Here is a 124,680-nt window from a genome sequence, read left to right as displayed (position 1 = left end):
AGGTTGGTTATACTGAGACATTTATCGATATTGTGGAACTACTTAAGCAGAGCGTTTCGTCGTAACTGCGGTCCTTCACAAAAGGTATTGATCTGAAACAAACCGACTTGACAGTATCCTGTATGGCAAAGCACATTTCATAATCCATGTTTGGGGCTGGAGGCACAAATCACTGTCTCTGAAAATGATTTGTTGCAGAAATGTTAATGTGGGAGTTTAATTAATTGTTAATACGTGGTTCGTTATCCTCGGTAAGGGCTGTTGTTGTAGATACCGTGCCAGGAACTAGTTGATACTGTATTCATTGATTACTGTCTCCAGGTACTGTTGACTGAACCGGTCCAGTGACAGGGGCACAACAATTTATAGACAGAAGGGTACTGAGTCCTAATACTGTATAGGAAGTATGGTTATGGGCCGGGAAAGCTACATTTCAAATGTATATAGGTCGAATACAGTGGGGCTATGTTTTGGTTTTGGTTCAGTGACTTTTGATTGGGGCCTTCCCGGCACAACAGAGACAAAATAATTTGAATGCTTTAGAGTTTTATTGCACCGTACCGTAGTTAATATAAATATGGCACTGAGTGATAATATTCTCATCCAAACACCCACGTAGGGGCGTGGTGGGCGAGCTGTCTCAGGCATCAGGCTAGTGATCCAGCGTGCTTCGAGGTGCCGAGTGTAAAAGCCTTTGTGTGCAGACTCTTTCAGTGTTGCCACAACCCCTAGTGTACAGTACACAACCCTGTGCATTTAAAAGAACCCACGAATCAGTTGGTATATGACCAGATGGTGGCCACATGAATACGTGCAAACACCTAGTTGCGGGTACAGCAACGTGCAGTAAACCTGGACAAAGTACTGTGACTATGTGTCCAAGTCCACCCAGCTGTGAATGGGTACCTCGTATGGATGGGAAACCGCGGTAACATGGTGCGCCTAGTGGCTGCAAGAGTTGTATGATCCCCAGGGAGTTGAGATTGATAATACGATGTGCTGTTGAGACTGACATCCAATGATCGAGGGGAAAATCCGGCGCTTTGAGTATGTACTATGTGCGCTATAAATATCCTATCCTATTTGAACATCTATTGCATTTGTTGAATTGAATATTGTTATGCTATATCAAGTTCATACTTAACTCAAAAACAACAGTATGTCTCTCACCCATGTCAAGCATGGGCTACTCACCCACGTCAAGCATGGGACGCTCACCTACGTCATGCATGGGACGCTCACCCACGTCAAGCATGGGACGCTCACTCACGTCAAGCATGGGGCACTCACCCACATCAAGCATGAGGCACGTCAAGCAAGGGTCAAACATGTCGTGAGAGACATGGCCGGGGTGGGTTGTCGTGTTGGTTGGTATTTCAATGACTGAGCGGGCCCTATTTCGCCAGGAACACTTTCTGAGCAGTACCATCGTGACAACGTGAGTGAGTATAATTTTACGCCGCTTTTAGAAATATTCCAGCAATATCACGCCGGGGAACACCAGAAATGGGCTTCACACATTGTGCCCATGAGGGGAATCGAACCCAGGCCTTCGGTGTGACAAGTGAACCTTTTAACCACTGGGCTACCCCTACCGCCAGTGACAACACGAATTAAGGCGTGAGGGTCGAAGTTGTTTACTTTCAGGACGACAATATCCGTGTCAATGCCAACTTCTAGCAGCACAGCATTCATAGAATTCTGTGGCCATGACCGAGACCAGACCTTTCCCACAACGAACAAGCCTGTGTTATTATAGGGAGACGGGTGTGCGCAACGTCATAGGCGACGATCACTAAGGCTGGTCGGTTGGTTTGTTGTTTAACGCCGCACTCAGCAATATTCCAGCTATATGGCGGCGGTTTGTAAATAATTCTGTCTGGACAAGACAATCCAGTGATAAACAGCATGAGCACCAATCTACGCAATTGAGCTACGATGACAGACCACTGAGGCTCAAGATGGCCTGGGCCCTGTTCCTCAAAGCGATCGTAGCGCTACGACTGTCGTAAGTCTATGTTAAAGTATGGGAGTTACGATCACCTTAGCGCTACGATCGCTTTGAAGAACGGGGCCCAGGCGTTACAGGGGTAAAGGAACAAACTATTAAATCGTAACTGGCAGACACATAACAAGGAAAGTATCGTGTTGTATCGTTGTTTTATTAATAACAGATTAATTAATACATTTAATGTAGTAACACATGCATGACTTCGAACAACAAACTATTTTAAACCTGAATAAAAAATGTAAAAGGAAATCCAAATAAAATTTTGCTGAACACTATTTGTATGACAATTACGATATTTGTTATAATGAACCGATCTAAACTGACGTGCAAAAGAGAGTACACACCTGGTGTTTTGGGATTATTTGAAAAGTGGTGTGATTTTGACTGGCAACTTCGCAACTGGGCACGATATCAGTGGTGTTTGGGCAACATATTAGGAAAGTCTGTGACTTATATATCACTATAAAAACTCTTTTCAAAACATTTACGTCGCTCTTTGGAAAGTAATCCAAAAGCATCGGGTGTGTACTTTCTTTTGTACGCCAGTTTATGTCTGAAAAGGACTCTCAAGGTCTGAAGCAATGCTGTGCTTTCAGAACATAACAACCAAACTATATCCACAGACTATCTGACGTTCTTTACACGATTAATACAGACGATGCCCCCGCTGTGATTGTATTCCAAAATTGCTGCAAGCGGAGTAGAACCCAACACACTGTCACACTTAGGCCCCATAAAATAATTTCTTGTTTCTCATAACCGCCCGACTCTAAAATTTGGCCCGACCCTAAGTTTTCGACTAACATTGGGTAGAAAAACAGAAAAAAAATATTGAAAAATATAAATAAAATCTGCCCTGCCTACCCATGTTTGTTTTTTTTAAAAAGTGAGAAAAACAGGAAATGTATTTTATGTGGCCTTAGAAATGCAATGTTGTTCTTTAAGGGCATGTCACTGAAACCTTCTGAGTGGTTATTTAGTACAAACCTGGAAATGAATCCCAACTGTACATCATCAAGTACATACCATTCTATAATGACATCGAGCATTACGTATGAGTGTGTGAGTTTAGTTTTACGCCGATTTTAGCAATATTCCAGCAATATCTCGGCGGGGTACACCAGAAATGGATTTCACACATTGTACAGATATGGCGAATCGAACCCGGGTCTTCAGCGTGACGAGCGAACGCTATAACTACTAGGCTACCTCCTCTCTCTCCCCCCCCCCCTTTGAATGAACGTGTTGTCCACAAATACCACATATCTTCAGCACATATAACTCAACTTCATCTTCTGTGGCCCTCTGTGCCCATTTCTGGTGTCCCCCGCCGTGATATTGCTGGAATATTGCTAAAAGCGGCGTAAAACTAAACTCACTCACTTACTCATATATGACCAGGTTTGACCTGTTTAAGATCACGTCAGTCATTAATGACATTAATTACACCATTTTGATATTTACCAACTCGATCACCCCTTCCATGCTTACATATGTGCAATGGTGTAAACAAAACACAATGTTGGAATATTTGAAACTCAACCAATTGTGTACAAACTAAATCCACAGAAAAAAACACGAAGATTCTAAAATATTTAAAACCGAAACATATGAATTTCAGTTCAGCTGAACAGCTGACATCATTCCATATGCTACAGTACCAAGGAAAGCGATAGCACCTTGTAACTCGTTGGAGTCTCTTTGTCAGATTTTATTGATATGTACATGAATAAGAGTTTTTAGACCTCAGGTGGAATTAAACATCTAGGGTGGCTGATTTGCGGTTATTTCTAACGTTGAATTCTCGATAAGTCAACCAAATATCAAATTTGCAACAATGCTTCAATGCTTCATTGTTTTAATGCTTCAGCTGTAAAGCAGCAGAACGTTGCTGAAAAGAGGTCTAAAAAACAGATTTACGGAACTGTGTTGATTTGGTTACTTGGATTATTCGGATGCGGAGATATACTATTCACATTTTGATAAGGATCAAATCATGGATTCAACAGAAAACTATGATGTGGGGTCTAATTTGGTTTAAATATCTAGGCTTATTGTAAGCATGGATCCTAGGTTTCAGTATGTCACTGCATCTTGTGGATCCAATACCTGCTATTGACAGGTGTTGTGTACTTGTCAATGACTCGTTCCATGATTTGCCAAATGGTTGATTTGTGCCATGAAAACCATTTTATGGTTACTCATGTATCAAGTGCATAAGGTTAGATTAAAGTAGTTGTTTGCCTAAAGAGGGGTTACCATATCATTATTTATCTAGTTTAAATGGATACAATTTCAAATTATAAATCTATGTTTAAGTGAAGTTTTTATAATCCTTAGCAAAGTGTGAGTAGTATATTTTAGCGGCGAGGCAAACAGCCTGCAGCGCTCTGTTGAAGCCACAAACAGGCGAAGCATATCGACATGTAATATCCGATCAACAAACTCAATATGAATAATGCTTTCTGTCAGCATGCACTCATCGTTACCTGACAGTGATAATATCATGTTCATGAGTGTATATCGGACGACTAACAAGGCTAGAAAGGCTCCCAGTGAACGTAAACAAAAGACTTCCAGCCTGAAGGTTACATGTGACAAAAACACATAATTGGACGGTTTGTCTGCGACAAGATGGTGACAGGCACTGTTACAGTAATTTAAGGTACAAGTTCTCAACGATGTCATCGGAATTTGTGGGGTTAGACAATAACTGACACGTTGGCTAAACGACGTGAACCTTGGAGACCTGATGTGGTGTTTACTTACAAATACCAGCCGGTATTTCAGTGATGTTCCTAGTACAGATCAATGAACAACTGTAAAGGAGTACTGTTCCTAAACGTCCGGAATGCACATGTTTCTATTTAACAGGGTTTCAATTTACAAAGGTTCCTGGTTACCGGTAAGCCACAGATCCCAGTACGGGTCTATGAACAACTGTAAAGGAGTACTGTTCCTAAACGTCCGGAATGCAGATGTTTCTATTTCGCAGGGTTTCAATATACAAGGTTCCTGGTTACCGGTAAGCCACAGATCCCAGTACGGGTCTATGAACAACTGTAAAGGAGTACTGTTCCTAAACGTCCGGAATGCACATGTTTCTATTTAACAGGGTTTCAATTTACAAAGGTTCCTGGTTACCGGTAAGCCACAGATCCCAGTACGGGTCTATGAACAACTGTAAAGGAGTACTGTTCCTAAACGTCCGGAATGCACATGTTTCTATATAACAGGGTTTCAATATACAAGGTTCCTGGTTACCGGTAAGCCACAGATCCCAGTACGGGTCAATGAACAACTGTAAAGGAATACTGTTCCTAAACGTCCGGAATGCACATGTTTCTATTTAACAGGGTTTCAATATACAAGGTTCCTGGTTACCGGTAAGCCACAGATCCCAGTACGGGTCTATGAACAACTGTAAAGGAGTACTGTTCCTAAACGTCCGGAATGCAGATGTTTCTATTTAACAGGGTTTCAATATACAAGGTTCCTGGTTACCGGTACGCCACAGCTCCCAGTACGGGTCTATGAACAACTGTAAAGGAGTACTGTTCCTAAACGTCCGGAATGCAGATGTTTCTATTTAACAGGGTTTCAATATACAAGGTTCCTGGTTACCGGTACGCCACAGCTCCCAGTACGGGTCAATGAACAACTGTAAAGGAGTACTGTTCCTAAACGTTGGGAATGCAGATGTTTCTATTTCGCAGGGTTTCAATATACAAGGTTCCTGGTTACCGGTAAGCGACAGCTCCCAGTACGGGTTTATGAACAACTGTAAAGGAGTACTGTTCCTAAACGTCCGGAATTCAGAGGTTCCTCTATAACGGGGTTTCAATGTGTCCCTGCTTACCGGTAAGCAACAGATGAAGAAGCTTTCGAGTACAAAATAAAGTACGGAAGATGTGGGTCAAGTGCAAATAACACTTACTGGACAAAATGCGGTCTTCAAAATGGTTTTCAAAGTGTTGGTACAGGTATAGAGTATACTACCAGAGTCCTATGTCCGGGTACATGATCTCCGCACTTGTTCCTGGGTCCAGATCCACAAAGCGTTCGTAGCGCTACGACATTCGTAAACCTAAGGTAAACTATAGAGTTACGACAAGTCGTAACGTTACGAACACTCTGTGCATCGGGACCCAGGTTCTTTAATCTTCATAGACAGACTGTACGTCGTAAATCTATATTATTCAAACATCAGGCTGAGGAAAAGGGGTTTACAAGGTCGTAAAATATCACTTTTACAAAAAATCAAAGTGAAGCCAATTTAATTATCATGGACATAATGAAAAAACATAACAACAGAACAATCTGTACGGTTCTTTTAGAGGGGGCATAGATGTGTACAGTGAAACCCTTTCAGTACAGTAATGACAAGATGCTTCGCCACGTATCATTCTTTAAAGTCATCTTATGCTCAATTCACAATCCAAAGACTACACGTATAAAAATATAGGAAGAAAAATAACATTGATATAATGAGATTCAGCAGTGAGAGCGACAGCTGCCTTTGTGTGCGTGGCAACTCCTTACCTCCCTATTGGATGGCATGGATTTTAGGCACAATACATTATGGGATTCCCCCCATTATGTCACCATTAAACGTGATCATGAAGACACACATATAAGATCGTAATTAATTGGTCGATCCTGGTCGTAATTAAGAAATGCCACTCATAATGGATGTTTGTGCGATTGTGTCACGTACAAAGCTAGTACAATGTGTCTCACGCCTTGAGCAAACCTGATACAATTTATCTCATCTTTTGCAGTGTTGATACAATGTATATCACATCTTATGCAGTGTTGATACAATGTACATCACATCTTATGCAGTGTTGATACAATGTACATCTCATCTTATGCAGTGTTGATACAATGTACATCTCATCTTATGCAGTGTTGATACAATGTACATCTCATCTTATGCAGTGTTGATACAATGTACATCACATCTTATGCAGTGTTTATACAATGTACATCTCATCTTATGCAGTGTTGATACAATGTACATCTCATCTTATGCAGTGTTGATACAATGTACATCTCATCTTATGCAGTGTTGATACAATGTACATCTCATCTTATGCAGTGTTGATACAATGTACATCTCATCTTATGCAGTGTTGATACAATGTATATCACATCTTATGCAGTGTTGATACAATGTACATCTCATCTTATGCAGTGTTGATACAATGTACATCTCATCTTATGCAGTGTTGATACAATGTATATCACATCTTATGCAGTGTTGATACAATGTACATCTCATCTTATGCAGTGTTGATACAATGTACATCTCATCTTATGCAGTGTTGATACAATGTACATCTCATCTTATGCAGTGTTGATACAATGTACATCTCATCTTATGCAGTGTTGATACAATGTACATCTCATCTTATGCAGTGTTGATACAATGTACATCTCATCTTATGCAGTGTTGATACAATGTACATCTCATCTTATGCAGTGTTGATACAATGTACATCTCATCTTATGCAGTGTTGATACAATGTACATCTCATCTTATGCAGTGTTGATACAATGTACATCTCATCTTATGCAGTGTTGATACAATGTACATCACATCTTATGCAGTGTTGATACAATGTATATCACATCTTATGCAGTGTTGATACAATGTACATCTCATCTTATGCAGTGTTGATACAATGTACATCTCATCTTATGCAGTGTTGATACAATGTACATCTCATCTTATGCAGTGTTGATACAATGTACATCTCATCTTATGCAGTGTTGATACAATGTACATCTCATCTTATGCAGTGTTGATACAATGTACATCTAATCTTATGCAGTGTTGATACAATGTATATCACACTTTATGCAAAGTTAAGACAATGTAAATCACATATTATGCAGAGTTCATGCAATGCATACATCACCTAATTCAGAGTTGATACAATGTATGTAACATTTCATGCATGCAAAATAGGGCTAATGATAATTAAAGTAAAGCTAAACTCGATCCCAAAACAAAATAAGCTAATACCGTTCAAAAAAGAAGAAATACCCAAACTGTGTCAGCCCAAACAGCACCTTATGATCATTAAGGAAAAGCCAAAGGAAAATACCTCTGCCTAACTTGTTCCAGAATATACGTTATAAAATATATCAACCCAAAAATGTTTCAATGAACGAAAACAATTTCTAACATCATACATAGAAATAAATTTGGGGTTGTCGCACTTGATGCAGTGTCAGGTGTCTGACACTGCAGTGCTTCAACACGTCTAACACTTGGCAGCCCACACCTTCTGTAAGAAGTCAGTTGGGACTTCGTGACTGGTCAGAATTCTAGACGACCTCATTTGACAAGGATCCAAGGCTGTCCTATAATTGTGGAAGCCAGGAAGAGGCAGCAATGTCATTCCTAGTTTCCTAATGCACAGCGCAATATACACGTCCTCCAAGTGAAAGAATGGCACATTAGCAGACACTTCGTATAGCTTTTTGGTCACGGCCATACTGGTCACGTATCCGGTCCCAGAACAAAATCCTGGGTAGGTCTTGTGAGGATAGCTCTTAAAACTGGCATACCATTTGGATCTCTGGTCTCTGATTGGTCCAGCAGCCAAATGACAAGATCCTCCCACAACCTTTTGAAGGACAGCCTCTTTTTGGTTCAACAATTTGATCATTTCCGGTACATTGACCCACATATCGTCGTCTGTCTTCATGAAGAACCTTGCCCGTGCGCAGTATAAAGTAGCCCACTTCATGCCCATAATTGTCTTGTAGGTTAGGTTAGCGTAGGAATCGTGGAAATCCTCCATGATCAAATCCCCAAACTCGGCACTTTCATTATACACGGGCAACATCTTCTTCTCGTCATTAATCTTTCCCAAAAGGAAGGCGTACCTCACGTTTCCGGTGTTGTTTTTGGAGGTCGAGGCCCACGTGGCACGAATATTATCCCTCTGTTTTCTGTCGCTATGTATCGTGAGGATCACAATAAATAAGTCAATCGTAACATTGGGGGATTGGCTGCAGATCGCTGTGTTCTGGATTAAGTATGTGAAGTTATGGACGAAGCAATCTGCGCACACATCCTGACGGACTCCGGGTGCAGGAGTACTTTTCACAACCGGTTTCGTACTTGTCACAACCGGTTTCGTACTTGTCACAACCGGTTTAGTAGATGTGAAAAGCGGCTTGGTGGTTACATTCAAAGCATTGCCTTGAACTCTTTTCAAAGAAGCAAACGAGAGGTTTGCGTTATGCGGGGCGTCCCTTCCAATGAATGACGTCTTCCCAGAGCTAACCAACGACACCTGCGATACGTTGATGATTGTATAGAGGTAGTTTACAGACGTTAATATGTTGACGATCATCAATAAAGCTAAGAAAGTAATTATGTACAGAAACGTCTTCAGGAGACGAGGAGGCTCCATGATGTCACACGTGTCCTGATATTTCAGTTATGAATAAAAATCGGGTTGAACCAGTGCAGGTCCAGGAATAATCCCAGCCAAAACACATCCACACATACAAGAAATATAATTCAGCCTGTCTGTATTTCTAATCCATCCGAAACCTTACAATTTCCAAAGTCAAAGATTTACAACTCGGGTTGTTGTTGTTGTTGACGTTGTTGTTGTTGTTGTTATTGTTGTTGTTGCTGCTGCTGCTGCTGTTGTCAGTCCTTGTCAGGAAACCGTCGTTGACTGCGAGCATAACATCATCTCACCACGACATCTTCTCCGCTGGCAGCAGCATCAAGCACCTGCAATATACAAGGTACAGACTAATGGCGTGACGCACACAGATTCCGGATTCATCGACGTAAATATTCTACAAACAACAATAACTGTGCCACTGTTTCCGACATAAGTAGCTCAATCCAGGCAACTCCACACCGGGAAAGACCGCCTCCGTGGTGTAGTGGTTAGAGCGTCCGCCCGGAGTGCGGAAGGTCGCGGGTTCGCGGGTGTCCGCAGCCTACCTCTCCCCCTCTTTTCCCCCCGAATTGTTTTTCCCTCAGGAGCATTTCCCCCTAAGCTTTGGACTTCATGATTTATGTGATATCATTAAAATATTGACACAGTTCACTATTTGATAGCTACGAGGGAGGAGTGCAAAGAGAGGAACAGCCAGGTGTACGAGAAGCACGTGCACAGGTGCCGACAACGTTATTGATTCATTTACCTGAGCTGTGCCGTCTGGTTATTCCTCTCTTTGCACTCTTCCCTCGTAAGAAATAATGAATTGTGTCAATATTTTAATGATAGTTTGTTAAACAACTTTCATATTTTACTCTTTTTCTTACCTAGTTGTTTAGGATACACCGTTTGGTCGGGATAGCCCGACATGACTGTTTGGAATAGCCCAACAATGGTATTCGGACAATCGACAAAAGTAACAAAATATGGAACTTTGACAATATCGATCAGCAACTGGATTGGTCGACAGGAGTTACTCGCCTCTGAGCGTGGAATTAGATGTGATATGGTGTTAGCATTTCGGTAATACCCGACACAGCTCTACACCAAATAACGCTTCTACCAGTTTCATCACACATCAACCAGAATGTAGCCATGTTGAAATTACTTGAAACGTAACCTTAGCCACACTAAGGTCGGACTTACATTAACATTTCACCTAAGGTAACCTTAATGCAGATTCTTGAGTGAGTGAGCGAGTTTAGTTTTACGCCGCACTCAGCATTATTCCAGCTATATGGCGGCGGTCTGTAAATAATCGAGTCTGGACCAGACAATCCAGTGATCAACAGCATGAGGGCAATTGGGAACCGATGACATGTGTCAACCAAGCCAGCGAGCCTGACCACCTGATCCCGTTAGTCGCCTCTTACGACAAGCATGGGTTACTGAAGGTTCATTCTAACCCGGACCTTCACGGGTCTGATGTAGATTCGTGTTACAGGACGTCAACCTTAGCAAAAGTCTAAGGTTAAAACTTAAGGAGATAAGTTAATCTTGGCGCTAAGTTGTTTTGTACAACGGGACCCTGAGCATGGGTCAGACATGGGCTTCACACATTGTACTCATGTGGGGAATCGAACCCGGGTCTTCAGCGTAACGAGCGAACGCTTTAACCACTAGGCTACCCCCATCTCCCCCTGTTGAGGATAAGAAGTTGTTAGTGATAACGTATCTATTTCACGCCATGAGCAACCACTTGGTGATTTGATATATGGCGCTATACAAATGGACTTATTATTAATATTTTTTATATTTTTACTGCAGCAGAGGGTTCGGGTGATCCTGGCACAGTCAGGCTGGTAAGGCTCATCATCAGCTCAGGACCCTTGCCCCCTCTACACGCAGCCCAGACAGCGAATGGGACTTCTCCCAGGAAACAGTGCCTAGTCGAACCCATCAAGAACTTTCCGGAGAATATGTAGACTCCCCAACACTGCAGCCTTCTGCATTACCCAGAGTGTCTGAAGGGCTGTGCTCCCGGTGGAGAACCCGGGCACTCTCCTGATCTGCGCCAAGAGATCGGAAGGTACCAAACCAAGCGCACCGAGAACAATGGGGAACCTGACGACAGTGTACTTGGGATGCAAGCGAGACATTTCAAACGCGAGGTCCGCATATTTAGCATGCTTTTCCTGAATCTTCAAAGAATTATTATTTTTAATTGACTTTAATGTCTTTCGTGTGTGCACACACAGCACCAAAAGCCGGATAGTAAACCATTGAAACAAACGTAAATACAGTAGGAAATACATGCCATGACCGGATTTACGTATGTTTTCAGATATTTCCTAACTTCGGGCATATATTTCATATGAATCTATACCTTTGAAACATATGCTCATCGTACATTTTCGTATGCACAAGCACCTCGTTCATGTATGCCCTGACCGGATTGTCAGGGATTTCCAAATATGAATTGCAAAACAGATACCCCGGTAAATACATGATCATACAGTATTTCCAATGCATTCCTTTGAACTTCAATGGGTGCTGAAATTTCCGATTTTGTTCTAAGTTAACTCGGGTTGGAAACATGTGAATTTACTTAGGTGGGGAAACACATGTCAATTTTCAAATTTGCAAATGTTTACACACCTTAGATATTTATGTATCATACCGGATTTCAGGGGTATGTATATGAACGGTTCATACACCTTCATGTTACCTATACTCAAGCAAGATGATCATATGTTTCCATCATGTGAACTACTTGGTTCATGTAATTTCACTTTCACACATTTTAGTACGTTTGAAATCAACGTTCACATGACCTCAATATTCTTATCACCAAAGAGCCTGACAAAGAAAGCAGTATTACGCAAGCTAACACGCCTTATTAAGCTGCACTCGCACTTGCTACCAGTATCAGTTACGCCTTGTCTGTGGCGTTGGCAAATCTTGTGAGGTGCATGTTTCGAGGGATTGAAAGGTTCAGTGGTGAACAAAGGGCGATGCGTTGCCCCTTTGTCCTCGCAAGTGTCACTAGCTGCCCCAATAGAATAGCAATTTGTATCTCTTGGAGCACAGCCAAATATGCTACACGAACAAACTCGTAATTTCTTAAGTCTGTTCAGCTACTGTAAAATATTTTGTTACAGTACATAATGGGAATCTTATTGCACTGCATGTGACCTTCCTTAATAGTCTCACAGTGCCTGAACAATGTTATTTCTCCATTCGCACAGCCTTTGCTGTAATAACGCCATACATAAACTTTAAAGTTTGTTTCACTAACGCAAAAGTATACGATAACAAACAATGCCATATCAAATTATATATTCTGTGAGACATGAAATGAAAAATTGTTTTTATCGAGTAGCGATTATGACCGGATAGGACAGGCAGGTGCGTTCTCTGAGTATATCATAGGCATGTTGGATCTCCGTGCCTTTTATGAAATTCGTCTATATTGTCCTGTTGAAATTGACGATCCATTACTCAGATTGCGAGTAAATATCACGTAAGTAATTGTGATGTCGCATTGCTGTAAATTTCCCTGTCGGAGAAGTCATTCTCACAAGATGTATATTCCCTTGTTTAGAGAAGATCTATGGCTATTACGCCCCAGTGTTGCTAAACATCTTATAGGCCTTTAGTCTGACACAAACGCAAACATCGCATGTTCAAGTTCAGATCTGACAGGGGCTGAACATATCATTCCGACATGAATACAATATCTCAGTGTTTTCCTAAGTAAGTGGAGATCTTTCTACAACATGGGAAATAACTGTATTGCTGTCCTTCTGATATTCCCCCGAACGAAAGCTCTACCCATTTAGGGTACAATGTGTAAGTTACAGAAATACATGGAATAGTCTTAAGACTTTTCTACTTTGACCAGGATTCTTCGAACTTGTAACAGTCGTTTGAGGAGATCAAAAGAGAAAAGGGTAGTGCGCGATGTATATGACGGACGTATATGGAGAACGTTCGAAGAACTTTATAAATACAATAATAGAAATACCGGTTATGTTTAAAACGTACCTTCAATCTGATAGCCAGAGGGATTATTGTGAAAGATCGCAGTACGTCATCATAAACGGGCCAAGATAAAAGTACATGGCATTCATCCCCTCATTATATCCCTTCTATAGACACGGGACATCGTTGTTACAGGTAGGGCAAACACTTTCTTCTAAAGGTATCTGCCGGTTTCACGGTACATACATGTGTTCAGATTATCGGGAAAACTAGCGACGCAAGTTCTCCTCCATCACACCAGAGACCACATAATCTATCATATGGCCTTTGATCACACATATAACTGTATAAATACCCAGTGTTTATTGATAGCGATTAAGCAACTTATCAAAATTTACGGCTGACAGTATCATCTGCATTACTCTCTTAGATAAGGTGACATATCACAGGGTTGTCATGGTAACGATAATTTGGCATACTATTTATTGTGTTATTCTTTAATCTGCGATTATAATTTAAATCAGTTTTGACATGAGCATGTTAAGAAAAGAGAAGCTGTAAAACGAAATGTATTGTGATCGAACCTATAGGCCTTTGTAAAAGCGAGTTTCTAGATCCCTACATAAAAACCTGTTTTCATGATAAATATGTGCTAATCCGTGGCACGATTCCAACCATATCATGGGCATATGTTTGTGAATCATAATCAAACAGTGATGTTACAAGGCGTTCATGCCGTGTCAACAACACACATGTAAACAGGGGCGTAGCTACCATTATAAAAAACAGCTCGAGCTTACACATGATCTTTGCTAAAAAATATTTTTTCTTCTAATTTTTGCTAAAAATACCTACAAACACGTTCCATTAAAAAAATGGAAATACCTATACGAATCGTACTGACTACAGTATTCTTTGATTAAAGCATTACCATGTACAGTAAACAGGTTATTATTCATATCATAACTTTCGGTGATGATTGTTTTTCCATCGACATGTATGAGGATGTTTTGTTACAGTCATGATTATATGTGAATCATCACTGAAATGCAGTTATTTATTTATCATTTGTTTATCAATTATTTTAGAAAAAACACCAAATACTCGATGTATGGTATTGCATCAATGCAGCAGACATGTGTAAACGATGTCCAAACATATTTGTATATGAGGAAATCACATTTCAATTTCCATGGTGGTAAGACATCCGTCCGTATCCCCTAAATTTTAATGATGAGGAAAACTTTCTTTGTGTGGCACTTTTAGAAGTAGATAATGTCTAAGAAAACACGTTAAAACTCGTCCTTATCAGATGAGGAATATATATTCAGGTGATATGATTTGACTAGAATGAAATTTAAGGGGGGATCCAGGCGGAAGTCTTTCCACAATATTTTGAAGCTATTGAAATCATCAAACGTCAAACGATAACTCTTCAGGTCTCATAAAAAATGAAAGTTGGGCATGCCCTCAATACCACCTAAATATAAGGTTTTGCAGCCCATAGGGCTTACACGAAAAACAATGGCTTGCTACGCGCCTGGCAAACGCACGAGAATTGCAATACGGGCCTCTAACCACTGATTCTCCGTGACCTGGAGACACATGTGACTGAGCGTATGTTGGGGCTTCGTCTGGCATACAGACCCTGAAGCAAATATATCCAAGCCCACGCAAGTCTACAAAATGTGGCAAGTCTAGATTTCCACAGCTTCAGGAGAAAGTCTCAGGGCTCCTTTTCATTATATTATATATTTTTTTTATTATGAACTTTTATTCTGTAAAATATGTTCATATCAGAGACTAGTTGTTAATCTAGTTCTGACGGGTTGAAGACAAAAGACAAAATGGATACTAGTGCTGTTACATTTTTTAAATTATATATAAACATTCGTCCTTGTCTTGGGTTAAATGAATATTTTCCACCAAATGTACATTCGGAGGATATCGAAATCTAGGTTAAGCTATTTGAATCATATTTACAATTAAAAGACCCAAACAATGGTTTGTTGTCCACATTTTTGGTTTAGGCTACCCCACCGTCCCGCATGAGACAGAGAAGGATGACATGAACTTTCTAATAGTCTCTTTTAACTTTATGTTGAGTAACAGTCCGAAGCAGCATCACCTCAAGGTGTCTACATTTCACAGAATTTTAAGCACAATTGTGCATGCTGTTTCTTCGAAGATTTCAAAGAGCGTCATTCCTGCTCAATGGTTTGATCAGATATACAGCCTGCATGCCATACAGCGTACCACACGGGATGTAAATTTTGACTTGCAGAACAAAAATACTTGAGTAAGTTTAGTTTTACGCCGCAGTCAGCAATATTCCAGCTATATGGCGGCAGTCTGTAAATAATCCAGTCAGGACCAGACAATCCAGTGATCAACAGCATGAGCATCGATCTGCGCAATTGGGAACCGATGACATGTGTCAACATTCTTACCCGGACCTTCACGGGTCCAAAAATACTTAAAATGAGGAATATTTTTAAATCATTCCTTCCCTGTCAATGTCAGGATATGGCACGTTAGAATAAACCTAACATTACATCAAAACTACGATCTGTTACGACGAACTTTGAGGATCGAATCTGTCTATTTCAGAAATGGTTTATTATTTGCCATCTCGGTGGAAACTTCTACAAAGCACTATTTAAACCTTTAGAAATTAGAAACATGATATTGAAATCGTTTAGCACAAATGTAACGATTTATACTAGTTCCTGATACATGTACTACATGCATTTCACATTCAGTAACGTAATTAAACTGAGTTCAAGAAACATTATTTACATTTGAATTTATGAGGATGTTTTGGGATAAAAATGTATACTTTTGTATCAGTATATTAACGTGCAGTTGTCTCTTACTTAATGAAAGCCCAGTTGTTTAGAATCAACCCCAGCGTCTTATGCTGACATTAATCCAGCAAGCTGAAGGGTAAATGGTGCATGTGTATGGTTCTTGTGTCTCGATTCGCAGCCTACTGTTTTAACCCTCATGATGCCTGGCCGTTTGCTGGCTGTGTGTATCGCTCATGGCCTCTCTGTGGTGACGTCGCGATTATAAAAACGCATACATTGTACCAAATTTCTAACAGCGTTCGTTTTGTAAACCATTCCAACTTGGTCTTCTTACAGTATATATTAAAACGTATATCCACTACACAGACCCTACCGGTAATATATACTCATGGAAATGATTAAGGGAACACTTGAAAGTACAAGTGTTCCTTTATATATTTCCAGAATTTCACTCACAGTGCAATACATACCTTGTGAAGAAACCTGGAAAAGAATAAAGGAACACTTTCATGTGTTCCCTTATTCGTTTCAATGAGTATATATGTCTCTCCTCTTCAACCCTCACTTTGATGATCCAAACACAACACAAACATTAATGCACTTCGAAGTTTTACATCCTATGGAACATAAGTCTTCCTTAACAGAGAGTCCAGGAATAGAAAGGTTTCCGGGCAACTAAGGTTTCCGACTGACGGGATTATACTGAAATTTACTTAAATATCTTGCAAGTAATTTGTAAACATTAACCTCTGTGAAAATATTCAAAAATCCTTTAAACCAAAGTGTGTATACAAAATATCCCTATAAAGTTTCCAGGTTCACAGAGCTGCTTACCTTAACGTCCGCTTGTGGTTCAGACAGAATTCAAAGTGAATGTAACTTTGCGTGGTTAGCGTCACGTATGAATTGCACATGCGCAGTGACGGCGTTGAGGTAATGACATATTCTCGGGAAAGGCATATCAGTCCTCACGAATAAAATTAGACATGAAACGATACACGCTCGAACTTTTTATACACGTCAAGCAGAACGGTCACAGTGACATTAGAATATACCGGCATTGATACTGAATGTTTTAGCCTTGAACCTACCCGTGAAGATCCGGTTTAGAATGGGTATGCAGCAAACCACGCTTGTAAGAGGCAACTAACTGGATCAGGTGATCAGACTCGGTGTCTTGTTTGACACATGTCATCGCATCCCATATGCGTAGATCGATGCTCATGCTGTTGATCACTGCCGAGCTAACCAACGACGTTTTCGCAACGTTGTGGGAATCTTGTAGATTGGCAACGCCATGACACAATAGTAGTATTACGTCATTTTATAACCCCTTACGTTATGTCACAACGTAATAACAACATTGCAAGAAAACGTTGAGGAAACGTTATGCTTTGGGCTCCTCACACCGTTACAATGTTAAAACGTTTCACTTTGAGATTCTTTCTTCACTATTCAGCTACAGCGTCAGAAAACACACGATCAAAACAACGTGCGAATTGACTGATAAACATAGAAATGAATTTTTGCTTTGTTTCTTATGTACTGTTCACTACTGGAAAACTATTCAACTATTAACGGTTAATAGCAACGCAAAAACGACATGTCACAACGTCAGGCCACAACGTTGTGACAACGTAGACAGGAGTCCACAGAATAACGTTGTAACAACGTAAACAGGAGTCCACAGAATAACGTTGTAACAACGTAAACAGGAGTCAACAGAATAACGTTGTGACAACGTAAACAGGAGTCCACAGAATAACGTTGTGACAACGTACACAGGAGTCCACAGAATAACGTTGTAACAACGTAAACAGGAGTCCACAGAATAACGTTGTAACAACGTAAACAGGAGTCCACAGAATAACGTTGTAACAACGTAAACAGGAGTCCACAGAATAACGTTGTAACAACGTAAACAGGAGTCCACAGAATAACGTTGTAACAACGTAAACAGGAGTCCACAGAATAACGTTGTGACAACGTAAACAGGAGTCCACAGAATAACGCTGTAACAACGTAAACAGGAGTCCACAGAATAACGTTGTGACAACGTAAACAGGAGTCCACAGAATAACGTTGTAACAACGTAAACAGGAGTCCACAGAATAACGTTGTAACAACGTAAACAGGAGTCCACAGAATAACGTTGTGACAACGTAAACAGGAGTCCACAGAATAACGTTGTAACAACGTAAACAGGAGTCCACAGAATAACGTTGTGACATCGTAAACAGGAGTCCACAGAATAACGTTGTAACAACGTAAACAGGAGTCCACAGAATAACGTTGTAACAACGTAAACAGGAGTCCACAGAATAACGTTGTGACAACGTAGACAGGAGTCCACAGAATAACGTTGTAACAACGTAAACAGGAGTCCACAGAATAACGTTGTGACAACGTAGACAGGAGTCCACAGAATAACGTTGTAACAACGTAAACAGGAGTCCACAGAATAACGTTGTGACAACGTAAACAGGAGTCCACAGAATAACGTTGTGACAACGTAAACAGGAGTCCACAGAATAACGTTGTGACAACGTAAACAGGAGTCCACAGAATAACGTTGTAACAACGTAAACAGGAGTCCACAGAATAACGTTGTAACAACGAAAGCATAACGTTGTGACAACGTGAAATTGTTAGCTGGGTGGACAATGACGCACTCACTCTCACTCTCACGCTCACTGTCACTCACTCAATCACAAACTCTCACGCTCACTCTCACACTCACTCACACACTCACCCACTAACTCACTAACTCGTACCCATTCGGCAGAATAGCACAATGACATCCTCGAATAACTGTGAGGGATTCACGTATCGACTGAACTATGTATGAATCATGTGTGGTTGTTGAAGGCTTAGTGTTCCTGATATATATCAACTTTATGTAGTTTATTGTATTTTAAGTATTGCCCAAATTTAAATGTCTTGGTAAACGACCACCCGCTACGTCAAAAATTGACTTCAGCGTCTGTCATTATCTTAACAATGATTGATTGATTTAGTTTAGTTTTATGCCGCTCTCAGTAACATTACAGCTTATTACTCCTAGGCCAAATGTAGAGATAACATCATTATCAGGTAATATGATACACCAGGCCTTATCACCCATACTGCATATCCTGATCATGTTGAACATCAGTGCTTGTCACCGTCCATTAAACCATGTGGTTAATACTCATGCAGTTGGTCTATGAACATGTGGACACTTGTTTCAACAGCGGGGTAAACCTTGTGTGTTTTAGTAACCTGATACATTCTGTGTCTAGTTCCACATTGACAAGAATCCCTGGAGGGTGGGAGTTGTCATACCAATTACTGGATAACGCCTTCACTGCTGCCGAGAGATCCTAAAAGATAGGGACTTTTCCAACAATTTGGCCTAGGACTTATAGATTTGTTGGTTATTCATGAAAGATTCCTTGAACTAGAAACAGCTGTATGCCAGTTTAGAATATGTTTTACATATATGAGTCCTCATTATATGTGATACTTTGTTCACCATTCCACACAGTGCCTGCCACAACAGTGTGAATTGCTCTGTCTCAAGATGCCTTTGTGTCATGTTTTATAACATTATTTCACCTGTAGTTCTCCAGTGATGTGGGTTCTGCACAAAATGTGTTGTTTATTCTTTTTTTAGTTCCAGATACTACAATCTCTTTTTCTATATATGAAAAAATAAACTAAAATTTGGCTAGCTGTAAACTTTGATTAATTTGATAGGATAGGCTCCACTTAACTTCCTGTTAAACAGGGTAATTGTAAAATGTGAAATATAAGCCCATTGTTATATTAAAAAAACAGGTAATCATGGATGTGGGATATTGCTTTGTATGCATACTAATGGAGAAAAAAATATTAATAAATGCTTCATATAAAGATCTATAAAAATACATATTCTTATCTATGACAAAAACAGAAAAAAAACAACAACTGAAAATGCCGAGGTGTGAGTTGTGGAAGTACAATAGTACAGTTGGTATTTTGTATCAACTTCTTGCATATTTTATTGAATGCCAGTTCTGAGGCCAACCAGGAAGGGAAGTAAACTTTGGCTATTTCCTCTCTCATATTAGCCAGGGCATTGGAACGTACTTGACAGCTTGTCTCATGGTATTTCCTACATACTCCTAGGCCAAATGTAGAGATAACATCATTATCAGGTAATATGATACACCAGGCCTTATCACCCATACTGCATATCCTGATCATGTTGAACATCAGTGCTTGTCACCGTCCATTAAACCATGTGGTTAATACTCATGCAGTTGGTCTATGAACATGTGGACACTTGTTTCAACAACAGGGTAAACCTTGTGAGTTTAAGGAAACCTGATACATTCTGTGTCTAGTTCCACATTGACAAGAATCCCTGGAGGGTGGGAGTTGTCATACCAATTACTGGATAACGCCTTCACTGCTGCCGAGAGATCCTAAAAGATAGGGACTTTTCTAACATTTGGCCTAGGACTATGTAAAGTTAGGGGATGGCTGAATTTGGCCACCTGAGGTAGTGACCACAGCACTCTGGTTATACTGCATTGAGAGAGGACAGAGCTTGGCAAGATACCAATAAATATGCTTGTCATTTAAACCTTTATCTGATGTTTGTGAAATGTGATTTTATAATTGAAGATGCTTCCTGCACCATATAGACGTTGTTAGTCTGTAAATCTTCAAAATTACTTCGTCTCTTTTTTCAGTTGAAATTAAGATCTTTGCCTTTTATCAAAATAGTATATTTTCAGTCTTAATGTGCCTATGTCAGGAATCAAACACCGGTTTTTGACCTGACAGGCAAACATTTTAACCACGAGCGTACCCCCATCATTCCTTGATACTGTTAAAGAATATACATTGGTACATTTATTACACATTCAAGAGTGAACCCAGTTTTGTTACTATATATCCTTCAGTTTTTATGTTAGTGACGTGATCTGCACACTGATAATTTAAAAAGAGGAATATAAATAAATAGAGGAATATAAATTTAGTTTTCCATTTATTTAGTAATTTTCAGTTTCTATTTCCTGGAAATTCTGTACGCAGGTACTTTTAACAGTTTCACCCAATAACAGTAAAGCATACAGATAATACGTTTCGGTACTTTGATAGATTAATAAGTTCACATTATATTCTGTGATATTGAGATACCAAAATGTATAACAAATTAGACATCAAAAAGCAAAAGCTAAAAAGAAAACGCATGAGCAACATGATGCTGTCAGGTAGTAAGCTTTCAGTAATTATCGAAACTGCTTAGTTATGAGCTAATTGCAATCACTACAATTTTCTATAGTCTACCCAAGAGATGGCACAAAATAGGTATATTATGAAAATTATGAGCTAATTGCAATCACTACAATTTTCTATAGTCTACCCAAGAGATGGAAACAAAATATGTCTACAGTATATTCCGTCGGGTAACTGAAATTTGAGAAAACGTCCGTATGGGATAATACCTGTATTCCGAATCAAAAAGTGGTCATACCAAGTATGTGCATGTTCACACATTTACAACAGTAATTTACTCCGGGAATCATTAATACATTGTAATCATCTTTTATGAAAGTATAGATAATGAAATTTGTTCAGTTATGATCAGTCGGATAACTCATACAAGTGAGCACTAAAATTAGGGACCTACCGGTTCATGTCTGTGTGAACACATCTATCTGTGTTTTATTGTAATTAGCAGTGTCTCCTTGTATAGCATATATAAGAAGTGTACCTAAGGTCAGTTACTTAAACTGTTATGTAATTTCCATTACAAAAAGTATAAACCATATTACCTACTGGTCAGAAAGACTTATCAGTACCCCAACACCACCACACCACCCTAGGCCTACCCCATGCCACACCCTCTCCCTCGCACACATACACATTCCCTAACATACATATCGCTCTGGCCCATAGACCCGATATTTGAACCTTTTAAACAGACACCATGTGTATGTCAAGAAAGACACGTACGTTATTAGTGGTGCTCAGTCATGGGTATCACTTCACCATGTGTTTCTAATTATCTCAGTACATTATGGCGTGGTCGGACGCGCTAACAAACCCTATGTGGCGGTTACATTACAGAACCATTGAAATACATGTTAAAGCAGTTCTAATCTTGTAACACTATATTTACCCATTTCCAACCATTTACGCATGTACTAAATATATGACAAACCTAACCCTGGTCATACGAGATTTCAAAGGTATTGAAATGCATGTCCTACAATCACAGCATTTACATATGTTACACATGTTAGGAAACACATGAAAACAATGGCCAGATTTACACACCTGTGAAATACATGTAAATGCAGAGTTGAATGTTCGTTCATTTTAACACCCCTTTAAACGTGTGTAAATCTGACGGCCAGACGATACGTAGATTTCAAACGTTGTTCATGTGGCGGCCGGATGAAACGAGTATTTCCTGACGTTAGTAAATTTGGGTAATACAGTCATTTTGTGTGGTGACAGTTTGTGGATTTACACAGTGTGTTCATGCGACACCAGGTGATAAAACCGTGAAACACATAGGTCATGGCCATAAGATTAATGAGCGATGCAGGCGCCCGTCAGTGAGGCAAAGTGATAACGATGATATAACGTAACACATGTTATATTTGGGATTACACTTTCTCAGTAAAGTACAGATTCTAGTACTTTTTTGGGTTGAGTTCCATCCGGGATTCGAACCCACACCCTCAGAGTCAGGCACCTAATCGACACCACACAAAGTCAGACGCCTAGACCGCTCAGCCACCGCGATGGGACTCAACCCAAAAGTACTAGAATCTGTACTTTACTAAGAAAGTGTAATCCCAAATATAGCATATGTTACATTTGACCACTTTCTAAAATGGCATTGTGTATTTCGATGATATAACGATTTGATACAATTGTTTCGATGCGGGTTAGAATTGGTTTGCAGCAACCATGCTCGCGGTAGGACGCGTAGTCAGTCTCGACTACTTCATTGATTCATGTTGCATCCTGATTGTGTAGATCGATGCTCATGGTGTTAATCTCTAAACTGTCTTGTTCAAACACAATCATTTACAGACCGCCGTCATAGTGCTGGTATAGTGTTCTGTACATGTCCAGCATTAAATACATAACCAAGAAGAGACAATCACTTTCCAAGTTGGTTGTCTAACCCAAACTCAATTATTAACAGACAATCGTCTGCAGGTCGAAAATTACTTTCCTCATACACGCAGTGTCATCGACCTAGTGGACTGAGGTAGAATCTGGAATACAGAAGCAATATTCCCTTGTTTATCAACCCTTTGTCCACACGGTTCCATTGGTCAGACAGCCTCGGTTAAGAGAGAGAGAGAGAGAGAGAGAGAGAGTGTAGAGAGAAAGCACCACTAAACACCAAACACAGCGTCGAGTCCCAAACCCACGCCATGTGACGGTATGTCAACTCCGGTTTCATTAAATCGATTATCTATAAGGTACCTACCAAGATAAGCAAAGGAGATGTCGCCGTTCTTTACTTCCGCCACCCAGCTACCGCCATCATCCACACCGGGAAACATCACGACACATACCTTGACGACGGCAGTAAACAGCTACAGCGACCTTGACAACAAAGATGCGACCGTCCCACGTCAATAACTACCTCCACAGTAACTGCTGCACTACTACATACGTTCATGTCACCTGGTCCACCCAGTTGTCTTTTCTCATAAAGGGACCGTATCACAAGCTGTTTTTGGTGTTTTCTCGGGTCTTTATTGTTTAATCATCCTGACTGAACAAACACAAGTTTAAAGCTTTCGTCGGTCAGGTCATCTCAACAGTGCCTCTTCCATATATATTGGATAGAACAAGGGTACTTCGATCAGTGAAGAGGCAATGCATCGATCCAATATCCATGGCCAGACTATCCTATTGTGATAGCGAATTATATTGACATTCCTACAATATATAGACCTGCCAATGCTTACATTCATTGCTGTACACATTTCAGGACAAGATTTCATTGGTGGATTTTCGAGTTTCTCCTCAGGGGGCATTATAAGTTCGAGCACTAAGGCAGGATAACAAATATATGGATGAACAACCGCTGTATCATCACCTGCTTGATAACAGTGTTGGAACCTACCTATGTTATATCTGGGATATACCCGTGAAGGTCCGGGTTACTTTTGGGAACTAATTGGATTGGAGACGACTAATTGTATCGGGTGGGCAGGTTCCCTGACTTTGTTTAGACATGTCATCGTCTACCATTTCCGTAGATCGATGCTCGTGATGTTGATCACTGGATTGTTTGGTACAGACTCGAATATTTACAGACCGCCACCATATATCTGGAATATTGCTGAGTGCGGCGTTACACAACAAGTAGAAAATCTGGGACAACACTTTCTACAGATTCTAGTACTATACCGGATCCAACCCATTGACCCACCCCGGCTTTCATCCTTGCTTACCGCCGCAAGATTCCAGCTACATGGCGGCGGTCTGTAATAATCAGCGTGTAGAGTATCGAGTTGTCGACCCAGTGGTTGATGTGATGAGTACCTATCCACGTCAGCATGTCATCGAGCCTGAACGGTTCATGCAGACCTTTGGACAAGTGTAAACAGAAAGTAGCTCAACTGCTGCCAGATATCTGCTTGGTCGAGTGGCCTCAAACAACAGGGACCGCCTCCCTGGTGTAGTGGTTAGAGCGTCCGCCCGGAGAGCGGAAGGTCGCGGGTTCGATCCCCGAACGCGTCATACCAAAATACGTTAAAATATGGTACTTGTTGTTCCCTGCCAGGCTCTTGGCATTATTGGGTACAACAAGGACTGGTCGGCTCGGAGTCAGTGTAATGTGTCTGAGTGGGGTATTCATGCTTCACTGCGGCATGATATCTCAGTGGGCTAGCACTATAAAACCGGCTTCAGTCTGGGCTAGTACAAGCAGCCGCACATACACATACACACGCATGCACGTCGTCATATGAGCGAAATATTCTCAAGCACGACGTTAAACCCAATTTCACCTCACCTCAAACAACAGGGCAATTTGTGATTACAAGCGCTAGGCTGAATTGGAGGATGAGGATGTTTGGTTGTTGTTCAACGCCGCTCTCAGCAATATTCCAGCTATATGGAGGGGCGGTGAGGTAGCCTAGAGGTTAAAGCCTCGTCACGCCAAAGGCCCAGGTTCGATTCCCGACATGAGTACAATGTGTGAAGCCCATTTCTGGTGTTCCCCGCGTGATATTGCTGGAATATTGCTAAAAGTGGCGTAAGACCATACTCAGTCACTCACTATACGGCTGCGGTCTGTGACTAATCTGGAGTCTGGACCAGACAATCCAGTGATTTACATCGTGAAAATCAATCTACGCAGTAGGGATACGATGACGTGTCAACCAAGTCAGCGAGCCTGACCACCCAATCCCTTCGGCATGGGTTGCTGAAGACCAATTCTAACCCGGATCTCATTTGGACGATGACGTTGGGGTGGCATCTTCGTGAGTCCAAGCCTTCAGTTGTTTGTTTGACTAGCCTTTCCAAACAACATTCTGCACGAAACCATCTACCACAGCGAGACGTCGGAATACACTTGTCCATTTTGTCTCAATGATGCTTTACATCATGTTGACTTCTATACGTTTCATGAGATTGAATGAAATAACGAACGTGACAGGCGTGAGTTAAGTATTCCGACATGAATGAGTTAAATCACCCATTAGGTGTTAATGAGTTTGACATTTCGCCTCATATTTTCTGACTAACCACACCCGTCGAGTACAGCCAGGTGGACGTGGTCTGGTAGTGTTACACCGACAGTGTCGAGTACAACCACATGGACGTGGTCTGGTAGTGTTACACCAAAAGTGTCGAGTACAGCCAGGTGGACGTGGTCTGTAGTGTTACACTGACAGTGTCGAGTACATCTTGGTGGACGTGGTCTGTAGTGTTACACTGACAGTGTCGAGTACAGCTTGGTGGACGTGGTCTGTAGTGTTACACCGACAGTGTCGAGTACAGCCAACTGGACGTGGTCTGGTAGTGTTACACCGACAGTGTCGAGTACAGCCAGGTGGACGTGATCTGGTAGTGTTACACCGACAGTGTCGAGTACAGCCAGGTAGACGTGGTCTAGAAGTGTAACACCGACAGTGTCGAGTACAACCAGATGGACGTGGTCTGGTAGTGTTACACCGACAGTGTCGAGTACAACCAGATGGACGTGATTTAGAAGTGTTACACCGAAAGTGTCGAGTACAACCAGATGGACTTGGTCTGGTAGTGTTACACCGACAGTATCGAGTGCAACCAGATGGACGTAGTCTGGTAGTGTTACACCGACAGTATCGAGTGCAACCAGATGGACGTAGTCTGGTAGTGTTACACTGACAGTGTCGAGTACAACCAGATGGACATGGTGTGGTAGTGTTACACCAAAAGTGTCGAGTACAGCCAGATGGACGTGGTCTGGTAGCGCTACACCGACAGTATCGAGTACAGCCAGGTGGACGTGGTCTGGTAGTGTTACACCGACAGTGTCGAGTACAGCCAGGTGGACGTGGTCTGGTAGTGTTACACCGACAGTATCGAGTACAGCCAGGTGGACGTGGTCTGGTAGTGTTACACCGACAGTGTCGAGTACAACCAGATGGACGTGGTGTGGTAGTGTTACACCGACAGTGTCGAGTACAGCCAGATGGACGTGGTCTGGTAGTGCTACACCAACAGTGTCGAGTACAACCAGATGGACGTGGTCTGGTAATGTTACACCGACATGGTCGAGTACAGTCAGGTGAACGTGGTCTGGTAGTGCTACAGCGACAGTTTTGAGTACAACCAGATGGACGTGGTCTGGTAGTGTTACACCGACAGTGTCGAGTACAACCAGATGGACGTGGTCTGGTAGTGCTACACCGACAGTGTCGAGTACAACCAGATGGACGTGGTCTGGTAGTGTTACACCGACAGTGTCGAGTACAACCAGGTGAACGTGGTCTGGTAGTGCTACACCGACAGTGTCGAGTACAACCAGATGGACGTGGTCTGGTAGTGTTACACCGACAATGTCGAGTACAGCCAGATGGACGTGGTCTGGTAGTGTTACACTGACAGTGTCGAGTACAACCAGATGGACGTGGTCTGGTAGTGTTACACCGACAGTGTCGAGTACAACCAGATGGACGTGGTCTGGTAGTGTTACACTGACAGTGTCGAGTACAACCAGATGGACGTGGTCTGGTAGTGTTACACCGACAGTATCGAGTACAGCCAGATGGACGTGGTCTGGTAGTGTTACACCGACAGTGTCGAGTACAGCCAGATGGACAAGGTCTGGTAGTGTTACACCGACAGTATCGAGTACAGCCAGATGGACGTGGTCTGGTAGTGTTACACCGACAGTGTCGAGTACAGCCAGATGGACGTGGTCTGGTAGTGCTACACCGACAGTGTCGAGTACAACCAGATGGACGTGGTCTGGTAGTGTTACACCGACAGTGTCGAGTACAACCAGATGGACGTGGTCTGGTAGTGTTACACCGACAGTATCGAGTACAGCCAGATGGACGTGGTCTGGTAGTGTTACACCGACAGTGTCGAGTACAGCCAGATGGACGTGGTCTGGTAGTGTTACACCGACAGTATCGAGTACAGCCAGATGGACGTGGTCTGGTAGTGTTACACCGACAGTGTCGAGTACAGCCAGATGGATGTGGTCTGGTAGTGCTACACCGACAGTGTCGAGTACAACCAGATGGACGTGGTCTGGTAGTGTTACACCGACAGTGTCGAGTACAACCAGATGGACGTGGTCTGGTAGTGTTACACCGATAGGATCGAGTACAACCATGCACAGAGCAGAGACACAATGTATTCGGAACACTATTCCAGTATGGATTCAAACATTTCGATAGAACTACATTAATCGTTTCCGCTACTGCACAACAATCCCACATTATGTTATTATCGAAGTTAACGTGAAGGTTTTATCTACATCATTTCATCCATATCAATGATAACAATCATTTGCACACGGGCTGCAAATACAGTTGGAAAAGATCAAATAAATATAGGACAAATGGGAAAGCGCACGCATGGATAACCAAGTAAAGAATAGAAACCTGGAAACCGATACCGTTTTTTTCAGATACCAATCCTAACGAGGTCTCAATAGCCGTCCCTTGTATTATGTCTGACTCATCGTGAACAGAGAGGAACAGTGCCAGGTAATGTAGAGGTTTTGAGACAGTCCCTAACCTGCCGATACCCACTGGCATCGCCTCTGTTGTGAGATATTTCGAACCATAACCGGATTATCCGGCCTTACTATTGTTTGATCATAATAGTCTTTGTGTAGCTCTGTGCAGTGAGACCTGAGAACCAAAATACCTTGACACGGGCCATGGGCGTCCTGTTTAGCATATAATATGGGTACGACTATACCCCGAAGTTAGCCTGGCAACGTGTCCGATGACACTCTGTTGGACACTCTGGCAACCAAACCGAGTACGAATTTAGGTTACACTATCAACGTGTCCGTCTACACCCTCAAGGTTATCACGGCAACGTGTCCAACTACACCCTGAAGGTTAGCATGGCAACGTTTCCGTCTACACCTCAAGGTAATCATGGCAACGTGTCCTTCTACACCCTCAAGGTTATCACGGCAACGTGTCCAACTACACCCTGAAGGTTATCACGGCAATGTGTCCTACTACACCCTGAAGGTTAGCATGGCAACGTGTCCGTCTACACCTCAAGGTTATCATGGCAACGTGTCTTACTACACCCTGAAGGTTAGCATGGCAACGTGTCCTTCTACACCCTGAAGGTTATCATGACAATGTGTCCTACTACACCCTGAAGGTTAGCATGGCAACGTGTCCTACACCCTGAAGGTTAGCATGGCAACGTGTCCTACTACACCCTGAAGGTTAGCATGGCAACTTGTCCGACTACACCCGTGTCCGGCACTGCATTGTGCTAGTCTGATACATGTACCGTACCCGACTTCATTTGCAACTTGGCCGACTTCGCACAGCGTAAGCTGACAACAAAATACAACTGAAATGCGCGAGTTGACATCTCGAACACCTGACCTCTATACCAATTGGTTTCTACATTTCAACCAAAGGCCTTAACAATAGGTTTGTCCAGACAACGACATCAGAGAGATCAATGTTCTCGGATGGCTGAGTTTTGTCCAGGCACAGTAACAAAGTCACGCACGTTAGGAAGCCGTGATCGCGGAACACACTGACGACATCACAGTGTGAGGTACAACTCTTCATAATGTTTGGGTTCACCATTGTGTACATGCTGAAAATTTTATGTAATCGCTTCTCCTGTCCCACCGAGGGGGGTTCCATTAAAGATAAAAGAGAAACGAGATATGACAGCATGGTTCCTGAATATATTGGTGATTGGTGATATGACATTGATCGGTGTTCGGTGATAGGTGGTTGGTGACATGAGCAGATAACGCATATTTGAAATGAGCACCACAGTCACTCGTACGATAAAGGTAGCCATACTACACCCGTACAGCAAAATAAACAATTAGCCGAAAGGTAAAATTGGTTGGTTGGTTATGTTGTTTAACGCCGCACTCAGCAATATTCCAGCTAAATGGCGACGGTCTGGACCAAATCGAGTCTGGACCAGACAATCTAGTGGGCAACATCTTGAGCATCGATCTGCGCAAGTGGGATACGATGACATGTGTCAACCAAGTCAGCGAGCCTGACCACCCGATCCCGTTAGTCGCCTCTTACGACAAGCATGGGTTACTGAAGATCAATTCTAACCCGGATCTTCGAGGGGTTCTGAAAGATCCGAGACAAAGTCTTACACCTTGGTGGTGAACAGAATCTAATTGTTATGACAAGCCTGGCTGCTGAAGATCAATTCTAACCTTCACGGGTTCCGAATGTTATGAAATACACAGTACTTTACCGAGAAAGTGTAAACCCGCGTGTATATTTCACCACTTCCTTAATGGCATTCTGTATTGACAGAGTGTTAAAGGATATACTGAGTGGTATTCAGAAAGGCCTTGTTGCGATTGTATGTTCACGTCCGGGTATTAAAACCTGATAAGTTGATAACACTGTTACCACAGGCTGAAGCGATAACCTTTTGTCGAGAATGCCTCACAGGTGCTGCAGAATGGCTTCCTGTCCGTGTGTATATAATACTCTTTATTACCTAGCTCTGTCTATGTACACAGGGCATTTACACGATTTATGCCCTGGCCATGTTGTGTCTGTCCGGACCAGGAAGGGGTAAACACGATATTTACAGAGGTAATCCTTTGTGATGCATTTCAGTTAAGACTGGTTAGTTTGTTGTTTAACGCCGCACTCAGCAATATTCCTAGCTATGTGACTGCAGTCTGTAAATAATCGAATCTGGACCAGATAATCCACTGATCAACAGCATGAGCATTGATCTACGCAAGTGGGATACGATGACATGTGTCAACCAAGTCAGCAAGCCTGACCACCCGATCTTGTTAGTCACCTCTTACGACAAGCATAGGTTCTTAAAGACCAATTCTAACCCGGATCTTCACGGGACCATTTCAATTAAGTCCGTTGGGAAGACATCGTTTTCCACTCCTTTCATCATTCCTTCATTGCGCCGCTTTTAGCTTTATTGCAGCAATATCACCGCGGGGGGACACCAGAAATGTTCCACTGAAGCCCCCATGCACAACACGCTCGAGACTTTATAAACATGTGTTTCATTGAAGCCTCCATGTACAACACGCTCGAGACTTTATAAACATGTGTGTCATTGAAGCCTCCATGTACAACACGCTCGAGACTTTATAAACATGTGTTTCATTGAAGCCTCCGTGTACAACACACTCGAGACTTTATAAACATGTGTTTCATTGAAGCCTCCATGTACAACACGCTCGAGACTTTATAAACATGTGTTTCATTGAAGCCTCCATGTACAACATGCTCGAGACTTTATAAACATGTGTTTCATTGAAGCCTCCATGTACAACACGCTCGAGACTTTATAAACAAGTGTTTCATTGAAGCCTCCATGCACAACACGCTCGAGTCTTTATAAACATATGTGTCATTGAATCCTCCATGTACAACACGCTCGAGACTTTATAAACATGTGTTTCATTGAAGCCTCCATGTACAACACGCTCGAGACTTTATAAACATATGTCATTGAAGCCTCCATGTACAACACACTCGGGACTTTATAAACAAGTGTTTCATTGAAGCCTCCGTGTACAACACGCTCGAGACTTTATAAACAAGTGTTTCATTGAAGCCTCCATGTACAACACGCTCGAGACTTTATAAACAAGTGTTTCATTGAAGCCTCCGTGTACAACACGCTCGAGACTTTATAAACATGTGTTTCATTGAAGCCTCCGTGTACAACACACTCGAGACTTTATAAACATGTGTTTCATTGAAGCCTCCATGTACAACACGCTCGAGACTTTATAAACAAGTGTTTCATTGAAGCCTCCATGCACAACACGCTCGAGTCTTTATAAACATATGTGTCATTGAAGCCTCCATGTACAACACGCTCGAGACTTTATAAACATGTGTTTCATTGAAGCCTCCATGTACAACACGCTCGAGACTTTATAAACATATGTCATTGAAGCCTCCATGTACAACATGCTCGAGACTTTATAAACAAGTGTTTCATTGAAGCCTCCGTGTACAACACGCTCGAGACTTTATAAACAAGTGTTTCATTGAAGCCTCCATGTACAACACGCTCGAGACTTTATAAACAAGTGTTTCATTGAAGCCTCCATGTACAACACGCTCGAGACTTTATAAACATGTGTTTCATTGAAGCCTCCGTGTACAACACGCTCGAGACTTTATAAACAAGTGTTTCATTGAAGCCTCCATGTACAACACGCTCGAGACTTTATAAACATGTGTTTCATTGAAGCCTCCGTGTACAACACGCTCGAGACTTTATAAACATGTGTTTCATTGAAGCCTCCATGTACAACATGCTCGAGACTTTATAAACATGTGTTTCATTGAAGCCTCCATGCACAACACGCTCGAGACTTTATAAACAAGTGTTTCATTGAAGCCTCCATGCACAACACGCTCGAGACTTTATAAACATGTGTTTCATTGAAGCCTCCATGTACAACACGCTCGAGACTTTATAAACATGTGTTTCATTGAAGCCTCCATGTACAACACGCTGGAGACTTTATAAACATGTGTTTCATTGAAGCCTCCGTGTACAACACGCTCGAGACTTTATAAACATGTGTTTCATTGAAGCCTCCATGTACAACACGCTCGAGACTTTATAAACATGTGTTTCATTGAAGCCTCCATGTACAACACGCTCGAGACTTTATAAACAAGTGTTTCATTGAAGCCTCCATGCACAACACGCTCGAGTCTTTATAAACATATGTGTCATTGAAGCCTCCATGTACAACACGCTCGAGACTTTATAATCATGTGTTTCGTTGAAGCCTCCATGTACAACACGCTCGAGTCTTTATAAACATATGTGTCATTGAAGCCTCCATGTACAACACGCTCGAGACTTTATAAACATATGTCATTGAAGCCTCCATGTACAACACACTCGAGACTTTATAAACAAGTGTTTCATTGAAGCCTCCATGTACAACACACTCAAGACTTTATAAACATATGTGTCATTGAAGCCTCCATGTACAACACACTCGAGACTTTATAAACATATGTGTCATTGAAGCCTCCATGTACAACACACTCGAGACTTTATAAACATGTGTTTCATTGAAGCGTCCATGCACAACACGCTCGAGACTTTATAAACATGTGTTTCGTTGAAGCCTCCATGTACAACACGCTCGAGGCTTTATAAACATGTGTGTCATTGAAACCTCCATGCACAACACGCTCGAGACTTTATAAACAAGTGTTTCGTTGACGCCTCCATGCACAACACGCTCGAGACTTTATAAACAAGTGTTTCGTTGACGCCTCCATGTACAACACACTCGAGATTTTATACACGCAAGAGGCTTAAGAGCAGATACATTCGTGTAACATGAATGTTGTTCCCAGAGACAAAGTTAATCAAATATCACCAAAATGAACATTCATGCCATTGATACCCAAAAGCTTTCTTTATGAACTTGATAAGGAGCACGAGAACAAGGTGCACCTGGGTCTTGGACGCGCGAGGGGTACACAAAATATTGAATGACCGAGTGCTTCATGTTTGTCATTTTCATGCTAGGGGTTGGTCTATACAACTGATGTTTGCTAGTGCTGTTTGAACGTTTTGTCTGTATGTCACGATGTGTCACGTGTGTCAACACATTGAACATTATGAGGACACGCTTAGTTCTATTATTTCTGAGAAACTTTTCTTTACATGTGCTATATATCATTTGATCTTATATAAATGACGAGTAGTATATAAGAGAGCAACAGGTTATCACTGATGGCTTCGTAGAGCATAATATATGCCCCAATTACTCCGCCATTCTGTCCCACATTTCACTAAGCACATGCGGGTGTTCAGTACAAGCACAGTCTTCAACACCTCACCAGCCATGTCACATTCAGCTCGTTGAATTCAATGCATTTTTTCATGACTGAATCCTACTCCTAGCAACGACCTTCAAAACATCACCTTCCCAGATGGTACAAATTTTCTAAACGTGGATTACAACCAGTGTGCGAAGTAGTTCCAAATTTGCTTGCTATGCCTGAAAGTTACTCGCCCCCAAAAGAACTCACTAGTCCGAAATTTGAATGTGGACGAGGGTTTCATTATTAAGCTGCTAAGGGACCGCTCATAATTCATGGCAAGGGGGTTGATGATGATTTATATGCAGAAACATGAACAATGTGAATGACTCCCCTAAAATTTACGTACTAAGTAAGTGACGCCACCCCCATCTCTTGCATATCATTTACAAAATCAATGACCACCCTCCCCCTTCCCATAATTTTTAAGCATATATTTTAACATGATTATGTACAAAATTGCTGACCCCCCCTAATACATGTGTACAAAATTGCTGACACCCTACCTCCCCAGATCAAAATGGGTGCCACCCCTCCCCCCTTAAAATCATCACCACACATAGGCACCTCAAAACATAAATTCAAGTAGTCAGGAATAGTTGTACTCATATCAAGATTACTGAACTTCTGAAATAGACAAGTCTACAGTTCACCCAGCTGTAACATGGGTACCTGTGATGATGTGCTGGCAATGTGAGTGTTTAGTTCATCGCGCCTAACAGGCAGCGTGGCTGTATGATCCCCAGGGAGTTGAAAAAGTATCTGAAAGTACGATAGTGTCCTATGACCGGGGATAGTATTGTACGTAGCGCCGTGAGCGGGCAATGTGCCTGGATATGAGCGCCATATAAGCGGACTATTACTTACTGGTCTAGAAGCCAGTCCCCCAAAATGGTGAAAATGTGGTGCAGTTTTGGCGACCGAATGGGATGTGATTTTTCACAATCGGGAATGATTTAGCTTTGATTGCCAGCCGGTTGTCATCAGCTACCGTGCGTGACTACCGTGCAGGGGCCCTTTAAAGGTGAAACATGTAATGTCAGTTGTGGCAATACTTTAACTGATAGCTGCATGGTGTAATTTAATCACTCTGGTTTGGATTGACCGATTTTCATCAAAATAGTTGTTTTGGAATGCTCAGATCATGATTTATAATTGTGGACAATAACATTACATATAAGCTCATCGCAAAATATTTTTGTAAGGTCAAAGGTCAATTTCAATAGAAAGGGCATTTAATGAGAAAATATGAGTTGAACTTTACAAATTAAAAAAAAAATGTTTTTCTAATTCAGCTATATCATTTGAAGATCATATATACCTTTGGTTGGCATTGTTTTCATGAAAAACCACAAGGAAACAAAGGTTGGTACTTTGTATTTAGATCAGCAAAATATTACATAATGTCTGTTCAAAAGTAACAGCACCATGCTTTACATAGTATCAAGGGTACAATGTGTGAAGCCCATTTCTGGTGTCCCCCGTCGTGATGTTGCTGGAATATTGCTAAAAGCGGAATAAAACCATACTCACTCACTCACATAGTATCAACGATACCAAATATGTAGAACATACTGTTAGACTATCGTTAAAATCACACAACATAACAGAGAGCTCTTAAATGTATTATTGTATTATTCAAGATGTCTTTCTTTGCTCACCAAACAATGATGAGTCAGTCATGTCATCATAACGCAAGCAACAGTGCCTTCATATCAATTCATATTTATTGTTCTTAATAGTCATAGTGTATTCCCAGTTGACATGTTAGTCAATGTCAACAATGTCAAGATCACGGGAACATGTTTCAAGTCCACATCCACATGCTGATGTACCCATCAGGCTTAACCTCTTGCAGCTACACCTTCCTGTACATTGACGTTTACATGCACAGATATGAAGCTGAAGAAGGTCCACCGAAACGATTTAGTCGTACCTTATTGCAACTTTATCACAGAGGGATATTTGATGAAGATCTATTGCGACAGAAACGTATTGTTTTAAATACAAAACAATAAGTGCCTACTTTTATGGACAGCCTAAAGATATTCCTAGATAATATTCATATAAACATCTTGCTTCTGTTACAGTGACTAATTCAGGACAACCATCGTCTAAATATTTAAAAAGTTAAAAACTATGTAGTCAAGACATGTGAGAGTTTATTGTAATTATTTATATGACGCTAATCTGTATTCTATGTAATCCTTATCACTTCCGCATTGTACATTGACTTGTCAGGCCATTAATTACTTTATATGACATTTACAGTAATTAAGGGGCCTGACAAGTCAATGTACAATGCGGAAGTGATAAGGATTACATAGAATACAGATTAGCGTCATATAAAGAGAGATAATGTTATTTGAGTCTCACTTTCTGTACATTGTCATAGAATGAATGCGTTTTGTACAAAAGTTAATAGTACAGAAACCACCCGTTAGGTTATGGGAGACTATATTAAATCAATAAAAACATTGTGAACCTACAAATATCAGCACACGTATAATCGTATACATTTGAAGTTAACACGTACAGGTATGCATACATACATAACATATATACAACAAACATACATACAAACAAACATATAATCACATATACAAAACAGCATACAACCGCACATAATATACGCATACACGCATACATGCATGCATGCATGCATACATACATACATACATACATACATACATACATACATACATACATACATACATACATACATACATACACACATACATACAGACCTAATACACGTATACACACATCCACACACACATCCACACACACATACATACATACATACATACATACATACATACATACATACATACATACATACATACATACATACATACATACATACATACACGCATGCATGCATGCACACACACACACACATACCCACATACGCATACATACACACACATACACACATACATACATACATACATACATACATACATACATACATACATACATACATACATACATACATACATACATACATACATACACACACATAAATATACATGTATTATAATCATACATTGAAAACCCACATATACTAGTATGCAGAATACAGATACCCTACACACAATATCATTAACATAATACAAACAATACAATGAAGTACAATATAGTTACGTACATTCGTACTGCTGTTACAATACTTAACATTCATACACCATGTGTTGCATTCATCTAGTGTTAATGAATGAAAGAGTAGAATATTAATACATTTAAAACTTAAGATACAAGTAGTGTATAATATTTAAGATAATGATTGACGTCGTTTATACATGTTTATAACAGTATCACAGAGGAGATGGACTATGCCAGGTGTGTTAAATAGATGTGTAAATTTAGTAACTGAGGAGGAGTTATTAAAGGATGGATATACATCATATTGTTTCATAGTTTGAAACAGGTCGTATCGCAGGTCGTTGTACATATCACAGTCTACAAGAAAATGGATTTCATTTTCTATTTTATCCGAACAGAAGGGACACACCCTAGCGTTGAGAGGTATTGCGGGTCGACTGTACCTGAGTTTTTCAATGTTTAATTGCAGGCTGCCACAACGAAGGAGTGCGAACATCCTTCTTGAAGATCGTGAAATGGACCGACTTAAAACATAAGCTTCAGGCTTCAAATCTTTCTTGGTTAGGCGGTATGTTCGAAGTTTATTTCCTTTTGGGTTGCCATGGTCATTCCATAGTTCACAAAACCAACTGTATTCGTCAATGATATGACGCTCTCGTCGAAGTTGTGGCATGTCTACTGTAGATTTGCTAATTTGCTCATAAACATTGAGTTTTTTTAGATAATTTAAAAACATTTTTTTCCCAGGAATGACTTCTGTGGAGAGACCAATCATGGATACAACTCGGTAGTCTATGACGGGGCATACTCTTCAGGCGTCCCAAAAATCTGTAAACTTCTAATCTCTGTTTGGTTACACTGTAAATAATTACAATAAACTCTCACATGTCTTGACTACATAGTTTTTTACTTTAAATATTTAGACGATGGTTGTTGTCCTGAATTAGTCACTATAACACTTCTACTGTAACGTTCATAATAATATGCGGGTCTCAGTTTTAGTAATATGTAATGATATACACAAAGAGTTACACACGACATGGTCTTGACACGATGAGCATCGATCTTCGTAAGTGGGGTACATTGTAAAAGATATGACACACTGATCAGAAAGGCGTTATGGTATGTTACCACCAAATATACACACAGTCATGCTATCATGACGCAAGCAACAGTGCCTTCATATCAATTCGTATATATTGTTCTTAATAGTCATAGTGTATTCCCAGTTATAGTCATAGTGTATTCCCAGTTGACATGTTAGTCAATGTCAACAATGTCAAGATCACGGGAACATGTTTCAAGTCCACATCCACATGCTGAAGTACACAACAGATTCAACCTCTTACAGCAACACCTTCCTGTACATTGACGTTTACATGCATGGATATGTTGAAGAAGGAAACGATTTAGTCTTAACTTATTTGCAACTTTATCAAGGAGGAACAGAGGAATATTTTATGAAGATCTATTGCGACAGAAATGTATTGCTTTAAATACAAAACATTAAGTGCCTACTTTTATGGACAACTCAAAGAAATTCCTAGATAATATTCATATAAACATCTTGCTTCTACTGTAACGTTCATAAAAATATGCAGGCCTCGGTTTAAGTAAAATGTAATGATATACACAAAGAGTTACCTATAGCATGGTCATGACACGATGTGGGATACGATGGCTTGCATCAAACAAGTAAGTGAGAACGACCACCTGATCAGATTAGTTCCCTCTTACGGGGGCGGTGGGGTAGCCTAGTGGTTAAAGCGTCGGCTCGTCACGCCAAAAACCCGGGTTCGAATCCCCACATGGGTACAATGTGTGAAGCCCATTTCTGGTGTCCCCCGCCGTGATGTAGCTGGAATATTGCTAAAAGCGGCGTAAAAAAAACCAAACTCAGTCAGTAGTTCCCTCTTACGACAACATAGGTTGCTAAAGATCAATTTTGGCCCAACATATTTGTGAACCTGTGAGAATGGTTAATGAATAAATGCATAGTCAGTCTCATGATATAGATTGTAGATCATTCCAAATGCTATTATAGACAACACAATGTATGTCGCCAATATCAACTGGCCTCTGCATAAGTCGTACCTGAGAGCCAACCGTCAGGTTGCGTTTAATTACTGTCAGCTTTTCAATACACCTACAGAAGTTGGTATATACGTTGACAGATGCTTTAGATTTTGCGTGGAAAACCTTGAAATCGTCTATACATTTTAACAGCAGTGGGTGACCTCGTCTAGATCGATGGTCACGCCGAAGACCCGGGTTCGAATCCCCACATGGGCACAATGCGTGAAGCCCATTTTTGGTGTCCCCCGCCGTGATGTTGCTGGAATATTGCTAAAAGCGGCGTAAAACTCAGTCAGTCAGTCGTCTAGATGGATACAAAAACACCAACTGTGGTTCATTTTCCCGATTTCAGTATGTCGCATGACTACGTTGTCCTTCAAGCAGCGAGTGAATGAATTGACAATAGTTATCGCATCATGGAATTGGCTCACGTGAATCATTATCTTCATCAGCTGCTGAACGTCGACAATACAGCGCAAGCTCTAAAATATTGACAGACCTCACCTAGATGAACATTACCAAGTCGGCTGTAGTCAACTGCATTGTTCCAACAGATATTACGAAGCCACCAGCTGTGATCAGCAGAGTGTGTTTCAAATGAAGGACATCTTCTGCTTGCCCAGATCTATATATCTATTTTCCGAAATACGAATGCTAATAGGAGATTAGGTTTTTAAAATGTGTTTCCCTCCTTGTAAGAACCACATTCGCTCTGTATCGCTGGAACCTTACACATGCCAGTAGTCCGTCTCATACTCCAAACTTTCGGCCCAACCCCTTCTGTAATGCAAATAGTCCAAGATGAAGCCAGTCTAGACCCCCACTGGTTCTGAATCTCCGAGCTCACTGGGGCTAATGCAGTATATACGGAGTTATATACTGCAATCAAAAGTTCCTATTTTCAGAGGCCAGGATCCAGGATCCTGTAATTATGGTGTGTGTGTCTGCGTGTGTGAGTGAGTGAGTGAGTGAGTTAGTGCGTGCGTGTGCGTGTGTGTGCGTGGGGTTGGGCCGAAATTTTGGAGTATGAGACGGACTACTGGCATGTGTAAGGTTCCAGCGATACAGAGCGAATGTGGTTCTTACAAGGAGGGAAACACATTTTAAAAACCTAATCTCCTATTAGCATTCGTATTTCGGAAAATAGATATATAGATCTGGGCAAGCAGAAGATGTCCTTCATTTGAAACACACTCTGCTGATCACAGCTGGTGGCTTCGAAAAAGGAATGTCTTTAAATGAGATTTGAAGTTGTCTAGGGTTGGCGACAGTCTGATACCATGGGGAATAGAGTTCCAGAGAGAAGGTGCAGCATAGCTGAAAGAGCGGTAGCCAAATGACTTCAGATGGCGTTTTGGTATCTCCAGAAGATGAAGATTTCCTGATCTTAATGTTCTCACAGGACTGTGCTTGGAGAGTAGGTCAGTTAGATAACTTGGCGCAGTTGAGTGAAGGCACTGATAAGCAAGTGTGAGAGTCTTAAAGTCTCTTCTTGTTCATACTGGCCACTTGACCACTTTCTGGACATGGTGTTGTGTATTCATATATACGTGTTCACAAAGTGTAGGGACCAATACCCAATAAATCAAGGTACCCATTCACCATAATTTCTCGTGTTAGTTTGTGGTGTACACAGTTTAAAATGAAACGCTTTGACAGTTTAACTTGCATCTTTTAGGACACTGAGACACTTTTACCAAATTGTTTGGATCGCTTTTCGAATGCATATGTCTCAAATATTTGGCATTCTGAGAATACGAACAAATAATGATGATAATAATGATTAAGATCTCAGAGAGCTTTGTGGACATTTGGAGTGAGTGAGTTTAGATTTACGCAGCACTCAGCAATATTCCAGCAATATGGCGGCGGTCTGTGAATTATCATTTCTGGACCAGACAATCCAGTGATCAACAGCACAAGCATCGATCTGCGCAATTGGGAACCGATGACATGTGTCAACCAAGCCAGCGAGCCTGACCACCCGATCCCGTTAGTCGCCTCTTACAAGCATGGGTTACTGAAGGCTCATTCTAACCCGCACCTTCACGGGTGGAAACAAACATGGGTTACTGAAGGCTCATTCTAACCCGCACCTTCACGGGTGGAGACAAACATGGGTTACTGAAGGCTCATTCTAACCCGGACCTTCACGGGTGGAGACAAGCATGGGTTACTGAAGGTTCATTCTAACCCGGACCTTCACGGGTGGAGACAAGCATGGGTTACTGAAGGTTCATTCTAACCCGGACCTTCACGGGTGGAGACAAGCATGGGTTACTGAAGGTTTCTAACCCGGACCTTCTGACCCCGACCTTCACGGGTGGAGACAAGCATGGGTTACTGAAGGTTCATTCTAACCCGGACCTTCACGGGTGGACCTTCACGGGTGGAGACATGCATGGGTTACTGAAGGTTCATTCTAACATTCACGGGTGGTTACTGAAGGCTCATTCTAACCCGGACCTTCACGGGTGGAGACAAACATGGGTTACTGAAGGCTCATTCTAACCCGCACCTTCACGGGTGGAGACAAACATGGGTTACTGAAGGTTCATTCTAACCCGGACCTTCACGGGTGGAGACAAACATGGGTTACTGAAGGTTCATTCTAACCCGGACCTTCACGGGTGGAGACAAGCATGGGTTACTGAAGGTTCATTCTAACCCGGACCTTCACGGGTGGAGACAAGCATGGGTTACTGAAGGCTCATTCTAACCCGGACCTTCACGGGTGGAGACAAGCATGGGTTACTGAAGGTTCATTCTAACCCGGACCTTCACGGGTGGAGACATGCATGGGTTACTGAAGGTTCATTCTAACCCGGACCTTCACGGGTGGAGACAAGCATGGGTTACTGAAGGTTCATTCTAACCCGGACCTTCACGGGTGGAGACAAGCATGGGTTACTGAAGGCTCATTCTAACCCGGACCTTCACGGGTGGAGACAAACATGGGTTACTGAAGGCTCATTCTAACCCGGACCTTCACGGGTGGAGACAAGCATGGGTTACTGAAGGTTCATTCTAACCCGGACCTTCACGGGTGGAGACAAACATGGGTTACTGAAGGTTCATTCTAACCCGGACCTTCACGGGTGGAGACAAGCATGGGTTACTGAAGGCTCATTCTAACCCGGACCTTCACGGGTGGGGAGACAAGCATGGGTTACTGAAGGCTCATTCTAACCCGGACCTTCACGGGTGGAGACATGCATGGGTTACTGAAGGTTCATTCTAACCCGGACCTTCACGGGTGGAGACAAGCATGGGTTACTGAAGGCTCATTCTAACCCGGACCTTCACGGGTGGAGACAAGCATGGGTTACTGAAGGTTCATTCTAACCCGGACCTTCACGGGTGGAGACAAGCATGGGTTACTGAAGGTTCATTCTAACCCGGACCTTCACGGGTGGAGACAAGCATGGGTTACTGAAGGCTCATTCTAACCCGGACCTTCACGGGTGGAGACAAACATGGGTTACTGAAGGCTCGTTCTAACCCGGACCTTCACGGGTGGAGACAAGCATGGGTTACTGAAGGTTCATTCTAACCCGGACCTTCACGGGTGGAGACAAGCATGGGTTACTGAAGGTTCATTCTAACCCGGACCTTCACGGGTGGAGACAAGCATGGGTTACTGAAGGTTCATTCTAACCCGGACCTTCACGGGTGGAGACAAGCATGGGTTACTGAAGGCTCATTCTAACCCGGACCTTCACGGGTGGAGACAAGCATGGGTTACTGAAGGCTCATTCTAACCCGCACCTTCACGGGTGGAGACAAACATGGGTTACTGAAGGCTCATTCTAACCCGGACCTTCACGGGTGGAGACAAGCATGGGTTACTGAAGGTTCATTCTAACCCGGACCTTCACGGGTGGAGACAAGCATGGGTTACTGAAGGTTCATTCTAACCCGGACCTTCACGGGTGGAGACAAGCATGGGTTACTGAAGGTTCATTCTAACCCCGACCTTCACGGGTGGAGACAAGCATGGGTTACTGAAGGCTCATTCTAACCCCGACCTTCACGGGTGGAGACAAGCATGGGTTACTGAAGGTTCATTCTAACCCGGACCTTCACGGGTGGAGACAAGCATGGGTTACTGAAGGCTCATTCTAACCCGGACCTTCACGGGTGGAGACAAGCATGGGTTACTGAAGGCTCATTCTAACCCGGACCTTCACGGGTGGAGACAAGCATGGGTTACTGAAGGTTCATTCTAACCCGGACCTTCACGGGTGGAGACAAGCATGGGTTACTGAAGGTTCATTCTAACCCCGACCTTCACGGGTGGAGACAAGCATGGGTTACTGAAGGCTCATTCTAACCCGGACCTTCACGGGTGGAGACAAGCATGGGTTACTGAAGGCTCATTCTAACCCGGACCTTCACGGGTGGAGACAAACATGGGTTACTGAAGGCTCATTCTAACCCGGACCTTCACGGGTGGAGACAAGCATGGGTTACTGAAGGTTCATTCTAACCCGGACCTTCACGGGTTGAGACAAGCATGGGTTACTGAAGGCTCATTCTAACCCGGACCTTCACGGGTCTAAGGACATTTGGAAGGTCTTCCAGCACGTTATACAGCCAGCTGTATATGAGTGAGTTAATTCTAGTATTACAGTTAATACACAACTTAATAGTTCCTATAGTGGAATGGTAATACCTGAGGCTGTGTATGAGTGAGTTAATTCTAGTATTACAGTTAATACATAACTTAACAGTACTTATAGTGGAAAGGTAATACCTGAGGTTGTGTATGAGTGAGTTAATTCTAGTATTACAGTTCATACATAACTTAACAGTACTTATAGTGGAAAGGTAATACCTGACGTTGTGTATGAGTGAGTTAATTCTAGTATTACAGTTAATACACAACTTAATAGTACATTTGTACTTATAATAAAAAGGTAAAACTTGAAGCTGTACATAAGCGAGTATGACTGTATATAGTACTTTGTATTGGAAAAGTCATACTTAAACAACATACATTACATTCAATAAATTTTATAAAAAAAGAATGTTCAATCCCTCAAAATCAAAGTTAATTTGGGATTTCTGTTATCATAACCATAGCACTTATTTAGGGCTTTAATATGTAGAAATAGGCTCTGCGTGTACAATCAATGTCCCTCGCTGAAGCTCCCAGGACATGTATTTCGCAATACGTATGGGAATAAGGCTACCAGCATTGCATTATATTGAATACAATTTATTTCCCAATTCACAGCCCAAGTTAATAGTACTTATAGTGGAAATGTTAACACCTTGAAGCTGTACAAAAGTAAGTCGATTGTAGTATTACTGTTGTGGTGGTGTGTTGCCCTGTGCGTAGAGCTCAGGTCACATATCAGTTGAAGTTAAGCAACGCGGACAGTCCTTAGATGAGTGGCCGTGTTTGGCAGCTTGACTCCTGAGAGTTTCTAGGATTTCAGTCCTGCCCTACAACGAATACATTTGGTCTCACCTTAGGTACGTGAGTTTGTTCAAACTTGCTTCTGTACATCCAGCAAAAAAGGGTACACGGTGGAATAAAGTCATGTGACTATAACCCTCTAGCGCCTAACAGGCAGCTTGGGTTATCCGGGGTAATAATCAGATTGTGTGTTAGTGCTTTGAGCTTGGAAAAGGCGCATTATCAGTTCACAATTATATGTATTGTTTATTATTGTTTACACTACTTTATAGTGGAAAAGCCACACTTAAAGCTGTGCATGGGTGAGCTTAATTGCAGTATTACTGTACATGGTGGAAAATTAATAGGGCTGCGCAATATAACCGGTTTACCGGTTCAGACGTGAAAACGATACGTATTGCGATACGCTGATCGAAAACCGGTAGTTTGACATGCATTCGGAAAACTTCGTAACACTCGGAAATCTTCGGATATTTCCTTTTTTCGTTTGTGCCAAATATTATTCACATTTATATTTTATCATGATTAAAAGTTGTTATTAAAGCTTAATCAAGCATAGTGATTTTGTTGTGTTTTTCCTCTATAAATCAAGCAGTAACTGGATTATAAGTAGTTTTTGTTTAGAAATACGTCATGCAATATATTGCAATACATATCGCAATACATGCTTTCGCATCGCAATATATCGCAATATGAAAATTCTCTGCAATACCCACCCTTCAAAATTAATACCCAAAGCTGTATATCAGTAAGCTGATTGTAGTATTACAGTTTATAGTAAATATAATGAGATTGTATTACAATATCATATTTCTAGCAATACCATACATTGAAACGATATATATTTAAGAAGTAAGCAGTCTAACACTACACCGGAGTGTTGAATTAAATCAGCGCTATATTGTGATCGTAAGCCTCAACACTAAATCGATGTTGACAGGAAAAGTAGGTCTTCACAGGTGGCTTCATTTGCATATTTATCACATCGCATTTTATATCGATTACGATATGCATTATGCGACAATAACAACCGAAGATATCAATTATAAGGAGAACGTAGGCTACACCCGTATCGGTGTACAACAACCCCGCGCGGTTCTACAAAGTAATCGATTGTGGACTTTTTATTCAGTACCCAGTTGAACATATAGGCCAATCGATTCTGTATAGAAGAACGCAGAAAATAGCCTAGCCTGTCGCCCGGGTGACTTGGGAACTGTGCACACAGGAATACCACAGTCATATCGGGTATGCTAATATTTGTACATTATAATTTATACATTATAAATCCTGTTATGTTTCCATGATTCCCATATCTAACACCCGTTTCGCGTGGATCACTGCTGGTCATGTAGTACACCAAATGTTGGACGAACTGTCGTCAGGAACAGGCATGTTTTTATGACGCGTTCTCCCACGACACCCAGGGACCATGGGGAAAGGTCACTTCTCTGAATAGGCGTGTCTTTTCAGAACGATCGGATCTGTACATAATGGGAGCCTCGTTGTCAAAGAGATCAAACTTATGTTGGGTGTTGTTGACGGAGAAGATTCATGGAACTCAAATCCATATTGATAAATTGTTCACAATTCATATTCACAGCATATTCACAGCATATTCATGCCAATTAAATATACAACTGCGTGAAACGGCAACAACTTGTTACCACACTTCCAAACAAATAATTATGAAGTAATACGAAGGTATCTGTTACTCTTCTCCCCGTTATCTCGCGACATAATGAGGGGGTTATAAACATAAAAAAATGGATTGCGCTTCTACAAGTTATCATTCTGGTTTATGAAGTGTTTTATCACATTAACGAACTGTATACATCATAATTATTGGATTGTTCTGTGTCGAACGGTATCAAAGTCTAGTATAGCTAGTTTTCTCACCTGTCGAGTGCTTTGGTATAGAACCTGTCCCGCCCAGCGGTGCTCCAATAATAAGCTATAGCCGTACGCGAGCGTGTCCAACAGATGTATAGTGGTGTGTTTTGGCGCGCTGTTACCACGGTTGAGTGAATTGTTCCCGGCAAATGACAAAGGCTTCCCTGGTTACCTGGGGACCGTTACCCGGTATAATTATTGATGTAATGTGCGAAGCGATCAACGTATTGTCAAGCATATTGATCTTAAATAGCGACGTGCATGGACGTGTGTCTGCCTGTATTAGTGCGTGTGCGCACGTGTGTGCGCGCGTGCATGCGGGTTTGCATGCATACTCCTTAACGTTTTAATCTTATATTTTTTTTATACATTTTATGCACATATCGTCTAGTGTGTCTCATTGGCCATCTGGCCTGGTGTCTGTATTTTCCTTTTTTTCTTTTTACCGTTGCGATTTTTGACATGTACATTCACGTGACACATAAATAAACTATTTTGTCTGTCTGTCTGTGTGCGGGTGTATGATATCCACTGCGTTCTTTTTTAAGTTGTTACACAAACAATAAATAACTATATTTATAAATAAACAGAGTGAGTGAGTATAGTTTTACGCCGCTTTTAGCAATATTCCAGCAATATAACGGCGGGGGACACCAGAAATGGGCTTCACACATTGTACAGACAGCAGTGATGAGATAACAAGAAGACAAAGTCATCGATATCCCCGCAATAGTAAAATACTCTTCATGAATATGTCAACTAGTTATGACTATGTTAAATCTTACATTGTTCTTCACATAGATCAAACAAAAACATATATATGTTAACTGTCCAAAGACTAGTATGCTTGTATCAATAACAGACTGCCTGAATGCTTTTGCGGTTTGATGTAACTCAGTAATGTTGATACTGGAAATAGAGTGGCACTGTTGACTTATGTCATTAGGTTCTTGAAAACCCACAAAGTGGGAGGAGAGTATTGAAAGGTTTTTAAGTTCTGCTCCGGAAAGGAGGACTACCGCCAATTTTAGTTCAAATCAGAGTTGTTGCCATGGAAACGCCAAAAATATTTATTCAGAAATCCAAAACTACCAAAAGGCACCAGTGCACCACCAGACCTATCTATGTGCCAAGTTTGGTGAAGAAATATTGAACGGTTTTTATCACCTAAGGAAAAGACGAATTTGCACGGAATTTGCACCCCGCAAAACGCGTTGCGGGCGATAACAATGATGACATTTAACATGGGAAGCCCGTGTAAAACCATACTCACTCACTCACTCAATATATGATACTGATTCATAAACACATGCTATAGTCGGAATCACACGATGGACTCGTGTTTTGCAGGGATTTCTTACGTATTTCGAATGGTCTGATCGCATTGCGGTTCATTTATTACAGTATTAACAAAACAAACACATTTACGTAAATTGTAATAACAGTTTTAATCACTCGTAAATACGCGTGTTACGACGTAAATTGTAGTAAAAACGTAAATTGTAATACTTGCAGCAAATTGTAATAACCCTTGACGTAAATTGTAATAAAAATTGACATAAATTGTAATACGCAAATTGTAATAAAAATTGACGTAAATTGTAATAATTTTAGTTGCGGTAAAATGCAATAAATATTTACGTAAATTGTAATGACAGTTTCAATCGTTCGTAAATACGCGTGTGTTCGTTTTTCATTGCATTTCAAACATCATATAAGCTTGTGAGGGCGATAACTCAAGAAAGAAATTATGGATTTTGTTTAAATTTGGTACCAAGGTGTCGTGGCGAGATTCACAGACACCAGTTGAATTAAGTGACCTTGAGATAATTTGCAAGGTCACAGCAAAAATCTGAGAGTTTTTCCAATATAAAGATTGTTAGCGCGATCAAGAAAGAATTGATAGATTTTGATCCAATTTTATATCAAGATGTATTGGCGGGATTCCCCCTACACCAGTTGATTGGGGAACTTGTGCTCATTTTGAGTTTACTGCGAAAATTGTATTGTTTTGCACATTTCTAACTTTTCAGTGCGAAAACACAAGAAAGAATTAATATATTCTGCTTAAAAGTATGTTAGGAAAATGTGCTGGGAGTATAGTCTAACACCAGTCGAATTCAGTGATCTTCGGATAATGTTCAAGGTCACAGCGAGTATGCTTACGATATCCCTCAAACTAATGGATGGAATTTGTTCGCTTTTTGTATCAAGGCATCCGATTACAGTTTCGGTAACGTTTAGATAATTTGCAGGGTTACGCAGAGGATTATTGCGATATTCAGATATTTGACATGTGGCGGAAGTAATAGCTGTGTTTGTGACAAAGACCTTTACATTACGGATTTTCAAAATTTTATTAGCTATTGGTTTCTATAATTTCATGTTAATTCTACCAGCTGTGAAATTATTTGTGACACGTCTTAAAACTACCAGAGATTATTTGTGTTTGTTTTGAATATTTAAGTTAATTGTTTTTCATTATGGAGTTATTTTCACTGTTGACACAAGGAAATATTTTACGAGCAACAGCCTTCAATATTTTAATGTTAATTACATTTTTTTTGAAGTTCTTCATGGCATATCTAAAAATAACAGGATATTGTTTGTTTACGCTTTGAAAAGTACGTTTATTCTTGGTTTAAACATTTTTATTTATGAAATTATTAATGGATTGGCCAACAAGCTCCGAGGAAGGCCGCTCCCATAACCAAATACATGTATAAGTAAATGCAGATTTAGAAACAGATGACACATTGTTACAAGTCTTACCAGCAATCAAGATAAGGATAATGCATGAATATCGATTCGTTTGTTTAGCAGTCAAAATCAAAGTAGTTATGAAACATCAAATCGATCAGATCTTATTATGTAATCATGAATAGATTTTGATAATTTGTGTAGATCATTGCTAGTGAGGGATGTACATCCCCATAGTACAGTGTTGATACTAAACCCCTTTAAATAGAAATATGATTTTTGTCTCAATTCCGTGTATTTATTGCATGTGAAGAAATAATGCACAGCATTTTCGACTGGATGACCACATGAGCACGAGGGGCTGTCGATGATGTGTCTATCAAACCAAACAGCATTCAAATCACTACAACGGAGCCTGAGACGAGAATGGATAATTTGGCATCTTCTTGGTCCATAGTTTAGGTCAAAGATAATAGTTTTGTTATTTGGTCTTAATATCGAGTTTTTGAATCGTGATAAAGTATCAATATTTTGAATTTCAGAACTTAGGGAATTCCATAGTTTTATTGTATCAGGTAGAAATGATATGGCATATGTCATCGTTCTACATTTAACTGATCGCGCTGATAAATTAGTTTTCTACTGAAGTGTATTGATTTTGTTTTGTTAGGATTGAACGAACCTTCCATTCTTTGGCCCAATTTGAAATTCTTAATAAGTCATTATTTAAACAGTCTGCAGCAATGTCAGGATCATCAATTATAACATATAGAGACGTGTCGTCTCTGCAAAAAGTCTAATATTTCTAGCAATATCATCTACAATATCATTAATATATATTATGAACATTAGGGGTCCTAAGACTGATCCTTGAGGGACGCCTGCTAATTATTATTATTAGCTTATTTATATAGCGCACATATCCACGCAACTAGTGCATGCTCAAAGCGCTGGTATTTTTTCCCTCGATCATTGGATGTCAATCTCAACCGCACATCGTATTATCAATGTCAACTCCTCCCTGGGGAGTATACAACTCTTGCTGCCACTAGGCGCACCGAGTTATTGTGGCTTTCTCATCCTAACGAGGTACCCATTCACAGCTGGGTTGACTGGGACACATAGTCACAGTACTTTGTCCAAGTTCACTGCACGTTGCTGTACCGGCAACTAGGTGTTTGCACGTATTCATGTGGCCACCATCTGGTCATATACCAACGGATTCGTGGGTTCTTGTGCACAGGGTTGTGTACTGTACACTAGGGGTTGTGACAACACTGAAAGAGTCTGCAAAAAGTTGACTCCAAGGTTTCTACACCCGTGGACATGTTATCCCGGCACCTCGAAGCTCGCTGGATCACTAGCCTGGCGCCTTAGCCAGCTTGCCCACCGCGCCCCTCATACTGGTCAAGGATTTGATGTGTGTCCATTAATTACAACTCGCTGGGTTCTACCATTCAAATAACTTTCAAACCACTTTAGTAGGTTACCTTGAATTCCATAGGATTTCAATTTATGCAGGATTCCTTTTGCCAAACTTTATCAAACGCTCTGCTAACATCGCAAAATACCGCTCTTACTTCTTTTCCATCGTCTAGTGCTTTAGAATCATATAGATAGGTTAGCTGATTAGTTGTCGAGTCGCCGGGAGAAAAAAACAGATTGGAGATTTGACAGAAGGTTATTATCTCTCAGAACATTATATACATATCTACAGATACACTTTTCAAATACTTTAGCAATACAACTTGTTAATGCTACCGCTCTATAATAAGAACAATCGTATATATTACCTGTTTTATGGATAGGGATTACGTACGCTTCTGTCCAGAAGGTGGGGAACTTAGACAGTTCTAATGACAAATTAAACAATTTAGTTAGGATCGGGGCTAGTGGGTTGGCACACGTTTTTAATACTTTGTTTCCGATTTTATCAGGACCTGTTGCTTTAGTAGTATCTACAGATAGCAATATATTCTTAACTCCCCAATCTCCAATATTATATCTGTCAAAGTACTATCACAACGCTCATCAGGAGGAGGGGGGTCGTCATCAGGGTCTATAACTTCAGATTAATTGGTGAAATAGATATTCATAATTTCTGTAATATCGTTTAAATCATCGTATAAAACATCATCATCAATTATTGTATGACAAATAATTCTTGCCGATGTATTTTGCCAATAATTCTTAACTAGTTTCCACCAACTTTTTGTTCCAGTTGATTCACCTATTGCGATATCAATTTTGCTTGTGTGCTGCTTGTTAGCTTTACGTACAGACGATATTACCTTATTTCTAACGGGTCTGAATTTTTGCCATTCTAGCGGACGGTTAGTTCTCCTAGCGATTTTGTGTTGCCTATTACGTTTTCTAATAAGTGAGCATATTTCATTATTCATCCATAACGGGTCTCTTGGCCTAATCGGCACGGTTTTGTTTGGTATGTTCGCGTCGCAAACGTTGAGTAAATCGTCGGTTAGTTGGGATGCTATCAGATCGATTTTTTTCAGTTTCCGTTAGCTTATTACCAGTAGCAGTTATGTCTTGTTTCGTGCGTTCCATATTCGCTCGGAGAGTAATCATAGATTTTCCGCTTGTAGCACACTTCTTTCTGTATATCTGATTCGATGTTAACATACACCGGACAATGGTCACTACATATCGGATCTAGCACTCCCGAATTCCGTACTTTATCCAAACATGTGACAAATATCAAATCAATCAATGTACGAGAATGAGAAGTGATCCGCGTGGGTTCAGATATTAGTTGCTTGAGTCAATATGCAGCTTTTAAGTAATAAGTTTTTTGTTTATTTTCGCTCAATAGATCTAACTTAAAATCTCCTACAATGATAGTATACATATTTAAATCCACGGCATTTGCAATGCTGTTGTCAATAAGATCCCAATATACTTCACTTCTGTCTGCTCTATAGAATGTACCTATTAGATATGTTTGTTTCTTACATTTAAGCTTTATCCATATTGCCTCGAGCCCAGTTATATCCAACTCATCTGTTTGCATTGCACACATATTATCTTTAACATACACCGCAACCCCGCCGCCTCGGCTTTCTCTATCTTTACGAAATGGCGCATGAAAACCCGGGATATTAATTTCTGTTCTCTATCGCCGAATATATCCATGTTTCGGTCAGACATATTACATCATAGGTGCCTAACTCAATTTCTAATATATCTACTTTTCTCTCAAACTTCTAACATTCAGATGAATTTTTTCAGGTCAGTATGAATAAGAGGTCCCGGGTGGGGGTGTACATCGAAAATTTAGGTAATGTTTGTGTCGCTTTTCTTGAGGCTCATGACGCAGAACCGTAATGGATCGCACCAATAGTTCCGGTTGGAAATGCAGTATATTTATCTCTAATGTTCAGCAATTAACAAAGATGAGGTCACCACGCCTCACCAGTGGGACACGCAACAAACTTCGTCCTTGGCCTAAAGTAATAACAGGGCCTATCGTGTAGAATCTCTCAGCAGCAGTAAAAGTGTCAGACACAAAATCAGTATGACACCTTCCACCCTCCAGAAAATCTTGTCGCCTTGGAACTAGCCACAGAATGTCCAGGTTACTGACAACATACAAGGTGAGTGGGTGTGAGTGAGTTTAGTTTTACGCCGCACTCAGCAATATTCAAGCTATATGGCGGCGGTTTGTAAATAATCGAGTCTGAACCAGACAGTCCAGTAATCAACAGCATGAGCATCGATCTGCGCAATTGGGAACCGATGACATGTGTCAACCAAGTCAGCGAGCCTGACCACCCGATCCCGTTAGTCGCATCTTAGTACAAGCATAGTCGCCTTTTGTGGCAAGCATGGGTTCCTGAAGACATATTCTACCCCGGTATGAGGACGTGGGTGACAAGTACCCAGATTGAGATTAACTGTATAAAGTGCACGAGAATGGTGCAAACTGTAAATTTACTGTACATAAAAAAACAAAGGGGCAGGGTTCAAAGCGCGAGCTTGAACATGAACCATGGAAAGTTATACATTTTTTATATACATAGTGTAACTGAAATATTACTATATTACGGTCAAAGAGAGCAGATATGTTATTCATTTAGATGAACATTTTTTAAATATGTAGCTGATATAACAATGAGTGTGGTTAAGTCTTCAGGGGAAACAGCAAAGTGCGACAATGGCGAGTGACTTCATGCAACAACCATTCTCTCTCAACTCTGATCGATATTGTCCTCCGAAGACTGACTGACTGAGTTTAGTTTTACGCCGCTTTTAGCAATATTCCAGTAATATCACGGCGGGGGACACCAGAAATGGGCTTCACACATTGTGCCCATGTGGGGAATCGAACCCGGGTCTTCGGCATGACGAGCCAACGCTTTAACCGGGGGGTGACAACCATTATTGGTATGAGTATATATAATTTGAAATGTCGCTTTCCAGGTTATAAAATCCCCGCTTCACTGCTTGAGGCTCAAATGTATTGGCGTAATTTCTTAAGTGCATGGGGTCAAGTCGACCCAGACAGATATTTAGAATTGACGTACAGGTGAGACACGCGATATGAGATGTTAGCGTCTATGCCGAAACGGCGTATGACTACACAAACATTACCCTGTATGTTTAAGGAAAGATCATACCACTGACGTTTACAAATCACAAATATTTACACATCGCATAATTAGGTATGAATAGTAAGAGCATGCTGAGAAGTAATCCTAAATGTCAGATCACATAAGGTTGATTGAAGGGCGTTTACAAGACAGTGACTGACTGACTGACTGACTGACTGACTGACTGAGTATGGTGTTACGCCGTTTTTAGCAATATTTCAGCAATATCACAGCGGGGGACACCAGAAATAGGCTTCACACATTGTACCCATGTGAGGACTGGAACCCGGGCCTTCGGCGTGACGAGCGAACGCTTTAACCACTAGCGCCACTGAAAGATAGTGATTGTGCAGGTATGTTTAAGAAATGTCGCTGTTTCCAAGCTTCAGCAGCAGGGTCGGAGGGAATGCTGAAAAATCTGAATGTTTACAACGGATAGAGTGTCTGCTCACATACTGGGCGGCGGTGTAGCCAAGTGGTTAAAGCGTTCGCTCGTCACGCCGAAGATTCCCCGGGTTCGACTCCCCACATGGGTACAATGTGTGAACAACACATACTAATACAAACCTAGTTAACTTTTCTCATTTCAACAACAACCGTTGTGTATTTCTGCCTGTATCATTGAGAAGGAAATGTGACAAATCTAGGTAACTCAAACTCAAACGCTTTTCTCATTTCAACGAAAATAGTATTCATGTCTTCACCCTCGTTAATTACAGTAGAGCGGATTAGCGCAGTCTCCGCTACTCGCAGGTTCATGTTCTCCAAGGCAGTCGAAAATCCGTGTGTTATTAGAGCAGAGTTGAGCATTGCCACACTCCACTGCTTTTCGACAGTCCGGGTGTACGGAAGCTGCAGATAAGTGGGCTACTAGTATTTAGAATTCCCACTGTAAGATTCAGCTTATGCAGAGACCAGCTTTTATTGATGACACAGATTGTCATCACACAGAATTACCTACAATCAAACACAGACTTCTCTACCGTCACACAGACTTTGACACAAAATCTGCAATAAATGTATCACAAACTTCAGGAAACAAAATATGCAAGAAACGTTTTGTGAGTTTGAGATAGGCAGAAGTCCGCTAGAATCTAACTTAGATATTAAAGAGCATAAGGACATACATATGTGACACTTTCAACTCAATTAACCTTATTAGTTTACATTACCGCATCCCTTTGATTCATACCTCACCGTGTGTAAACGTGTGGAAACAACCTCAGTTCAGAGGGATACTTGCCCATGAAAGGTAGATAAATATCGAGTTAAAAGGGTAATTTTGCTTGTTGGGACCATGAAATTATATCGAGATATCCGAAATATCGAGACATCCGTATCGAGTTAAAAGAGCTTGAATAATGATAAATTATGAAGGATTCTGCCGTGACCGAGATGTTATATCGAGACAACAGAGATATCGAGTTATCAGAATTCGACACAACGGTGCTTGGCTGTAACTTATTCTCATGTTTTCACTTATTCATACATGATGACAAGGGTTCAAACTAAATACTGAATGGTCACACAAATGTCAGCTCTCAATATATTGTAAACAGTGCCAGTTTAAATATCTGGACACAGTTTTTGAAAGATTAAAATGGGGGTGTCCTTGAAAAACAGCCCCGTCTAAATGTAAATCAAACAATCCAAATCTTTGAATGTTGATAATGACGGGACGTCATCCAATACTATACTGAACATATTTTATATGATATTATCTGAGGGCATACCATTCTCTAAGAGGTACCAAATGACAGGTCGTTTTTCATTTTTTGCAAGTTTTTAAAGAAATACTATACCCCAATGCGTTGTGATTTGTGAAATTTTGGATATGGTTTTACTAATAATTTCTTCAAAATAAAATGGAAGCTTTTCAAACATTGGACGTCGCGAACATAGTTAGGCTGACTACATTTTGAATGCCGCTCGCATATACCACCCCAAATCATCTCAAATTATTTATCTCAGTTTACAATCTCCAACACTGTAACTGATATTATTACGATTTGCAAAATCTGTCTACTCACTATGTACATCAGGAAGCTAAAAATATAGTTCAACATTTAATTCATCTCAATTAATTAAAATGTGTTATTAAAACCCTAATAACAACAGCACAATCTTATTCCCTTCTCATCTGTATACTCTGTGCAGCTTAACCTCACACTGTATACTCCACCCTGCAATCTCCCCTTTGGGTCAGTTCATTATGCAAGACAGGTAAATGTCGCGTGTTGTGTTAACTAACTGTAGGGGTACTGGGCTGTGGGGGTACTGGGCTGTAGGGGTACTGGGCTGTGGGGGTACTGGGCTGTAGGGGTATTGGGCTGTGAGGGGTACTGGGCTGTGGGGTACTGGGCTGTGGGGGTACTGGGCTGTGGGGGCACTGGGCTTTGGGGTACTGGGCTGTGGGGGTACTGGGCTGTGGGGGTACTGGGCTTTGGGGGTACTGGGCTGTGGGGGTACTGGGCTGTGGGGGTACTGAGCTGTGGGGTACTGGGCTGTAGGGGTACTGGGCTGTGGGGGTACTGGGCTGTAGGGGTACTGGGAGACAACCATGCAAAGTCATCATCATTGTTGTTGTCTTGTTGGAAGAGTTCATTATCCTTAAGGGATGAAGGCGATAGTGTTATGGCCACTCATTCATAAATTTGTTTTCATACAGGTGTTGGCTAAATGGGGTGTAGGAAGAAGAGAAAAAGAAGAAAATATTTTTGTTTGTGTGTCACATGTTGTATAAAAACATACATAGACACTTTAAAACAGTCAATAAAATATAACATCCGGTTACAAACATTACCACAATCAGATACAGTACAATTTCTAGGCCTAATCCTCGACCAGCACTTAACATGGAACAAACACATTCAATTCATACAAGAAAAATGCAAGTCAGATCTCAACATTACTAAATACCTATCACATAGTAAATGGGGTAACAACAAACAAACACTGCTACTGTTATATAAATCACTCATCAAACCTATATTACTCAATGGCTACGAAATATTTCAAGATATGGCACAAACACATAAAAACAAACTTAGTTCCATCCAATTCCAAGCACTTAAATGTATAACTGGAGCCTTCCCAGGAACATCCCTTCAAGCACTATTGGTAGAATGCGGGGACCTCACTCTCGAATGGGAAAGATGTACAATGAAATATGTAACTCGATCCCTTAACAGCCCCATTACAAACAAAACTGAAAGCCACTATACATCTCTTAAAAATGAAACTAAAATCATTATCAATGAAGGCAAATACCCAAAACCTTTTTGACAAAAAATACAGGAAATTAAAAAACAACTTGATGTATATACAACAGAATATAATACAAACCCATATTACAAATCTCTTCCTCCAGCATTACTGCCAAACATCCTGGCCAACATAAAACTTACTGAACACAATATACTTAATAAATTCACAGTGCAAGAATTCATACAACAAAATTACAATCCACAAGATAATCTTCACATTTATACTGACGGATCCAAGGACCAAAATGGTAGTGCTGGTTTTGGTATCTACATGCCCCCCAAAAAGCTTTAAGCAATCCTATAATCTCCCGGCAAACTCCAGTACCTTCACAGCAGAACTCGCAGTCATAGTTCAGACCTTGCAAACAACATCTGACCAACAAACAATACCATCTGCATTTTTTTGGGTTCCTTAAGCTCCATACAAGATCTCAAAAATTACTCTACAGCAAAAAGACCAGATCTAATAAATAACATATACAGAAGAAACAATACTACCAAAATAAAAATAATCAAATACATTTTATCTGGGTCCCGTCACATATCGGAGTCCATGGCAACGAAATGGCAGACCAAGCTGCCAAACTTGGACTCCACTCAAAAAACAAAATAAAAATACCTTACTCCAAAACGGACCTGACAAAAAAGGTTAACAATGTAATAATAAATAAATTCAATTATAACTTGCAAATAATAGGAAAACATTATCCACTCCACCAAATTCAACAAACATTAAATACAAAATGTAAAAATTATCACCAAACACGCAGTATTGATGCTGCCATAACCAGACTAAGACTAGCAAATTGCAATCTTAATCACTATCTACACAAAATCAACCTTCATCCAAACGGCAAATGTATCACTTGCCAAATTCCTGAAACAACAGCCCACACTACTGCTCAAAATATAATATACAAAGAACCCCATTTACCAGTGCTTTAAAACAGTACCTCAACAATACTAACTCTTCTGATCTCAAGCACATACTGACAAATCCCAAATTAATTAAACCACTCACTAAATATTTCATTCATACAAAATTATACCAAATAATCTAGCAACAAAAACAATAATACAGTAATTCCACTTTTCTACTATTTTAAAAATTGTTATTAATATGTATATATGTTCTTTTAACTTTTCAAATCAGGTCCCTCTTTTTATCAACTTCATTTTTTAACCTTTTATATGGTTGTAAAAACAATAACAATAACCATTTACTACACTACATCTATATTGAATTCCAAATCTGTATTACTCTTTACCTATTTCATATTTTTTACCTTTTTAATTCGGCCTCCCATTGTTTTGGCTTTTTTCTCCCTCATTTCTTAATAAGTGTACTACCCCGTCGCGGAAATACCTTAGTTGTGCGTGCGACGATAAATAAGGCAAATAACTACGACAACATCCGGCCATATGGCCTGTGAAACTCAAGACACTACCTAAAACAGATGGTAGTGAATGAACTACCTCAGCTTTGTAAGCAACAGTGAAGTGTGGTATATTTGTGTGGTACTACACAGTGCGTTTACGTCTATTAAACATTTTAGTAACCAATGCAGCTAAGGGTTTTATCAATTTACATTACCTAGCATACTTGCGACCTGGTCAGTAGGCGACAAAAGGGGGGAGCAAAGGTTAATATTTAATACATCTTCCCTCAAGTCATATCGTAAATCCGAATATAGTGGACAACTGACCAAAAAGTGAACTTCGTCCTCAATCGTATTGCCATCACAACATTTACAAATTCTATCATCTAAAGGTGTATTAGGGCGTGTAAATCTACCGACCTCTTTTTCCATCGGAAGGGTACCACATCGTAACTTGCCAAGTATACTGCGATGAGATCTAGGCAGAAGTTCAGTAACATATGGCTCAGCTGTTAATAATTTCTTAAACTTTCTATAAGTACGGAGTTTATTCCCGTTAGGTTTCCCTCGGTCGTTCCAAAGTTGTTTATTCCAAAATAAATAATCAACCTGTAAACAATCAATCCAGTGATCAACAGCATGAACATCGATCTACGAAACTGGGATATCACAGCGGGGGACACCAGAAATGGGCTTCACACATTGTGCCCATGTGGGGAATCGAACCCGGGTCTTCGGCATGACGAGCCAACGCTTTAACCGGGGGGTGACAACCATTATTGGTATGAGTATATATAATTTGAAATGTCGCTTTCCAGGTTATAAAATCCCCGCTTCACTGCTTGAGGCTCAAATGTATTGGCGTAATTTCTTAAGTGCATGGGGTCAAGTCGACCCAGACAGATATTTAGAATTGACGTACAGGTGAGACACGCGATATGGGAAAGATGTACAATGAAACATGTAACTCGATCCCTTAACAACCCCATTACAAACAAAACTGAAAGCCACTATTCATCTCTTAAAAATGAAACTAAAATCATTATCAATAAAGGCAAATACCCAAAAGCTTTTTGACAAAAAATACAGGAAATTAAAAAACAACTTGATGTATATACAACAGAATATAATACAAACCCATATTACAAATCTCTTCCTCCAGCATTACTGCCAAACATCCTGGCTAACACAAAACTTACTGAACACAATATACTTAATACATTCACAGTGCAAGAATTCATACAACAAAATTACAATCCACAAGATAATCTTCACATTTATACTGACGGATCCAAGGACCAAAATGGTAGTGCTGGTTTTGGTATCTACATACCCCCCAAAAAGCTTTAAGCAATCCTATAATCTCCCGGCAAACTCCAGTACCTTCACAGCAGAACTCGCAGTCATAGTTCAGGCCTTGAAAAAAACATCTGACCAACAAACACTACCATCTGCATTTTTTCGGATTCCTTAAGCTCCATACAAGCTCTCAAGAATTACTCTACAGCAAAAAGACCAGATCTAATAAATAACATATACAGAAGAATACTATACCACCAAAATAAAAATAATCAAATACATTTTATCTGGGTCCCGTCACATATCGGAGTCCATGGCAACGAAATGGCAGACCAAGCTGCCAAACTTGGACTCCACTCAAAAAACAAAGTAAAAATACCTTACTCCAAATCAGACCTGACAAAAAAGGTTAACAATGTAATAATAAATAAATTCAATTATAACTTGCAAATAATAGGAAAACATTATCCACTCCACCAAATTCAACAAACACTAAATACAAAATGTAAAAATTATCACCAAACACGCCGAATTGATGTTGCCATAACCAGACTAAGACTAGCACATTACAATCTTAATCACTATCTACACAAAATCAACCTTCATCCAAACGGCAAATGTATCACTTGCCAAATTCCTGAAACAATAGCCCACACTACTGCTCAAAATATAATATACAAAGAACCCCATTTACCAATGCTTTAAAACAGTACCTCAACAATACTAACTCTTCTGATCTCAAGCACATTCTGACAAATCCCAAATTAATTAAACCACTCACTAAATATCTCATTCATACAAAATTATACCAAATAATCTAGCAACAAAAACAATTATACAGTAATTCCACTTTTCTACTATTTTAAAAATTGTTATTAATATGTATATATGTTCTTTTAACTTTTCAAATCAGGTCTCTCTTTTTATCAACTTCATTTTTTAACCTTTTATATGGTTGTAAAAACAATAACAATAACCATTTACTACACTACATCTATATTGAATTCCAAATCTGTATTACTCTTTACCTATTTCATATTTTTTACCTTTTTAATTCGGCCTCCCATTGTTTTGGCTTTTTTCTCCCTCATTTCTTAATAAGTGTACTACCCCGTCGCGGAAATACCTTAGTTGTGCGTGCGACGATAAATAAGGCAAATAACTACGACAACATCCGGCCATATGGCCTGTGAAACTCAAGACACTACCTAAAACAGATGGTAGTGAATAAACTACCTCAGCTTTGTAAGCAACAGTGAAGTGTGGTATATTTGTGTGGTACTACACAGTGCGTTTACGTCTATTAAACATTTTAGTAACCAATGCAGCTAAGGGTTTTATCAATTTACATTACCTAGCATACTTGCGACCTGGTCAGTAGGCGACAAGAGAGGGGAACAAATTTAATATTTAATACATCTTCCCTCAAGTCATATCGTAAATCCGAATATAGTGGACAACTGACCAAAAAGTGAACTTCGTCCTCAATCGTATTGCCATCACAACATTTACAAATTCTATCATCTAAAGGTGTATTAGGGCGTGTAAATCTACCGACCTCTATTTCCATCGGAAGGGTACCACATCGTAACTTGCTAAGTATACTGCGATGAGATCTAGGCAGAAGTTCAGTAACATATGGCTCAGCTGTTAATAATTTCTTAAACTTTCTATAAGTACGGAGTTTATTCCCGTTAGGTTTCCCTCGGTCGTTCCAAAGTTGTTTATTCCAAAATAAATAATCAACCTGTAAACAATCAATCCAGTGATCAACAGCATGAACATCGATCTACGAAACTGGGATATCACGGCGGGGGACACCAGAAATGGGCTTCACACATTGTGCCCATGTGGGGAATCGAACCCGGGTCTTCGGCATGACGAGCCAACGAGATGTTAGCGTCTATGCCGAAACGGCGTATGACTAAACAAACATTACCCTGTATGTTTAAGGAAAGATCATACCACTGACGTTTACAAATCACAAATATTTACACATCGCATAATTAGGTATGAATAGTAAGAGCATGCTGAGAAGTAATCCTAAATGTCAGATCACATAAGGTTGATTGAAGGGCGTTTATAAGACAGTGACTGACTGACTGACTGACTGAGTATGGTGTTACGCCGTTTTTAGCAATATTTCAGCAATATCACAGCGGGGGACACCAGAAATGGGCTTCACACATTGTACCCATGTGAGGACTGGAACCCGGGCCTTCGGCGTGACGAGCGAACGCTTTAACCACTAGCGCCACTGAAAGATAGTGATTGTGCAGGTATGTTTAAGAAATGTCGCTGTTTCCAAGCTTCAGCAGCAGGGTCGGAGGGAATGCTGAAAAATCTGAATGTTTACAACGGATAGAGTGTCTGCTCACATACGGGGCGGCGGTGTAGCTAGGTGGTTAAAGCGTTCGCTCGTCACGCCGAAGATTCCCCGAGTTCGACTCCCCACATGGGTACAATGTGTGAACAACACATACTAATACAAACCTAGTTAACTTTTCTCATTTCAACAACAACCGTTGTGTACTTCTGCCTGTATCATTGAGAAGGAAATGTGACAAATTTAGTTAACTCAAACTCAAACGCTTTTCTCATTTCAACGAAAATAGTATTCATGTCTTCACCCTCGTTAATTACAGTAGAGCGGATTAGCGCAGTCTCCGCTACTCGCAGGTTCATGTTCTCCAAGGCAGTCGAAAATCCGGGTGTTATTAGAGCGGTGTTAAGCATTGCCACACTCCACTTCTTTTCGACAGTCCGGGTGTACGGAAGCTGCAGATAAGTGGGCTACTAGTATTTAGAATTCCCACTGTAAGATTCAGCTTATGCAGAGACCAGCTTTTATTGATGACACAGATTGTCATCACACAGAATTACCTACAATCAAACACAGACTTCTCTACCGTCACACAGACTTTGACACAAAAAACACAAAATCTGCAATAAATGTATCACAAACTTCAGGAAACAAAATATGCAAGAAACGTTTTGTGAGTTTGAGATAGGCAGAAGTCCGCTAGAATCTAACTTAGGTATTAAAGAGCATAAGGACATACATATGTGTTGACATACACTTTCAACTCAATTAACCTTATTAGTTTACATTACCGCATCCCTTTGATTCATACCTCACCGTGTGTAAACGTGTGGAAACAACCTCAGTTCAGAGGGATACTTGCCCATGAAAGGTAGATAAATATCGAGTTAAAAGGGTAATTTTGCTTGTTTGGACCATGAAATTATATCGAGACATTATATCGAGATATCCGAAATATCGAGACATCCGTATCGAGTTAAAAGAGCTTGAATAATGATAAATTATGAAGGATTCTGCCGTGACCGAGATGTTATATCGAGACAACAGAGATATCGAGTTATCAGAATTCGACACAACGGTGCTTGGCTGTAACTTATTCTCATGTTTTCACTTATTCATACATGATGACAAGGGCTCAAACTAAAAACTGAATGGTCACACAAATGTCAGCTCTCAATATATTGTAAACAGTGCCAGTTTAAATATCTGGACACAGTTTTTGAAAGATAAAATGGGGGTGTCCTTGAAAAACAGCCCCGTCTAAATGTAAATCAAACAATCCAAATCTTTGAATGTTGATAATGAAGGGTAGTCATCCAATACTATACTGAACATATTTTATATGATATTATCTGAGGGCATACCATTCTCTAAGAGGTACCAAATGACAGATCGTTTTTCATTTTTTGCAAGTTTTTAAAGAAATACTATACCCCAATGCGTTGTGATATGTGAAGTTTTGGATATGGTTTTACTAATGATTTCTTCAAAATAAAATGGAAGCTTTTCAAACATTGGACGTCGCGAACATAGTTAGGCATATACCACCCCAAATCATCTCAAATTATTTATCTCAGTTTACAATCTCCAACACTATAACTGATATTATTACGATTTGCAAAATCTGTCTACTCACTATGTACATCAGGAAGCTAAAAATATAGTTCAACATTTAATTCATCTCAATTAATTAAAATGTGTTATTAAAACCCTAATAACAACAGCACAATCTTATTCCCTTCTCATCTGTATACATCTGTATACTCTGTGCAGCTTAACCTCACACTGTATACTCCACCCTGCAATCTCCCCTTTGGGTCAGTTCATTATGCAAGACAGGTAAATGCCGCGTGTTGTGTTAACTAACTGTAGGGGTACTGGGCTGTGGGGGTACTGGGCTGTAGGGGTACTGGGCTGTAGGGGTACTGGGCTGTGGGGGTACTGGGCTGTGGGGGTACTGGGCTGTAGGGGTACTTGGCTGTGGGGGTACTGGGCTGTAGGGGTACTGGGCTGTAGGGGTACTGGGCTGTGGGGGTACTGGGCTATGGGGGTACTGGGCTGTGGGGGTACTGGGCTGTAGGGGTACTGGGAGACAACCATGCAAAGTCATCATCATTGTTGTTGTCTTGTTGGAAGAGTTCATTATCCTTAAGGGATGAAGGCGATAGTGTTATGGCCACTCATTCATAAATTTGTTTTCATACAGGTGTTGGCTAAATGGGGTGTAGGAAGAAGAGAAAAAGAAGAAAATATTTTTGTTTGTGTGTCACATGTTGTATAAAAACATACATAGACACTTTAAAACAGTCAATAAAATATAACATCCTGTTACAAACATTACCGCAATCAGATTCAGTACAATTTCTAGGCCTAATCCTCGACCAGCACTTAACATTGAAGAAACACATTCAATTCATACAAGAAAAATGCAAGTCAGATCTCAACATTACTAAATACCTATCACATAGTAAATGGGGTAGCAACAAACAAACATTACTACTATTATATATATCACTCATCAGATCTAAATTACTCAATGGCTACGAAATATTTCAAGATATGGCACAAACACATAAAAACAAACTCAGTTCCATTTAATTCCAAGCACTTAAGTGTATAACTGGAGCCTTCCCAGGTACATCCCTCCAAGCACTATTGGTAGAATGCGGGGAACGAGACCTCACTCTCGAATGGGAAAGATGTACAATGAAATATGTAACTCGATCCTTTAACAGCCCCATTACAAACAAAACTGAAAACCAATAGACATCTCTTAAAAATAAACTCATTATCAATAAAGGCAAATACCCAAACCCTTTGGACAAAAAGTACAGGAAAGTAAACAATAACTTGATTTATATACAACAGAATATAATACAAGCCCATATTACAAATCTCTTCCTCCAGTATTAAGTACTGCCAAAAACCCTGGCCAACACAAAACTTACTGAACACAATATACTTAATAAATTCACAGTGCAAGAATTCATACAACAAAATTACAATCCACAAGATAATCTTCACATTTATACTGACGGATCCAAGGACCAAAATGGTAGTGCTGGTTTTGGTATCTACATACCCCCCAAAAAGCTTTAAGCAATCCTATAATCTCCCGGCAAACTCCAGTACCTTCACAGCAGAACTCGCAGCCATAGTTCAGGCCTTGAAAAAAACATCTGACCAACAAACACTACCATCTGCATTTTTTCGGATTCCTTAAGCTCCATACAAGCTCTCAAGAATTACTCTACAGCAAAAAGACCAGATCTAATAAATAACATATACAGAAGAATACTATACCACCAAAATAAAAATAATCAAATACATTTTATCTGGGTCCCGTCACATATCGGAGTCCATGGCAACGAAATGGCAGACCAAGCTGCCAAACTTGGACTCCACTCAAAAAACAAAGTAAAAATACCTTACTCCAAAACAGACCTGACAAAAAAGGTTAACAATGTAATAATAAATAAATTCAATTATAACTTGCAAATAATAGGAAAACATTATCCACTCCACCAAATTCAACAAACACTAAATACAAAATGTAAAAATTATCACCAAACACGCCGAATTGATGTTGCCATAACCAGACTAAGACTAGCACATTACAATCTTAATCACTATCTACACAAAATCAACCTACATCCAAACAGCAAATGTATCACTTGCCAAATTCCTGAAACAATAGCCCACACTACTGCTCAAAATATAATATACAAAGAACCCCATTTACCAATGCTTTAAAACAGTACCTCAACAATACTAACTCTTCTGATCTCAAGCACATTCTGACAAATCCCAAATTAATTAAACCACTCACTAAATATCTCATTCATACAAAATTATACCAAATAATCTAGCAACAAAAACAATAATACAGTAATTCCACTTTTCTACTATTTTAAAAATTGTTATTAATATGTATATATGTTCTTTTAACTTTTCAAATCAGGTCTCTCTTTTTATCAACTTCATTTTTTAACCTTTTATATGGTTGTAAAAACAATAACAATAACCATTTACTACACTACATCTATATTGAATTCCAAATCTGTATTACTCTTTACCTTTTTAATTCGGCCTCCCATTGTTTTGGCTTTTATCTCCCTCATTTCTTAATAAGTTTACTACCCCGTCGCGGAAATACCTTAGTTGTGCGTGCGACGATAAATAAGGCAAATAATTACGACAACATCCGGCCATATGGCCTGTGAAACTCAAGACACTACCTAACACAGATCGTAATGAATAAAATACCACAGCTTTGTAAGCTTTGTAAGCAAAATAAATAATCAACCTGTAAACAATCAATCCAGTGATCAACAGCATGAACATCGATCTACGAAACTGGGATACGATGACATGTGTCAACCAAGTCAGCGAGCCTGACCACCCTATCTCTCTTACGACAAGCATGGGTTACTGAAGATCAATTCTAACCCGGATCTTTACGGGTTATGAAAATCCTCATTTCTTAATAAGCGTACCACCCCGTCGCCGAAATACCTCAGTCGTGCGTGCGACGTTAAATAATGCCAATAACTACTACTACTACTGCATTCGGAATTGATGTCTCGTACATTTAGGATAGCTGATAATTATATTCCATTACTCTACTGTTGCTTCTCTTCAGTACCTGCTAGGATTCTTATCCGTGTTTGGTTTAAACATATTTTTATTTCGTCAAAGCAGAAACCTGGATAGGCGAACAAGCCTAGTGGCTTATATAAACGCCGCTCCAGTACATTGTTCAAAATTAATAGCTGCATACATAATGAAATAGTTTGACAACAAAAGAATAATGCCATAACAAATATATGATTAAGTAACAAATATGTTCGTTCTGGTGTTGGTTATGCCTAGCAACGAAATGGGCTGCCGCAGAAAATCACGTCTTACACTGAATACATATGTTGAAGGGATAATCACTGGAAGCGGTTACTTTTAGAGATGAACTGGAGTTAAGAATGTCACTATTAGTTGAGTTATTCAATGAGCCGTTACCGTATAAAGTAGTTTTAACATTATATCCTTGAATATAAAAATACACAGTTGTTCTTAAACTTTGATAGTTCCGACATGTAAAAAGGTAGTGAATAACGTCTTCGTTATAATAACCACATGAACATCTGGGTGTGTCCGATATATGCCTACATACCGATGAATTTCACTTTAAACAAAAAAGTAAATCAAATAAAGTGAAATTAAAATTGCGAATCCTCATAATTTTACCTTGCCAATTGAACATTTGAATCTCAGAATTTTATTACAAGGGGGTAAGTGCAGTAGTTGGAACACTGAAACAAATGCAATGCGGTACGTGATCAGTGTTAACTTAGACCAACTCTACTTGTTCTATGTGTTTCATTTAATGTGCATACCCCCTTGTAATACAAACCAATAATAACGATTTGAAACTATGATCGTTTGTTAAACAACTTTTATCCTAAGTTTAATAAAATTCTGATATTTAAACGTTCAGTTGGCAAGGTAAAATTATGAGGATTCGCAATCTTAATTTCACTTTATTCGATTTACTTTCTTGTTTAAAGTGAAATTCATCGGTACGTTTTCAATGCAAACAGACTATACAAGTTTTTGACTTAGACCGAATATGGGAAAGATTTCCTCCCGTAAACCCCGTATTTTTTTAATCATTCTATGCCTAAGAGTATAGGCCTGTGGTTTTTATAAAAACCTGAAACATAAACCCTAAACCCTCGAAATAATCCTAACAATAGAACACATTTCAAGCGGTTCATAATGGAGCATTTTTCTTCATTTGAATCAGTAGTACCAAGTGTGTCGCCAAAACGCACCCATTCATAACACCGCGACCAATCCGGCGATACCTAGTGACGCGTTCACTATGCACGAAACATAGTAAATAATTTACCTATTATCGACCAGGGCCGTAGCTAATTACAACCAGGTAAGATCGGGATCGCCTGCATTAATGATGTATTATGCTTAGGAGATTTGAGTTGAAGATAAACGTTAAATGTGGATCCATTAATTACTATACGTGTCTTATGGAGCGCAGCTGTGACAGATGGGTGGCTGGTTGGATGAGCGGCTGTGGGAGGGTGGTGGATATGTGATAGGTGGGTGGCTAGTTGGAGGAGTAGGTGTGGGAGGGTGGTGGATATGTGATAGGTGGGTGGCTGGTTGGATGAGTGGGTGTGAGGGTGGTGGATATGTGGTAGGTGGGTGGGTGGCTGGTTGGATGAGTGGGTGTGGGAGGGTGGTGGATATGTGATAGGTGGGTGGCTGGTTGGATGAGTGGCTGTGGGAGGGTGGTGGATATGTGATAGGTGGGTGGGTGGCTGGTTGGATGAGTGGGGATAGGGTGGTGGATATGTGACAGGTGGGGTGGCTGGTTGGATGAGTGGGTGTGGGAGGGTGGTGGATATGTGATAGGTGGATGGCTGGTTGGATCAGTTGGTGTGGGAGGGTGGTGGATATGTGATAGGTGGGTGGGTGGTTGGATGAGTGGGTGTGGGAGGGTGGTGGATATGTGACAGGTGGGTGGCTGGTTGGATGAGTGGGTGTGGGAGGGTGGTGGTTATGTGACAGGTGGGTGGCTGGTTGGATGAGTGGGGATGAAGGTTGGTGGATATGTGATTGGTGGGTGGCTGGTTGGATGAGTGGGGAATAGGGTGGTGGATATGTGACAGGTGGATGGCTGGTTGGATGAGTGGGGATGGAGGGTGGTGGATATGTGATTGGTGAGTGGCTGGTTCGATGAGTGGGGATAGAGGGTGGTGGATATGTGACAGGTGGATGGCTGGTTGGATGAGTGGGGATGGAGGGTGGTGGATATGTGATTGGTGGGTGGCTGGTTGGATGAGTGGGTGTGGGAGGGTGGTGGATATGTGATAGGTGGGTGGGTGGCTGGTTGGATGAGTGGGTGTGGGAGGGTGGTGGATATGTGATAGGTGGGTGGGTGGCTGGTTGGATGAGTGGGTGTGGGTGTGTGTGGTGAAGTGGATACGTGATAGGTGGGCAGCTGGTTGGATGAGTGGGTGTGGGAGGGTGGTGGATATGTGATAGGTGGGTGGCTGGTTGGATGAGTGGGTGTGGGAGGGTGGTGGATATGTGATAGGTGGGTGGCTGGTTGGATGAGTGGCTGTGGGAGGGTGGTGGATATGTGATAGGTGGGTGGGTGGCTGGTTGGATGAGTGGGGGATAGGGTGGTGGATATGTTATACGTGGGTGGGTGGCTGGTTGGATGAGTGGGTGTGGGAGGGTGGTGGATATGTGATAGGTGGGCGGCTGGTTGGATGAGTGGGTGTGGGAGGGTGGTGGATATGTGATAGGTGGGTGGCTGGTTGGATGAGGGGGGAATAAGAGGGTGGGCAGATGTGTGAGTGAGAGGATGGGCAGATGTGTGAGTGAGAGGGTAGGTGGATGTGTGGGTCAGAGGGTGGGCGGATGCGTGGATGAGAGGGTGGGTGGATGTGTATGTGAGTGAGAGGGTGGTTGGACGTGTGTGAGTGAGAGGGTAGGTGGATGTGTGTGAGTGAGAGGGTAGGTGGATGTGTGTGAGTGAGAGGGTAGGCAGATGTGTGAGTGAGAGGGTAGGTGGATGTGTGGGTCAGAGGGTGGGCGGATGCGTGGATGAGAGGGTGGGCGGATGTGTGTGTGAGTGGATGTGTGAGTGAGAGGGTAGGCGGATGCATGAGTGTATGACATGTATCAACAGTTTGAATTTACTGCACATTTATAACACTGTGAATGATTACAGGCTTACGTCCTGCTCAAAGCGCACAATCTGATAATTATCACCCTGGATAACCCGAGCTGCATGTGAGGCGCTAGAAGTTTAATAGTCTTATGACTTATTTTACCGGGTACCCATTTTCTGCTGGGTGAACAGTGGCAATTTTGAACAAACTCACTCGCCTACGGTGGGACCATATGTATCGTTGTGCCTCGTTGTGTAGCAGGACTGAAATCCTAGAAACTCTCAGGAGTCAAGCTGCCAAACACGGTCACCCATCCAAGGACTCTCCGCGCCCAACGTTGCTTAACTTCAACTGATTTGTGACCTGAGCTCTGTGCACAGAACCACACACCACCACGTACCCCACTCCGAACACATACACACAATGGTGAAATGGACTGAGCTGTGAAAATATCGTTAAGCCTAACGACACACATCCTCGGTGACGTGGCCCATTCAGAAAACAACATGGATCACGTGAAATTGCTTTGACTTCTTAGCCATACAGAACTTTGCATTTACTTCAGTGAGTTCACACTTGTCAGTACAGATAACCAGAGAAACCGAATCAAGATCTGTTCAAAACATTTAATCAACAGTTAACATCGATTCAAAATGAATTTGTAAAGATGAACAATGAATAGTATGCATGTACGCCACAGCATGACACACCCGCCTTTGTAGAATGTGCCATTTAGTACCCGACTCACATTACTTCCCCTTCTACCGAGCCCTTTTTTGCAATGCAAAGGCATTAAATGAAGCAGGTTCCCTCAGGCTCAGGATATCACAGGTTTACAGGTGCTCCTTTGCAATTGTTTGTTTGTATACAAAATACATATATTCAGAGGCAAAGCTTTAGTCGAAGTGCGCCATATACAGTATTGCGCGAATAAAGCAAGGGCGCGGCCAAGAATGACATCCTCATCGGTCACGCTTCGTGCATCCCTTCCTGACCACAGATAATATACTTATATTTATTAACATCTTTAAAATTAAAAGACAGACAGAGATGGTTATTTAAGTGTCACATGTCTGTAAACAAGACAAAATGTACATATACAATGGGTACAATGTGTGAAGCCCATTCCCGGTGTCCCCCCGCCGTGATATTGCTGGAATATTGCTAAACGCGGCATAAAACCATACTCACTCACTCATCAACGACAGTTGTAAATAGGTCAAATACATGTATATGGTCCGGATGACATAAAAGCATTTTAAAGTTGTAAAAGTCGTTTTGAAAATCGGAAATATCTAGTAAGGGAAAATACATTCTTAAGTCATTATAAAAATGACAATTTAAAAGGAGTGTATTTCACTGCTGCAAAATGGGCATACTCTCTGATTCAGTGGGGTGGGGGCTTGTTGTATCGTCCGGTTTCGACATGGAGAACTAGGTTGCCGCATAGTAGTTTGGTGAGATTTCGTCTTGTGTTTCTGTTCACTGTAGATGTGTGCTCTGGGGAACTAGCTCATAATTAAGATGAAGTGTGCGTTGACGAAGACGAAGGCATGGTTGAGTTCAAACTTCTTTAGTTGGTTACACAAGACATGGCAAACACGAATACAAGAATAAGGTGAGCGGAGTTCCAGCTCAACCCCAGGACGTTTCCTACGAGCGGCATTATCCCTACACAGACAATAGGAATACCGGCCTGCTGGACAATATAGATGTGAGATGCCTGATAACAGAGCCCACCACCCTCGTTCCTCTCTTAATTGCCAATCAATTCTGGAGGTCGGGGTTTGATTAATGTGGAGGCTCTTCATGATAGAATTTTATCGTGTACTTTTGCACACATTTATTTATCGGATGATCCTCTGGTGATGCATGTCAACACTCATGATGAAAGCAAGGAATTCCTCAGCTATTTTAAGCGTGCCAAGGTTGTTGGACAGAATCTGAAATTTGAGGTTGATTTTGCTGATGGCGATGTACCGCTGGACGGTACAGCGATGGGAGTAAACCAGGTGAAGTTATTCACTACGTCTGCCCAGAGTCGGTCTTTTGTGGAGAAGCTTTCTGAGAAACCGTTGCATCGTGTGTACATGCAGTGCGTGGAACAGAATAGCAATCCTACCGACTCCTTCGCCTGGATGAAGTCGGCTGGTCTTAAATGTGAAACTGATGGCTTCCTTTTTGCTGCTCAGGACCAGTCACTTCCCACTCGCAATCGCCTAATGTGATTCTTACAGAAAATATTAACATGAAATGTCGATTGTGCAATGAATTTACAGAGACTGTCCAACAGCTTGGCATTGGATGCCCTTCCTTGGCACAAACAGCATATCTCAAAAGGCATCGTGGTATGGTTCGCTGCTTTCACTACCGTCTCCGCCATGCCTGTGGATTTGACTCCGAGGTTCAGCCATGAACATGTCCAGGGCTCATGGAAAATAATGCTTTAAAACTTCTATGGAATAGGCCCGCATACAGCCTTAGAAAAATTCCAGCCAACAAACCTGATCTTGTCCTTTTTGATAAGGCCAATGAATTTATTTACATCATTGACTTTTCTGTCCCTTTTGACAGCAACGTGATTGGCAAGATTCAGGAAAAGCATGCTAAATATGCGGACCTCGCCTTTGAAATGTCTCACTTGCATCCCAAGTACACTGTCGCCAGACTCCCCATTGTTCCCTTGGTTTGGTACCTTCCGATCTCTTGGCGCAGATCAGGAGAGTGCCCGGGTTCTCCACCGGGAGCACAGCCCTTCAGACACTCTGGGTAATGCAGAAGGCTGCAGTGTTGGGGAGTCTACATATTCTCCGGAAAGTTCTTGATGGGTTCGACTAGGCAGCGTTTCCTGGGAGAAGTCCCATTCGCTGTCTGGGCTGCGTGTTGAAGGGACAAGGGCCCTGAGCTGATGATGAGCCTTACCAGCCTGACTGTGCCAGGATCACCCGAACCCTCTCTGCAGCATTTTTCATCTTAATCTGTAGAACATAATAACAATAATAGTACTTTATTATAGTGTCATGTGTTACAAACTATGAGGCAGCATAGTACGGCATATACAATACAAACACCAGGCCTCGAAAGGCCGAAATGACACCTTAAAAAGAAAATTACCAATTTTAAAATGCATTAAAGAAAGAAAAAAAAACACATACATACATACACACACACACACACATACATACATACATAGACACAAAGACACATACAAACATATATACATGCAACCAGACATACACACACTACACACATGCATACAATCCACACACATGCATATATATATACATACATACCCACATACACACAATACATACGCACATCCATGCATACATACATACACACACATGCATATAATACTTACACACGCGCACACATACTTACATACATACAGTACATACACACCCACACATACACACACACACACACATGCATGCCTACATCAGAGACCATATAATAGATTATATGGTCTCTGCCTACATACATGCATACATACATACTTATAAAGCTAACACAAAGAAAAGTAAAACTAATAGGTTAAAATTAATGCATTAAAATTATTTACAGTGGACAGATAGAGAAAAAAATAGCACTTCCTTGACCAGTCGATGCGATGGCGGACACGGACAAGGGAGATGACCAGTGAGGCCAGTAATGTCACATGCAGTAATTAATGAGAGTGACAGAGTGGTACAGGGTGGCTGACAAGACAATATACACTGCGGTAGTGATAAGGATTAAGAATGCAGATTAAATAATTACAATTAACTTTCACATTTGTTGGCTACATAGTTTTTGGACCTTTTAAATATTTGGACGATGGATGTCCTGAATTACTCACTACAAGATCACTATAGTCCTCAAGTATACCTCTGGGTGTCGATCTTATTCAAATAGTCTGTAAGTCCTGAGCTTGTTTCCGCTTACGTTGTCTTTATCACCAATATCTTTATCAGTCACCTTTAAAAAATTGTACCAGCACGTCCGACACAGCGAGTATTAAAAACTTCGCGTCTACTACAGTCCGTTTGACTCAAAAGCAATCTAACTCGAAAACTAATAAACATATAATACTCTAGGGAACGCTGATCACAATCAAAACATCAGACCAACTATGTGTTATTTTTGCAGAATTTATGTCCTAAAAATAAAAAAAAGTTCTTTAACAAACTATCACTGAAATATTGACACAGTTCACTATTTGTTACGAGGGAGGAGTGCAGAGAAAGGGACAGCCGGGTGTACGAGAAAGGATGGAGACGCCACAGCACAGGTTAATGAATCAATAACTTTGTCGGCATGTGTGCACGTGCTTCTCGAACACCTGGCTACAGGTTGGAGAAAAGACAGTAATATCACGAATCGTTTGCGGGCGGACTTTTAACACCTCAATAACTGACTTCAACATATTCATGTGCATTAAATGAAGAACAAATTATCTGAGATTTTCAGCTAGTCATGCAATCGGGATAGCTTAAACAATATATTACTGGCCCGATTCACAATCAGCTAGCATTTGGCTATCGGGCCAGCAAGTACCGTTTTTCCTCTTATACACTGTAAAACTTTGCCGTAAAATATACGGTAACATCACGTGAAAATGCGACGGTAGAATTACGTTATGACAGTGGCACGGTGCAATGCCGTTAACGTCAATAATTTACGAGATAACGCCGTTTAACCCCAAACCATTGTGGGATATACGGCATTTTACTGTAGTGAATGATTCTGACGGTATAATACCGTTTTACCCCAAAGCATTGTGGGATACTGGCATCCACGCCGCCGCCATTTTACGTTGGATTTGATTACACGAAGACCAATCGTTCCAGAATCAGCTGCCACAAGACTCATCTATTGGTAATTTGTACTATACGATGTCTAGAGTATGCAGATTAAGGACTTACATGTTCACTATTAAGCTTTTCTATTGTTTCCAACTGTATTTTTGTGTTTGACAAATGTAATGACGTATCGTTGCAAAGAATGTACTTTTGAGACCTCTATCTTACGTCAGTATGTCAGACATTATCGTTTACACAGAAACGTACCAAACATTGTGTTTCCATGTTGTCAGGAGCTTTGTGTAAGACAATTCACACGTACAGTACGTTTCGAGCACACGTACTGCGTGATCATGGGCGCAACACAAACACGAGTCAGTCAAGGTCAGTAAATGGCCAGACACATGTGAATGTACATCTTGTATGTAGGCAAAGCTTTTTGTGACAGTACATTCTCTCGTATCGAGGAGCTCTTGAAATATTTGCGTTAGCATTTAGACAGAAGGGATCCCATTGTTTGTCCATTTAGATCATGCAATACCAAAATTGTACATAAATGAACATTCTCATCTCATATAAGTAGAAAGCACAAGCACCACACATTATCGGAGTTATCAGATTCAGTTCTTGAAGCAAATAACACACATACAAATACAGATGAAGGACAGCGCTGCATATCTTTACAAACAGACAACAGATTGGTTGAAGCTGATCTTGAAGAAAGTGAAACGGGGGATGATGATTAAGATGAGACCACACAGAACCAATACCTTAAAAATATTGCCCAGTTCTATTTAAAGTTAGAAGCAAAACACTTGCTTCTTCCTGTATCTTTGATTCAAGATATTCTAACAGAATATCAATCACTTCATGAACTTAGCAATAATTATGTTGAGAGTCAAATCATAGAGAGACTTCAGTCAAATGGTATTTCAGATGATATCATTGATGACATCAGAAAAGACATGAGCACATCAGATATATTTTCTATGTGCGATAAAGGTCCATTAAGATCTGCAAAGTGTATGTCAACTTTCTACAAACATAACTTCCCATATGTACCCCCAGAAGAAGTAGTTTTGGGATTCAGTGAAGAAAGTGGCAGGGAGCGAACATTTCAGTATGTCCCTATCCACAAAACATTGTCCAATATATATACCTACCACAGATCACATATGTCAAGCCCTATTGACAGTGGTGAGCAACAGCCACGTTTGCAGGACATTCACCAGGGCTCACTGTATAAAGACAACGAATTCTTTCAAACACACATGGACTCTTTCCAGATAATTTTGTACCAGGATGCCTTTGAAGTTGTGAATCAACTGGGTTCAGCTAAAAAAAAGCACAAACTTGTAGGAGTTCTGAACCATTTTGGGGAAAATGAGAAAGATGTCTTCTTTGTCGTTGATGTAAGATATATTTTAATAGTAAAATGCAGGTGGTGAATTATTATCATTGCTCTGAAGACCAAGTTTAAACTTAGATGGACCTCTATTCAATTCTATTGATTTTCTACAGTTTTCAGTATCAGTATGAAATCAAAACGTCTCCTCAAGACATTATGCTCATGGAGTGTTTTCCTGTTTATTCATTTTATTTTTACAAACTGTTGGAACAGGAAACAGCAAGTGTTGGAGAAGTAGAGGCGACCACAGGAATGGAATCACTACTGCTGCTAGTTTTGGTAAATATTTTATTCAGTTATTTCAAATGTAATATTGAGCTTTGTTGGTGGCAGTATTTCTAGATGTACCCACAAGGACAGTTTCCTATGCATACTTTCGTAGTCTGTTAAAATACTAACATTAAAAGTTGCACTGTGGATAATTTAAAGGATACTATCCATGCCCCGGAGGCATTTAATTTAGATCCACAGAGAAAAAAATTTCAGAACGATGTCTAAGAAGCCAGTCAGATAATGCTCTTATAAAGTGATCTCTTATACTTTTTGTTCCAGGTGATTCAGTCCTTGCTGGCAAGTCGTACATGTTAATGTGTGACAGAATGGTCATTTCATCCATGGGAAGAATCCCAAGCTTCATGGATGCCTTCTCTGCATTCTTTGCATCATTCTACGTGTTCAATCTGGAGTATCCCCCGGCGGTTTCAGCAACCATGGAGTTTATTCAGAGGTATGTACATTCAGTAGAATAGTCAGAGGTGGATGACAAAATACAAGCAGATTGCTTGTTTTGCTTCTATGACAGAATTGAAAGATACATCTTTTCTTCTTTAAAATCCATGAAATTATATGAATTAGAGCCCAGTAAAGGAATAATCGTGTGCCATTTTAGTCATATGTGGTAGATTTTAAAGCATATAAAGCAGTCCGTGAAGAATGAGTATACAATGCACTCAACACAGGCACGGTGTGTTTAACATAAATAAATACCTTACTTGAATCACATCCTCAAGTGATTGTTTAATTATGTTTTTAATATGATTCAGATGTTTCATTGGCATCAACCCTGATAGAGGATCTAAAGGGAACAAAGGAAAAAAGAAGAAGGTTAAGATTAACCCAAGGTACTCAGATTAATCAACGCTCTTGCGGATTTTGAGTGGCTGGAATCAGACTCATAGTGTGATAGCATGGTGGACTGGAGTCTATAACAGGACAATGAACACTTCTGTGTCATGTTTGCACTTGGTGCTCTTCCATTTAGTTTATATGATGATTGTAAGCTGTCCATGGCATTCGGTTTTCTGTTGACGGTAAGATGTATTTACTTTAGAAGTGGTTCATATGATGTCAGTGTACATCAAAGATATGAGCGGTCTTGCAATGTTGGATATGTTTAAACACAATACTTAGGCGTTTTTCATGACATAGCATTTATATAACATATCACCTTGAATAGATTCAGTTTTTCTTGACACTTAGCTGTCCTCTTTGTCGATGTTAAGAAGATGATTGTAAGCTGTCCCTGGCATTCTGTTGTCTGTTGACGGTAAGACAGATAATTGATATATTTTTTTGGGAAGTGGTTCATATGATGTCAGTGTACATCAAGGATATGAGCGGTCTTGCAATGTTGGATATGTATAAACACAATCCTTATTTCATGACGTAGCATTTATGAAACAGATCAAATTGAATAGATTCAGTTTTAGTTGACATTTAGCTTTTAGAAATGCTTAAATGTTCAAAATTAATTGCATTAAACGGGAGGACTAACAGTACTACGGTACGATTATTTATATTTTCACGGAAGAATTTCACTTCTGAATGTTGTGATTTTATTGTTTTAAAGTTCATCTATTCTGTTAAAATTCACTGTGAATTGGTATCTTATTTGAGATTAGAAATATCTGAGCAGTTTGAAGGATCGTTTAATGAAAGGAACAATTTGAAGAAAGATGGCCGTCTTTTTATTACACCATTAAAGTAATGCTAGAGTCTGGGCCGTGTGATTTTGTGTAATTTTGTAAAATGTTTCAGAAGATTAATTGGCATATATATTTTAAGTTTTCTCCTTCACGGAAAATGTTCGTGTTATTGAGTTCTTTTATGTTGGACATTTTCAAACCTTAAGGTTTTCTAATACTCCTTTGACGAATAATTCTCCATTAGAGGGAAATTGTATTATCGTAATCTGAGCACAGGACATTGACCTGTTTCTCATTTTGCTTTTGTGTTCAGGGTGAGTCTAGCATATGGAAATGGTATTCTGTTTGCGTTTAGTGTTTTCTGTTTCATGTAATGTTTTCAGACAGATCACTGTTTATATCAGTCCACGTGGATTAGTTATATTGTTAGAGACCTATATTGTCATCAGGACATAGAGAAATGTTTCTTTTTTGGTTTGCTGTTAATGCACATCATTTTGTCGCCTCTTTTCCCCAGCTTAAACAAAGTACGAGGGGGTATAGCTGTATACAGCATATACTATGCCAACTTAGGTTAACATCGTTATACTAACTCTGATGATGTAAGAAAAGACCAGCTTCACACTGAAAACAATAAAATCTGAATCATCTGGTTCAAAGATTCATCTTTTTTTGAATAGCATATGTTCGCAGCATTTAAAGCAAGACAATTATAGATATAGTTCCCATGTTGTAGCTAACATTCCAATGCTGTTGCCTTTCAGCTGTTATGTGCAGGTAACCTCAGTAAATGGTTATTACTTTATTTGGCTATACATGCACAGGAATTCTACCGGCTGCCACAATTTCACCGTATATTTTACGGTATGAATACATTCGGTACACCGTAAAGCTACTGGTTTTGTACCGGCAGCACGGCTGCCAAACTATTGCCGTATATTTTACGGTATGAATTATTACGGTATCCCGTAAAGTTACTGGTTTTGTACCGGCAGCATGGCTGCCAGAGTTTTACCGTATATTTTACGGTATGAATTTATTACGGTATCCCGTAAAGCTACTGAGTTTTTACCGGCAGCATGGCTGCCAAACTTTTACCGTAAAATTTAACGGTAAAGTTTTACAGTGTAAGCGCCGAGCCTCTAATAAGCGTCGGGCCTCTAATAAGCGCCGGGCCTCTAATAAGCGCCGAGCCTCAAATAAGCGCCGAGCCTCTTATTAGCGCCGGCCTCTAACAATTACGGTAATTACACCGAGTAAGCGCAGAAGCGCAGGGTCTCTACTAAGCGACATGTCTGGAATTCCGTTGAAAATATAAGAGCCCGGGCGCTTACTAGAGGTGCTGCGGTATTTCGAACACCGTCAGATCATATACACGCTCCACATCTATCCGAGTATTGCTGCAGTCATTGTGAGTTGAATCAATTCTTAGACGGAAAATCTTTAAGTTTCAATGTGTCTTCCAGCTGCCACCGCCTCAACAAGTGAATGTGGGAACATACATAATATATAAACGATTGTAAACAGCCTTAAGTTATTACAGTAGATGTCTACAGTTTGTGAATTTGTACGTAGGTTAGTACAAAGTAATATTGTAGTCCAGGCGTATGAGAACAGCGCGGACATCAGGACTCTCGTCAATGCATTTTACAGGTCCTTGCTGGTAATATGAGACTCCTGTAAAGTATTGAAATGGTGTAGTGTATGTTCAGATAATGACTTCCGAGTCTGAATGAGTGAGTTTGGTTTTACGCCGCTTTTAGCAATATTCCAGCAACATCACGGCAGGGGACACCAGAAATGGGCTTCACACAATGTACCCATGTGGGGATTCGAACCCGGGTCCTCGGCGTGACGAGCCAACGCTTTAACCACTAGGCTACCCCACCGCCCTCAGAGTCTGAATGATCATATAGAGAAGAAGAAGGAGAAATAGAAATTATTAACCGAGAGTGTTTCCGTATCATTAATATCATATATTACGAATAAAAATTGTTTTATGCCAGCCTTTGGCGAGCACAATACATATTTTTACTCCTAATATATGATATTAATGATACGGAAAGACTCGAGGTTAATAATCTCTTTATCATACAATGTCATTCTTAAAATAACTCTTTAAAAAGAAGCAAATCGTACGTGAATTTATATATGAAGAGAATCGAGCATTCGCGTAAGAATACTTAGCGGTACACCAAGGTGAAGGTCGTTCTTGACGGCGGCATATGGTTGTGACTAATCGCTAATACAGCGCAAACATAACTCATGCTTAAAATAAGATCTTTCTGTCTAAAAAGAACAACAAAATAGGGCAGGGTTTTCTTGGTAGTGTTTCTATTTTCATTGCGGGTAATCACCTCATTAATATCAGTTTCTGATACCTGACGGAATCGATTCGTCGTCATCTTTGTTGTGATCGATCGATCGAAACCCTTGGTTGTACCTTTCTTAGACTCGTGCCTCATAATCCGTACCTTCAATTTGAACGCAGTTCTCCGTTTCATGTTTTCCAAAGTCAATTACTGCAGTAACAACTCCAGAACCTCTGTCTTCAATTTTTACAGAATCACGATTTTGATAATGGGGGCAGCCATGTTTGTTTACAAAATCGTCCACGCAACGCAAACTCGCGACGACGTCATCAATGAAATGTTAAAACGTTTTGGGATTCGCATGGCATGTATGGAGTTTTGAGAAAGTTTTTTCGTGGATTGACGTAATTTGCATAGTTATCAGATTTGGATACCAAGTTTATCAGATTGCTTTATTGCACCGATAACACTCATTAGATGATAAAATAGTTTATTACTCGCCCGTGGAAGATACTGCAGTGCAATATTTTACGGAAATATTACACTAATGTAATACTGTTAGACGTATGACGTCACAATGGTTTACAGTTATAGACCAGTGAAGACCCGGGTTAGAATATTGATCTTCAGCAACCCATGCTTGTTGTAAGAGGCGACTAAGGGGATCGGGTGGTCAGGCTCGCTGACTTGGTTGACACATGTCATCGGTTCCCAATGGCGCAGATCGATGCTCATGCTGTTGATCACTGGATTGTCTGGTCCAGATTCGATTATTTACAGACCGCCGCCATATAGCTTGAATATTGCTGAGTGCGGCGTAAAACTAAACTCACTCACTCACGTTTTGTGTTGAGTATCGTTCGAAAGCTCTGAACGTCAACAATATCACATATTTGTAAGAAGCGAGTTTATTGGATAATGATTGTTTGAGAAGATTGCCTGACATCCATTTTCTGATGCTATCCACACAATACTCCAAACGAGCAAATGCTGATGTGATTGATGAGTTTTCTAAAGGTCTGAACGCTAGATATATCTGGGAAGGCTAGATATATCTGGGAAGGCTAGATATATCTGGGAAGGCTAGATATATGGGAAGGCTAGATATATCTGGGTGGCGTCTGCGTATAAGTGTAACCCAATCCAAAAGATCTCATTAAGTCACCGAGTGGGGATGTGTATATGGTGAACAACAGCGGACCTAGGACAGACCCTTGGGGAACACCAAATACTAGCTCCATCAACAACGACGGACTGTTGTCTGCCTGAGATGTATGATCGGAACCACGATGGAGCGGTTCCTCCGACATCACACCTCTTGCATAGAGTAGAGAGTAGTACCTGATGCTCAGTGGTGTCAAAAGCTGATGAGAGGTCCAAAAGGACAAGAACTACTGCTCCGTCAGAGTCAATACCTCGAAGGATGTCATTTTGGACTTTCAGAAGTGTAGTTTCCATGCTGTGAAACGTTCTATAGGCTGATTGAAATATCTGTTGAGAGCCATTCACAGCCTTGAGTTGTGTGCGTACTGTGCGCCTTGAGTTGTGTACCTTCTGTGCACCTTGAGTTGTGTACCTACTGTGCACCTTGAGTTGTGTGCGCCTTGAGTTGTGTGCCTTCTGTGCGTCTTCAGTTGTGTACCTACTGTGCACCTTGTGTTGTATACCTACAACACGTTCAACTTGGATACGGGTCTGGGCATTCTATTATGTCATGCTTATTTAAAACTTTTCTTAAATTAAAATTTTTAAACCTTCCTAAGCCATTCAATCTCGATAGAATCTTTTTCTTTCCTATCTTCATTGATTGCCATAACGACCGATTTATTCACATTGATTTTTAATCAAGTAAATTGAGTTTGGTATTTATGAAAATGTATAGCATTGCATACCAATGTTGTAGTTTTAAGTATGGGTGCAGAATCGTGAGCCAACTAAATTCATTTCATGATTTCATTATTGCTTTTGAGACCCTCTGTTGTGTTTAAACTGCGTAAGTTAAGTAGTACTGTTTATCATCTCTGCGCATAAAAAGAAAATTAACGGACTCGTCGGACACCCTTGTTTTACACCTTTAGAAATACTATGATAGCTTGTGGATCGATTATTATTAATGACACAAGAATGTTTCATTGAGACAGATCTTTATCATTTTTACCATTCGATCTGAAAAACCAAACTTTAAAAGCTGTTTCAATAAATCCATGTTCTACAGAATCAAAGGCTTTTTCAAATTCTAATTATGTTAGATATGCTTTATCTTCAATCAAAAATCTAAACTTTTCGTGAATTTCACACGTGCAACTCGCACACCTGGCTGTTCTACCAGCAAGTTACCACATGTATAATACATATTTCAGGCGCTTCATTATGTTATACGCTGTATCTTGTATCTGTATGATGGGCCAGTGGCCCCCAATAACGTTGCCTTTTTAAAGGCTTTTCTTGTATGATATGACGTTATCAACGGCCAACATGTTGCAACAATCATCATTCTTATCAAAGTTCAACATGTTGCGAAAATCATCATTGTTATCAACGGCCAACATGTTGCGACAATCATCATTGTTGCCAACGTTCAACATGTTGCGACAATCATCATTTTTATCAAAGTTCAACATGTTTCGACAATCATCATTGTTATCAACGTTCAACATGGTGCGACAATCATCATTGTTGCCAACGTTCAACATGTTGCGACAATCATCATTGCTATCAACGGCCAACATGTTGCGACAATCATCATTGTTATCAACGTTCAACATGTTGCGACAATCATCATTGTTATCAACGTTCAACATGTTGCGACAATCACCATTGTTATCAACGGCCAACATGTTTCGACAATCATCATTGTTATCAACGTTCAACATGTTGTGACAATCATCATTGTTGCCAACGTTCAACATGTTGCGACAATCATCATTGTTATCAACGGCCAACATGTTGCGACAATCATCATTGTTATCAACGTTCAACATGTTGTGACAATCATCATTGTTGCCAACGTTCAACATGTTGCGACAATCATCATTGTTATCAAAGTTCAACATGTTGCGAAAATCATCATTGTTATCAACGTTCAACATGTTGCGACTATCACCATTGTTATCAAAGTTCAACATGGTGCGACAATCATCATTGTTATCAACGGCCAACATGTTTCGACAATCATCATTGTTATCAACGTTCAACATGTTGTGACAATCATCATTGTTGCCAACGTTCAACATGTTGCGACAATCATCATTGTTATCAACGGCCAACATGTTGCGAAAATCATCATTGTTATCAACGTTCAACATGTTGCGACTATCACCATTGTTATCAAAGTTCAACATGGTGCGACAATCACCATTGTTATCAACGGCCAACATGTTGCGACAATCATCATTGTTATCAACGTTCAACATGTTGCGACAATCATCATTGTTATCAACGTTCAACATGTTGCGACAATCATCATTGTTATCAACGTTCAACATGTTGCATTGTTGTTATCAACGGCCAACATGTTATGACAATCATCATTGTTATCAACGCGTTCAACATGTTGCGACAATCATCATTGTTGCCAACGTTGCAACATTGTTATCAAAGTTCAATCATCATTGTTATCATCATTGTTCGTTCAACATGTTGCGACAATCATCATTGTTATCAACGTTCAACATGTTATCAACGACAACATCGTTCAACATTGTTAATCATCATTGTTCAACGTTCAACATGTTCAACATGTTGCGACAATCATCATTGTTATCAACGGCCAACATGTTGCGACAATCATCATTGTTATCAACGTTCAACATGTTGCGACTAATCATCATTGTTATCAACGTTCAACATGTTGCGACAATCATCATTGTTATCAACGTTCAACATGTTGCGACAATCATCATTGTTATCAACGTTCAACATGTTGCGACAATCATCATTGTTATCAACGGCCAACATGTTGCGACAATCATCATTGTTATCAACGTTCAACATTGTTATCAAAGTTCAACATGACAAATCATCATTGTTATCAACGGCCAACATGTTGCGACAATCATCATTGTTATCAACGTTCAACATGTTGCGACTATCATCATTGTTATCAACGTTCAACATGTTGCGACAATCATCATTGTTATCAACGTTCAACATGTTGCGACAATCATCATTGTTATCAACGTTCAACATGTTGCGACAATCATCATTGTTGCCAACGTTCAACATGTCACAACAATCATCATTGTTATCAACGGCCAACATGCTGCAACAATCATCATTGTTATCAACGTTCAACATGTCGCGACTATCATCGTTGTTATCAAAGTTCAACATGTTGCGACAATCATCATTGTTATCAACGTTCAACATGTTGCGACAATCATCATTTTTATCAACGTTCAACATGTTGCGACAATCATCATTGTTGCCAACGTTCAACATGTTGTGACAATTTTCATTGTTGCCAACGTTCAACATGTTGCGACAATCATTGTTATCAACGGCCAACTTGTTGCGACAATCATCAATGTTATCAACGTTCAACATGTTGCGACAATTATCCTCAAGACCATATCTTAGCCTGAAACGTGAATACAAAAAAACTTTTAGCTCCTGAAAAATAATATAAACAAAATAGAATGAGTAACTAGCGTGCCCTACCTTGCTCGCCCTCAACTTGTAAGGCAGCCAGACTGACGACGTTCATTGAGAAACTGACGTAGCCCAAATGTTTGATGTCGCTTGTCCTCCTCCCTTGGGAAGCTGTTCAACACGATTTTCAACAGTCACATGACCAGGATGTGATTTCGTAATTTACAGCCTGCAGTGGTGCGTGTTGAAGGTCTGGTGCAGGTTACCTTCAGTAGCAGGTTGCACTGCAAGTAACAATAAATCCAACAACATCTAATAGTCATCGTGTGTTTTAACTGGGAAATAAGTGTCTGGAAGCAATACGCGTTCTCCGCGTGACTTAACCATAAACATAAACATTTGTGTACTGATGAATCAGCTAGGGGCGGTGGGGTAGCCTCGTGGTTAAAGCGTTCGCTAGTCACGCAGAAGACCCGGGTTCGATTCCCCAGATGAGTACAATGTGTTAAACCCATTTCTTGTTTCCCCCGCCGTGATATTGCTAGAATATTGCTAATAGCGGCGTAAAAATAAACTCACTCACTCACTCACCCATGAATCAGTTAAGTAGCAGTAATCACATAACTGAGATTTATAAATATAGGTAATCTGATACTCAGTACTTGTTATGAAAATTGCTAAAAACAAGTATTAATACTACTTTTTAGAACCAGTGACATTTTTTAAGGTGCAACCAAAATTTTGATGGTACAGCCAGACCTATAAGCCAGGTTGCAGTTGGTGCACATACTGAATAAAAACATCACGCTATCTTGTGGACTCAAACAAACAGAAACACAACAATAAAGACTGCTGTTGTGTTGGCGAACTCTTTAATCTATAGACGTACATTTTCACCTTTTTACCACTGAAATGAGATGAAATATTTGCTCTTAAACTAACGCAATAAATTCTTCTAACAATGGCTTATGCGTTTCTTTTATTTAAGAGTGTAGTATGTTATGAACTGAAGAGCTTTACCAATTTCGTTATTGTACAAATTAGCCGTAATTAGCTATTCCTTTGTTAGTCCTATAAAGTTCACCCAACCATTGTGAAAATGGAACTGTTTTTACATAAAGAATTATGCAATTAAGATCAAATGTGTTTTTTGAGTTTGTCTGTAATCACGGATACATGACGATAATAAAGTATAAAAGGTAAATTAATCTGGGAAATTGTAAGTCAGCCGTAAACCTTTTCAAAACTTGCCGTAATTGGACTCCAAAGACAAAATATCAATGTCACGTAACGGCCGCGATGAAAGCGGAAGGCTAATTCGTCACGCTCTGGAAAGGAGCTGTCAGTTGAACTGGTATTACCACTCTGTGGCGACTACACTGGAGACGCTACGACCTCCTATTCACATCCACGGCTGTTTGTGTTGTACACTGATACAAAGTAGTCAGGGTAACGAGAGTGACGGTGGCTGTGAGCGATCTCAAAAGGTATACAATACCAGTTTCGCTTCGTGAATGTCCCATCAATGGTATAATATCTGAGAGGGCTGTAGCAATTTGTGAATATCGGCCCAAACGAGTATTCCGCACCCTCAAGGGCATTATATATCCTGACAGATTCGTTTCAGTACAATGGTCAACTCGTAGAACACTTTAGCTTTGTCCTCTGTTTATTGATACACCCTGGTATAAAATCGTTTTAGATATATTTATGTTTAGATCTATGCATAGAGATTCAGAGTGAATCTGAAACTCTCTCTCTACAAGGCTGTATGACAAAAGGAATGATTTCACCTTTCCAATAGTCAACTTCCCTTTCATGTCGAGCGATACTGTAACAGCTCCAACCTTGGTGTTTCACAACTTTTGAGGTACAATCGAGCGTGCTCCTTTTATCAGGATTTCAATGAGCCTCATACAGCTCTTGATCAAGGTTACAACATTCAAGGCCTCAGTAAAGTTTTCAAGAAGTTTTATGGTAGACATGTGGAGGAAATTGTTCACAATTGTACAATCGACTCTGATTTTGGCAGAGATTTCCTATGAACGTGGAAAGGGTTTTATCGTTTCTATTTCAGATGATATGATTTCAATGAATGTGTGAATGAGTTGGCTATAGCCGTTTAATAGTATTCCAGTTATATCACGGCGTGCCTGGGTGTTTGCATGTACTACATGTTTTATGCCCAGGGTTCCGAGGATTGGGGTGCAACACACACACACACACACACACACACACACACACACACACACGCACACACACACACACACACACACACACACACACACACACACAAACGAAAATCCTGTATCCGCCCCTGCTACCCCACAACGGAGCACACGTGATACTGTGATCTCACCCTAGGCAAGTACAGTTTGTTCAAGATTGCCTATGTTCACCTAGCAGAAAATGGGTACCCGGTGGGATAAGTTATGTGACTATTAGCCTTCTAGCGCCTGACTGGCAGCTTGGGTTATCCAGGGTAATAATGATCATGTTGGCCGTTGATAACAATGATGATTGTGGCAACATGTTGGCCATTGATAACAATGATGATTGCCGCAACATGTTGAACGTTGACAGATGGATACTAGGCGCTATATAAATGAATCATTATTATTATTTTGTTATTATCTTCAACATGACTGTTATTTTTCGCAAGACCAAAGACATAGGTGCTGTACATGTTCCACACTGTTATATCTTCCGTTTTCAACTGCTGGTCCCAAACTGTAACATATAAATCTTGAAACAGCTGACACCCGTGAAGATCCGGGTTAGAATAGGTCTTCAGTGACCCACGTTTGTCTACCCCGTGAAGATTCAGGTTAGAGTTGGTCTTCAGTAACCCATGCTTGTGTTCCCCGTGAAGATCAGGGTTAGAATAGGTCTTCAGCAACCCATGTTTGTCTACCCCGAGAAGATCCGGGTTAGAATAGGTCTTCAGTGACCCACGTTTGTCTACCCCGTGAAGATCCGGTTTAGAATTGGTCTTCAGCAACCCACGTTCGTCTACCCCGTGAAGATCCGGGTTAGAATTTGGTCTTCAGTAACCCATGCTTGTGTTCCCCGTGAAGATCCGGGTTAGAATAGGTCTTTAGTGACCCACGTTTGTCTACCCCGTGAAGATCCGGGTTAGAGTTGGTCTTCAGCAACCCATGCTAGTCTACACCGTGAAGATCCGGGTTAGCATAGGTTTTCAGCAACCCACGTTTGTCTACCCCGTGAAGATCCGGGTTAGAATTGGTCTTCAGTAACCCATGCTTGTGTTCCTATTGAAGATCCGGGTTAGAATAGGTCTTCAATGACCCACGTTTGTCTACCCCGTGAAGATCCGGGTTAGATTTGGTCTTCAGTAACCCATGCTAGTCTACACCGTGAAGATCCGGGTTAGAATAGGTCCTCAGTGACCAATGCTTGTCGTAAGAGGCGACTAACGGGCATCGGGTGGTCCGGCTCGCTGACCTGGTTGTCAATTGTATCCCAATTGAGTATAACGGTGCTCATGATGTTGATCACTGGATTGTCTGTTCCATTCTCAATTATTTACAGACCGCTGCCATATAAAACTGGAATATTGCGGCGTTAAACAACAAACCAACCAATTGTACCCTGAGCCACGGGCCAAAAACATTGAATAAACTGTGCCCATGCCATTGGGAATAATTTGGACAGTTTACAATTTAACACTACACAATATACAATACACTTCTGGTAAATATGAAATGCGATTTGCAGCTATACGCATGGAATATTTAGAGAAACACATGCCAAACCAATGAGATGCGTGTCATTGTTAATAGGTATGACTCACTGACTGACTGAGTTTGGTTTTATGCCGCTTTTAGCAATATTCTTGCAACATCACGGCGGGGGACACCAGAAATGGGCTTCACACAATATACCCATGTGGGGATTCGAACCCGGGTCTTCGGCGTGACGAGCCAACGCTTTAACCACTAGGCTACCCTACCGCCCCTAACAGGTATGAATGCTCAGTCAAACCGAAAGAAATATTCTCAAGTAAACGAATAAGGAAACACATGACAGTACAAGTAATCCTTTAATCTTTTCCAGGCCTCATCACGAATATGTATTGCACTGTGAGTGACTTTGTACATGACATGCGTGGGGGTGGGGTGGGGTTGGGGGGTGTCATTTACTTTGTATATAACGTCGACGCAATGGAGGGGAGGTATCATCTGTTCAAGATGTTAATGTCCTTACACGGCTCCACACCTGCTGATAATCTGCCTATGTGCTTAAACCCGTGAAGGTCCGGGTTAGATATTGATCTTCAGTAACCCATGCTTGTCGTAAGAGGAGACTAACGGGATCGGGTGGTTAGGCTCGCTGACTTGGTTGACACATGTCATCGGTTCCCCATTGCGCAGATCGATGCTCATGATCACTGGATTGTCTGGTCCAGACTCGATTATGTACAGACCGAGCTATATGGCGGGCAAGTCATCAAGAACCAAAGCTACCAGAATGCAGGGTCTTCCCGGATTGCTCAGCTTGATACTATTATCAGACCTGGGGTAGCGCAGTGGTTAAAGCGTTCGCTCGTCACGCCGAAGACCAGGATTCGATTCCCTACATGGTTACAATATGAGAAGCCCATTTCTGGTGTCCCCCGCCGTGATATTGCTGGAATATTGCTAAAACGGCGTAAAACCATACTCACTCACTCCTGGGCCTCACCATGTCCAGATCCACCAACAAGGCGATGACATCACACTTCAAAGATCCACAGTCCCACAAAGAATGTATGCTTTTGTCCATGGTGGATCAGCAGTAGTACCAGGCCCGTGTTTCACAAAAGCCTCCTAAATTTAGGAAGTCGTAGCCCCGCCCCTACGACCTTGTTTACGACCCTCTTCCGACCTCCTTTACGACCGTTTCACAAAGACGTCATATCCATGTCGTGCGACGCGGTCCTAAATCCATGTCGTACATTGTATAAGAGGTACTTTGTTGCATAGCAATGCATAAAGCGAGACCGAACGGGCACCTGCTTATCTTGTTATTCCCAAAGTATTTCAAAATAGAAATACAGTTTGAATAACAATGCAAATGTTATGTTTTTAATTCAATGTACAGGGGCCCGTTTCACAAAGCCCTCTTACCGGTACGACCTCGTAAAGCAGGTCGTCGACCACCTCTTACTTTTTTACCCTGTTTCACAAAGATCTCGTATATTTACACTGTGCCGTAAACAGCCCAAAATTTAGGACCCCGATTGACCTGTCGTAAATGCTTTAGGAGGTCGTAAACACTACCAAGATGGCGTCAACGATTATGGCACTGCAAGTGATTAAAACGCGCTAACAAAGAAGACCTGAGAAATGTTGAGACAGGTCGAACGTGCTCGACACTCATGTTGTTTTCTAACTGTGCAGAAAGTTAGAGCCCCAACTGAACAAACCTACAAGGCGTTCACGTGCTATTCCGACCTCCTTGCAAGTTTTGTGTACACAGAGGTATTTGGCAAAAGGGGTTTTCCTCAGTGAAATCGGGGATCTCCATGGAGTATCCCGAGCTAGTGTGTCAAGAATACTCCGCGACACCGCTAGTGCTCTGGCCGTGTATCTGGACTTGATTAAATAACCCTGGGTGCCACAGGGACATATGTCCTTCCTATTCAACCCTCACTTTGAAGTCCAATAAAATTCTAAATATGTCACGCACACAAAAATATACTTCACAGTTTTGTATTCTGCGGGAAATTCAGACAAAGCTAAAGTGCTTAAATAACCTTTCAGAATAGGCTTCATCGTAAATGTCGCCATTTTATACACAATACGAAATCACGATTCACAGCATTATTTGCTGTACAGTGTAGACAGTATGTTTTCAAATGTGAAAATCGGATAATTACTGGGAGTACTGAATTTCAAAAATAACATATTAATGATCACTGAAATCAGTTTTTCATGATATCACTAATGATAATCAGAAACGCTGCCGATGAACCTAGAATCGGTTTGGATGTTTTCGAAAATATACTTACACGAACGCCGAAGTGCGCTTTCCGCCATATTGGATAGTGTTCACAAAATCACGTCTCGCAAAGGCAGGTATTGAGACGCCTATTACATCACGTATATTTCATAGTCAGCTGCGACAAATGCATCACTGAATTCCCCATACATTTTCAAATCAAATCACAGTTGGTCTTTGTTACCAATACCAGCTGTCTTACTCTAGATAAAATGAAACGAAGGATATTGGGTGTGAAAACAAAGACTGCGCTACTGTAGTTTGAAATGTAAGCAAAGACAAATTCCGATTAATACTGCGTAGCAGCCGGCTATTCATTGCTTGCAATGGCTCAATACCTTTAGAATATGTATGGAAAGAGTATCATAGCAAGAAAGAGGAAATTAAAAATAGATGCAATGCAATGATTTGATACTTCATAAGAAATTGTCAAAGTTTCCGTGCAGCGTGACGCCATAACAGACGCAAAATCACGCAGAACGACAACGGTAATTATCAGCATTTCTGGCTTCTTCTCTTACTTACAAAGAAAACATATAACAATACACAGATAGTCAGAGTCACTCTGATTACTTACATTTCATATTTATGTACAAATGATCCCTGAATCAAGGGAAGAGTCCTCGCAAAATCCTGTGTACCCTTGTCAGCGAAACCGCCATTTTGTAAGAAATCGGTCATCGGTTGTGATGTCACACGTCAACATTGTTGTAGTACTACATATTAGGCAATATCTTTGACGTGAAGGTCGGATGAAAAAAAAGTAAACACAAACGTCCTAGCCTTCTGATTACACTCTCAGTACTATGATGTATATTTCGAGTATCATTCAGATATTGTTTTTCATGAAACCAATTTCAGTACCTACATTTAGGCTTGTTCAATATCATATCATACGTGGATATAGGGTATACGTTTTTATTCTTATTTGATTGTTTGAATAAAAGTTACAAAAGAAATTGACACATGTAGAGTATCACACCATATTTTAAACCTTTACACAAGTGTTAGTAGATCAAGCGTAGCCATAACTGCAACATTGACTTTAGGTCCCATAGTGTGCAATATTCAATACATTGGGACTAATATTGCAGTTTCATATGAACAAGTTAATGGACAGCGATTTAATTCAAACCTTATAAGTAAAACTGATAATATTAATGGAAATGATAACTTGGTCCGCGTTTCACAAAAGCCTCCAGATACACGGCCAGAGCACTAGCGGTGTCGCGGAGTATTTTTGACACACTAGCTCGGGATACTCCATGGAGATCCCCGATTTCACTGAGGAAAACCTTCTTTGCCAAATACCTCTGTGTACACAACACTTGCAGGGAGGTCGGAATAGCATGTGAACGCCTTGTAGGTTTGATCAGTTGGGGCTCTAACTTTCTGCACAGTTAGAAAACAACATGAGTGTCGAGCACGTTCGACCTGTCTCAACATTTCTCAGGTCTTCTTTGTTAGCGCGTTTTAATCACTTGCAGTGCCATAATCGTTGACGCCATCTTTGTAGTGTTTACGACCTTCTAAAGCATTTACGACAGGTCAATCGGGGTCCTAAAATTTGGGCTGTTTACGGCACAGTGTAAATATACGAGATCTTTGTGAAACAGGGTAAAAAAGTAAGAGGTGGTCGACGACCTGCTTTACGAGGTCGTACCGGTAAGAGGGCTTTGTGAAACGGGTCCCTGGGGTCTATCTCCGACCAGATCTGCTTAACATCAGCGGGACTCACCTTACTACGTAGACTAGGAAGTATTGGCCAAACTGAGACCTTCGGGAAGACCCATTCATCACAAAATTAAAAAAACATTCCGGTGAACACGACGTCACTGCTCCACTATATCTTCCGCAGATACAGTACGCAGAAACTCTACAACCCATGCTCACAGATGTGATAGATTCGCTTCTATCCAAAGAAGCAAATGTAGTTATACCTCGATCCAGGGTTGCGCTCCCTAATTTTCTTGGTTCCCAAGAACAATTTATCAGAACGGTTCAGAATAATATGAAGAAATTCAACAATGATTACTTATTGAAGACAGAGAAGTTCAGAATTCTCTACCTTCTACAGCTGAAGCAGATGATAAGACAGAACAACTTTCTGACAAGCATAATTTAAGGGTTTTAAGGGATGCATATCTGCATATTCCAATACACCCAGGGTCCAGGAAGTATCTACGATTCCTGTTCAACCATCAAAAATACCAGTGGAGGGTAACCAAGCATATCGTGAGTTTCCTGCACAACAGGGTAATTAGATGCACCTTCTACCTAGACAATGGCATTAAATCACTTCAACAAGCCGTTATATTCAAACGTCAGTTGAAATACATCCTACGATTGCTGCCCAACGTCAGCCCAATCACTCACGAAGAAGGACAGACTGCAACTACGACCCATCCACAGGTTTCTAGTCTGACTGCTGGTCCAGCAGGACTTCAGACCACAACTACCACATCATCTGCTAGAGTATCTCCAATGGTGGACGATGAAATCAAAGGTCTGCGCAAGGGCCTTCTGGGTGAGTCAAACTTCAACCTTCATCTGTATGTAGATGCGTCTCTACAGGGCTGGGGAGCACACCACGACAGAGATGTAACCTCAGGGCTGTGGTCTCCGAACAAGAAGCTACTTCACATCAATCACCGAGGTTAGGCAGTTATCCGAGCCATTAACCACTGGGCCCCTTGACTGTCCAATCAATCTTTGATGAACTCCTCCAGCTAGCAGGCAGTCCAGTTCTAAAACTTCCAGATTGGTCAAACCTCTCACTTATCCTCAGATGAAGCAGAAGCATCAAAACCCGAGTGTCTTCGATCTGCACGCATGGAGCATATCAAGAACTTGACCAGGCGCGGCTATTTCAGCAGAGCAGCAGTCTCCCTGTCTCCACGCAGATCTACCAGAAGCCTGTACGATGATAAGTGGAAGATTCCAGCAGATATACAACCTCAGAACCTCAAAGAATCTCAAGACTTGGCTCAATCTTAGCACCCATCAGGTCTGTCATCACCACGGTGAAGGCTCCAAACTGACTCAGAACGTCAGGGTTCCATTCTATAGACCTCAGCCTCACCAGATTTGATAAAGGTCCCAATACATCAGTGCATCTTGGTCTCTGTTGCCAAAAATCAGCCAGACCGACAGTTTCACATCCCACCATTATCTTCAATACTTGGCAATGGAGATTAGGAAGACTTATCACTGCGTCTGGTCAGAGTCCTACGCATCTTTCTGCATAGAACGAGCGCCAGACGTCAGAAGTTAAGACGACTCTTCATTCCGCTCCTGAGAGATTTCACAGCAGAAGTATCCCAAACAACTATATCCTTCTGAATAAGATCGGTGATACTTCGCACATACAGAGATGTAGGCTTAGAACCTCCCTCAGCTTCCAACCCACACGAAGTAAGAGCATTATATGGCACTATATGTTTCTTTTTATGTTCAATCACTTTTATTTGAGATTATTTGCGAAGACAAACTCAATTCATGCCATCCCATCAACACATGTACAGCATGTCAAAAGGGCAGCTTACCAGGCAGGTCATGTGTGGGGTCAGTTATTCTTCCACAGCCTGAACTCCCATCTCCAAGTGAGTGATACAGAAGGAAAGTGGACAGTATGTTCCCTACTGGACGACACTACACCAGAATCTTGTCAGGAGTTGGTATCTTGTCTGTACAAAGGGGTGTAAAAACCGATGCAAGTGCAAACAGTCCTCACTTACATGCACTGGTGCGAGAGTCAGCGTTCATAACATTGACTCAGCTATGTTTTCAAGATGATTTCAAGATGCACGCAGTCGACGTATGTATTTATGACACAAAGCATTAAGAAAAACAGCAGGCAAATAATATTGTTCCAGAGCTCAAAAAAGGAAATCGACATAAACAGATAACATAGTATTATGTACGGCAACATCCGTCATTTGTGTCGTGAATACCCAGTTGTTGTATCTGACAGCTAGCTTTGTATCAAGAACTGAGCAACTCACCACATGATAAGGACATTCATTCAATATCACTGAAAACGGAAAGAATATTTACCACCTTCTAACTACCGCCTGTCATAGGGCTGGGACGATACAGTATGTCACGATACGATACACATCGCGATATTTTACCTGCGATACGATACGTATCACGATACATACACCTTGAAAGAATGACACATTATTAAGATTTAGAATGATTTATTTCAAGGTATTTGTGTATAACAATAACACTACTGTAATAAATATACAAGTAACTCTACCATACTAGCGTATTTTTCTCTAAATATGTACTCTATTATGTTTGATAATACTGTTTTGAAGAAACGTCGTGTATCGTTTTGTATCGATACACCAGTCGACGATACGATAGCTTTATCAAACTTAAATGTATCGCGATGCATCGGTGCATCGGTGTATCGTCCCAGCCCTAGCCTGTCATGACTGAACAAAGGAAATGCAGTATTGTCACAAAGTAGGAATACTTATGGGCTACTGAATATTGACACATCTGAAACGATTAAGCGACTCATTATCCTGACTCCACATGTTGTGGTCGAAGCGTGGCTATTCTATGGCGAATATTTTTCAGATGCAATATTCTATGGCAATATTGGGTGTGGTTGCTGAGCGCACCTGGTGCAATGCTACCATGCAATTGTACTAAAATTGACCGTTTTGCCTCGTTGTGTACTAACTTAGTGGCGAGATGGCCAGGCAGTAGGCATGACAGCCACGTGTTCAAGAAGAGTGTGCAGCAACACCTTGAAACTGAGGACCACTGTACAGGACGGAGTTATTCTCGGTGACAGTAGATACGCATGTTGTCCATATTTCATGACTCCGGGCGATTCATTAAAATTAAAATTGTAATGCATTATAAAGGTTTAATGTTGTATTAAGTTAATGACGCAATGCTATAACCGGATCCTTGTCATGATATAATTTGAACTCACAGATATGAATTACCAAACGATACAGTGCCTTGCGAAATACCGTTTTGTTTTTAATTTTAATTTTCGGAACATTAATTCGTGAAACGCATGACGTAGTCACTCAATGTATGATCCCAATGCCTAAAGTGGAACTTTCACAGTCAATGAAAATTGTCATCATTTTTCAACAGAAGCTATGCATGTAATAGAAGATAAGAAAAAATGATTTTCTGTGATAAGTGAAACAAGAATCGACTGTAACATATGTTATATGTGGGATTACACTTTCTTAGTAAAGTACAAATTCTAGTACTTTTTTTTTTAGTTGAACCCCTTCCGGTATTCGAACTCACACCCTCAGAGTCAGGCACCTAATCGCCAGCACACAAAGTCAGCCGCCTAACCCACTCAGCTACCGCGACTTCCACAAAAATGAAAGTCGGACAACTGGTAGTCTAGACTGCGGGCTTTGTGTACCCCTCTGACAAGTGTTAACTGGCACGGCTCCCACGGCCGAAAGCTATGATTACACAATGCCATTTAGAAAGTGGTCAAATGTAACATATGTTATACATGTATTTGGGATTACACTTTCTTAGTAAAGTACAAATTCTAGTACTTTTTTTTTAGTTGAGCACTATCAATCAACTGGAAAATCATTTTTAACGTGACATCAGAACTATGTTAAAAGTTACACACAATCACTATGGGATATATTTCCCTGTGTAGCTATATTCACGCTTAACTGCGGCACGGTATCTCAGTGAGCTAGCACAAAATACAACCAGCGTAAGTCTGGGCTAGTACAAGCAGCCACACATACACACGCATGCACGTCGTCATATGAACGAACCCCATTTCACCTCACCTCACCTTAATGCTAAAGGAACTGTACAAAATTGTATTTTTTGGACGACAGGGAATTAAACCAAGAATATAAGTTTAGAAAAAGAAATGTGTCTGAAAAGTGACATGTCTACATATCTCCAACATTCGTAATACATTTCTTGCTTATACTTGTCATGGTGTTTGTGAAACTGGTATTTTACATAGAATCAATACGGTATACATTTAGCTGTGTTTAGACATAGAGAAGTGTAGAAGAAAATGTGTCGGAAATGCAACTTGTCTACATAGCCACAGCATTTTTAATGTACCTCTTAGTTACATTTGTCACTATTCCTTTTCCGTTCTTTTCTCATTCTCGGCTGACTTTCTGAACTTAACAATGAATGTCGCCAATACCAACAGGTCTCTGTATAAGTGGTGTCTCACAAAGGAATTGTCAAGTTACATGTAATTACTATCAGCTATTCAATACACGCATATACGGTGTTTTCTCATTCTCCGCTGACTCTTGCTGAACTTAACAATGAATGTCGCAAATACCAACTGGTCTCTGTATAAATCGTGTCTCACAGCGGGAATTGTCAAGTTACCTGTAATTACTATCAGCTATTCACAGAAGTCGGAACAGACATTGGCTGACGTGTTATATGCATTGGGGGTGGTGGGGTATTCTGGAATATTGCTAAAACGGCGTAAAACCATACTCAGTCAGTGAGTTAGATGCATTAGAAATGACCGAATGATCATACATCATCCAAGATAAAGGCTGAGCTCTGGGCTGCCACACAAGTGAGTGAGTATGATTTTACGCCGCTTTTAGCAATATTCTAGCAATATCACGGCGGGGGACACCAGAAATGGGCTTCACACATTGTACCCATGTGGGGAATCGAACCCGGGTCTTCGGCGTGACGAGCGAACGCTTTAACCACTAGGCTACCCCACCGCCCGCTACCACACAAGTATGGGTTTGTGACCGAACAGTACCCAACAGATCAAAGCAGCTCCTTTCACGAAGCGCGGCGGTGGGGTAGCCTTGTGGTTCAAGCGTTCGCTCGTCACGCCGAAGGCCCGGGTTCGATTCCCTACATGGGTACAATATGTGAAGCCCATTTCTGGTGTGCCCCGCCGTGATATTGCTGGAATATTGCTAAAAACGGCGTAAAACTAAACTCACTCACTCACTCACTCACTCCTTTCACGAAGCAGCCTTTATTAAGGTTAACCTTAACTCCCATTTTATCATTGCACTAAGGTTACCTTAGTGACTAGTGCCTTGTGAAAGGAGGCCCGGGTAAAAAATGCAGACAACAGCGATGGAATGACACAGCAACATCAGCATCGGAGACTGTAGTGGGTCAGGCAGCATCATGTAAGACAGCTACGTCATTGGTGCCACACCATGTTCAGTGATGAGTCCAGATTCAATCTGGGTGAGGTGAGGTGAAATTGGGTTTTACGTCGTGCTTGAGAATATTTCGCTCATATGACGACGTGCATGCGTGTGTATGTGTATGTGCGGCTGCTTGTACTAGCCCAGACTTAAGCTGGTTTTATAGTGCTAGCCCACTGAGATACCATGCCGCAGCGAAGCATGAATACCCCACTCAGACACATTATACTGACTCCGAGCCGACCAGTCCTTGTTGTACCCATTAATGCCGAGCGCCAGGCAGGGACCAACAAGTACCATATGTTAACGTCTTTTGGTATGACGCGGTCGGGAAACGAACCCGCGACCTTCCGCTCTCCGGGCGGACGCTCTAACCACTACACCACGGAGGCGGTCAGATTCAATTTGGACTATGCAGATGGCAGAGTGCGGGGTTGGTGACGCCGAAATGAAAGGTATCAGTATAGCACCATCAAACAGCATGTCAGATACGGTGGTGGGTCAAGATCACCTACCATAACAGTACCCAACTCGTATTGAAGGACATTTGACAGGTGTGCGATACCGTGATGAATTTTACGTCCTGTGGTAGAACCGTTTGCAAGGAGAACAGGGCAGCGGTTTCAGTTCCAACAGGACAATGCTCGCCCCACACGGTTGGTTTGTATTAGCTGATTTTCTAAGGAACAGTAACATCACAGTGTTTCCTTGGCCTACTAAAAGTCCGGATACAAGCCCTATTGAACATGTATGGGTTCATGAGAGGCGTGTTCCACCACGTAATTTTGATGATCTCTTCCAAAGTCTCCAACAGGAGCGCCGTGGTATCCCGAAGGTTACAATAAGGACACGGATTGGAAGTATGCCCAGACGTTGCCAGACAGTTTCGAGAGTAGGTGGGGGACATACTCGATACTGACTTTATTTATTTAAACTGAAAACAAGGATTCAAATCTGAAACTTTATGCTATCCCTTATTTCTTCTCTCAGTATATTATGATTTAGAGATAGTAGGTAGTTCTACACAATGTGATTTAGCCTTCGACGTCGTTGTATCGCGGTACTTGACATATCCGTAATCGTAAATATATAATTGTGAACTTACAAGGCCTATTTTATTATGAAATCCGATTAACATGGCATTTAATCAACACATGTGTGAAAAAAGTATTATTTTAACTTGGTTTCAGCGAAAGCCATTAGACGAACGAAGCCGGTTAATATTTACCAAAGGATAGAACTCCATCGTATCGCGGTAAACACTAAAAGTCGGATTGCAAGGCGAAATAGGGAACAAAAATGAAATTGCTTTACTCACCTTAATGTGAAATCAGTTGAAATATTGTTTGTAATCCAAGGTGCACAAAACTGTATCCATTTTGAACTTCCAAAATATGAATGCACAAATAATCCCACAGTATTTTTGCCACGATACCATGAATGCCGCGATACAACGAGGTCTGAGTATAATCACCTTGGGGATATTGACTGACACTGCAGCAAACACAATATTGCACATAATATTGACAATTCTGTAACTCCCCGCTCATCTGACTCTACACATCTATATATAAATATATGATAACGTTATTACGTTAAGGTGATTAAATGGCATTGTATAGAACTACGAAATATCGATAAATTGGGGTTGTGTATTGGCATATAAATTGTATTACAATATACATGTATTACAATTCTGGTTGACATATTCCGATATGTATTGCTATAATTCTGGGCGATTCAGTATTTGACGTTGAGTGACATTGATTGTACATGCAACAGTTATTTTCTAATATCAAAGCTCTAAAAATATATGTTATGGTTGTGATAACAGAAATCACGAATTTAGATTTGATTTTTAGGGATTGTACATTCTTTTTTATATACTCATGCCAATAATGGTTGTCACCCCTCCCCACCCCAACCCCACACACACCTCACACTCCCCACCCCACACCCTCTCTCGAATTAAAAAAATTGAAAGGGGTGACAACCATTATTGGCATGAGTATATATTCTGTTGCATGTAAAGTATGCTATTTTGTCAATTAATTCCAATGGAAAACTTCATTGTAAATGAAAGTCTGTTTCAATTTTAATTTAATTATAGAGATATTGACAAAACTTCAAATCTTTTTATTACCCTTGTATACAGGTAATGCCGTGCAGTCCTACTGTAAATCATCACTACACCGGTACTGCTTTATTTTCGGATCGTTGGCTCGTCACGCCGAAGACCCGGGTTCGATTCCCCACATTTCTGGTGTCCCCCGCCGTGATATTGCTGGAATATTGCTAAAAGCGGCGTAAAACTAAACTCAGTCAGTCAGTCAGTCATTTTCGGATTGGACCGCGTCCGTGGTGTAGTGGTTAGAGCGTCCGCCCGGAGAGCGGGAAGTCGCGGGTTCGATCCCCGACCGCGTCATACCAAAATACGTTAAAATATGGTACTTGTTGGTCCCTGCCTGGCGCTCGGTATTAATGGGTACAACAAGGACTGGTCGCCTCGGAGTCAGTATAATGTGTCTGAGTGGGGTATTCATGCTTCACTGCGGCATGGTATCTCAGTGGGCTAGCACTATAAAACCAGCTTAAGTCTGGGCTAGTACAAGCAGCCGCACATACACATACACACGCATGCACGTCGTCATATGAGCGAAATATTCTCAAGCACGACGTTAAACCCAATTTCACCTCACCTCACCTCATTTTCGGATTAAAGTTGTATCTGTTGACGTTCATCAGCTGATGAAGACAGTGTCTCATATGAGCAAATTCCATGATGTGCGAAGTCGGATTTACTGACAGTTACAAGAATCATTACAAAACATTCCATTCAAACACCAAGTGTATATATTTAAAGGGAACTACTGTAACCCGAAGAGTTTCTTTTGTCGCGACGTCGTCCGCCCTACACGTTGCATTCGGGGTTACGTCGCTTGGCGTTACAAACATTACCAAATGACGGCTTAGTGGTTAGAGCGTCCGCACCGAGAGCGGAAGGTCGCGGGTTCGATCCCCGGCCGCGTCGTACCAAAAGACGTACCTAAAAGCGGCGTAAAACCAAACTCACTCACTCATACAAATGATTCCATAACGGTCCAAATATAGTGGTCACATGGAAAATACCATAACGATATTGCCATGTACTCAGGAGTAGAGTCGGATAAATTATCGTTAGTGATATTTGGTCCCTGCCTGGCGCTCGGTATTAATGGGTACAACAAGGACTGGTCGCCTCGGAGTCAGTATAATGTGTCTGAGTGGGGTATTCATGCTTCACTGCGGCATGGTATCTCAGTGGGCTAGCACTATAAAACCAGCTTAAGTCTGGGCTAGTACAAGCAGCCACACATACACATGCATGCACGTCGTCATATGAGCGAAATATTCTTAATTACGACGTTAAACCTCACCTCACCTCACCAATGTTTGGAATGTATGGTCATCAGGTGAGCTGCTGAAGAATTGGGGTTACCGCTTGGGTCGAAGCCACTGGCGGATCCAAGGTGTGTGTGTGGAGTGGGGGGATTCGGACACCCATCCTTTTTTTTTTTTTTTGAAAATGACTAAAGACGACATTGAAGTTAATGTTTTGCATTGGCAGAGCAGGTAACACCACCACCACCCCACCCCACTCTTTGAAGCGTTCTGGATCCGACTGATTTCCCGATGCCACATGCTCCTCCTTGGCCAAATATAAAGATAGCATCAAAATCACAGGCCCTCGTGTCCTTGCGAAGATTAAAAAATATTTTTTGAGATGACTCCCGATACGAAATGCTACAGAGTACAATACATTATGCCATGTATTGTACTGTGAAGCATTTCGAGTCGGGGGTCATCTCACATGTTTTTTACATTTTTCTGAACATCTTTAATCCTCGCAAAGACACGAGGGCCTGTGATGAAAATCAAGTAACGCGATACACACGGCCTTATCACCCATACAACATACCTTGACCATGTTGAAACAGTGTTTGTCAACGTCCATTGCACCATGTGCGGTTAACACTCATCCAGTTGGCCTATGAACATGTGGGCACTGTGTCAACTGTGGGGTAAACCTTGCTTGAGTTTAGTAACCTGACACTCTGTGGCTAGTTCCATATCAACAATAATATCTGGAGGGTGGGTGGTGTCATACTAATTTCTGGATAATACCTTTAATGCTGTTGGGAGATCCTAAAAGATAGGCAATAGCAAATTATCTAGGACTAATACGATAGACTTTTAGTAAGTGGTGGAACTTCTGTAACTATTGGTTTGGGCTGTCCCTCCTCAATGCATCATTTGTCTGAAGGTCGTATGATGACAAGGTGACATCGGGAAATAAACCACAGCTGGCTTGGCAATGATCGTGGACGTAAGGTCGACGTTGTATTGTACACAATATTGACAACGCTGTAACTTATACTGGTCAATTGACAAGGTAACTGAATTCCAGACAGCTGCTTAGGTAGACGAGTGAGTGAGTGAGTGAGCGAGTGAGTTTAGTTTTACGCCGCACTCAGCAATATTGCAGCTAAAGCGGCGGTCTGTAAATAATCGAGTCTGGATCAGACAATCCAGTGATCAACAGTATGAACATCGTTCTACGCAATTGGGATACGATGACATGTGTCAACCAAGTCAGCGAGTCTGACCACCCGATCCCGTTAGTCGCCTCTTACGACAAGCATGGGTTGCTGAAGATCAATTCCAACACGGATCTTCACGAGTTGATTAGGTAGACGAGGTCACCCGCCACCGTCAATATGTATGTGAGAAAACATGGCTTTCCATGTAACCTGACAATTCCCGCTGTGAGATGCGACTTGCTATTGGCGACATTCATTGTTAAGTTCAGCAAGAGCCGACCGAGAATGAGAAAACACCGTATATGCGTGTATTGAATAGCTCGTAGTGATTACACGTAACTTGACAATTCCCGCTGTGAGATGACTTATGCAGACCAGTTGGTATTGGCGACATTCATTGTTAAGTTCAGCAAGAGTCAGTGGAGAATGAGAAAAGAACGGAAAAGGAAAAGTGACAAATGTAACTAAGAAGTACACTAAGAATGCTGTGGCTATGTAGACACCGACACAGTAGAGTTTCCGACACATTTTCTTCTACACTTATCTATGTCTAAACACAGCTAAATGTATACCGTATTGATTCTATGTAACATAACCAGTTTCACAAACACCATGACAAGTATAAGCAAGAAATATATTACAAATGTTGGAGCTATGTATGTAGACATGTCACTTTTCAGACACATTTCTTTTTCTAAACTTATATTCTGGGTTTAATTCCCTGGCGTCCAAAACATACAATTTTGTACAGTTCCTTTAGCAGAAGAAATACACATTTTGTTTACGCTGCCAAAACATTACTTGTTTACGTTTGCATAAAAGGATTTTACCACTACTTCTTTCAGTTTCTTCTTTCTCTTTTCAACTTCATTAAGGTGAGGTGAGGTGAAATGGGGTTGAACGTCGTACTTCAGAATACTTCGTTCATATGACGACGTGCATGCATGCGTGTGTATGTGCGGCTGCTTGTACTAGCCCAGACTTAAGCTGGTTTTATAGTGCTAGCTCACTGAGATACCATGCCGCAGTGGTTAAGCATGAATACCCCACTCAGACACATTATACTGACTCCGAGCCGACCAGTCCTTGTTGTACCCATTAATGCCGAGCACCAGGCAGGGACCAACAAGAACCGAAACGTCTTTTGGTATGACGCGACCGGGGATCGAACCCACGACCTTCCGCTCTCCGGGCGGACGCCCTAACCACGGAGGCGGTAACTTCAGTAAGAGTTTCGTTGATATCGTGTGGGTGTTACTTCTTATCCATAGCTTTATTGAAAATATCACCTACGATAATTTATCCGACTCTACTCCTGTGTGCATGGCAATATCGTTATGGTATTTTCCATGTGACCACTATATTTGGACCGTAAAGGAATCATTTGTATGAGTGAATGAGTTCGGTTTTACGCCGCATTTAGCAATATTCCAGCAATATCACGGCGGGGGGACAACAGAAATGGGGTTTACACATTCGATTTGCTTCTGTAGGGAGAATAACATGGTTCGGGAACTGTGAGACAGACTACACAATATCCCTGTGTTATGGGTTTTCAAACACTTACGAACATCTCTTGTCTCGATTATGCATGAATAATTGTGAACATGTCACTAACTTAAAACACTACCCTCAACACAAGTCATCATTCCAGAATTTACAATCAATAATATATCTGTGGCACTGTGGTCGACCACTTCTCACTATGGCCCACGTAAGCACTGCTGTCCGAAAATGTTTGACGTCCATTCAAGGAAAAGTTTCTCATCTTTATAAAATTGCTTAGGCTTTGTATATCTCATCTATACAAAATTGTTTAGGCTTTGTATATAACATCAATACAAAATTGTTTAGGCTTTGTATATCTCATCTATACAAAATTGTTTAGGCTTTGTATATAACATCAGTACAAAATTGCTTAGGCTTTGTATATAACAGTACACAATTGCTTAGGCTTTGTATATCTCATCTATACAAAATTGTTTAGGCTTTGTATATAACATCAATACAAAATTGTTTAGGCTTTGTATATAACATCAATACAAAATTGTTTAGGCTTTGTATATAACATCAATACAAAATTGTTAAGGCTTTGTATATTTCATCTATACAAAACCAGTGTATGAAAATTACAAAATTTTAGATGTGGCATCAGTAAACTGAATGTACAAACCCATAGAAGATCCAAAGATGATGATATCAGTTCTGCCATGTGCGCTCATTGCGTCAATATTGTCCAAGACGAGTACCATGTTCTATTACAATGTCGTGTTTTTTCTGATTTATGCATCAGGTATATACCACAATATTATTGTGTAAATCACAACATACAGAAGTTTGTAATTTTACTTAATACCCAAAATGCAAATGTTATTTTACGCCTAGCCATATTTGTAAACAAAATCCATAACGTTTTATGATACTTATAAATGCCAGTGTACTTCTCATGCCAGCACTCCAAAGAACATGATGTCAAAATGTCACTGTACTTTTGGCCTCATGGCCACTCTACGAAATACATCTGTTTGTCTGTCTGTATGAAATAAGCCAAAAGTCCAGCCAGACAGTACATCAGGGCTGGTAACTTCAAAATGTTACCAGCCCAAAATGGATTTAACCAGACCAAATATGGTGAATTTATACAGATGCATGGAATATCTAAACATTTTACCAGACTATAGGGCTGTCTAGCTGTAAATTTAGACCGTCCGTCAGAAATCTAGACCGTCTCAGGCGGTCGAAAGGGCCTTATTTCATACACTGTTGACAAAACAGTTTGTACAACGGGACGTTTTGGACAATTGTCACTTCATTGTGCAACTACCACGTTTACACAACTGCAACAACCTGTATCTTGTTAACATAGTTGTCCGTAAATCATCGTTCAAGTTCAACCATCTTACCTTCCCTCAGGCCCAAATTATCTTCTCTTCGGGGTAATGTTTCCCAACTGAAACTTTACATCGGCTGAATAGTCGCAGTGTTCTTGCAGAGTTGCGAATATCACTACGGCCTAATCACAAGGTCATCAAGGGCAGATAACTGTGAAGTTTAAAACGTCATGCTGTTTTCTGTACGACTCTCTTCACAATGTAAAGTCCTGTACGTCCTCATATGAAGGTATTCCACGGGTGAGATTCCCACAGAGTGAACTCAAGTGATGTTCAGATACATATTTGAAACACACTATATACTATTAAATAGTGTTTGGGATATTCCACCCTGGGGATATTATGTGGGAGCCAGTTTAGCAAGTTGTATGATTGTAATCTGAATTTAGAAAATGATTATTCCATTCACAGCGTGTTACAAATTTCGTGCAAACACACAATTTCACGTTTTTCAAGATGTTCACGTGAGTGAGTGAGTTTAGTTTTTCGCCGCTTTTAGCAATATTCCAGCAATATCACGGCAGGGGACACCAGAAATGGGCTTCACACGTTGTTCCCATGTGGGGAAATGAACCCGGGTGTTAAGCGTGACGAGCGGACGCTTTAACCACGAGGCTACCCCACCGCCCCGATGAACACGTGAATATATATGGTCGGGGTAAATTTCGAAATTTACCGTGAAACGTGTCAATGTGGTGCTGTACATTTCAGTGATAAGAGACTGAAGGTTGTTCTGATATTGTTTTAAACTCAATCAAACGGGGTTTTTTCTTACATGCGGCGTCTGTCACGTTAAGAACGGCTACCAGCAATTGGTTAGCAAGTTGGAAGTTGGAGCAGGACAAAGCATTGTGGCACGAGCTCCTACCGTTTCACAGTCAATAAAAATCATATTTTAACACGATATCAACCGACAAATAACGTTGATGACAGACGTCGATCTGATCCACCAAGGGAGACAACTGGACAGTGTTACGAAACCAGTGAATTTCAAATTGAAGGTGAGGTGAGGTGAAATTGGGTTTAACGTCGTGCTTGAGAATATTTCGCTCATATGACGACGTGCATGCGTGTGTATGTGTGGCTGCTTGTACTAGCCCAGTCTTAAGCTGGTTTGATAGTGCTAGCTCAATGAGATACCATGCCGCAGTGAAGCATGAATACCCCACTCAGACACAATATACTGACTCCGAGGCGACCAGTCCTTGTTGTACCCATTAATACCGAACGCCAGGCAGGGACCAACAAGTACCATAGTTTAACGTATTTTGGTATGACGCGGCCAGGGATCGAACCCGCGACCTTCCGCTCTCCGGGCGGACGCTCTTCAAATTGGAGATAGATGTTATAGTTGGATAACAACCAATTCATTATCGGCTACACAGATGGAACCTGCATCCACGTGTCATCCATCCCATCCCCACCCACCCACCCACCGACACACTTCCCCTCTTGATCCACACCTGTGAAATCCTCGATTCTCGTACAACTCGAACGGGTTTATTACAGATCCCTACGATTTCGACACAAAGAGGTCCGACTGAATTTTTATGCTGTTGTAATATGCCAATAGTTAACAGTCTCGTCCAACAACACCGAGAAAGAAAACATCAAACATGAGAATACGTTCATATTTATTCACAAAAGATAAAGCAAAATGTAGATGAGTTTCGTGATGTACATTTCGATTACAATTGTTCAGAAAATCATAGTCAGACGCAAATAAGTTGTCGACGTATCACCTCCACAGCTATGTGACATCTCTACTACTTCCCCCCACCCCACCCCCCCACCAATCCAATCCCTCCCACTCCCGGCCAACACAAGCCACTCCAAGCTGTATGTGACGTACCTCCAACCCCCTCCTATACCAAACAAGACCGTCCCTCCGATAACTGAAACTTCTAAGTCGTATAGGATATGACACACCCTCCCAAACCTAACCTCTGCCGACCTCTGGCCTCTGAGCTGTATGACGTGTCGCCCCCTCCCTAACTACTCCTGACCAGATCTGTGAGATATATGTGATATGTATACGCACACCCCTGTCCACCCACCCACCCCTCACCCTACTACCGGCTAAAGCCTTCTGTATGTTCTGTATGTTCCGTGTCACACACACCCCTGTCCACCCACCCACCCTCACCCTACTACCGCCTCAAGCCTCTGAGCTGTAGGTCCTGTGCTTCTCGGGGAGTGAGATGGAGGGGGCGGGTCTCCTGCTCTCCCAGAAGTCCTTCACGTTTTCCTTCATGTACATCAGATGCTTGTAGAAGGTCGCGAGATCCAGCAGCAACATCACGAACAACAGCACACCCATGATGCCGTACGCTACTACGCCGACTCCAACTGACCCGGAAGCCTCCACAGCTACCGGTTCAAATTTCTTGATGACCCCGATGATTTCAGCAGGCGATGGCTTCTCTGAATAAAAATGTAAATTTTACAACATGTCCCCTTAAAAATGTCATCTAAATATATATTTACAAACAAACATCAAAATGGAGTCCAGAACAATATTTAATTTCGGGAGCTGAAGCAGCCAAGACTTGACAGATCTTTGTTGTACACCTGTTTCATTTAAGATGAAGGAAGCAAAATGACGTTTAACCACAAAATGTTTACAAATATATGGTTCCAGTAGCCAAAGTGATGTATATCAGTTTGCTTGTTGTTGACGCCGCACTCAGCAATATTCCAGCTGTATGACGCATGGTTTTGAACACCCAAGTCTGGACCAGACAACCCAGTGATCCCCATCATCAGCATCTATCTACGCAAGAAGAAGTATATGATAACATGTATCAGCGTGTTTTGATATGTATTCATTACATATATATTTAAGAAATACAGTTCGCTCTACCATCATGTGTAGTGTAATAAAACACACTTTCGCCCTGAACTATTATAGTTAAAGTACAAGTCCATGTGCTTTAACGTTATAATAGTTCAGGGCGAAAGTGTGCTTTATTACACTATACATGGTGGTAGAGCGAACTGTATTTCTTTTCTAAGATGCCAAATTTAATACTTTCTAAGGATAATTACGATTAATTTAAGGCAGAAAACAAACGACGGTGTCGGTGACCTAAATTAAAAATCCTCGCACAGGGCTAACTGGCGCGCTGTTCTATTGATGTGTCTGCCCCCCTACGTTAAGACGAACGTTACCAGAAAAAAACAAATGATTACAGTTTGATGACGGTTTACGTTCGGATTAAATATCTTCTCTGAATTATCTTAATTACATCTGTCATTAACGTAAACCATATGGGGCAATATGAACGTCGCATTTCTACTACCAACATAAGTTTAGATCAGTACATCCAGCTGAGTAGTCAAGCGACATTCCACGATTGCATTGTGGGAATGTAAACATTGCGAACGTTACCGTGTCGCTGAAATGGACTTCACACATTGTACCCTTGTGGGGAATCGGAAATCGATCGGACCCCTGGTCTTCAGCGTGACGAGCGAACGGTTTAACTACATGGCTAACCCACCGCCACTTAAGGGAAAAGAACGTCGCGAACCTTCCTAACCTTCCGAACCGCCTCCGTGGTGTAGTGGTTAGAGCCCGGAGAGCCCGGAGAGCGGAAGGTCGCGGGTTCGATCCCCGACCACGTCATACAAAAAGACGTTAAAATATGGTACTTGTTGGTCCCTGCCTGGCGCTCGGCATTAATGGGTACAACAAGGACTGGTCGGCTCGGATCAGTATAATGTGTCTGAGTGGGGTATTCATGCTTCACTGCAGCATGGTATCTCAGTGGGCTAGCACTATAAAACCAGCTTCAGTCTGGGCTAGTACAAGCAGCCGCACATACACATACAAACGCATGCACGTCGACATATGAGCGAAATATTCACAAGCACGACGATAAACCCAATTTCACCACACCTCACCTCCTAACCTTCCGTAGAGCTTTGTTGTCACTTGACATGAATACCTTCAAGAACTGACGCGGCACTTCAGTCTCGCTTGCATCCCAAGTACACTGCTGCCAGGCTCCCCATTGTTCTCGGTGCCCTTGGTCTCTAGCGGGGTGACGATTCATCGATACGCATCAATGCATCGATCCATGGGCCGTCGATACAGTGAATCGATACAAAGTCTTACATAGTCGTATATCCCGATACGATACTTCAAATTGGCCACGATACATCGATGTTTTACTTTGAATATTGCCGAATCCCGATATCTGTCACGAAAGACTCCCTTTTGTTTAATGATGGAAATGTATGCATACTTATTTTCCCTTCATAAGTGTCTCGGAAATTCTTGCGTCAGGAACTGTGTCAACATAGCGCTCGCATTTTAAGCACAAAGTCCGTGTATAAACGTAATTATCTCATTTCCGAATGAACATTGAAAAACGCTGGCAGAATTTGACGAAATACTTTCAAGTGGTTTTGTTTTGATCTCAAGGTGTTTTACATTTGGTGTTAGAATTAAGGTTTTAGTATCGTGATACGTATCGTATCGCCACCTTTGTATCGGGATTCGTATCGTATCGCAGCTTCAGTGCACAATACTTTGGCAATATATCTTCGTGACTAAAATTTTAGTATCGTGATGCATCGTATCGCAGGTTGTATGCCAATACCAGCACTTCACTAAAGTGCACTCACTCACTCACTCACTCGAGCACTCACTCACTCACGTTCTGAGCGTTCTGAATAAAACGAGATCTGGGTTAGAATTGATCTTCAGGAACCCATGCTTGTCGTAAGAGGCGACTAACGGGATCGGGTGGTTCGGCTCGCTGACTTGGTTGACACATGTCATCGGTTCCCAATTGCAAAGAACGATGCTGATACTGTTGATCACTGGATTGTCTGGTCCAGACTCGATTATTTACAGACCGTCGCCATATAGCTGGAGTATTGCTGAGTGCGGGGTAAAACTAGGACTTCACGGTATTAACGGTATACCGGTATATTGCAATACGCCTTTCGAAAGATACGTATTACAATGCGGGGTGTGTGTGTGTGTGTGTGTGTGTGTGTGTGTGTGTGTGTGTGGAAGGAGAGGGAATTGTGTTGTGTTCTCAGAAATGGTGTATTGGGTAATAAAAATACATGTATATGAAGTTTTGTGATTATCTCTAAGTCAATATCTACACAAGCTTTCATTCACACTGAACTGCAGCGTAAAACTAAACTCACTCACTCTGAATAAAACGAACCTTTGCACTTTAACCTTATCCCATGCCATACTCCTTCCTCAGTGCAGACAAGGGTGTTGTTGCCGCCATCTTCATCGTAACCAAGGTCACAGGAATACCTGGCTGTTGATTGGTAGGTTCGAGTGTTGTTGCCGGCCAGGTGGGCGTGGCTTAGTTCAGGCGCCGGGGGACAAGTCACGACTGGAAGCACAAAATTGCAGTCAAATTCTTAATTCGGTAAATGGTACAGTATGCTCATTTTATTATAACTTATTTGGGAGATACAAGTTGTCTGTTTCGCAATTTGAGACTGACACGCTGTAGAATCGATTCTTCTTTTGGAAATGAGCCCTTCAGTACTTGAGAAACTGTTGTTCACGGGTATAGTCCGTTTGGCTCAAAAGTGGACCGATGAATTGCATCCGAGAATGGATGGAGACGGCACAGCACAGGTTAATGAATATATAACTTTGTCTGTGAACGTGCTTCTCGAACACCTGGCTGTCCCTTTCTCTGCACTCCTCCCTCGTAACAAATAGTGAACTGTGTCAATATTTTAATGATAGTTTGTTAAACAACTTTATTATTTTTAGGACAAAAATTCTGCAAAAACCTCACAGAGTGGGTATAATGTTTTGATTATGATCAGCGTTTCATTGAGTATGTTATGTTTATTAGTTTTCGAGTTAGATTGCAATTCATCGGTCCGCTTTTGAGCCAAACCCGTCTTCTTGTTGCCAACTAAAATGTTTCGTATCTACTAGTATTTAAAACGATTGGAGATCCGCGAGTTGGGCAACTTGGACCCAAATCCTATATTTGAAATATGAATGACAGAAAACCATATTTCTCTGGACGTTTCGCTTTGTATTACAAGGGGGTAAGCGCTGTAGTTGGAACAGTGAAACAGCGGTACTGATGAGTGTTAAATTAGACCAACCCTACTTGTTTTCGGTGTTTCATTTAATGTGCATACCCCCTTGTAATACAAACCAATAATAGCGATTTGAGACTATGATCGTTTGTTAAACAACTTTTATCCTATGTTGAATAAAATTCTCAGATTTAAATGTTCAGTTGTCAAGGTAACATTATGAGGATTTACAATCTTAATTTCACTTTATTTGATTTACTTTTTTGTATAAAGTGAAATTCATCGGTACGTTTTCACTGCAAACAGACTATAGGCATCGTGACACGCCTTTGAAGGGTTGTGGTGTCAAAAGTCAGTTCACAAATTCAGTAGGGTGTGTGTCCACCACTGGCGTTGATGCAGGCTTGGCAACGACGACTCATAGACCGCACTAAACAATTGAAGAAAGCTTGGGGAATGTTGTTCCATGACTGAACCAATGCTTGTCCCAATTCAGCTAACGTCAATATCTGATTCTGGTCTTAACGTAAACATCGCTCCATTTCATTCCAAGTGTGCTCGATAGGGGCAGGTCCAGAGAAACAGCTGGCTAGGAGAGTACCGAAATGTTCTGCTGTCTCAGGAAATCTGTCACAACACAAGCGACATGTGGACGGGCATTTTCTTGCTGAAGCGTGAAGCTACGTCTCTGTCCTTGAATGAACGGCTGCATATGAGGCCCAATGATCTCATCCCTGTATCACAGACCTGTCAGACTGCCATTGACAATGACAAGTTGTGTCCGACCATGAGATATGAAACCCCCCAAACCAAAACGCTTTCGCCACCAAACTGCCGACGTTGAACAACGCACGTGTCAGCATACCCTTCACCTCGCCGTCTGTACACCCTTGACCTGCCATCTGAGCTGTCCAGATGAAATCTCCACTCGTCAGTGAACCAAACACCATCCCAATCTTGTCTACTGTACCGTAGATGCTGTCTCACCAAGGAAGACGTGCCTGTCGGTGACCTTGGAGCATAATTGGACTTACTGCAAGTCCGCGGGGCCGGATGTGATGCTCCCTCAGTCGGTTCCGTACAGTCCAGGGCCTAGATTTTCGAAGCTCTCTTAGCGCTAAGATAGTCGTAAGTGCCATACATTAGCATTAAGTCGTAAGTGCCATACATTACGACGATCTTTGCGCTAAGAGAGCTTCGAAAATCTAGGCCCTGGAACGTACTGGACGTACGCCATGGTCCGAGCAGTCAAACTGTAGTCGATTCCTTAGATGGGTCACCCGAATATGGTTGTCTTGCTGACGTGACGTCACGAGTGGACGGCCGGTACGAGGCAAATCTCTCGTGTTCCCATTATGTTGAAAATGTATCCATAGAGATGAGTTCGTGTGGCCACTTCATTTTGGGCCTTTCAAGTCTCATAGTCACGGCGCGGAGACGGGGGTAGCTAAACTAAACTCACTCACTCACCAATGGAGCAGGCATGTAGAACAGGGTTTTTACACAGGGAAATAGTATACATCTTCTTTTACTGAAATCCGAGAGATACAAGGACGCATTCACTTATTTGTTTCGAAAGCGAGTATTAAGAGAGACTATGAGGCGACCTCAATTTAACACACCTGTCAGGAAGTATGTAGTGAATGTATTTCACCTGTCGGACACAAGACATCGGGGACTCTTTAACAGATTATATAGTCTCTGGTGACACGTTTTTCTTGTTTGACGAGAGTAGGAGTCCAACTGACCCGACCGTCAGTGTCAGCCAAGGTAACACCATAGCCCTCGTCAAGGACGCCGGGGTTAACTTCATAACACCCTCTCTTTACGGTTTACTTCCACTTAACCCGGGACCATTTATCGTGGATCACGAGACCGCAAATTACCTGCCCTTGATTTTCATAAGCATTTTACCAACCAATCAAACGTTGTGATAAGGACAAAGGTAAAAACGGTAAGTGGGGTACCTCGTATTGCCTCAAAACCCACCCGGGACCAACTCGTGTTATTCCGGAACAAGCCGAGTGTTACAGTTTACAGAAAGGGACGAGTGGTATCGAATGCTCAGAACCAGTGTGTTGAAGGACGTGAAGGCATCCTTTCCATGTAACAGAGGACCTTCCTTTGCCTTCCAATCAAATGTTCAATTTGGAGTTTCCTGCGACCTCAGTCGTAATCGGCAGGACTGAACGCAGTGTTTTTCATATCGCCAACCCAACACTGAGGCCTTTGTAAACTCGTATTCAGACTGGTCCGTTAGACAGGTGAGGTGAGGTGAAATGGAGTTTAACGTCGCACTTGAGAATATTTCGCTCATATGACGACGTGTAGGCGTATGTGTGGCTGCTTGTACCAGCCCAGATTTAAGCTGGTTTTATAGTGCTAGCTCACTGAGATACCATGCCGCAGTGAAGCATGAATACCCCACACACACATTCCAAAGTGAGCGAATACACACATACATTTAAAACCACACTAGTCTGCATAAACTATTATTCAGTAAAAAAACTACATCTGAACAATTTTCCAGAGAATACACAGTATATACCCCTGCTGTCACGAGGATGGGTGACTGGAACGTATGCATTTCCTAGCGTTCATATATGACATGTGAGTGAGTGAATTTAGTTTGCACTCAGCAATATTCCAGCTATATGGCGGCGGTGTGCGGATAATCTAGTCTGGACCAGACTATCCAGTGATTGACATCATGAGCATCGACCCACGCAATAGGGATACAATAGCATGTGTCAACCAAGTCAGCCTGACCACCCAGTCCCGTCAGTCGCCTCTTACGGCAAGCATTGGTTGCTGAAGATCAAGTCTAACCCGGATCTTCACGGGTTTTCCCTACGTGTGTTCCTTGTCATTGCTGTCGCTAATTTGTTCACATGTACGTACACTTGAAACAATTTATGATCTTTTTAATAAACAAGAAATTAAACTGTATAACAAGTTTATATTTTACATTTTACTGTTATTTTTATTCAGTAAACTGTATTTTCTTTTTGAGTCCGGAAAACTAAAACTAAAACTAAAGCCACCCACTCTGGGTGTGACTATAGGATTTGAACACTTGATCCGTTGACCCTGGCCTGCCTAACACCTGATATTTTACTTTCAACGCATTTTTATTTTATTTTATGTCCAAAACCCCTTGATTTCTGTGACAATTTATACCTTTTCTCCGATAGAAAATCAAAACTTAGAAGTGTGAAAACTTCGTGCACATTTTGAGAGAGAAGTTGCATTTTCTCTTGTGTAAAAAAATATAAATAATCTAAGGGTAGGGTCGAATTTTTGGGTCGGGCGGTACTGAGAGACATGAATATATTATATATAATATAATGTTATATATTGCCTTAAATTCATTTTTTCTGGAAAGTCAGAATGACTGGCAAGTTTTAGATGAACGAGGCCCACGTGAAACTCACTTGTACAGTTGAGATCCACACCGCTCCATTTGCCGAACTCCGTGCACATTTTGCTCGCACTCCCACCGTCTACCTTGTATCCCACAATGCAAGAGTAACTGGCGTTGGCCTCAAACAAGCTTCCGGTACTGGTATACGTCGCTTTGTTAACTTCCGGCGGAGGCCCGCAGTCCACAACTACGAAGATACCATTGTATTTATCTGTATTCACTCCAAGCGAGTTATAAACAGGGCGTGTAAACATATTTTAATATCAAATAAATATATTCACCAGCAAGAAGTGTTATTGATGCCTTCTCTCACTTAGATGCTGTGATGAGAAAATAGTGTACTCAGCCCAGCGATTTAGTCCGCAAAATAGACAAACAGCTTACAAAATGTATAGGGTTCCGAACAGTTAGTTTTCTTCTGGAGGTTTATAAGTCATACTCACTCACGGATGTTGGAGGAGTGAGTGTGGTTCTACATTGCTTTTAGCAATATCCCAGGGCCTAGATGTTCGAAGCTCTCTAAGCGCTAAAATGGTTGTAAGTGCCATACATTAATATTAACTTACAACTGACTATCTTAGCTCTATGAGATCTTTGAAAATCATGGCTGAGGAGTCTTTAAGGGGAACACCAGACATGGGCTTCACATACTGTATCGGGGCGGTGGGGTAGCCTAGTGGTTAAAGCGTTTGCTCGTCACGCCGAAAGCCCGGGTTCGATTCCCCAATTGGGCACAATATGTGAAGCCCATTTATGGTATCCCCCCGCCGTGATATTGCTAGAATATCGCTAAAAGCGGCGTAAAACCATAATCACTCACTCATTTTCTTCTGTTGATTTTGGGCAAATGTTTTCGTTGTATTTTCGTTAAACCAAAATCGAACGAATATCAAATCTAAATCAAAGTGACACTCATTAACACATACTCTCACAGCTGAAGTCGGCGCTCTCCCAGCGACCAGTGTCTGCGCATGTCTTCTTGCTGCTCGTGCCGACTAAGTTGTATCCATGGTGACACGTATAGGTCGCTTCTGATTGGTAGGTGGTTCCCCTCACTGTGACGTCAGCCATGACTACGTCCGGTGGACTGTTACAATCGATAACTGAAAGGCAGGCATGAAAGCGTCACCTACTGACTAAAGCACGCTAAACAGGCAGTTCAAGACAAGGGGGTCTGTATTAGTGGTGGTCCGATTAATTGAAATAATCGAAGATTGGTCGCAATGACTAAACGACCAAGCAATCGATCATGTTTTCTCATAATCGAACACAAACAATTTTGGAACACTTATTTTGCTTTAACAATATTTTTCACAAGGTTGGATTTGTCTGTTACATTTCAAAAGCACAACCAGCTCGTTCCAAGTCAGGATTGAATTTATCTTAAAGACTCCAAGAGCTTTAGGTTCCTAACATACTGAAAAAAATATAGTCATCCTTTAAATATGTAAAATTTGCAAATGTATTTTAGGCAATTTGCAAAAAACTCGAAAGAACGACATGTTTTTTCTTTATTTTTTGTTAATTAAGAAACATAATCAGGAAAATTTGATAAATGACGCGAACTAATTATTTTCGATGATTGATCGGTTGTGATGAACCAAACATCAATTATGAGATTGATTTGATTTAAACATATTTTATTCACAAATGTGAAAGGGATTGGGGACAAGTAATCCAACTTAAAATACCCGCTGAGATTTTAACCAATTGCCAACACTAGTGTGTATAGACTAGGGCTGCACGGTACTACCGGTATATAACGGTATATCGCAATACGCCTTTCAAACGATATGTATTGCAATGTGTTTTTTCTCAGAACCGTTACATTGGGTAATAAAATTATATATACAGTTTGTTTATCTCTCCGGTTTATGTCAAAATAGACACAGACTTTTATTCACACTGAATGACCGACTATACAATCAATGCTACTGTCAAACACTGGAGCTCCCAATATATCTGTTTCTACTAGCACACTAAACATTACCTCCTGGGGTACGGGTGAGAAAGAAAGATACTGTACATGGGGGTGGGGTTGGGGGGTTGAGATACTGTAAATCAGGGTCAAGGATGCTTCAAAGACAAACCCTGATCGTGGTTTGAACGAGAACCGTATTACGTCATATGAATGGGTGAGTTCACACATGGTCTCTGAGGTGAGGTGAGGTGAAATTGGGTTTAACGTCGTGCTTGAGAATATTTCGCTCATATGACGACGTGCGTGCGTGTGTATGTGTATGTGCGGCTGCTTGTACTAGCCCAGACTTTAGCTGGTTTTATAGTGCTAGCCCACTGAGATACCATGCCGCAGTGAAGCATCAATACCCCACTCAGACACAGTATACTGACTCCGAGCCAACCAGTCCTTGTTGTACCCATTAATGCCGAGCGCCAGGCAGTGACCAACAAGTACCATATTTTAACGTCTTTTGGTATGACGCGGTCGGGGACACATGGTCTCTGGTGAGTTTAGTTTTACGCCACTTTTACCAATATTCCAGGGTTTAAAGTCGACATGTGGTCTATGTCGCCCAGTCATTAATAAGAAAACCTCCCAAGGTCTAATAGAGGCAGTCTAAGTAAACTTAGGCTCAGTATTATTCGTTACACAGCTATACTGAGTCTAACAAAACCTAGTAGAAGGTCGCGTCAGCTATCCTTTTGGACTGACCAATCAGAACACAGCTTACCAAATCGCGAAAGTTAACATTCGCACATACCGTATGAACCTTTACCTAAAAAGCTCGAACGATTCCGAATGCTATTTCCCGCACGATCGCTTCCGAGTGATACACGCCATGAGTAAATAGTCGCTGATAATAGCGTTTTTTGTCAATATTCAAGGATGTCATCTTGCGAAGATATAAGCAAATAGTAACCATGTCATTAGAAACCCATACTGCAGGCCAAATATCTGTGTTTTATGCGGATTTTCGTTTGTTAATAGATCAGTGTCAGCGACCAGGGAAGAGAAAATCCAAAAACCGTTTTGTAAGTCCCGCCGAAACCTAACTAGTAGTCGTTGTCTGATTGGTTAAATCCGTTCGGTCGTCTCGCGTTTGATTGGACGGTCATAGGTCGCTCAAAGGTTAGCTGACGCGTCCTTCTACTTGGTTTTGTAGGACTCAGTATAGCAGTGTAACGAATAATACTGAGCCTAAGTTTACTTAGACTGTAATAGAGGAAGCGTTTATCAATTAACGTTTCATTGTGGAGCTCAATCACCAACAGCAACATAATGTATTTTGTTCATGAGCTGGAGCGACACCAACTGCATTTCGGGTACGTCAACGAGACTTCAACGGATGGACTTCTATTTTTCGGATCGGACTAAAAGTTACTGAAACGTTACTTGGCTGTTACACCCGTCGAGTCACTGAAAAATGAAGGATCAAGACACGAATATTTCAACAGTAATAAATAATAAATAAACTCTCTTACATATGTAAGTTCGTGGTTTGGTTCTTGACAATTATCTCGTCGCCAGGTCTGTATTATTAATAATCGCAGAAAATAATCGAAGCTGATTTTAATTTGTACAAGGATACGCACTGAAGCACGTCGGTAGGGCGCCCACCCATTCTGCTGACTCATTGCATGTGATGGTCCAGTTGGACATGGAAGAGTTATATCCCTTGATACAGCTATACTCGACAGTTGACCGGTAGATGGTGCTAGTGTACATCCTGTCAGTGTTGGGTACGCTCGGTGGCGTGCTGCAAGCGACAGCTGCAGAAGAACAATATTTTTTGTTATCTCACAGTCGTGAGCATGTAAAAACACGTTGTTTTCAGCGTTTATAAACTGAGTTAGTTGCTCGTGTCGCCACAGCTCGCCCTCCAGAGTTGAGTCCCTTGTGTGTGACAGAAGCCTATCATTTAGTGTTCCAAGCCCGTATTCGTCTTGGCGTATAGACGTTGGCAGTGTTCGACATTAACGTCGGTCCTAAGGCCCGAAGGCGACCTAAAACAACTCGGACCCACAGCTTTTGTTTTCTGCAGGTCCTTATGGCCAACAGCTTTTTGATTCCCCAAACACTAAGAGTATTATTTTTCAGAAAATATCATTCGGTAATTTCTAGTTTTTTATCTCGATCAACAGCTGTTGTCTGTATAAGTGAAACGACTATCATTTTCGAGGAAGACTTGTCAGTCACTAGAGTTAAATTAAAGTCTTCAACTCAGTTTGTTAGTTGCCACGTTGTTTTTGTGCTGGAAATGACTTATACTGCTGCTAAAATATAGGGCCTACACATTCTGATCAGGGCCCACCAATGCTTGTGGTTCTGGGTCCTTAGGGCCTGCAGCTTTTCAGGGGTAAGGCCAAACACTGCACGTTGGTATCAGAAACGGCAAACCCCACCCTGAACCCTGAGTTCCTGAACGTTTGTTTGAACATTTACGGTACAGGTCACTGCTACCGTACTTCCTCAGCCAAAGGCTAAGTTTTTCTTTTAGACACTCTTTACAATTCTACCACTTATTTGATCGTGTCACGGGTTTTAATCGAGGAAATACGGTAAACGTCATTACCCGAGTTTTTTAATCTTTCATGAGAAGCCTGATAAGTTAATAACGCCGGTCCGTCAGTACCTGTACACACGATATCCAACCCTTGCCAGTTGCTGGTGTGGTCACATGACCTGATGACGTCACCTCCGGTGTGGTTGTAGCCTGTTTTGCACATGTATGTGGCTTCAGAGAGATAGGTGTCGTTGGTGTACGTGACGTCAGCATCGGCTACCAATGGCGGAGCGCCACAATGTCTGACTGAAGATACATGTCACATGTTCAAGATTAGGGTTAGATGGCCAGATCATATTCCGGTCAGTTTCGACAAATTTATACATTATATTGTACAGAATGACATGACACTTGTAAGCAGATTATTACATTCACATTCAAGGGGATGGGGTAGCCTGGTGGTAAAAAGGTTCGCTCGTCACGCCGAAGACCTGGGTTAGATTCCACACATGGCTACAGTGGTTGAGGCCCAGTTTCTGGTATCCCCTGCTATGGTGTTTTGCACAAAGCAACGTAAAACCACAGTCAATCACTCACTCACTCACTTACATATTAGGTTAAGAATTCAATAGTGACCTTGACATTAAATGATGACCTTGACCTTTCGGATCTAATGAAGCCGGTCGTTCTACAATGACTCTTTGAGATTCTATGCGTTGTGAGATTACCATATTGTGTGCTGGACGCTCACCTTCACATTGTAGGTCGCTCCCATCCCAAGCACCGGTCTCGTTGCAAACCTTGATGCCATGCCCTCCCGTCTTTTCATACCCAACCACGCAGCTGTATGCGGCTTCTGATTGGTAGATGTGGAGCTGGGCCGACCACTCAGTGTTCTCCACGTCAATAGGGGGCCCGCAACTTACAGCTGCAAAGAATATGATTGGTTAATATTGCCGCACTTAAAAGAAGTTGAGAGTGAGTTTACGTTTTCATTTTACCGCCGAGATATTGCTGGAATATTGCTAAAAGCGGCGTCAAACTAAACTTACTTACTCCTTATTGTTTTTTGTTTTTATTTTTGTTTATTTGTTTGTTTGTTTGCTTGGTTGTTTGTTTAAAGCTTCTCTCAGCAATCTTTCACCTGCCTGGCGGCGGTCTTTAAATAATTTAGTCTGGACCAGACAATCTATAAGTGATCAACAGCATGCCTATCGATCTATGCAATTGGGATGACACTTGTCAACCAAGTCAGCGATCCTGACCCGATCCCGTTAGCTGCCAATTATCCTTTTTGGTAGTTGTGGTTGTCACAATATGATAAATCCATATAAATGCGGTGGCTTTTATTTGCATCAATTTTTACACAACACCATATGGTTAAGTTTAAATGCACAATGTCACATTTCCGATAATATTTTGGCCTATGTTATATATATTGGATCATATGCACTCACTTTAGTTTCCTATTGATGAAATGAAAAACTGATTATCCCTTACGACTTGCCGGAAATCGATAACTGAAACTTCGAGGCATTCGTAATTACTCGTCCCTTTCCGTAACTTGAAAGAATACTCGTACCCCTCTCGTAACCATTTTACTGAGCTGTCTGAGTGCAAAAGCGTAGAGAAAAAAATAGTCTAGTCGCCGAACTATTTTCAAGGGCATGTAACTCTAGTTTACTTGGAAAACAAACATGCATCCACGCCAAGGAAAATACCTCAAAGGGTATGTTTAACATGCATAAATACTTTCCTATAATGTTAACATATCCTGGTTATAAAAATTCAGGAAGCCAAGGAGGACTATGCAATAATTAAAATATACTTGAAGGGTCTGGGAAAACATTATGCAAGCCGAAATCTTTTGTGTTCCCCGCCGAGATATTGATGGAATATTGCTACAGGCGGCGTAAACTAACTATTTTGACCCAATTTTTTCTCTAAATACGCGCGTTCTGATTGGCTGGGGAATAAATCCAGACATGGCTACGAGAAGGGTACGAGTCTTCTTTCAGGTAACGGAAAGGGACGAGTAGTTACGAATGAATCACAAGTTGTGCGTAGGATATTCGTAGAGAACGCTCCAAGGAACATAACTCTGTGGGGTACGCTTGAAATAACGTTCGGTCGGTAGACGGCGCGAGAGTCGATTTAATGCAACGTTGCATTAATTCATTCGAACGTTTTAATTTAATCTTGTAATTTAAATACGTGATTGGGGATATGGGGATGGGGACTTGGGTGTTATAAATTATGTGGTATTTTCCTTGGGGAATGATAATTGGTATTATTTAGAGAAATGCACTATGTATTTTTAGAGAGGTGTGGTGTCAAATAGTTACCTTGGGGGATTAACTAAACATTCAGTAGGTCAAGGATACTCACTTTCACAAACAAGGTCCAATCCTGTCCAAGAAGCGTTCTCTGAGCACACCTTTATCGCTTGTCCTCCTACAGGGTTATGTCCCTTTGAACATGTGTACACTGCCTCTGACCGGTAGGTGGTGTTGACATACAGGATTCCCGTTCCCGTGTTGTTTTACAAGCTTGGGGAGAAAAATTAGGTCCTTTCTGCTTTTCTATGAATTTACTGGAAACACAAACCATAGTCGGCAAAAAGTATTCAGGAGAAAAATTAGGTAGGACAAACTTTCTTACTTTTCTCAGTAAAGTACAGGCATCCTGAGGGTTGAACAGCCAAACGAGACTGTAATGGACGTCGGACAACTGGTACGTGCACTTTGTGTGCCGACAAAGTCATTGATTCATTAACGCAATGCCATTTAGAAAGTGGTCAAATGTAGCTCATTTGGGATTACACTTTGGCTGAGCGGGTTAGGCGGCACCTTGTGTGCTGGCAATTCCTCCCTTGTGCACCCCATCCCTCGTAACAAATAGTGAACTGTGTCAAGAGACTCAAGTATTCTTCAGTGTCAATGATAGTTTGTTGAAAACATCACTTTTTCAAGGTTCCCGATTTTTTTGACCAATCAGGACTATTCTTCAGTGTCTTGGTAATTCTGAAAAAAAACAACTCACACAGTTGGTCTGATGTTTCATTAACATTTTGACACAGATTATGATTAGTGTTTCCATGTAAGAGTACTATGCCGATGTTTCAGTTCTTGCACACCTGTTTCCCTTTGCACCCCGAACAAATAGTTAGATTTTGTTAAACAACTTTTTATTTTTAGGACATTCAAAAAACAGAGTTGGTCTGATGTGGTCCGATTTTGACTGACATCAGAAATGGACTTCAAACATTGTGCCCATGTGGGGAATCGAACTCCAGGTCTTCGGCGTGACGAGCCAACGATTTAACCTCTAGGCTACCCCACCGCCCTTCGATTTTGAGCCAAACGGACTATAAACTCCTATCGTCAAATGAGTGAGTGTGTTAGTATTGAACAGTATTCCAGTTATGTCAGTTTCAGGTGGTACAAAAACCCAAAGAGACGTTTACCACATTCTGAAAATTCACAAGGAACACAGTGATGACAAACACGGAAGGTGATCGGATGGAACCAAGATTCAACCCCACGATCGCTGTGCCAAAGAGACTCCACTGGGCCACCCGTGTCCCCACCCATCACTACCCCCATGCATCGCCCAACACCCACACGATGCCACAAGTAATAAGTTATCAATTATTATTATTAAAAATATTAGTAAGTGAAAAATTAAAATACCTATATATAAACTGACGTTCCAAAGAAAGTACACACCTGATTCTTTGGTACAATATTTTCTTTAAAACAGCATTAATATTTAAAAAGTGTTTTGATTCTGCCTTGTCACAAACATTGTGCAAATGTTTCCAAAACACCACCACCCAATTACAGCAGTGCTAGCAAAATACTTATGGTTTTAATGGGAATAAAAAACCGGGTGTGTACTTTCTTAAGTACGTCAGTATAGTTTGTAGGGCAAGACTCGTCTGTTTTAGTAAATCACGGGCGGCGGGGTAGCCTAGTGGTTAAAGCGTTGGCTTGTCACGCCGAAGACCCGGGTTCGATTCCCCACACGCTTCAATGTGTGAAGCCCATTTTTTTGGTTCCCCGCCGAGATATTGATGGAATATTACAGGCGGCGTAAAACTATACTCACTCACTGGTATATCACATAAAAACCTGAAATTGTATTCATTATCAAATCCTCTGTTTCACTGTATTTTTGCCTCTATGATATCTCACGTGTGCACTCGAGATCCGGCCCCGTCCAGTTGCCGTAGACGGAGCACAGTTTGACGGCTGATGGCGACGTGGCGTTGTATCCCTTATCACACGTGTACGTCGCCTGCACGAGGTTGAAGGTAACGATGGTGTGGTTCATGGGGGGTGGATCGCCGCAGGTCACCCCTGATATAGAGTAGACAAAATGCGTTAGTAGAACAGGCACTGCACAACAAATGCAAAACATATATGTTATATATCTGGTTAGTCGACTTACTGACAAATATGACAAACATTTGCCCAAAATCAACAGAAGAAAATGCCTGACTGAGTTTGGTTCTACTCCGCTTTTAGCAATATTCCAGCAACATCAGGGCGGGGCACACCAGAAATGGGCTTCACACATTGTACCCATGTGGGGATTCGAACCCGGGTGTTGGGCGTGACGAGCCAACGCTTTAACCACTAGGCTACCACACCGCCACTGACAAATATGAAACTATACCAGGCAGAGCATAAGTGATACAATCATTTCGATACGGTGGGTTTTATTTTTATTCCTACTCGATGTATGGGCTGGGTCCGAAAAGTTTTGCCTTTTTTCTGTATGCTTTTTTTTGGGGTTGGGAGGAGAGACCTGCCGCTTGGGAGGTTCCCGTTTCACATTCGTTCATCGAGTAACTATTTTCACACCTCTCATGCTTTAATGTAGTGACTGTACTGAGTTTAAATCCTGCTAAGGAACTTCACGGAAGTGGGTATTTGACATAATCATTGATTGGTTGCTTAAATCTGACGTCACGATTTTTCGTTGCATAGTGACCACACCGGAAGACCCCAAATATGTTGAAGTCAATCTGTTCCTATTAATAATGTCAATGATAAAATCTTCGATTAACATTAAAACTACCGACGACACCAACACTTACTACGTGACAATGCGACACAAGCCCCTCCCATTCCATGATAAGCCAATGGGCGTGGCCTAAAATATCCTCATGAAATTAAAAAGCAGAACAAATTCTCAGTTGGCCAATCAAATATCATGGAATCTGTCAATATATCTATATTATCGATCTACGGGTTATACCTCGTGTTAAACTGGTTTTATACGTATCTTATGCCGGATATAGCGAAACTCACTATTACGTTATTCCGGCAGCGCAACAAAGGGTTGACACCATACCCATGACTTAATCAAACTCGAAATATGTAAGTGTCAAAATAATACAAGAACCACTGGGCCACCCAATGCACCCATAAAGAGACTGAAAGTCAAACCAATGCTTACTTTCACACACGAGATCTTCCCCTAACCACGTTCTGCTGGAGTCACATGTTCTGACGTCACTTCCGGTTG

The 124,680-nt window shown here is 41.1% G+C and overlaps 4 protein-coding genes and 2 long non-coding RNA genes across 8 annotated transcripts in view; 1 reads left to right on the top strand and 5 right to left on the bottom strand.

The window, feature by feature from the left end:
* Window positions 1-8,224: 8,224 nt before the first annotated feature.
* LOC124280794 (beta-1,3-galactosyltransferase 1-like) lies at window positions 8,225-84,690 on the bottom strand. 3 transcript variants are annotated; one of them, XM_046716768.1, is made up of 2 exons: window positions 84,631-84,690; window positions 8,225-9,776 (listed from the first exon to the last, which is right to left on the bottom strand). In XM_046716768.1, the coding sequence occupies exon 2, from the start codon at window positions 9,442-9,444 to the stop codon at window positions 8,284-8,286; it is 1,161 nt and encodes a 386-aa protein (XP_046572724.1). In that variant the 5' UTR covers window positions 9,445-9,776; window positions 84,631-84,690; the 3' UTR covers window positions 8,225-8,283. The 3 variants fall into 3 exon arrangements, with proteins under 3 accessions (XP_046572724.1, XP_046572723.1, XP_046572725.1); XM_046716767.1 differs by lacking the exon at window positions 84,631-84,690 and adding an exon at window positions 46,281-46,377; XM_046716769.1 differs by lacking the exon at window positions 84,631-84,690 and adding an exon at window positions 23,713-23,794.
* On the top strand, window positions 23,274-37,288 carry LOC124280796. Its single transcript, XR_006899776.1, has 3 exons — window positions 23,274-23,284; window positions 30,556-30,559; window positions 37,091-37,288. It is a non-coding gene; the product is annotated as an uncharacterized LOC124280796 (long non-coding RNA).
* LOC124280815 (putative uncharacterized protein DDB_G0286901) lies at window positions 82,404-83,456 on the bottom strand. Its single transcript, XM_046716796.1, has one exon. The coding sequence runs from the start codon at window positions 83,454-83,456 to the stop codon at window positions 82,404-82,406; it is 1,053 nt and encodes a 350-aa protein (XP_046572752.1).
* Window positions 84,691-107,371: 22,681 nt separating the features above from the next.
* Window positions 107,372-121,695, bottom strand: LOC124280814 (sushi, von Willebrand factor type A, EGF and pentraxin domain-containing protein 1-like). Its single transcript, XM_046716795.1, has 8 exons — window positions 121,534-121,695; window positions 119,897-120,073; window positions 119,275-119,451; window positions 118,235-118,411; window positions 115,606-115,782; window positions 114,690-114,866; window positions 110,403-110,582; window positions 107,372-107,637 (listed from the first exon to the last, which is right to left on the bottom strand). The coding sequence occupies exons 3-8, from the start codon at window positions 119,366-119,368 to the stop codon at window positions 107,372-107,374; spliced, it is 1,071 nt and encodes a 356-aa protein (XP_046572751.1). The 5' UTR covers window positions 119,369-119,451; window positions 119,897-120,073; window positions 121,534-121,695.
* LOC124280818 lies at window positions 118,708-118,876 on the bottom strand. The gene is made up of 2 exons (XR_006899778.1): window positions 118,809-118,876; window positions 118,708-118,771 (listed from the first exon to the last, which is right to left on the bottom strand). It is a non-coding gene; the product is annotated as an uncharacterized LOC124280818 (long non-coding RNA).
* A 1,632-nt stretch (window positions 121,696-123,327) lies between the features above and the next one.
* Window positions 123,328-124,680, bottom strand: part of LOC124280813 (sushi, von Willebrand factor type A, EGF and pentraxin domain-containing protein 1-like) — a 3,985-nt gene continuing 2,632 nt past the window's right edge. Inside the window, exons 5-6 of the mRNA XM_046716793.1 lie at window positions 124,612-124,680; window positions 123,328-123,506 (exon numbers count right to left, since the gene is read on the bottom strand). The exon at window positions 124,612-124,680 is cut by the window's right edge and continues 108 nt beyond it. Coding sequence (XP_046572749.1) covers window positions 123,328-123,506; window positions 124,612-124,680 — 248 coding nt within the window. The remainder of the gene's footprint in view (window positions 123,507-124,611) is intronic.

The sequence above is a fragment of the Haliotis rubra genome, unplaced genomic scaffold (genome assembly GCF_003918875.1).
Source record: "Haliotis rubra isolate DU_JTF1 unplaced genomic scaffold, ASM391887v1 Scf274, whole genome shotgun sequence".
In the NCBI taxonomy this organism is placed as follows: Eukaryota; Metazoa; Mollusca; class Gastropoda; order Lepetellida; family Haliotidae; genus Haliotis; species Haliotis rubra.
This window is presented reverse-complemented; position numbering and strand designations above follow the sequence as displayed.

Coding starts and splice junctions, on each gene's coding strand:
- LOC124280814 (XM_046716795.1), bottom strand. CDS start 119,368: ATGTGCAAAACAGGCTACAACCACACCGGAGGTGACGTCATCAGGTCA. Junction 118,412..119,274: donor GTTGGATATCGTGTGTACAG/GTACTGACGGAC, acceptor GTTCTTCTGCAG/CTGTCGCTTGCAGCACGCCA. Junction 115,783..118,234: donor CGCCCTACCGACGTGCTTCA/GTGCGTATCCTT, acceptor CCTGCCTTTCAG/TTATCGATTGTAACAGTCCA.
- LOC124280794 (XM_046716768.1), bottom strand. CDS start 9,444: ATGGAGCCTCCTCGTCTCCTGAAGACGTTTCTGTACATAATTACTTTC.
- LOC124280815 (XM_046716796.1), bottom strand. CDS start 83,456: ATGTTGAACGTTGATAACAATGATGATTGTCGCAACATGTTGAACGTT.